Consider the following 114,911-nt stretch of genomic DNA (forward strand, 5'->3'; position numbering starts at 1 on the left):
CATACTGTTGCGCTCACTGAACTGATTAAAACTTTGTGATGTTACAAAAGAAGTGATGTTGCTATTCAATGGAAAGTTGGAAATTGAGATTTAACTGTTTTATCAATCACAATTGGCGTAAGAATCATGGATTGACCATTGTCATAAAATATTGCATTATGAGATGTGAATAGTTTTTACTTGCGGTTTCGCGTGGCTTGAGGCAGTCACAACTAGCGTGCTATTGATTAAGAAGTTGCGTTATCGTCTTTCTAATTACTTCATGATCGTAGATACGATCATACCCGGTTGTGAAGTTATTGTTATGACAAAAATTTCCTAAGGGACCAGAAAGTTCTTAAGGGCGCAAAAACAACTGTAACATCACACAAAAGAGAAATTCAATATTAAAGCTGATGCAAGAAGACGATAAAACAGTTTTCTTTTTATCAATGTAACACGCACATTGGACTGCTGATCTTGGAGTCTGTAATATTAGCAAAATGCATAATTAAAATGAAAATAATACTGAGGAGATAATAGGAATGAGCACTGCTAAATGATTCAGTATTCCCGGAACAAATATTTATTATAACTAAAACATATATCGTACCTTAAGCTTAATACTACAATGACGGTAGATTTTTATGTCCATATCATGTCCATTAAGCGCTCTTTTATATAGCCATTGTCCTCTTGAGTCGCTCGTGCTTCGTCACGGTAAGTTACAACAGTTCTTCTTCCTACACTTCACTCAAAACTTAGACAGAACACGTTTTTATTTATTTAGTAAAAATAATTAGATCAGACCGCCACAAATCTGCGTCTGTCTTACTCGAGAAAAACAGTAAAAGTCCTTTTAGCGCTCAAAGCTTCATTTGTTCTCCAGCGAACAAAATAGTGAAGGATCGCATATCCATCCGTACTTTTCTGTTTATATTGCCGCCCAAAGACGACGAATTACATTATCTAGAAAATTCCGCCGTCGCCATGCGACGCCTTATTATATATTAATCATTCTTTATAAACAAGTATTTGCCTTCTGGCTGAATTTGCTGTTTTAATTAAGCCAAAAATAGCGAATATCACAACTTGCAATTACAATTATAATTACAATGCAGTTTCTAGCGTTAAAAGGTTTCTTGTCTTTTCACATTTAACCAAATATAACATTGATGACGATAATTCATGGCAATGTTTGCCGACAAGATAAAGAATGCAACTTTTTAACACTAGATTGCGTACTCACGGCAGTTCTCCTTGGCCGTTTTTTGGTACGACTTGGAAAGAGAAAAATTAATGAATGATCGCTGATGCGTCGGTTCTCGATTGTGTTCAGGAGACGTACAGATTGATTGCGCGAAAATAGTTTCTCAAATGACCTCTTAACCCGGATTGCTTTCACGCAAGCAGATTCTTCAATGAATTTACCTTAGGGACCTATTTGAATAATAAAAAAATGCAAAACAGTGAAATTTTATAAAAAAGTTGTCAGATCGGAAACTGAACACATTAATGGTCTTCCAAATACAATCGAGACACCGCGATAAAGAGCGAACCTGTAACAAAGTTCATTTAAACAAACATTATTTGTGGTTAATTTAAAGAAAAGAATAAGCATAGATTTTCTGTACAGTGAAGCATCAATATATTCTCAAAGAACAAAGGCGTTAAACTATAAACATTAACAAATTTACAATGAATACAAAACTTACACTCTTATGTTCTTCTCATACGTGGAACAGTCCAACAATCGCTGCTTTTGCATGTGTGATATTTTGTAAAAATTAAATGTCCTCGGCCTGCGCGTAAGTATTTTTTATCGTCACAAAGTTTACAAAAGCGTTTTGTTTTTCTTGGTGATAACGTGGTTTTTTCACACTAAAATAAATATAACTTGTAGCGGTGCTACACAACAAGTCTTAACAAGTCGGCGACCAAACATCAAAGGTAATGAAGTACTTGTTAACATATCGGCGACCAGAAGTACAACTAACTATAAAGACTCTAGAATTTTCCTAACAAATGATAAATTGTTCTTTCTTCTGCTTCGCAGCTTCTTGCTATCCAGCGCTGCGGCAATGATTTTAAATATCTGCGCCCAGCGAGTCAGTGTACCTTTTAAACGCTGGCCGCGCGTCTTGGTATGGGCGCACGTTATAAACAGATTTCATTTCTTTACTCTCGCGTTGTCATGCTTAGTATCATTACAAACTACAGCTCGGTGGCTATCCTTTTCTCATATGCAAAATGTCTGAAATCCAATAATATCACAAGTTGACTGTATTACAGTTCTGTGTACCTAATTGAACAGAACCCAAGCACGAGCACTGTTCTCATTCGGGTGTCAAAAACTTGTAAGTCAATAGTATTATGGTAAATAAATAAAATTCATGATTATAGTAACAAAATATTATTCAGAACAACAATAATTTAAGCATAAGTTAACTGTATTTTTCGGACCTTATTAGACTACGAAAAGACGTACCCTTAGTTTTATTTCAACATTTTCATAACAAAATTATTTTACTTTCATTCGCCCTGTAGGGGTGAGTACATAGTTTCTGCGCGCATCCATTTTGTCCATTCTTCTCGCATTGAGACTGCGTAACAGTACACTTACTATTGGTAATGCAAAAGAAAAGGGGTGAGGGATAGCATTCTCCTTGTAGGTTATTAGCCTCGTACAAGGGTAGAAAATATATTTCGCTATTCTTGTGGTCCGAAAAATACGGTATTAAAGTGAAAAAAGAATATAGAACTTGCCAATTTTGTTTCTTTCATCTATGCTCTCTTCATCGAAATCGGGCACAAACTAAGTAATAACTTGTTGCCACGCTTTCATTCTCATGACTTTGTTACTGTAGTCACCGCTTTTCATATCCAAATAACGGGACGACTTTCCACTTGACTTATAAAATCTTCTGTGTTGTTGAACTCTGAACTCAGGGCTGCACTGTGTGGAGAACCACTGGGCTCAGCGACGGCTGCCTGCCTGTTGGCAGCCCTGCTCTGCTCTGCACTGCTGTGCTGTGCCTGTGGTCGGTGTCCCGGCGTGAACACCCCAGTACCAGGGCTGATGCGTGTCCGGCGGTGACCGCAGCCAACACACTGCACTGAGTCACATGTGACTCAGTGCAGTGTCCCGGTGTGAACGCTCCAATTCAAACGAATGTATCTCTATCAGTGTCCGTCACGTGTGTCCCAGTGTGAAACGAGCCTAAGTGATCCACGATGTAAATATTTCCGAGACCCCCTACATCACATCAGGAATGTACGAGCTCTGATTCGAGATTACTCGCAAAGTTGTGCCTTTCTGACGGATGTAGGGATTTTCGCCACGAAACACCACCACCATGCCTCAAGGCTTGCAAACGTGAACAAGTCTAAATTTGCAGTCCACATTGCAGAAGAAGATCATTAGGTCAGTAACATTGAGTGTAACATCATCATATTACGTTCGGCAGAAAGAGGGCCAATTATGAATCGGTCTGCTGATTAAGGATAACATCAGGGTCTCACCGACTTGCCTGACACTCCTTTCTGTTAGTCGTTTAGGAAAGTACTTCGAGGTGTCAGGTCAGAGGGGTTCCCTGAACACAATTTCTACACAAGGCAGCTCAATAGGCTGTGGAGTGCAGGGGTAGGCTAGCAATACAAATTACAGAGTAAAGGAAAAGAATATTAAGTCACTCAACTGATTGCTATTTGCCTGTTTAAATGTTTAACAGAAAGCCTTTTAAGAAAGCAAGACTAGAAAATGTGGCTGATGAGTTAAAATAATGTTTAAATAGGCTCTGACCGAGCACATATTTTAAAACGAAATACTTCCTTTAAGGAACCAGCGATCAAAATTAATTACACAATCCTCGACAATCATATTACATTCAAGACGTTTAAGATTAAACAGTAATATATATCAGAGAGCTGCAGTCCCAAGTTTTAAGCAGCACGTTTCAGATTCAGTGCACTGCAACAGTACAATACAAGCCCCTCAGAGGATCTCCCCACACAGGAAATTATTGCCGCAATCGACAAAATATCATTCCATGTACAGACCTAAACTAAACTAAACTAAACTAAAAGCTCTCTCAAGTTTGGTACAGTTAATTCCCTTTCAACATATACATCACAAGTCTAGCCCTAGCACCGACACCCCGCAATGTAGCACGCGAAAAACTACAGCGATGCACCCATCACGTATCCTTACAAAATCCAAGAACAGAGAGCCGGCTCCCCAATAGCGGAACATTTAACCACGTGCAGCGTGCGGGATGCTGATCTCGCCCTTAACCTCAACACCAGTTCAAATACTCGTCAGCCTACAATCTTGAACCACCATACACATTCCTTCAGTTACTGCATAGAAAGCCAATGTGATAGGCAAACGGACGAGCATATGATAGAAGCTTAAGCAATTTGCTTACTAGACAACCCTTATGAATAGTAGCCGTAATTTTTTTTAAACGTGAGCACAGCCACAATCGAAAGACAAACAACGCCAATCATAAGGACAGTAGCACATAAGCAAGTAGCAACGGTAACTTCTGCTTAGACTGGCTACAAATCTGCGCGTGATTTAACACACCAGACAACAGTCTTTACAACATAACCATCAATACAATAGCAAATTACTCACACGTGTACTCCCCCACGATTTCGATTCGCAAAGCCATAGACAAAACGTGGAGAACGTATCACTTAGACCAACATGATGGTGCTTAGTTGCACAGCAGAGAACCAGACCTAATGAAACAGCCACAGTTTTCGCCTCTAAATTGCCACAGTGCAACTGAGACTCAATCACAAACGTAATTTTACATCACCAGTACCCGTATAGCCAATACAAGCGCCTGATTTTCACCCGTTTATAACGGCAGGCAGCAACACCGTACGGAAAAGAGCGTACACACGAGCTCTTACCAATTCTCTTCTCCGTAAGCAGCCAACGGAACTCTCGGGAACCACTGGGACATCCAGTGCAAAAATCGTTACTCCTTCACACACATTACAGGACGCCCACTTCCCACCGCTTGCTTGCTACGGTGCCTTCCGTTCAGAGCCCAGTCGTATACCTCCGTGCGATAGGTCCGGTCCCACACTCGCTGCGTCAACCCGACAGCCGTCTTCCACCACGTCCCGAAGTGGCTGAGTAACTCTCAGTGCTGCCTCCCCTTAGTTTGTCTGCGAGGAGAACAAGTGGAGCACGTCACAGCGCGACGAAGCCAAGTGTTTCCCCGGCAGTGGGGGCAGCACTGACTACCTGTCTACTCAGAATGGCGTCCGTTTTTTTTGTGGTTTTAGGGCGCACAACTTCAACGGTCATTAGCGCCCAGACTACGTTAGCAATGCACCGCGAGGCACAAGTTTAAAACAGCAACTAAAAGGGAAAACACGATAAAAGACACTGACAGGCATAGGATTAAAAAAACAGCATCATCAAATGTCCTTAGAGAGGTTTGTCAAGTTGATAAAACGAACAACGCGAGCAGCTGCTCGTGGGTCATCCGCTAAAATGGCATCGAGAGTACATGGCAGGCCAAGATCAAGACGCAGTGTGTTAAAACCCGGACAGGACGTTAAAATGTGGCGGACCGTCAGCAATTGCCCACACGGGCAGAACGGCGCCGGCGCAGCCGTCAGCAGATGGCGATGGCTGAACCGGCAGTGTCCAATTCGTAACCGGGCCAAAACGACCTCCTCCCGCCGAGAAGGGCGTGAAGAGGTCGTCCGAGCCGTGGGGAGAGGTTTCGAGGCCCGAAGCTTGTTGTCTGTCAGTGGAGCCCAATCGGCATGCCACAGCGATAAAATGTGCCGACAAATGACCCTGCTACAATCAGATGAAGGCACACAACAAGAAGCTGTCCGAGGCTGGAGGACCACAGCCTTGGCCGCGGCATCTGCAGCTTTGATCCCAAGGATCCCAACACGGCCAGGAACCCACATAAAAGTAACTGGAGAACCGTCGTCCGCCAGCAGCTGAAGAGAGCGTTGGATCCGGTGCACGAAAGGGTGAACTGGATACGGATCACTGAGGCTCTGGATGGCGCTCAGGGAATCGGAGCAGATGACGTAAGCAGAATGTCGGTCGTGGCAGATTTAAAGAACAGCCTGGTAGTGGGAAAAGAGCTCAGCTGTGAAGACCGAACAATGGCCACGGAGCCGGTATTTGAAACTTTGTGCCCCGACAATAAAAGAACACCCGACCCCGTCACTGGTCTTAGAACCATCTGTATAAATGAAGGTCATATTAATCAACTTCGAACGAAGTTCGACAAAACGGGAGTGGTATACCGCTCCGGGGGTAACCTCCTTTGGGAGCGAGCTGAGGTCAAGGTGAACGCGAACCTGAACCTGAGCCTGGAGCCGAGGTGGCGTGTGGCTCTCGCCCACTCGAAAGGTTGCAGGGAGTGAAAAATTAAGGTGTTGAAGGAGGCGACGAAAGCGAACTCCAGGGGGTAGCAGGGCAGAGACGTACAACCCGTATTGACGGTCGCGAGAGTCGTCAAAAAAGGAACGATAAGACGGGTGGTCGGGCATTGACAGTAGCCGACAGGCATACCGACACAGCAGTATATCGCGCCGGTAGGTGAGTGGCAATTCACCAGCTTCAGCAGGAAGACTCTCGACGGGACTAGTATAAAATGCTCCGATCGCAAGACGTAAACCCCGATGTTGTATGGAGTTGAGGCGGCGTAAGATGGACGGCCGTGCAGAGGAGTATACGAAGCTCCCATAATCCAGCTTTGAGCGGACGATCGACCGATATAGGCGAAGTAGGATGGTTCGATCCGCTCCCCACGACGTACCCGTTCTCTAAATGTCCTCCGTGTTCTCAGTGGCACAACGGGCAGCCAAATATGACATGTGGAGACCAGCTAAATTTCCTGTCAAATGTAAGACCTAAAAATTTTGTTGTCTCCACGAATGGGAGAGCAACGGGACCGAGTCGTAAGGACGGTGGGAGAAACTCTTTGTAGCGCCAGAAGTTTATACAGACCGTCTTCTTGGCAGAAAAACGGAAGCCACTGGCGACACTCCAGGAGTAAAGACGGTCAAGAGAACGCTGAAGACAGCACTCCAGGAAACACGTACGCTGCGCGCTGCAATAGATGGTAAAATCGTCCACGAAAAGGGAGCCTGATACATCAGCTGGGAGGCAATCCATTATTGGATTGATCGCTATGGCGAAGAGAGCGACGCTCAAAACTGAGCCCTGTGGCACCCCATTCTCCTGGCGAAAGGTGTCTGACAGGACAGAACCCACACGTACCCTGAACTGTCGATCCATTAAAAAGGAACGAATAAAAAGAGGAAGGCGACCGCGAAGGCCCCATGTATGCATGGTGCGGAGAATGCCCGCCCTCCAACAGGTGTCATAAGCCTTCTCCAAATCAAAGAACACAGCCGCGGTCGGGCGCTTCCGCAAGAAGTTATTCATAATGAAGGTCGACAAGGTAACCAGATGGCCAACGGAGGGGCTGCTACGAAATCTACATTGTACATTGGTAAGTAGGCGTCGAGATACGAGCAGCCAAACCAAACGAGAGTTAACCATTCGCTCCATCACCCTACAGACACAGCTGGTAAGCGAGATGGGTCGATAACTGGAAGGCAAGTGCTTGTCCTTCCCCGGCTTAGGAATCGGTACAACAATAGACTCGCGCCAGCATGCGGGAACATGTCCCTCAATCCAGATGCGATTATAAGTACGAAGAAGGAAACCTTTACCCGCAGGAGAAAGGTTCTTCAGCATCTGAATATGAATAGAATCAGGCACTGGAGCGGAGGACCGTGACTGGGCAAGTGCATTTTCGAGTTCCCGCATGGTGAATGGGGCATTATAACTTTCACGATTCGAGGAGCGGAAGTTAGGTGGCCTAGCCTCCTCTGCCTGTTTGCGGGGGAGGAAGGCAGGGTGGTAATGAGCGGAGCTCGAAACCTCTGCGAAAAAGCGGCCGAAGGCATTGGAGACATCCTCAGGGGCCACAAGGACGTCATTCGCGACCGTCAAGCCGGAAACTGGTGAGTGGATCTTAGTACCAGATAGCCGGCGCAGGCTACCCCAGACAACAGAAGGAGTAAAACTGTTGAAGGTGCTTGTGAAAGCAGCCCAGCTGGCTTTCTTGCTTTCTTTAATAATACGATGACACTGCGCACGTAATCGTTTATAATTGATACAATTTGCCACTGTAGGGTGGCGTTTAAAGGTGCGTAAAGCACGTCGACGAGCACGTCGACGAGCACGCGAAGCGTCTCTACATGCTGCAGTCCACCAGGGGACCGGTACGCGACGTGGAGAAGAAGTAGGGTGAGGGATGGAATATTCAGCAGCAGTGAGAATGACTTCCGTGAGGTGTGCGACATGACGATCGCAGCTTGTATAGGTTTGATCCTGAAAGGTCGCCCTGGAAGAGAAGAGCCCCCAGTCTGCTTTGGAGATGGTCCAACTAGATGACCACGGAGAGGGGGTATGCTGCAGGAGATGGATAACACACGGGAAGTGGTCGCTCGAATATGTATCAGAAAGTGCATACCACTCAAACCGGCGTGCAAGTTGGGTAGTACATATAGAGGGGTCTAAATGGGAATAGGTGTGAGATGTGTCCGAAAGAAAAGTAGGGGGCGCCAGTATTGAGGCAGACAAGATTGAGCTGGTTGAAAAGGTCTGCTAACAGGGAGCCCCTCGGGCAGGATGCTGGAGAGCCCCAAAGGGGATGGTGGGCATTGAAGTCTCCAGTTAACAAAAATGGTGCAGGTAGCTGAGCAATAAGTTGCATCATGTCTGCCCTGGTAACGGCAGACGACGATGGAGTGTAATCGGTACAAATGGAAAATGTAAAAGTGGGGAGAGTAATTCGAACGGCAACTGCCTACAGGCCGGTGTGCAATGTGATGGGATCATAGTAAATATCATCCCGGACCAGCAACATAACCCCTCCATGAGCCGGAATACCTACCACAGGGGGTAGGTCAAAACGCACAGAGGTGTAGTGTGCCGAGGCAATTTCATCACATGGGCGTAGCTTCGTTTCCTGGAGGGCAACGACGAGCGGAGCAGCAACTTCAAGTCCTCTCGGTTGGAGCGAATGCTGCGAATATCCCAGTGAATAAATGCCATCGTAAGAAGAAAACTAAGATGAAAGAAGGGGTCACCTCTAAGGCCGCTGAGGGCCCGGCTTCGAGCGAGCACTGCCGCCGCTATCAGTGGGCGGACAGTCATCGTCCATTGCTTCTATAGGTTCATCGGCCATCTTGGTAAGATGGCCGGGAGGGGGAGCTTCCTCCGCCGGTGAACAGCCACATGGTCGGCTACCAGCGGAGCTGCCAGGCGAAACGGATGACGGCCTGGGGCGGCAACCGCTGGGTGGCGCAGGAGAAGAAATGCGCCGTGGCGGAGAAGGAGAACTGTGCTTCCTATGAGCCTTCTTGGAAGGTCGTTTGGTGGAAGTACTGGTAGACGGCTGGGAGTTCGAGGTACGTAGGAAGTCTGCACGGGACGGTTCCTTCTTGAAGGCCTGACTTCTGGGTCTTCGTCTTGGCAGAAGCTGATGAAGGTGCTTGTGTCTGAGGGGTGATGGGAGGAAGAGGAGACGTCGACCGTGCGATCTTAACACTGGCCGAACGGACGACCGTGGTGCTGAAGGTCAGATCGCATGTCTGGGTTGCCACCTCCCTGGTAGTCCGAGGAGAGGCGAGGACACTACTGTATTTCCCCGCTGGGAGCAGCGTGGGCTTCCTACTAGCCAATAGCTTGCGAGCAGCCGAGGTGGACACTCTCTCTTTGACCCGAATTTCCTGTATACAGCGTTCTTCCTTGTAGATGGGGAAGTCGCGGGAGGATGCTGCATGGTCACCCTGACAGTTCACACAACGACAACGAGGAGACGGAGGTGGACAGTCACCCTCATGGGCATCCCTGCCACGAGTGACACATTTAGACGCATTGGAACAAGACTGGCGAGTGTGATTAAAACAATGACACAGGTGTCGGGACATAGGGGTGAACAGAAATAACCTCGTAGCCCGTTTTGATGCGCGACGGGGACTGTATACTATCAAAGGTCAAGAAAAGTGTCCGGGTCAGTACAAGGTCATTGGTGACCTTTTTCATGACCCTATGGACAGCCGTCGCGCCCTGCTCAGGGAGAAAAGACTGAATCTCCTCGTCAGTCAATCCGTCGAGTGATCTAGTGTATACCACACCACGAGACGAATTCAAAGTGCGGTGAGCCTCCACCTGGACAGGGAACGTGTACAAGTGGCCCGAAGCAGTTTTTGTGCCTGAAAGGCGCTCTCAGTTTCTATTAACAAGGTACCATTACGCAACCTGGTACAAGACTTGACAGATCCGAGTATGGCATCTACGCCCTTCTGGATAACGAAAGGGTTGACAGAGGAAAAATCCTTTCTGTCCTCAGATCGAGAAACTGTGAGGAACGGTGGGGCAGGCAGTAGTACTTTTGTCACTGGTGGCTGGTCAAGTTTCCGTTTGTGGGCGGACGTCGAGAGAGGAGAAGAGAAATCCACTGCGGAGGAATCCCCCATGATTGCCAGCGTCTCCGATAGCTCGCTCCTTCCTTGTGGGGACCCTCTCAGAGGGCGCTCCCGCCTTAGGTGAATGTTTACACCTCAGGTCACACCTCCCGAGAAACAGACAGAGGGACCAATCGGCATGGTCAGAAGGTATCAGCTCAGGCAATCACCCCTCCCTGGGCCTGGCCTTTACCAGGGGTACGTGCGTGCCTTACTTGTCTACGCAGGGCGGGGAATTACTCGTTACCCCGTCACCGGCTACGCGTGCTAACGCGTGGGTCGGCCCTCAGGCGCGCACAGGGAGGAAGGAAGAAGAGGAAAAAGAAGAGAGAGGGAGAGAGGACAGACTGTCTCAAACACCGAGGCGGAGACCAGAGAGGGCAAGGAGAAGGAGGCAAGGAGAAGGAGGCAAGGAGAAGGAGGCAAGGAGAAGGAGGCAAGGAGAAGGAGGCAAGGAGAAGGAGGCAAGGAGAAGGAGGCAAGGAGAAGGAGGCAAGGAGAAGGAGGCAAGTGAAAAAGTAAGACAGTGAGATGGAGAAGAACAAAGAAAGGAACCAACCAAAGGAAGGAAGAAACCAGAAGAAGTGAAAAACCAAATTGTCTGCAAATATAGGTCGTGGAACCGTCCGTCTCCGGACGCAGGCGCTAACTACCCCCTTGAGGGGGAGGGACTCCTTTTAGTCGCCTCTAACGACAGGCAGGAATACCTCTGGCCTATTCTAACCCCCGGACCCGCAGGGGGGGGGGGGGGGGGATAGAGCGGCAAGTCAAATAATCTGATGGTGTCTGTACCGAAGGTCTTACAGTACGCACACCACATCCATACAATTGGCGTCGTGAATGTGTTGAATACATAAAAGCAAAATATAATTATGCAAGTATTTATGTGAAGGGACCGGTTGGTAGGACATGTTCTGAGGCATCAAGGGATCACCAATTTAGTATTGGAGGGCAGCGTGGAGGGTAAAAATCGTACAGGGAGACCAAGAGATGAATACACTAAGCAGATTCAGAAGGATGTAGGCTGCAGTAAGTACTGGGAGATGAAGCTTGCACAGGATAGAGTAGCGTGCAGAGCTGCATCAAACCAGTGTCAGGACTGAAGACAACAACAACAACAACAACAACAACAACAACAACAACAACAACAACATAATGGTAATAAAATAATTACAGTGATACTACTCAGGATTTCCTAGTTTTGTACATGCACTGAATGCCGCTTATGAAATACCGAGTAGAAGGACTGTAACAAACGTGATGTTGCCAGCAGCACATGCATCTTTTTTTGTACTTTCTCATTTGCTTCTGCAAGGCATAAAGACAATCTGTCTCATTAGAAGCTGACATCCAGAAATCTGTCAAGTCACAGCCGAGTAACTTTAACAACACTTTATAAATGAACAATTCAGATTATAGTCTGAGCTGGTATCGGCACCACTGAAATGACTGCATTCCAGCAGTACAAATTTGTACACAGCTTTAAAATTACAAATTTAATCAGTCTTGGTGACAAAATTTTAATGGTGGTCACAGCATTTTTCATATTTGGTGCATTGTCTGTTTCCAGCATTCTCAAGTGGAAACATTTTGGTTGTTATGCTCGTACTCTTAATTTAGTTGTGCAGGATGCACTTACAAATGTTCAGAAAGTCACAACAGTTGTTTTTTTTTTAAGCAGGAGCAGCAGTGCAACAGCGCGGCTCTTAACATGCCGACAGAACAGTGGCAAAGTAAACATCAAGAAATTGATCCAGGACTTGCCCACAAGGTGGAATTCAACCCTGTTATGTTGGAACGTATTGTTGAATTGTCAGAGGCAGTGAAAAATACAGTTTCCCTTAGTGACGGAAGTTCTGTGGGCCTGTTACAATCAAATGATGATTGGGAAATCTGTTCCCCACTCTGTTCGATTTTGAAACCGTTTGAGCAGGTTTCGAGGCAGCTCAGTGCAGAGGAGTACCCAACTGGCAGCTTGGTAAGTTAATAATTTACTTTATTTGGCTCATGTACGTTCAATGTCATTTTATTGTGTACTTTTCTTATGTGTTGTGTAGTTAGCATATTTGTCTAAATTTTCAGGTTATAGTCCTGACACGTGGCCTTCTGGCAGTGTGTGACGAAATAGCCGAAATGCAGTTGCATGAAGTTTCAATGAAAGATGTTGATGCACTGAAAGAGGGGCTTACAAACCGGTTTTCGAATCTTGAGCAGAGCAAATCCATTGCCCTTGCTACCCTGGTTCTGAAATGCCAGCAATTTGAAACGTGGATCCAGCAGACAACACGAAGAAACAGTTAATATTGTTTCCCAGAAACTGGAAAAATGTAGGCCAGTAGGTATTCAGCGTTCACAATCTGTTGAGCCAAATAATTTGGCAACTGAGTCCTTCTCTGTGTGGGGCATATTTGATAAGTTAGTGAAACATGCACAGCCACAGGGCACAGTACAGTCATGTGCTATTGTAGAGGTTCAAAGGTATGTTGACAGCTCAGTTATCAGTAGAAATGAAGATCCTTGGGCATATTTACTGATTTTGTTACCACCACGCCAAACCATTGCAAAAGTAGTCCAAGAGATTTAATGTTGTAGCAACTTCAGTTTTTGCGAAGACCCTCTCACAAGGCACAGGACATTTAATAAAAGACAGAAGAACCCACCTCAAGCCATCGTATACAGAAAAACTAATATTTCTGAATGCCAATGGTACCTGTGATTAGACACTGTTGCTGGTAAGTGATACATTATTAGAACGCAGAACATTGTTAAACTGCTCATAATCAGAATAGTTGTACATGAACAAGAATAATTATTATCTTCAATATGTTTCTTACATGCGTACACTCTGTTGCAGAAAATTCTGGACCTGTGTGAGGTTTGGTTGTGTTGAAAGTGCCTAGTTACCTCCATGAAAGCAAACAAGACCACGTAACTTTATGATGATTATGAAACACCAAAATGCTCACATTTTACATTTTGCTAAATTCATGTTAAGAATAATTTTGCCAGAATAAGTTATTTAGGACGTATGGGATATGACTAGGAACATGAATCGGAGCCCAAACATTTTATTTCATTCACTTTGTAACTGTGCAAAGTTAAGTGTTATAGTATATGTTGATCTGTCAAAACAATATTGAAGAATGATATCTTAGTGCAATACATTATAACAGAGCATAATCCTTACTAAAATTTACTTTTGTTGTGAGCCTTTATAGTGTAAGCCCACAGTGTATGACAAACAAGTCATTTATCTTTTGTTGCAGATACTTTTCACTTACTGCAAGTATTTCACTGTGTTTTCTTTCTCAATCTTTTGATGCTAGAGATGTAACTCACATTTATGCCAGTCTTGGAAGTGATATCAATGGTCTTTGTTATGTTAGTTTCTGTTTGTTGGATACACAGATTTAGTTTTGTTGATACATGCACAGTAATTAACAATTTAATGCTTCAGAGACCACATTTTTAACCAGAATTTCATCATCACCCACTACTACATTTAAATCTTATAGATCGTCAACTATTTGTTCATTCATTTGTCTACAGAAAGGTGACAGAGGAACAGGTCATACTGGTAGCAGTATGTCTGTGACTTGGATGGAGCACAGTTACTGATTTGATACCATTAAGGCACAAAGCTTTGTAATGATTAAAATGGTGAGTGAATGTAAGTTATTTCTGACACACAGCATTTCTTTATACTAAAACCTACTTTAAATACTGGAAGTATTATCTTGATCACCTCGACTTGGATTATCATTGACTGACTGTCCTCACTTGAAAAATAACAGGCATACTATCTAGAATATTACATGAGCTTAGGCTGAAGGAAAAAATTCTATGTATGTAATAACAGCTGATTATGTGTGATGATGTAGACATACTATAATCTGTTGTGTGATATCTTTTACATAATAAACTTTGTGAAAACATGTTGATCAAAACTGGAATGAGCAAAGAATACCAACCAAATTTAAGACCAAAAAACCAGAAAGAGCCATGACCAGCTGTGGAACCCATGCAAGTTTGGTAGTTTGAAAAATTTGTGATTATTTTCGTTTTTTGTTGTTGATTGTAGATATATGTACATGTACGTTCCTGTCTCCTGCTAAAAATGAACCATCCCAACTAGCAAATTTTGCTCTGTTATTTAGAACTTTTAATTAATGCAATTAAAAGAGCCACCTGCACTTTGAGAGGACTAAAACTGTTGAGATTTTATTACTCATCCAATAGTATGTGGGGCATGTGAAATGTTGTACAAGTATGAGCAAAACAAACGTGTACAAATGTTTCATGTAACCTGACGAGGCGAACCCAAGATTCAAGGAGGAGGGGAAGGATCCCTCAAGACTGCAACATAAAATATTTAACATGTAGCAAAACAACTGCACACAGTTTTGAGTAGCTGGTTTTCGTTCAGACTGTGGGCCAATGCCAGAACGCAAGAGAAGTTTCCAGCTCAGCAAATGCTCATTTTTATGAATTTGTCAGTAAAATATTGTAGATAAATACCAAAAGGAAAATGCTTCCCATAACACAGATCTTTTATTAAAAATGTGTCGTTATAATGCAAGTTGTAACTTTTTTAAATATTTGCAGTCTGCGTAACTTGAAACACTGAATTAAGTATGTGGAAGAAACAGCTTGTCTACATAACAATGTAACTGTATTTACACCAACATTATATGATTTAATATTTACTGGCAATGCCACATGTAAAACCATAGATAAATAAAATCTATTTGAATTTCAACAGAATACAGTAGCTTCCACCACATATTTGCACACTTATAATTTACTGAATTCAGAAGGATGTAGGCTTTAGTAGGTACTGGGAGATGAAGCAGCTTGCACAGGATAGAGTAGCATGGAGAGCTGCATCAAACCAGTCTCAGGACTGAAGACCACAACAACAATTTACTGAACAGCTTCAGGAAATGCCATCTGACTGTGACCATGAGCACATATCCCCTGCAATAGCCACTCACTGCTCACTGTACGCACTAGCATTTCCCGAGACCACTTGCTAATGCACTGCTAAGGCTCTTACAAAGCTAAAACTGAAGAATTTAATGAAGTTTGTTCCTGCAGTTGCAGGTAAGTTCACAGGGTGAGAATGTACCTTTCCAACACCCAGTATCTTTCTTTGAACCAAATTAAGAGCAAGGGCTGCAGACAAGTTTATTAGAAAGATTAAATTTGGAGATGAAGTTTAACACTTCAACTTGGGTAAAGACTCCCATTTCAATGTGAAAAATTTTAATATCTGTTTTATGCATATGTTATTCCCTAAATGTAGCTGTATTTTGAAGGAGATGGTGACAAAACCGCTGTGAATTGTTCAACTTGCTTGCTCCAATCCAGTCACTTGTTACATAGGGCCTATACATTTTAAACTTAGTTGCAATTCCTTTTCCAGTGCCTGAGACTTCATACTGGCCTCACGATCTAGATGTTCGCCCTTAAACTTTATCTCGGCAGGATTACTGAAGTATTAGTTGGTCTTTATGTTAACTACACTATATTTAAAAACAACTCCAATAACCTCACACTCAAAGTTATTAGCAACTTACTTTACGTATTAAAAAAATAAATCTGCCTGAGTGGTTTTAACACTTGTAATATGCCTCTGCTTGGGACTTTTTTTTGGTGGTTTTAGGGCGCAAAACTTCTATGGTCATTAGCGCCCAGCCCGTGACTTAGGAAACAGGAAAAAACCGAAATTTAAAACCAGCAGCAATGGGAACAAAGTCATAAAATTTGAGAAACTAAAAGCAGAAGGAATGCTTAAAAATCCACTACAGAAAGGGGTTGGTTGTCCCCAAAAAAGCTTCAAATGACGTCATTTCACTGTCACTAATAAACTGGAGAACGCGGTCGGCTGAGCGCGTGTCATCTGCTAAAATCGACGATAGATCAGGCGATAGCTGTAGACGGGAGCGTAACGGATTAAAATAGGGGCATTCAATTAAAAGGTGTCTGACCGTCCACAGCTGAGAGCAGTGGGGACAGAGTGGGGGAGGATCGCCGCTTAAAAGATGTCGATGGCTAAAAAGACAGTGCCCTATCCGGAGTCTAGCTAAAATTACCTCCTCCCGACGACGCGTTCGGGAGGAAGAGGTCCAAGCGCAAGGAAGGGCTTTCACTTCCCGCACTTTATTATGGGGAAGTGTTGACCAATGCGCATGCCATAAATGAGCAACTTGGCGACATAAACCGCTCCGTAGATCGGTGAAGGGAAGCGACTGAGTAGCTGGCCGAGGAAGAGAGACTGCAGCCTTGGCCGCTATATCGGCCGCCTCATTCCCACAGATACCAGCGTGTCCCGGCAGCCAGAGGAACGCCACCGAACCGCGCGACCACTACGGATGCAGGTTCGACTCGTGCCTCGGGCATGGATGTGTGTGATGTCTTTATGTTAGAACTAGTTAAATCTAAGTTCTAGGGGACTGATGACCTCAGAAGTTAAGTACCATAGTGCTCAGAGACCTTTGAACCATTTTTGAACTTAATGCTTTATTAAGATAGACTACCGTCGTGATGTTTCTGTAGTAAGCTGAATTTAATTTGTTTAGTAAAGTGAATATTTTATTTGCATTTTCCATTACTTTAATTTCTCTTTGACGATTACTGTTGCGTTTAGTAATCAGCAGCTGAATTTTCTTTCACGATATCTACAACAATCTGACAATGCAACAGTTGTTCACAAATTCTACGCCAGTAGAAACCTACTTCTTTTAACGATGTCATTAAACCATAAGAGTATTGTCGTCTAGAAATGAATTGCCTTGACGGTTGATCGATCAAGAGCGGGAAAGGTAATATTTTACGAATGTATGACGAGAGTGACAAGTGCTTGAGAGAGGACTTCCGTATCAATACAAGTGTCTGATAGGAAAGTAGTCTCTCGATCTCCTGGATAGTTTTGTTTCTCAAGTCAACAGAATGAGTTATCATGCAGTAGCACAGGTGATGTAGTTTTGTTGCTCGACTTTCTTACATTGCGACCAAAAGGTGTCTCAGTTGTTGACAACAAATTCCAGCTGTGTTGCGCACACCCCTTGGGGCAGAATTCGTAGTCCATAACACACTTATGGAACTATCAAATGTAAAATATTATGTTCACAATACTCTTTGCTCTAGTCTACGTCTTTTGGTGGGGCTCAGCCTTTCATTTCTTCGTAGGAAGTTAGCGATAAAGGCATCATAACGCGTCACCAGTAACAGTACTGCGTAGGAATGCTCAATGAGCGACCTGATGACGTTCAATAATAGGCACTCCGTTGATTTTTGTTGTTTCGAATTAGAGCATGCAGTACTCCTACACCAGACTTCTGGACTTTGCCTGTTGAATGCAAATGTCGCATGATGGTAAATTGGTAATCTGTCACATACATCAGTAGTCGAGACTTCCTTAATGTGGAAAATCATTCATGCCAGAACGATCTTTGGGAAAAATACGCCAGAAAAAGATATTGTTTCAACAAAGGCACTCGCTCCACGCACAGTTCACATCTTTCTAGCTGCCTCCTCTACATTCACCCCTCTGTTACACCAAAAGTAAGCATTGTAAAATTGAGTTGCAAGTGGAAAAAGGAGTAACATCTGCAACACAACGTTTAACTGTAGTTCATGATTTTCAGGTATGCAAAATCCTATGCTTAACTGCAAGATGATAACTAGAACTTCAAATTCGAAAATGACAGTTGATATATACACAGCGTGGCGCCGCGTTCACCTGGGCGGCGCCGAATTTCGGGCGGCGGGTGGCGTCTGGCCGGTGGCCGCTGCAGCGCCAGGAAACGCCCGAGCGTAAGCTGTTGTGATCGCGACGCAGCCACGAGCTGTACTGCGGAATTGTTTCTGGAATACTTGTTACTGCGGGTGGTAGAATGTTAAGCGAATTGTCTTCGATGTTCAATCACTCATAACTTTAGACCGAAATGTGATTAAAAAAAAAAATCAGTTGGACGCGAACATGCGCTAACCGTCGTGCATTGTAAACTTCAGAGTCGCAAGACCACGGGCTCACTCCAGCCGTATCGACTCGGAAGTAGACAACACTTCCTTCCAACTCTTCCCCATCTTACAGTGTTGCCAGATTGTGCAGATGGCCGGACTTGGTTGTCAGGGGCGGTCAGTTTTATTGGCCACCTTAACTGAACGACTCGGACTTAGTATCTGTGGCGGCCGGCCGGCGGTCAGTTTTTATGTCAGACTGCACATAGAACTTAATGAATCCATTTCCTAATACCAGTTGGAAGAACGCAGTAGCGCACGAATACCAGAAGACTGTATTCCGTGCAGAGCGAAGAAGACTTCGTTCAATGCTGGAAGGTTTGTGTTATCAGCAAAGATCGAGGCATCCCACTCTTATCATAGCCAGGACTCTCACGGACACTGAATAGGAACACTGTTGGCAACGAAACTGTCCTCCACAATATTTGAAACTTCCCTACACCCAGAGCAAATCCCGTGGATATGGTCACCCTCAGGCAATTTGGATTACCCTCTGTTTTTTTTTTTTTTTTTTTTGTGGTTTTAGGGCGCACAACTTCAATGGTCATTAGCGCCCTGACTACTCTAAGAATACACCGCGAGGCACAAGTTGACCACAACAACTAAAAGGGAAAACACGATAAAAGACAGACTGACAGGCATAGGATTAAAAAACAGCATCATCAAATGTCCTTAGCGAGGTGTGTCAAATTGATAAAACGAAGAACACGAGCAGCTGCTCGTGGGTCATCCGCTAAAATGGCATCGAAAGTATTTGGCAGGTTAAGATCGAGGCGCAGTGTGTTAAGATCTGGACAGGACAGTAAAATGTGTCTAACCGTCAGCAAGTGCCCACATGGGCAGAACGGCGCCGGCGCAGCCGTCAGCAGATGGCGATGGCTGAACCGGCAGTGTCCAATTCTTAACCGGGCTAAAATGACCTCCTCCCGCCGAGAAGGGCGTGAGGAGGACGTCCAAGCCACAGGAAGAGGTTTTAAGGCCCGAAGCTTGTTGTCGGTAAGTGCAGCCCAATCGGCATGCCACAGAGATAAGATGCGCCGACAAATCACCCTGCTAAAATCGGACGAAGGGACACAACAAAAAGCTGTCCGAGGCTGGAGGACCGCAGCCTTGGCCGCGGCATCTGCAGCTTCGTTCCCAGGGATACCGACATGGCCAGGAACCCACATAAAGCTAACTGGAGAACCGACGTCCACCAGCTGCTGAAGAGAGCGTTGGATCCGGTGTACGAAAGGGTGAACCGGGTACGGATCACTGAGGCTCTGGATGGCGCTCAGGGAATCTGAGCAGATGACATAAGCAGAATGTCGGTGGCGGCAGATGTAAAGAACAGCCTGGTAGAGGGCAAAGAGCTCAGCTGTGAAGACAGAACAATGGTCATGGAGCCGGTATTTGAAACTTTGTGCCTCAACAATAAAGGAACACCCGACCCCGTCATTGGTCTTAGAGCCATCTGTATAAATGAATGTCATGTCGATGAACTTTGAACGAAGTTCTAAAAAACGGGAGTGGTAGACCGAACCGGGGGTGACCTCTTTTGGGAGCGAGCTGAGGTCAAGGTGAACGCGGACCTGAGCCTGGAGCCAAGGTGGCGTGCGGCTCTCGCCCACTCGAAAGGTTGCAGGGAGTGAAAAATTAAGGTGTTGAAGGAGGCGACGAAAGCGAACTCCAGGGGGTAGCAGGGCAGAGACATACAACCCGTATTGACGGTCAAGAGAGTCGTCAAAAAAGGAACGATAAGACGGATGGTCGGGCATTGACAGTTGCCGACAGGCATACCGACAAAGCAGTATATCGCGCCGGTAGGTGAGTGGCAATTCGCCAGCGTCAGCATGAAGACTCTCTACGGGACTGGTATAAAATGCTCCGATCGCAAGTCGTAAACCCCGATGTTGTATGGAGTTGAGGCGGCGTAAGATGGATGGCCGTGCAGAGGAGTATACGAAGCTCCCATAATCCAGCTTGGAGCGGACGATCGACCGATATAGACGAAGTAGGACGGTTCGATCCGCTCCCCACGACAGACCACTGAGAACACGGAGGACATTTAAAGAACGGGTACAACGGGCGGCCAAATAGGACACATGTGGAGACCAGCTAAGTTTCCTGTCAAATGTAAGGCCTAAAAATTTTGTTGTCTCCACGATTGGGAGAGCAACGGGACCGAGTCGTAAGGACGGTGGGAGAAACTCTTTGTAGCGCCAGAAGTTAATACAGACCGTCTTCTCGGCAGAAAAACGGAAGCCATTGGCGACACTCCAGGAGTAAAGACGGTCAAGAGAACGCTGAAGACAGCGCTCCAGTACACGTGTACACTGCGCGCTGCAATAGATGGTAAAATCGTCCACGAAAAGGGAGCCTGATACATCAGCTGGGAGGCAATCCATTATTGGATTGATCGCGATGGCGAAGAGAGCGACGCTCAAGACTGAGCCCTGTGGCACCCCATTCTCCTGGCGAAAGGTGTCGGACAGGACAGAACCCACACGTACCCTGAACTGTCGATCCATTAAAAAGGAACGAATAAAAAGAGGAAGGCGACCGCGAAGGCCCCATGTATGCATGGTGCGGAGAATGCCCGCCTTCCAACAGGTGTCGTAAGCCTTCTCCAAATCAAAGAACACAGCCGCGGTCGGGCGCTTCCGCAAGAAGTTATTCATAATGAAGGTCGACAAGGTAACCAGATGGTCAACAGCAGAGCGGCGCCTACGAAATCCACATTGTACATTGGTAAGTAGGCGTCGAGACTCGAGCAGCCAAACCAATCGAGAGTTAACCATTCGCTCCATCACTTTACAGACACAGCTGGTAAGCGAGATAGGTCGATAACTGGAAAGCAAGTGCTTGTCCTTCCCCGGCTTAGGAATTGGGACAACAATAGACTCGCGCCAGCATGCGGGAACATGTCCCTCAATCCAGATGCGATTGTATGTACGAAGAAGAAAACCTTTACCCGCAGGAGAAAGGTTCTTCAGCATCTGAATATGAATAGAATCTGGCCCTGGAGCAGAGGACCGTGATCGGCCAAGTGCGTTTTCGAGTTCCCGCATGGTGAATGGGGCATTATAACTTTCACAATTCGAGGAGCGGAAGTTAGGTGGCCTAGCCTCCTCTGCCTGTTTGCGGGGGAGGAAGGCAGGGTGGTAATGAGCGGAGCTCGAAACCTCTGCGAAAAAGCGGCCGAAGGCATTGGAGACAGCCTCAGGGGCTACAAGGACGTCATTCGCGACCTTCAAGCCAGAAACTGGTGAGTGGACCTTAGTGCCGGATAGCCGGCGCAGGCTACCCCAGACAACAGAAGGAGTAAAACTGTTGAAGGTGCTTGTGAAAGCAGCCCAGCTGGCTTTCTTGCTTTCTTTGATAATACGACGACACTGAGCACGTAATCGTTTATAATTGATACAATTCGCCACTGTAGGGTGGCGTTTAAATGTGCGTAAAGCACGTCGACGAGCACGTAAAGCGTCTCTACATGCCGCGGTCCACCAGGGGACCGGTACGCGACGTGGAGAAGAAGGAGGGTGAGGGATGGAATATTCAGCAGCAGCGAGAATGACTTCCGTGAGGTGTGCGACCTGACGATCGCAACTTGTAAAGGTTTGATCCTGAAAGGTCGCCCTGGAAGAAAAGAGCTCCCAGTCTGCCTTGGAGATGGTCCAATTAGAGAAGCACGGAGAGGGGGTATGCTGCAGGAGATGGATAACACACGGGAAGTGGTCGCTCGAATATGTATCAGAAAGTGCATACCACTCAAACCGGCGTGCAAGTTGGGGAGTACATATAGAGAGGTCTAAATGGGAATAGGTGTGAGATGTGTCCGAAAGAAAGGTTGGGGCGCCAGTATTGAGGCAGACAAGATCGAGCTGGTTGAAAAGGTCTGCTAACAAGGAGCCCCTCGGGCAGGATGATGGAGAGCCCCAAAGGGGATGGTGGGCATTGAAGTCTCCAGTTAACAAAAGTGGTGTAGGTAGCTGAGCAATAAGTTGCATCACATCTGCCCTGGTAACGGCAGATGACGATGGAGTGTAAACGGTACAAAAGGAAAACGTAAAAGTGGGGAGAGTAATGCGGATGGCAACTGCCTGCAGGCCGGTGTGCAACGTGATGGGATCGTAGTAAATATCATCCCGGACCAGCAACATAACCCCTCCATGAGCTGGGATACCTACCACAGGGGGTAGGTCAAAACGCACAGAGGTGTAGTGTGCCAAGGCAATTTGATCGCATGGGCGTAGCTTCGTTTCCTGGAGGGCTACGACGAGCGGACGGTGCAAGCGGAGCAGCAACTTCAAGTCCTCTCGGTTGGAGCGAATGCTGCGAATATTCCAGTGAATAAGTGCCATCATAAGAAAAGGAAGATGAGAGAAGTGGTCACCTCGAAGGCCGCTTAGGGCCTGGCTTCGAGCGAGCACTGCCGCCGCTATCAGTAGGCGGACAGTCATCGTCCATGTGGTCTATAGGGTCATCGGCCATCTCGGGAGGATGGCCGGGAGGGGGAGCTTCCTCCGCCAGTGAACGGCCAGATGTACGGCTACCAGCGGTGCGGCCAGGCGAAACAGATGACGGCCTGGGGCGGCAACCGCTGGGTGGCGCAGGAGAAGGAATGCGCCGTGGCGGGGAAGGAGAACTGTGCTTCCTATGCGCCTTTTTGGAAGGACGTGTAGTGGAAGTACCGGTCGAAGGCTGGGAGGTCGAGGTACGGAGGAAGTCTGCACGGGATGGTTCCTTCTTGAAGGCCCGTGCATCTGACTTCGATGTCTTCGTCTTAGCAGAAGCTGAGGAAGGTGCTCGTGTCTGTGGGGTGATGGGAGGAAGAGGAGACGTCGACCGCGCGATCTTAGCACTGGCCGAACGGACGACCGTGGTGCTGAAGGTCAGATCGCATGTCTGGGTTGCTACCTCCCGGGTAGTCCGAGGAGAGGCGAGGACAGTACTGTATTTCCCCGCTGGGAGCAGCGTGGGCTTCCTACTAGCCAATAGCTTGCGAGCAGCCGAGGTGGACACTTTCTCTTTGACCCGAATTTCTTGGATACAGCGTTCTTCCTTATAGACAGGACAGTCGCGGGAGGATGCGGCATGGTCACCCTGACAGTTCACACAACGAGGAGACGGAGGTGGACAGTCACCCTCATGGGCATCCCTGCCACAAGTGACACATTTAGCTGCATTGGAACAAGACTGTCTAGTGTGATTGAAACGCTGACACTGGTAACAGCGCGTAGGTGTCGGGACATAGGGGCGAACAGAAATAACCTCGTATCCCGCCTTAATGCGCGATGGCAGCTTAACACTATCGAAGGTCAAGAAAATTGTCCGGGTCGGTACAAGGTCATTGTTGACCTTTTTCATGACCCTATGGACAGCCGTCACGCCCTGCTCAGCGAGGAATGATTGAAGCTCCTCATCAGTCAATCCGTCGAGGGAGCTAGTATACACTACACCACGAGACGAGTTCAAAGTTCGGTGGGCCTCCACCCGGACAGGGAACGTGTACAGGAGGGTGGCCCGAAGCAGTTTTTGTGCCTGAAAGGCACTCTCAGTTTCTAGTAATAAGGTGCCGTTTCGCAACCTGGTACAAGATTTGACAGATCCGGCTATGGCATCTACGCCCTTCTGAATAACGAAAGGGTTGACAGAGGAAAAATCCTTTCCGTCCTCAGATCGAGAAACTACGAGAAACTGTGGGGCAGGCGGTAGTACTTTTGTCACTGTTGGCTGGTCACGTTTCCGTTTTTGAGTCGAAGTCGAAAGAGATGGAGTAGAATCCATTGCGGAGGAATCCCCCATGATTGCCAGCGTCTCCGATGGCGCGCTCCTTCCTTGTGGGGACCCTCTCAGAGGGCACTCCCGCCTTAGGTGAATGTTTACACCTCAGGTCACACCTCCCGAGAAACAGACGGAGGGACCAATCGGCATGGTCAGAAGGTATCAGCTCAGGCAATCACCCCTCCCCGGGCCTGGCCTTTACCAGGGGGTACGCGCGTGCCTTACATGTCTACCCAGGGCGGGGAATTACGCGTTACCCCGTCACCGGCTACGCGTGCGAACGCGTGGGTCGGCCTTCAGGCACGCACAGGGAGGAAGGAAGAAGAGGAAAAAGAAGAGAGAGAGGGAGAAAGAGGACAGACTGTCTCAAACGCCGAGGCGGAGACCAGAGAAGGCAAGGAGAAGAAGGTAATGAGAAGGCAAGGAGAAGAAGGCAAGGAGAAGGCAAGGGAAAAAAGGCAATGAGAGGGCAAGGAGAAAAAGGCAATGAGAAGGCAAGGAGAAAAAGGCAATGAGAAGGCAAGGAGAAAAAGGCAATGAGAAGGCAAGGAGAAAAGGCAATGAGAAGGCAAGGAGAAAAGGCAATGAGAAGGCAAGGAGAAAAAGGCAATGAGAAGGCAAGGAGAAAAAGGCAATGAGAAGGCAAGGAGAAAAAGGCAATGAGAAGGCAAGGAGAAAAAGGCAATGAGAAGGCAAGGAGAAAAAGGCAATGAGAAGGCAAGGAGAAGTCAAGGGAATGAGTAAGGAAGACAGTGAGGTCGAGAAGAGCAAGGAAGGGAACCAACAAAAGGAAGGAAGAAACGAGAAGTGAAAAACCAAAAAGACCACGATTATAGGTCGTGGAACCGTCCGTCTCCGGACGCAGGCGCTAACAACCCCCGTGAGGGGGATGGACTCCTTTTAGTCGCCTCTTACGACAGGCAGGAATACCGCGGGCCTATTCTAATCCCCGGACCCGCAGGGGGGGGATTACCCTCTGTTGTGGCTTACCAACAGAAGTACAAGGATAGCGTACCAATAGGGACAAGAAAGGAGGATTGTTATTTCTGTTTTTGGCGCCCTTCATGCCTCCATTTATTGCACCATTACACACACACATCATGATATATGAGACATAATTGCCATATTGAAATTGTTATGACAATATGTATCACAAAGGGCACACACAATGGAGTTTAAGAAATTACAATGGCACATCAACTCCGCTATGACAAACGGTGTGCACAATGAAGGCCGCATAATGCTACCAATCTAAGAAATTAATATACTAGCATAAAATTAACTAAAAAGCCTAGAAGGAAATGCTTATGAGAAGAACACAATGGGGCCGCAAGGGAGGAGGCAACACAATACTTAACTCAGGTGCACCAAAACAAACAACGGACACCAGGCCGCGCCAGCAACGCACACGTAAGGCACGCAACTACTCTCTCCGGTGCGGTTCCGCGTGTTCCACCCAAGTAACAGCTACCTGAAACATTTTAATACTTTGAACACTACACCAGTGACCGGCAAATTAAAAAAACACAATAACATGACAAAAATACAGTAATTTAAGAAAATCACATATGACAACGAGCTTAAGGTCTTTCGGTAATTAACAGACTACGAAACAGGTAAAGGGGAATGTGCTACTATTAAATCTTCCGTAATTACACTACTAAATTTGTCAGTACCCAAGTTGCAATTAACGCAACAAGAATTAAATCATTTAAGTGATAATGGTACTTTAAAATAATAATAAAATCATTGCATGATACAGAGGACCTAGAATGGCCCGATCAGTGCTCCCCAGTGAAGCAGTTCACACAAACGGTGCTCCGCGGCTCCGAGCGCGCAACCCCTTACAGAATGCAACACAACCACAGCGACCCGGAGTACTACCAGAACCACCAGGCAGTCAACCAAAATCGTACTAAGCCAAAACAAGGACAGACTTTTAAAATAACGAGACCTAGCCCGGGCCGGACAACAGACCAAATGCCGGGAAATCCATAAGAAACCTCAGCCAACTTAATACCAAAAGAACAATTTATGAACAATATGCAAAACACGAGACCTCTCAGTCCAAAGGCTTCCCTTTAGTCGCGAAGGTGGCTCCGACCCGCCTGCTGAGGTGCCAAGCGTCGTACGGAGTGGCGAAACGAGCTTAACCTTCCTTAACGGAAAGCGGAAGCACCGCAAGACAAAATAAACCCCAATGTAACTGAGCAAGGCAAACTAAGGAGTGCCACTTTAAGAGTATGCATTTGAAGATCAAACATTAAGCACCCAGACTAACGTGCCACTGAACGACGCACTTCCATCACCGGCGTCTCGTAGAGTACGGAGAGCAGCGTAGCCCATCGATATACATCCGTGGGACGGTCAACGAGGATAGCAATCCCAGCGACGGAGAGAGAGGAGGACGAAATGACATCCCGCCGCACATAGAAGGTATTTCAAACTCAGGCTCGACAAAGTACAACAGGCGAGATTTTGCTCCCCTTGCGAATCAAGTTAAACGGCTCACCACGCTGATGTCCACACTGTTAACCGCAAAATCACGGTCCGGCCTTCCCACTCTGCGTCCAGACGCAAACAACCCCAGCCGAGCCGAACTGTCTCCACGCCAAGGCAGCCACGTCTTCCCTCCTCACACGCCTCCAGCTAAGATCCGACCACAAAACACACCCAAGGGGATGTGTCCAGAAACGGATAGAGCTATATATATATGGGATATCACCCTCAACAGCATCGGAACAGGCCGAGGAAGATGTGGTGAGTGTCTGCTCAAGTGGGGCAAATCTGTGACTGGTGCGGAAACACAGACAGGCATATGTGGCACCTGTTGATACGACGTGTGCAAGTATCAGCGTCCCTTCGAAACACAACAGTTACCAAATACACTCTGGAGAGATGACGTAGATGGCAATACATATACGAAGGTTACAAAACTACTACACATCTACACACTTAAGTGCCTGGCAGAGGGGTCATCGAACCACCTCCACAATAATTCGTGTTTTCCGTGCTCTGTTCGAGATTGCAGTAGTAAAGAACACCTATATCTTGCCGTGCGAGCTCTGATTTCCCTTATTTCATTCTAACGACCTTTTTCTCCCAATGCTGACGTAGTGGCTGCGAGATTAGAGGCGCCATGACACGAATCGCGTGGCCCTTTCCGCCGGAGGTTCGAGTGTTTATTGTCCATACTGATCCGAGCACGGGGTTCACAACCCGAACCACACGCCACTGTTAAGCACTAATGAAGGACTGGGTCCCTTACTTCGACTGCACGTAATTCATTAAGGTCAATCCAACACATTTATGTCAAACAACATAAATGAAGTTACATCTGAATCTGTGTTTTTTTAATCTCTGATATCAATTTCAATATCAGCTGACTTAGTGCGTGAAGCGCGAGTTAAGCCAGTAACCAGATAAACTAAACAATTCTCCATAATTCAAAAGAAACAGAGAAACAAAATGAATCAATACACCCCACTGACAAATATCCAAAAAAACCTTACAATACTACTAAAAAGAATATACACTGAAGTGGGGAGCAGTCTTCACCTGACAGAACACTTCAAAATGAGTTCAATAACAGATGCGTGCCCCAGAAAACAGCGAGACATTAAATGAACTTCATTTCATGAATAACAAATACTCATTGCAGTTCAAACAGGAGTGGCGTAACGTTAGTGTCCCAAAGAAACAGGTGCTAATTCTGAAAGAACATATAAAAAAGAAATTGTTTAAATTACAGCATTAAGGAATTCCAAAAGATGTCCAATCGAACACACCCCCCTTTCCAGTTGAGCTACAAATCTTTCCCCTTTCTAGGCTGAGCCAGAAACACAGAATGCCACAGAAATCTTACAGGACACCCGGAAGCAGTAACAGACAAGGGGGTCGGCACCCACAAGTAACACAGGCTAAGAGTCAGGCCGGGAGCACATCCTACGAGTACTTGTCCACACTACGCTCACCACAAACTGCAGACATTCCGGCCGAACATCCGCTCGCGGTGGCTGCCAGAAGGAAGAAGCAACCTACCTTACGCCCGAGCCACTACTCCGCCAGTCTCACCAGCCGCCCCAAACCGACTGCCTCTCGCCGACTGCCTCTCGCCGTCCCGCGCGCCCCAGCCGAAAAACCAAAGATACTCATGCCCGGGGACGCGCCAAAGATAAGCCGATCGCTGATCGACCAGCCATCAGGCTCACGTACACAAAATTACGCTAAGTAGTGTGTAAGACTAGCGACCCATGACCTCAGCAGTTTGTGTGTGAATTCCTAAGGGACGACATTGATCAATATAGGGATGTTCAAGAGTCAACACAACATCCCAGTGGAACTCTAAATTTGGTTACAATCAGCAGTCATCTGAAATTGACCCTTTAACACATTTTCAGAGTATTATCCAACTCGTTCTCCCCCAGACATTCGCCTTACTGGTGTGACACTTCCTATTACAACAGATAAAAGTATTTGTGCATTATGTGTTTGTATCATGACTCATCCAATTTCACTGACATCCCTCAGTTATGAAATTATACGATGCACTCTGCCATAGGTCTTGAGCTGGACAGACTACATCATTGTATGCATACTCTATGCTAGGCAACCAACGATTAAAACTCCCTACGTGTGCACTGTGTACTCATTGACGATTTAAAGCAACACCTTTGTTGGCACATGGCCGCTAAACCTAACGAGAACTAGATGAAGATGAAATGCTTGTGTGAAAAACCAGCGTACTGTGAGTCGCCTATTGGCTTGAGGGAGATACGCACTGAATTTGTTGCATGTCAAAAAGCTTTATTTGGTAAATACTGTACACGTAATTAGAAGAACGGAATCCTTTTGCTTATTCAGGGGGAGGGATATCACATACACGACATTCAGTGAAAGCGGTAGCACCGTCTTCATATTTGACGATGTTACCGTGGAAAACAAAGACCAGATTCGAAAATATTTCTGTTTCGGTCGTCATATGGGTGCTGATTTATTTTCTCTAAGTCATATCCCTAAAAAGCTGTTTAGTGATTCTGGAATAACACAAACCTCATTATAGCCTTCAAATAAGACAACTTCAATTTAAAACACATTTACCTAGCACATGTCGGAACGAACGTGTCGTTCAATGACTTTGTAAAGATATGCTCAGATTACTGGAACCATTTACAGTATGGGTGTCTCACTGATAAAACAAGAAAACCTGAGTGACAGTAGAACAGGTGAAACTTTCAAGAGAACAGGGAATCAGCGATCATAAATCGGTTACTGCATCGATGATTTCAGCCGTAAATAGAAATATTAAGAAAGGTAGGAAGATTTTTCCGTTTAGCAAAAGTGACAAAAAGCAGATTTCAGAGTACGTGATGTCTCAACACAAAAGTTTTGTCTCAAGTACAGATAGTGTTGAGGATCTGTGGACAAAGTTCAAAACCATCGTACAATATGCATTAGATGAGTATGTGCCAAGCAAGATCGTAATAGATGGAAAAGAGCCACCGTGGTACAATAACCGAGTTAGGAAACTGGAACTTCACACCAAACATAAACATAGCCAAAGCCTTGCAGACAAACGAAAATTACGCGAAACGAAATTTAGTGTGAGCGGGGCTATGCGAGAGGCGTTCAATGAATTCGAAAGTTCTATGTGCTGACTTGGCAGAAAATCCTAAGAAATTTTGGTCTTTTATCAAAGCGGTAGGTGGATCAAAACAAAATGTCCAGACACCGTGACCAAAATGCTACTGAATCAGAGGATGACAGATTAAATGTCTTTTTCCAAAGCTGTTTCACAGAGGAAGATTGCACTGTAGTTCCTTCTCTAGATTGTCGCACAGATGACAAAATGGTAGATATCGAAATACACGACAGAGGGATAGAGAAACAATTAAACTCGCTCAAAAGAGGAAAGGCCGCTGGACCTGATGGGATACCAGTTCGATTTTACACAGAGTACGCGGAGCAACTTGACCCCCTTCTTGCAGCGGTGTACCGTGGGTCTCTAGAAGAGCGTAGCGTTCCAGAGGATTGGAAAAGGGCATAGGTCATCCCCGTTTTCAAGAAGGGACGTCGAACAGATGTGCAGAACTATAGACCTATATCTCTAACGTCGATCTGTTGTAGAATTTTGGAACACGTATTATGTTCGAGTATAATGACTTTTCTGGAGATTAGAAATCTACTCTGTAGGAATCAGCATGGGTTTCGAAAAAGACGATCGTGTGAAACCCAGCTCGCACTATTCGTCCACGAGACTCAGAGGGCCATAGACACGGGTTCACAGGTAGATGCCGTTTTTCTTGACTTCCGCAAGGTGTTCGATAGTTCCCCACAGTCGTTTAATGAACAAAATAAGAGCGTAGCCAATAGTGTGATTGGAGTGAAGAGTTCCTAGACAACAGAACGCAGCATGTCATTCTTACTTCGGAAGATTTCTCTCAATTGAGAGTGATTTCAGGTGTGCCGCAGGGGAGTGTCGTAGGACCGTTGCTATTCACAATATACATAAATGACGTTGTGGATAACATCGGAAGTTCACTGAGGCTTTTGCGGATGATACTGTAATATATCTAGAGGCTGTAACAATGGAAAATTGTACTGAAATGCAGGAGGATCTGCAGCGAATTGACGCACGGTGCAGGGAATGGCAATTGAATCTCAATGTAAACAAGTGTAATGTGCTGCAAATAGATAGAAAGATAGATCCCTTATCATTTAGCTACGAAATAGCAGACCAGCAACTGGAAGCAGTTAATTCCATAAATTATCTGGGCGTAGGCATTAGGAGTGCTTTAAAATGCAATGACCATATAAAATTAATCGATGGTAAAGACGAAAACAAAGGAAGTGGGTTACAGTACACTTGTTCGCCCTCTACTTGAATACTGTTCAGCAGTGTGGGATCCGTACCAGATAGGGTTGACAGAGGGGGGGGGGGGGGGGGGGGGGAGAGAGAGAGAGAGAGAGAGAGAGAGAGAGAGAGAGAGAGAGAGAGAGAGAGAGAGAGAGAGAGAGAGAGAGAGAGAGCAGCGCACATTGTTACAGGATCATTTGGTAATCGCGAAAGTGTTACGGAGATGATGGATAAACTCCAGTGGAAGACTCTGCAGGAGAGACGCTCAGTTGCTTGGTATGGGCTTCTGTTGACTCTTCGGTGAAGGTATGTTCTCGAAACTTTAAGCAGTATATTGCTCCCCCCTACGTAGGTCTCGTGAAGAGACCGTGGGGATAAAATCCAGGGATTAGAGCCCACACAGAGGCATACCGACAATCTTTCCTTCCACGAACAATACGAGACTGGAATAGAAGGGATGACCGATAGAGGTACTCAAGGTACCCTCCCCCACACACCGTCAGGTGGCTTGCAGAGTATGGATGTAGGTAACCGTTGCCCGACTCCAGATGTCCAGGGCGACTTGCCTCCCCACGTATGCCAGGGAATAGATGCATCAGCAGAGTGATCCCTGTGTGGTCAGCAGACCACAACTAAGAGGGTACTTGTGGCCCCACCACAACGGACTGGCTACCTTGCTCGATATCAGGTGCAACCAAGCAAACAGGTCGATTATCATCAGAATAGAAAGTCATACCGCACAGGTGATGGAAATGTACACACCCAGGAGGGTGACTGCAAAACAGTTGGAGAACGAGCAGAAGTGCAGATCCACATTGACGAAGGACATGATTAGTCTCAGTGCATGATGGACACAATGCACCTTGAAAGGTCCCCTTCCCCAGTTGGCTCGCTCTTCGGGAAAATGTTGAAAAAAAGAGACCGTCACAGAGACCGTCACAGAGACCGTCACAGAGACCGTCACAGAGACCGTCACAGAGACCGTCACAGAGACCGTCACAGAGACCGTCACAGAGACCGTCACAGAGACCGTCACAGAGACCGTCACAGAGACCGTCACAGAGACCGTCACAGAGACCGTCACAGAGACCGTCACAGAGACCGTCACAGAGACCGTCACAGAGACCGTCACAGAGACCGTCACAGAGACCGTCACAGAGACCGTCACAGAGACCGTCACAGAGACCGTCACAGAGACCGTCACAGAGACCGTCACAGAGACCGTCACAGAGACCGTCACAGAGACCGTCACAGAGACCGTCACAGAGACCGTCACAGAGACCGTCACAGAGACCGTCACAGAGACCGTCACAGAGACCGTCACAGAGACCAAATCGGGTGAGGCTCCTTTCAGTCGCATCTTAAGACAGGCAGGTATAGCTCAGGCCTATTTTAATCCCTGGACCCACAGGGGGTGCAGTCCATGTTAAACGGCAAGGGGTAGCCATGTGCCAGGATGGAGGAAGGCTGTGGGTATTCCCAGTGTGACAGTCACCAAGAACTGCAGGGACACACCAAGTACTTTGTCACTGTAAGCTCTGTGTCTGGCTCTTGCACTGGGGTACGAGAAAGTTTCTTATCTATTTAAGTGGACTCTGTGACTTTATTCTTATAGTGAAAGGGGCCACATTATTACACTAAGTAATGAAATGTGTTTAAATCGACTCTATTTCTGAAATCGCAATACACTTCTAACATTCTCTAAATTCTGTAAACAACTTTCTTAATACAATTGTTTAAACAATGCCGGCCGGGGTGGCCGAGCGGTTCTAGGCGCTACAGTCTGGAGCCGCGTGACCGCTACGGTCGCAGGTTCGAATCCTGCGTCGGGCATGGATGTGTGTGATGTCCTTAGGTTAGTTAGGTTTAAGTAGTTCTAAGGTCTAGGGGACTGATGACCACAGATGTTAAGTCCCATAGTGCTCAGAGCCATTTGAACTATTTTTTGTTTAAACAATGTGTGATATACGCTATATTAGCCTACCATTGTGAGAGACTCCCACTCCATCAGCTCGACAGACTGAGCGAATTTCGCACCAATTTCAAAATGCGGGAAGGCAGGGGTTGGATGAGGTCGTGGTGGTGTGAACTAGGTTAGTTCGTCTCTGGATCTCAACGTGAGCACGCGAAATCCGATATTTCCACCAATAAATTTGAATTTTCCGCAGTTTTCACGGTTGGGGGACGGTTGGAGTTAAATCTATTGAGCTAACGCTGTTAACCTATTTTCCCACCATGACGTCGGTGTCACATTGCCACATCTATGGCCTCCATCTTGAATAAATTTGGCAACAACGCAGAAAGGGTGAAGCTGGCATCACAATGTCTGCCATGTTGTCAATTTATTATAAACTTTGTTTCGTTTTTTCGAAAAATGACTTTGTGAAACAAGAATAATTGTTTTTAAAAGTAATCAAATAGGGTTTTGTATTATTTATAGTATCCATTAATCTCACCAGTAATCTAATTATGAATAGTAGTTTCTCTGCTTTTGTATCCAGAATACCTTGGAAGAATACTCAAATGAAAACTCGGGATATATCGGAACTTGGTGGCAGATAAACCTGTGCAAGTACCCTAGTCTGTCACTAAGCCATATGTCCACAACATCCCTTTTTTTGGGAGTTGCGATGTAACAAAATAAAAATGATGTTATTCAATGCAAAAGTTGGAATTTGTGATTGATGAAACAGTAAGCGAAATCTCAATGGTCAATCTATGATTCTTATGACAATTGGCGTAAGATATTGGATTATGAAATTTGAATAGTCTTTACTTGGAGTTTCGCGTGGCTTGAAGCACTCACAGCTAGCGTGCTGTTGATTAGCAAATTGCATTATCGTCTTTTTAATTACTTCATGATCGTAGACACGATCATACCCGGTCGTGAAGTTATTGCTATGACAAAAAGAATTTCCTAAGGGACCAGAAAGTTCTTGAGGGCGCAAAAACAACTAACATGACAAAAAAGGGAAATTCAATATTAAAGCTGATGCAAGAAGACGATAAAACAGTTTTTTTTTTCAATCTAACACGCACGTTGGACTGCTGATCTTGGTGTCTGTAATCTTAGTATTATTTTCATTTTAATTATGCGTTTTGCTGAGGAGATAATAGGAATAAGCACTGCTAACTGATGCAATATTTCCAGAACATTTATTATAACTAAAACGTATCTTACCTTGTATTTTGACATGAAACTGTACTACAATGACGGTAGATTTTTATGTCCATTGAGCGCTCTTTTATGTAGCCATTGTCCTCTTGAGTCACCCGTGAGTCGTCACGATAAGTTTTAACAGTTATTTTTACACTTCACTCAGACGGAACACGTTTTTATACATTTAGTAAAAAATTAGATCAGACCGCCATAAATCTGCGTCCGTCTTACGTAAGAGAAACAGTACAAGTGTTTAGCGCTCAAAGCTTCATTTGTTCCCCAGCCAACAAGGTGCTAATGAGGAATGAGAGACATAGCGTGATGAAATAGGTTTAATAATGAATAAAAAAAATAAGAGTGCGGGTTGGCCACAATAATGCGTTCACTACGCTATTTGTAGTAGCTAAGATAGAAACAAAGCCCATGCCTACTACAGTAGTACAAGTTTATATGGCAACTAGATCTCCAGATGAAGAAATTGATTAAATGTATGACGAGATAAAAGAAATTATTAAATTTTCGTCTCTTTTCACTACCTGAATAGTCATGGGTGACGAATTCGTCAGTAGGAAAAGGAAGAGAAGGAAACGTAGTAGGTGAATATGGATTGGCGGAAAGAAATGAAAGAGGAAGCCATCTGGTACAATTTTGCACAGAGCATAACTTAATCATAGCTAACACTTGGTTCAGGAATCATAAAAGAAGGTTGTATACATGGAAGAATCCTGGAGATACTAAAAGGTATCAGATTATATAATGGTAAGACAGATTTAGGAACCAGGTTTTAAATCGTAAGACATTTCCAGGGGCAGATGTGAATTCTGACCACAATTTATTGGTTATGAACTGCAGATTGAAACTGAAGAAACTGCAAAAAGGCGGGAATTTAAGGAGATGGGACCTGGATAAACTGAAAGAACCAGAGGTTGTACAGAGTTTCAGGGAAAGCATAAGGGAACAATTGACAGGAATTGGGGAAAGAAATACAGTAGGAGAAGAATGGGTAGCTCTGAGGGATGAAGTAGTGAAGGCAGCAGACGATCAAGTAGGTAAAAAGGCGAGGGCTAATGGAAATCCTCGGGTAACAGAAATATTGAATTTAATTGATGAAAGAAAATATAAAAATGCAGTAAATGAAGCAGGCAAAAAGGAATACAAACGTCTCAAAAATGACATCGACAGGAAGTGCAAAATGGCTAAGCAGGGATGGCTAGAGGACAAATGTAAGGATGTAGAGGCTTGTCTCACTAAGGGTAAGAGATACTGCCTACAGGAAAATTAAAGAGATCTTTGGAGAGAAGAGAATCACTTGTATGAAATATCAAGAGCTCAGATGGCAACCCAGTTCTAAGTAAAGAAGGGAAGGCAGAAAGGTGGAAGGAGTATATAGAGGGTTTATACAAGGGCGATGTACTTGATGACAGTATTATGGAAATGGAAGAGGATTTAGAAGAAGATGAAATGGGAGATATGATACTGCATGAAGAGTTTGACAGAGCACTGAAAGACCTGAGTCGAAACAAGGCCCCGGGAGTAGACAACATTCCATTAGAACTACTGATGGTAGTTTTGTCATGACTGGCTCTTCCAAGGCCATCTGGTGAGCAAAATGTACGAGACAGGCGAAATACCCACAGACTTCATGAAGAATATAATAATTCCAATCCCAATAGAAGCAGGTATTGACAGATGTGAAAATTACAGAACTATCAGTTTAGTAAGTCACAGCTGCAAAATACTAACGCGAATTCTTTACAGACGAATGGAAAAACTGGTAGAAGCGGACATCGGGGAAGATCAGTTTGGATTCCGTAGAAATGTTGGAACACGTGAGGCAATACTAACTTTACGACTTATCTCAGAAGAAAGATTAAGTCTACAAATGCTAGAAACGTAGGTCTGCCTTTTCTTAGAGTCTTCCAGTTAACTTTGGCGAAAGCTTTCTCTCTTTCAAATTCTGAAGGTGGCAGGGGTAAAATACAGGGAGCGAAAGGCTATTTACAATTTGTACAGAAACCAGATGGCAGTTTTAAGAGTCGAGGGCCATGAAAGGGAATCAGTGGTTGGGAAAGGAGTGAGACAGGGTTGTAGCCTCTCCCCGATGTTATTCAATCTGTATATTGAGCAAGCAGTAAAGGAAACAAAAGAAAAATTCGGAGTAGGTATTAAAATTCATGGAGAATAAATAAAAACCTCGAGGTTCGCCGATGACATTGTAATTCTGTCAGAGACAGCAAAGGACTTGGAAGAGCAGTTGAACGGAATGGATAGTGTCTTGAAAGGAGGGTATTAGATGATCAACAAAAGCAAAACGAGGATAATGGAATGTAGTCGAATTAAGTTGGGTGATGCTGAGGGACTTAGATTAGGAAATGAGACACTTAAAGTAGTAAAGCAGTTTTGCTATTTAGGGAGCAAAATAACTGATGATGGTCGCAGTAGAGAGGATAGAGAATGTAAACTGGCAACGGCAAGGAAAGCGTTTCTGAAGCAGAGAAATTTGTTAACATCGAGTGTAGATTTAAGTGTCAGGAAGTCTTTTCTGAAAGTATTTGTATGGAGTGTAGCCATGTATGGAAGTGAAACACGGACGATAACCAGTTTGGACAAGAAGAGAATAGAAGCTTTCGTAATGTGGTGCTACAGAAGAATGCTGAAGATAAGGTGGGTAGATCACGTAACTAATGAGGTATTGAATAGGATTGGGGAGAAGAGAAGTTTGTGGCGCAACTTGACTAGAAGAAGGGATCAGTTGGTAGGACATGTTTTGAGGCATCTAGGGATCACAAATTTAGCATTGGAGGGCAGCGTGGAGGGTAAAAATCGTAGAGGGAGACCAAGAGATGAATACACCAAGCAGATTCAGAAGGATGTAGGCTGCATTAGGTACTGGGAGATGAAGCTTGCACAGGATAGAGTAGCATGGAGAGCTGCATCAAACCAGTCTCAGGACTGAAGACAGCAACAGCATGATGAGCTATGTTTATGCAACCTGTCCATAACAAACATTACCAAAGCTATCCCAGTGAAATGAGGGTTATTTCATTTATGCGAAAAATAGACACATGTTACCCCTTTTTTTTATACAGAGAACGATTGCAGAGTACATGAAGCGAAGAGGGAGACCTATTCTTATCCAGTCTGCCCTGAAATATAAAAATTTTGGCAAGCACCAACGAAAAGCACCAACGAAAAGCACCAACGAAAAGCACCAACGAAAAGCACCAACGAAAAGCACCAACGAAAAGCACCAACGAAAAGCACCAACGAAAAGCACCAACGAAAAGCACCAACGAAAAGCACCAACGAAAAGCACCAACGAAAAGCACCAACGAAAAGCACCAACGAAAAGCACCAACGAAAAGCACCAACGAAAAGCACCAACGAAAAGCACCAACGAAAAGCACCAACGAAAAGCACCAACGAAAAGCACCAACGAAAAGCACCAACGAAAAGCACCAACGAAAAGCACCAACGAAAAGCACCAACGAAAAGCACCAACGAAAAGCACCAACGAAAAGCACCAACGAAAAGCACCAACGAAAAGCACCAACGAAAAGCACCAACGAAAAGCACCAACGAAAAGCACCAACGAAAAGCACCAACGAAAAGCACCAACGAAAAGCACCAACGAAAAGCACCAACGAAAAGCACCAACGAAAAGCACCAACGAAAAGCACCAACGAAAAGCACCAACGAAAAGCACCAACGAAAAGCACCAACGAAAAGCACCAACGAAAAGCACCAACGAAAAGCACCAACGAAAAGCACCAACGAAAAGCACCAACGAAAAGCACCAACGAAAAGCACCAACGAAAAGCACCAACGAAAAGCACCAACGAAAAGCACCAACGAAAAGCACCAACGAAAAGCACCAACGAAAAGCACCAACGAAAAGCACCAACGAAAAGCACCAACGAAAAGCACCAACGAAAAGCACCAACGAAAAGCACCAACGAAAAGCACCAACGAAAAGCACCAACGAAAAGCACCAACGAAAAGCACCAACGAAAAGCACCAACGAAAAGCACCAACGAAAAGCACCAACGAAAAGCACCAACGAAAAGCACCAACGAAAAGCACCAACGAAAAGCACCAACGAAAAGCACCAACGAAAAGCACCAACGAAAAGCACCAACGAAAAGCACCAACGAAAAGCACCAACGAAAAGCACCAACGAAAAGCACCAACGAAAAGCACCAACGAAAAGCACCAACGAAAAGCACCAACGAAAAGCACCAACGAAAAGCACCAACGAAAAGCACCAACGAAAAGCACCAACGAAAAGCACCAACGAAAAGCACCAACGAAAAGCACCAACGAAAAGCACCAACGAAAAGCACCAACGAAAAGCACCAACGAAAAGCACCAACGAAAAGCACCAACGAAAAGCACCAACGAAAAGCACCAACGAAAAGCACCAACGAAAAGCACCAACGAAAAGCACCAACGAAAAGCACCAACGAAAAGCACCAACGAAAAGCACCAACGAAAAGCACCAACGAAAAGCACCAACGAAAAGCACCAACGAAAAGCACCAACGAAAAGCACCAACGAAAAGCACCAACGAAAAGCACCAACGAAAAGCACCAACGAAAAGCACCAACGAAAAGCACCAACGAAAAGCACCAACGAAAAGCACCAACGAAAAGCACCAACGAAAAGCACCAACGAAAAGCACCAACGAAAAGCACCAACGAAAAGCACCAACGAAAAGCACCAACGAAAAGCACCAACGAAAAGCACCAACGAAAAGCACCAACGAAAAGCACCAACGAAAAGCACCAACGAAAAGCACCAACGAAAAGCACCAACGAAAAGCACCAACGAAAAGCACCAACGAAAAGCACCAACGAAAAGCACCAACGAAAAGCACCAACGAAAAGCACCAACGAAAAGCACCAACGAAAAGCACCAACGAAAAGCACCAACGAAAAGCACCAACGAAAAGCACCAACGAAAAGCACCAACGAAAAGCACCAACGAAAAGCACCAACGAAAAGCACCAACGAAAAGCACCAACGAAAAGCACCAACGAAAAGCACCAACGAAAAGCACCAACGAAAAGCACCAACGAAAAGCACCAACGAAAAGCACCAACGAAAAGCACCAACGAAAAGCACCAACGAAAAGCACCAACGAAAAGCACCAACGAAAAGCACCAACGAAAAGCACCAACGAAAAGCACCAACGAAAAGCACCAACGAAAAGCACCAACGAAAAGCACCAACGAAAAGCACCAACGAAAAGCACCAACGAAAAGCACCAACGAAAAGCACCAACGAAAAGCACCAACGAAAAGCACCAACGAAAAGCACCAACGAAAAGCACCAACGAAAAGCACCAACGAAAAGCACCAACGAAAAGCACCAACGAAAAGCACCAACGAAAAGCACCAACGAAAAGCACCAACGAAAAGCACCAACGAAAAGCACCAACGAAAAGCACCAACGAAAAGCACCAACGAAAAGCACCAACGAAAAGCACCAACGAAAAGCACCAACGAAAAGCACCAACGAAAAGCACCAACGAAAAGCACCAACGAAAAGCACCAACGAAAAGCACCAACGAAAAGCACCAACGAAAAGCACCAACGAAAAGCACCAACGAAAAGCACCAACGAAAAGCACCAACGAAAAGCACCAACGAAAAGCACCAACGAAAAGCACCAACGAAAAGCACCAACGAAAAGCACCAACGAAAAGCACCAACGAAAAGCACCAACGAAAAGCACCAACGAAAAGCACCAACGAAAAGCACCAACGAAAAGCACCAACGAAAAGCACCAACGAAAAGCACCAACGAAAAGCACCAACGAAAAGCACCAACGAAAAGCACCAACGAAAAGCACCAACGAAAAGCACCAACGAAAAGCACCAACGAAAAGCACCAACGAAAAGCACCAACGAAAAGCACCAACGAAAAGCACCAACGAAAAGCACCAACGAAAAGCACCAACGAAAAGCACCAACGAAAAGCACCAACGAAAAGCACCAACGAAAAGCACCAACGAAAAGCACCAACGAAAAGCACCAACGAAAAGCACCAACGAAAAGCACCAACGAAAAGCACCAACGAAAAGCACCAACGAAAAGCACCAACGAAAAGCACCAACGAAAAGCACCAACGAAAAGCACCAACGAAAAGCACCAACGAAAAGCACCAACGAAAAGCACCAACGAAAAGCACCAACGAAAAGCACCAACGAAAAGCACCAACGAAAAGCACCAACGAAAAGCACCAACGAAAAGCACCAACGAAAAGCACCAACGAAAAGCACCAACGAAAAGCACCAACGAAAAGCACCAACGAAAAGCACCAACGAAAAGCACCAACGAAAAGCACCAACGAAAAGCACCAACGAAAAGCACCAACGAAAAGCACCAACGAAAAGCACCAACGAAAAGCACCAACGAAAAGCACCAACGAAAAGCACCAACGAAAAGCACCAACGAAAAGCACCAACGAAAAGCACCAACGAAAAGCACCAACGAAAAGCACCAACGAAAAGCACCAACGAAAAGCACCAACGAAAAGCACCAACGAAAAGCACCAACGAAAAGCACCAACGAAAAGCACCAACGAAAAGCACCAACGAAAAGCACCAACGAAAAGCACCAACGAAAAGCACCAACGAAAAGCACCAACGAAAAGCACCAACGAAAAGCACCAACGAAAAGCACCAACGAAAAGCACCAACGAAAAGCACCAACGAAAAGCACCAACGAAAAGCACCAACGAAAAGCACCAACGAAAAGCACCAACGAAAAGCACCAACGAAAAGCACCAACGAAAAGCACCAACGAAAAGCACCAACGAAAAGCACCAACGAAAAGCACCAACGAAAAGCACCAACGAAAAGCACCAACGAAAAGCACCAACGAAAAGCACCAACGAAAAGCACCAACGAAAAGCACCAACGAAAAGCACCAACGAAAAGCACCAACGAAAAGCACCAACGAAAAGCACCAACGAAAAGCACCAACGAAAAGCACCAACGAAAAGCACCAACGAAAAGCACCAACGAAAAGCACCAACGAAAAGATTCAGCATTACCTGCGTACTCGTTAAGTAGTAGGATATGCTACGTGGTAGCAGAAAATGATCTTCACGCGGTAAACAATGAATGCAACGAGTGCTGCGAAATCTGTAGTTTTCCTAATGAGGAGAAAGTTTGAAAGAATATGTATCTTTATTTTTAGGTTCACTAGTGAAAGTAGAGTCAATTCATAAAGCAGTTGAGTCCCATAAGATTTCACACACATTTTTGCACACTACTGCTAAGGTCATCAGTCCCTAAGCCTACACACTACCTAACCTAAATTATCCTAAGGACGAACACACACACCCATGCCCGAGGGAGGACTCTACTGCAGTTATGGACTGTGCGGCTGGTCCCGGCGGAGGTTAAAGCAGTTCACTGGACTTGACCAAAGGAGTGACCATTAATTGTAAATATTAGCTCGTAAGTGATCAACTATTTACAAAAGAATACAAGTCTTTCTGCAGGAAACCTGCAAATTTGACTGTTTTGTAAATGAACGCTATCAACGAAGGAACTGAGCACGAATGCTGTGTGAAGATGCACACTAAAGTGCGACGTGCATTATAAGAATATCACTAATACACACTGAACAGTTAGTGTTATACTGCACGTGTAAAAACACGTCAAGGCTACGACAATAGGTGCAACGCAAAGCTCAGTGTTTTTCTAAATGCAGCGACAGCTAAAAACATTCGTCGTCACTTCCCTGTCAAGTGCCTCCCGTGAGGCTCACAGGTAAGTATGGAGGCAGCTCCAGGGGCCGGCTCCTCCGTTGGAAAACGCGTGCGAGGCGTGTGTACCGGTGCACTCGCGTGATACGAAGTTCACAAGGGAAAAAAAAGAAAAAAAAAAAAGAAACCGAGCGAGGTGGCGCAGTGGTTAGACACTGGACTCTCATTCGGGAGGACGACGGTTCAATCCCGCGTCCGGCCATCCCGATTTAGGTTTTCCGTGATTTCCCTAAATCGCTCTGGGCAAATGCCGAGATGGTTCCCTTCAAAGGGCACGGCCGACTTCCTTCCCCGTCCTTCCCTAATCCGATGAGACCGATGAGACCGATGAGACCGATGACCTCGCTGTCTGGTCTCCTTTCCCAAACAAACCAACCAACCGGAAAAAAAGGGGGCAATGTATGACCGGCAGCTCTGTTACAGGCTGAGCGCGGACGGATACTGAGTACTGGAGCTCACGCAACACTGTGCAGCCGCTGTGAGTGGCTGACGCGTGGGTGACGAAACAGTCCTAACTTTAAACTGCTAACCGCCATGACTTCCATCGTACATACTGGAGGAAAGACATTTGCACACTTGTGTGACTACATTTTCATACGTAAATTAAGCAAATTTCTTGAGTTGAAGTTAAGATGAGTGAGAAATAGATTGTCAGATTACTCAGACCTTAAATCCATTAATACCGGCACTCGTGAACACTGCTAAAATTAATTATAATCCTGTCTCTCGATGGACAAAGAAAATGGAGTTGTCTTCCATAGTGCACATTCAGACAAGTCCTGATCCTTAATGTATCCAATAGGTTGTAAGTTATACTAATAATTTCCCACTTCTGTTTCAATTGTAAATAAAAACCCGGGAAGGCACTTTAATCCCTGGCACCACAGTGGAAAGGACGATGTGCTGCTTGATGAACGCCGCAGACAGCTAACACAGAAAGTGAAAGCATCACGAAGTGTAGTGGTACGTTATTAAACTGTAATTGAACCACAATGAGTCAGAGGCTCTAACATTGTTTATTTTAACTTAACTGAAGCGGACACTCACTGTACTCATGTATTAGTTGTCAGAACTCATACTCAAGAGAATGTAAATTCTATCCCCCGAAGTGAGAAATGAACGTTCTCTTATTGTTATAAGCAAATATGTACCAAACTTAATAGCAAGATTCACATTTATGTGCATAGTTAAGAAATGAAGTAACTGATGAACAAAGAGTGAAAAACTTTATTTTGAAAAATGATATCACATATATGTTTATGTAATTTCAATTTATGTACTTCGTACGCCAGTAACATTGTGTCATGTCATGATCCTCATACCAAAAATCGCGAATAGCTCGAGTTAATCCTTCGACATTCCCTCTCTCCTCATGGAAGGCGGTGTGATCGCTATTTTTGACTTCATTAATACAACAAATAGATAACACTTTCAGCCAGAAGGCAGATACTTGTTTATAAAAAATGATTAATGTATAGTAAGATGTCGCATAACGACGGTGGAATATCGTAAATAATGGTATTCGTTGTCTTTGGGCGGCAATATAAACAGAATACGGATCGATATGCGATCCTTCACTATTTTTGAAATGGGTCTTCGCGGTTTGTTAATACCACCCAAGGGTGAATGACGGAAGGTGTGGACCAAAGGGATTTGAGGCATTTCATTCACTGTTTCCTTTTAAAAGTATTATCAATGTTATTAATAAAGGAGTGTTGTAAAAAAAATAGCTACAGGCCTTGTAAATCGCCTAACTGCATAAGTGAACTAAAAATAATCGTTAATATGTTTATTGTGTTCCTAAACTTCAACTCACAAATAGTATTCAGTTATTTACTAATTAATTAAATGTCTGTTCAAAGCAATTTCCCCACATAATCAACAAAACTTGAAACCAGAACTCAGTACAGTTCCTTGCTATTAAATGTCTGCGTAAGTTAATGGCCATACATAGTAACGTCTGAACAACAATTCAATTGTCCCTAAAAAAAACAACCATCTATGCATTTCTTTCCCATAATTCTGTAAACATGTTTATACACCTATAGCAAATGGCAATTACGGAAGCGTCCGATCCCGCCCATCTGCTTTGATCCATGACGTCACAAATATGGTGGAAACGACCATAAACCACGATTCCAATATGGCGCATATAAAGTCGTTACGTACACATTATGAGGACGAAAATACATCGAAAAACAAACACACACACTTTCCACAAAGCGCCTAATGACACTAACGGGACAAGCGCGGGAAATGGGGTGTTTTTGGGTGGGGGCAAACTAAATATAAAATTTAGACATCCACCCCCATACAAAACCATACAAAACCACACAAAACCACACAAAACGACGAAAAAAGCGACATCACAAAACTCTCCAAATACCACTAAACACAATATTATCCGGAATCGGACACTTCCCTTGACCTATATGGGATCAGGAGCTGCTGTTGAGCTATAAATTACGATCAAACACTTCCCTTGGCCTATATAGCTCAAAAACATCTCCCGATACCAATACCAACATACACAGCCACACTTTGGGATCGAACACTTCCCTTGACCTGCGCACTGTTTGTTAATTTTATCCGTCATATCCATTCCTGAACAAACAACAACCGATTAATTTTACTAAAATTACCACACGATGTACAGCGAACACTAAATTAACCTTCACACAAAATCGTTAAAACTCACTGAAGCGAATTCCACTACAAACACGGCCGACACTAACAATTCTGGATAACGAGCAAAAGCAAACTGAGCCCATTACACCACACAAATGAAGACCCTGAACATGCCACCAGAGAGCACAACAAGCCACAACACGACGACATCTACAAACACGCCACACTCGCATACCAAACTCCGCGCCGTCATGACGCCACACGACAACACCCTTACGTCACGGATCAAAGTCGACGCCTGGGATCGGACGCTTCTGTCGACCCAGCAAATGAACCACTTTCGGCCTGAGCCACCAACAACATAAGTCGTTCTCATTACCCACAGAGCCACTCCGAGGTACTGGAAGGAAAACGTAAGCCTTCCACGTGTAAACCAAAGGCACGGTTTCCCAGACTGCAAGCCGTAAGAAACCAGTCAACACGCTCCCGCCTCCAAACACAGGAAGGCGTCGGGCTAGTAAACAACGCCCGCTACGGTGGGCAAGCGCGACTACGTAACTGCTTGCCACAGTGGGTCGGTTCCTCCCGCAGCCTCTGCCAAGACCGGTGGCGAAATTAATGAAATTAGCACCACCTGTGGCACAAAGGGCAAGCAACGCAACAACGTAATAAGGACATAAATTATCTGCATATACAACGTGTCCAAAACAGCTGTCTACCCACTACTTTCAGCACCTCAGAGGACACCACTTAACATACTGCGCGGTATGTTTAGATGACTGAATTCAATCTGCGCAAAACCACAAACTTCCTGTGCATGAGCACACTACGCTTAAACTAAAGAGTATTAACTTAATACAACGTACAACTTGTAAATCTCCTGGTGACCGGCCTGGACTCGTGAAATGGATCTACCAACACATCACGGCCAATAAACCACCTCCGCTCTCCACTTGCGAGGCACAAATAGGATATGTCATGCAACACACTTATTAAAATATCTAAAACAGTGTTCGTTACAAGATTAACACTTAATGTCACAGGGAAAGAATCAGGAACATATCGGTTCGTTACAATAAACGCACAAATTACGTGGCTGAAAAGCACAACCAAGTCAGTGGCACACAAGAAGGGTAGTAATAGTTAGGCCCTTTATCATTTTCCCATTCAGAGGGGCGTAAAACAATAACACTGAATTGCTCAAATGCATTCATACTTCTCTGCTTAAGTGACTGACAACTACTAAGTTTTTAAATGCAGAACAAGTCCTCACAGGATAAACGCGGCCTTACGCAATGGACTCCTAATAGCAATGTCAAGCGTCCAAAGCACATTGCTCAATAAATACACCACAACGGCAAACACACTCAGTAATCGCCAGAATGATGGACACTAATGTGATGCCATTGCGAGCACAGTTGGTTTGGATATAAGCAGCATTTTGTTCTGTCACAGAACCATAGAGACGAGAATGTAGTCACAAGAAGCAAACGGTAAATCGATCATAAACAAGGAAGCAGCATGCTCCAGACAGCATCGGCGCCTCTACCCATCTAGTCCGCCGCAAGCGCCCAAACACAATCAGGTAGCGTGGCGAACTCTGCCCTCGCCACCACCCACGGCTTCACGCTCCGCGCACTAACGCCCATCCCACTGCTTCTGCTCGCCCTCCAAAACCCAACTACTCGACTCTCCCAGGTGCCTCGCCGACTTCCCCCGCGAGGGGGCGCCACTTCTCCCTTTCCTCCGCGATACGGCGATAATATTACACGCGGTACGTTCGATAGATCAAACCCGAGCCGTCACGGCTCAATTTGTTCGCTGGAGAAGAAAAACAGTACAAGTGTTTAGCGCTCAGGGCTTCATTTGTTAACTAACACCAGATTTATGGCGGTCTGATCTAATTCTTTACTAAAAAATAAAAACGTGTTATGTCTAAGTTTGAGTGAAGTGTAAAAAGAAGAAGAACTGTTATAACTTATCGTGACGAGTCACGGGTGACTCGAGAGGACAATGGCTATCTATATAAAAGAGCGCTCAATGGACATGAAACGGACATAAAAATCTACCGTCATTGTAGTACTAAGCATAAGGTACGATATATGTTTTAGTTATAATAAATGTTCTGGAAATATTGAATCAGTTAGCAGTGCTCATTCCTATATCTCCTCAGGAAAAAGCATAAGTAAAGTGAAAATAATATTAAGATAACAGACTCCATGATCAGCAGTCCAATGTGCGTGTTACATTGACGATAAAACAGTTTTTTTTTTTTTGTCTTCTTGCATCAGCTTTAACATCACACAAAAGGGAAATTCAATATTACAGTTGCTTTTGCGCCCTTAAAACAATTTCCTAAGGGACCAGAAAGTTCTTGTCATAACAAGAACTTCAAGATCGTACATACGATCACACCCGGTCGTGAAGTAATTAGCTAGCGTGCTATTTATTAACACATTGCATTATCGTCTTTCTGTGACTACTTGCAGTTTCGCGTGGCTTGAAGTAAAGACTATTCACATTTCGTAATGCAATATTTTAGGATAATGGTCAACCCATGATTCTTACGCCAATTGTGACTGATGTTCAATGGCAAAGTTGTAACAAAATAAGAGTGATGGAATTTGATAAAACATTAAGTGAAATCTCAGAGTGCTGCTTTCGCAAGGTGTGATGGACATAATGGAAGTTGGGAGATGAAGTACTGGCGGACGTAAACCTCTGAAGGTGGCCCGTGAGTCGTGATGGGATGGCTCAATGGCTGGAGCATTTGCCCACGTAGGGCAAAAGTCCCAGTCTGGCATACAGTGCGCCAATTTAAAACTTGCTGTCAGATTAGAACACTTTGCTACAGAGCGAAAATGCATTCTGGAAACTTAACGAATAGTTTATGGGTGCAATTTCATTTTTGTTTTATTATACATTAGTGGTAGTTGTTGTGGTCTTGAGTCCTGAGACTGGTTTGATGCAGCTCTCCATGCTACTCTATCCTGTGCAAGCTTATTCATCTCCCAGTACCTACTGCGGCCTACATCCTTCTGAATCTGCTCAGTGTATTCATCTATTGGTCTCCCTCTACAATTTTTACCCTCCACGGTGCCCTCCAGTACTAAATTTGTGATCCCTTGATGCCTCAGAACATGTCCTACCAACCGATCCCTTCTTCTAGCCAAGTTGTGCCACAAACTCCTCTTCTCCCCAATTCTATTCAGTACCTCCTCATTAGTTATGTTACCTACCCTGATATAAATAAAGACATTTGAATATTGTCAATGCAGCTAACACCTGATCGGTGGAAATTTCAGCATAGTTTGGAAATCTAATGATCCCAAAAATTTGCACACTCTTAGCAGCGTATTTTCTCGTGTTCTGCAGTAGGAAGTCCTACAATGAGTGAAGCTGAGTTAGTGAAGAGCTCAAACTAACTGACATGAAGTGTTCTGGCACCTGCTTTCAAATTTACAAAGGGTGTAGTAACAATGCTAAACAATCGGTCTGTGGAAAACGTTGTCGTTCTGACGTCAGAGTATATACAGAGCAGACTGCTATGACCTAGGCCTTCTTCCAATCTATAAAAAGGGTAGAAAAATCGGACACACATAATTACCAGCATATTTCACTGACATCGATTGGCTGTAGAATCATGGAACATATTTTGGGTTCAGACATTGTGACCTTTCTAGACTCTGCTGTTTCCTGAAACAAACCATGCTGATTTCTGTAGATGAGCTTCTCAGTCATGCGAGACACAGCTGGCCCTGTTTGTGCATGATATACAACAGGCTCTAGATATTAGTTCCCAGGTTGGTGGCATATTCCTCCACTTTTTGGAGCAAGCGACAGTGCGGAATTGAGTCAAACGCCTTTCAAAAGTGCGCGCTTACAGTGTATCCGATGATATACGTTGTTGGATAGAAAGTTTTTTAACAGACAGAGAGCAGTATGTCGTTCTGAATGGGGTGACTCAAAACAAGCAATCAGGTGAGCCCCAGGGCAGCGTAATAGTTCCGGTGCTTGTTACGATTTACATAAACAATCTGGTTGGTGGTATTGACAGCGGCGTTAGACTGTTTGCCGTTGATGTTTTAGTCTACAGGAAAGTAGTATCACACGAAAGTTGTGAACAAATCAATGAGGATTTGCAGAAAATAAATGTGTGGTGTAATCACTGGCAGTTGTCTCTCGATAAGCGTAACCTACTGCGTATAACAAGGCGAAAACCCACATTGATGTAAGAGTACAAAATAAATGCCCAGTCTTAGGAAGCGGTAACATCTGTCAAGTACCTGGCTGTGACTGTTCGAAATGATCTCAAATGGAATGATCAGATTACACAGGTAATGGGCACAAAGCAGCGCGGAGCAGACGGCACACCACAAGAGAAGCGGTACTTATAAAATTGTCTTAAGAGAATTGTACCTTTATAGTGTAAAGTGTTGACATAGTTAAGATGCCCCAAACTAATGAAGTTGCGTCATCCTCCGCTAATGGTAAGACGTCAGTGAAGGAAGCCTTACGTATTGTTTCAAAAGTGTTCGAAGGGAATAAAAAGGATTTAAGGGAATCTACTAGTTCGAATGCCGCATGTACATTTTCGATAAAGCCAGAGGAACACGAAACGTTACTGAAGTTCGTTAAAGCAAAGATAACCGGTGAGGCCAAGTCGAGACTGCAAGTGCACGAGCGCACCGGGACGTGGCAAGAGGTGAAACGCGTTCTAGGAGAAAACTATGCGAGTAAGCGTACCATAGACTACTTCGCATGTAAGATTTTCCAAGCAAGACAGGGACAGGGGGAACCAATTGCATTTCGTCTATTCGGCTTGTCCAGATTCCAGAGAGATTTTCGAGAAGCAGTAAACAGAGTTACGGCTAGAGAAAACTTGAAGGGTGCGATAGAACTGGTTGATTCCTTAGGAAGAGCCTGCTTTATACAGGGATTAAGCAATGATAGAATACAGACAATAGTGAGAAGCAGAGGCGACGAAATTACGTTGGCAGCAGCAGTGGAGGTGGCACTGCAGGAAGAGAGTGCGATATTGTCCGTGAAAGAGCTGGGACTAGCCCCGAGGGTAACGAACACTCGAAATGAGGAAGCGGTAAAAAACGATAACGGAACAAGTATTACAATTAGCGGCAGTGTTTGGCCAAATCGAAGAGGAATACGAGCAGATGATAAACGTCATTGTAAATGCTCAAACGGGAATACTGCAGCCTCACATAATTAATCCAGTCCAGATTGTGAAATATCTAAGTTTAATACGAGACGAACTAAAAGACGTGAAGTTTCCTGTTCCTCTCGCCGAGTCGCCTCTTGTTAAGAATAATTGATTTAGATGTTTTCATTTCCGGTAGCATACTAGGGTACCTAATTAAAATTATTATTATCTATTAAAGGAATGTTAATCTCCCATTACCAAAAGAGATCCCAGATTTGAAAGGAAGGTACGTATACATACAGCCAGAGAAAGAATTTCTACTGATAGTACGCGAAACTTTCTACGGATGACCTAAAATGTAACGAACTGCCTTTTGGATTCATCTAAGAATAGGCGACTGTGCAGACAGTCATTCGCATTGCTATCGACATTCGACCATGAGGAATGCGAAGCCAAATTGTTACAACCGGTAAGAGAAATTCCAGAAGATTGATTCAGTGCGACTATTTTTCGCACACAGAGCCTTTGGATCCATCTAAACAGTAACGAATGGCTATATGTAGCTCCGAAGGGAGAAGGACTAACACAAACAGTATTATGTGGAAAGGAACCCCCAAAGGACTTATTAATGAAAGGGGTAGGAAAAATAAGTTTTTATAGTAAATGTAAAGGGCATGGAACGAGAGTGTTCATACAAACAGATAAAGAAATTCATAGCAACGTAACAAAGAAAGATATAATACCTCAAATTAATTTAGAATTTGACTGTTGTGTTGTAAACGAAGAAAATTCTAATGTTAGCATTGAGACATTTTTCTTAGCATTGGATCAGGTAGTAACACAATTAGACGATTCGAAAATCGCTGGGAAAAGACTGGATGATGTCCAGCGAATGGCAGAAAGGCAGGAGGAAGAACTAAAATATTCCAGATATTTTACACATTACTCAATAACTACATATGTTATTATAATAAAAATGACTATCGCTTAGCTACATGTTTCTGTAAAAACTGTAGATGCTGTAAAGAATGCTTGAAAAGCTTATGGAAGTACTTTGACGATAGTAACTGTTGTGGTAAAGTATGTATAAGAAACACCATAGTAAATCAGTACCCAGAGAATAGCTAATAAAGAAACTGAAGGTGCAGTAATATATGAAAGATGTGCGAAAAACCAAGAAGAGTCAGTTCTGTTCAGAAACAGGCGTTAAGTAAAATCAAAAGATAAAATATATTAAAAGTGTCTTATGGAAAAAACACTAAAATTGATTTCACCTTTTTATGTGTTATGAAACTGTACCTACTATGTAACTGTAATGACCAACGTTGAATGAAAATTGTATTTTGTATCAATGCTTTAACAATGTACGTTGATAAACGTATGTTTGTTAATTGTAATCGTATCAATGATTTGTAAAAAAATGTACCTTGATAAATGTATGTATAAAATAATTGTGTCTAACAAAGAACTTAATGGAATTAAGTGTACCGAATGTGTATGAAAGAAAAAAAAACATGTGGAGTGTTGATGTAAGCAAATAACCCAAATAAAATGAGAGAATCACAATTGACGCTACTCTGAGGAGTAACGCCAATTTCCCTGGCGGGGGAGGTGTTGTAATTAGACTTGGCTTGTTCCTGCGGTTACAATCGTTTCAGGCAGTACGCTGAGAATAGTACGTAGGAAGGAGTTAAAATTGTAGCGCTGGACGCCTGGCGTGGCCGCAGGGTCGGCCGAGGCGGAAGTCAAACTGTTTGTTGGGCAGCGGCGCTTCATAAGTCAGCAAACAGCCAGCAGATACAAACGAAGGTCTGTGCTTATCACGAGTCCCTACAATCAGTTAAGGAGTATAAACAGAAAGCATTTCTGGCTAGAGAGAGGTCTGGGAGTGGAGAGAGGAAGAAAAAGAGGGCCCTTGGTGGCGACGGCGCTACGTCGTGAGGAGCCAATGAAGGGCTCAGGACGCAGTGCGTGACGTGACCATATAGGGAGAGGCGCCTCTATCCCTCCACCCAGCCTCTGAAGAACAATAGCAACAACAATACTTCAACGATACCAAATACGGACAAGTTGCCTTCGACGCCTCGTCATGCGAAGCGCAGGCGGGGTCGAAGGGGGAACGCTAACAAAACTCGAGAGCAAGCAGCTCTGCGGCCGTCTTGTCGGGAGATTGTCGAGTAGTTAGAGAGTGATAGCAGCAGCCGACTTGGGCTGGGGAACGGGCTGTAGGCAGGCAGCCGGAGATAGTCGCTGGAGCGCGTCAGGGCGTAGCCGCGGGACTCTAACGTAGGGCGCTGGGAAATATTGCTGAGCTTCTAGTGGGCAGTCGGAACGGTGGAGTCAGTCACCGTCTCTGTGTTAGACTTGGCCTTCCTGTGAATACAGCTCACCCTGACTGCAGTTTATTCTGAATGATTGCAACCACGACGCAATGTATTAAAGTTAGCAAGACTTTAATTCTACCCGCTTCCTGTCTCCCTCTCACTAAGGTCAACCGGCTAAATCCCTTTCACGAACCGTGCCGCTCAATCCCTCGCAATACCCACGCTTGGGAAGCGACAGTGGGCTCATGAACTAACAGCTCGAAATAATTTTCAGAGAATGCGTTTAGCACAATTTTGGAAGATATTTTATGCGTACCTCCGGAATTGAACATTAATTTACCCTCGATATGTTGGCGAAAATACGTCACCAACTATTATTGTACGTGTTTGAAATTAAAGATTTCTTTGAACCTTTCAGCAACTGTATCATTTGAACTGGGAGGTCGGTAAAAGGATCCAATTATTAATTTATTCCGGTTGCCAACAATGGCCCATACTAACTCACAGGAAGTATCTAACTTGACGCTAAATTGAAGTAAACTACTTCTGACAGGCTAAACATGGTTGGCGGTGACGTGTTTGTTGCTATCTTTTCGGAACACCTTTAGGTTCTTCGCAAAAATTTCGGCTGGGCTTATATCCGGCTTTAGCCAGCTTAGAAAGCACTGATGCTCAAAACGTTATATTAGCGCTTGGAGCTCTGGTACTTTCCCAACACAGCTACGACAATTTACGACTGTTATACCGATGGTTCCTGTATCTACGTTCTTCCTGTGTTCAGCCTGCACTCCTTGTGACTGAAGCACTTCTTGTGTTTTCCCTAGTTCTCTAACCTAAACAACCGCCCAGTCCATGCCACACAGACTCTGCTACCCGTGTAACTGCCTCCTGCGTATAGTGGACACCTGACATATTCAGCAGAACCCGAAACCCAACCACCCTTTGGCACAAGTCGGGGAATCTGCAGCCTACACGGTCGCAGAACCGTCTGAGCCTACGATTCAGACCCTCCACTTGGCTCTGTACCAGAGGTCCGCAATCGGTCCTGTCGACTATGCTGCAAATGGTCAGCTCTTCTTTCATCTTACAAGCGAGACAGGCAGCCTTTACCACTTCTGTTAGGATCAGAAGACATTCTCTCTGGTTTCGTGCGGCTAAGTGACAGATTAGAGATTAGATTAGATTAGATTAATACTAGTTCGATGGATCATGAATACGATATTTCGTAATGATGTGGAACGAGTCAAATTTTCCAATACATGTCATAATTAAGTTATATTAACTTAATTATGTTGTTAAATTAACAACTTTTTTGTTTTTTTTTAATTTTTTTATAATTTTTTGTTTTTTCTTTTTTTCTTAATTTATATCTAAAAATTCCTCTATGGAGTAAAAGGAGTTGTCATTCAGAAATTCTTTTAATTTCTTCTTAAATACTTGCTGGTTATCTGTCAGACTTTTGATACTATTTGGTAAGTGACCAAAGGCTTTAGTGGCAGTATAATTCACCCCTTTCTGTGCCAAAGTTAGATTTAATCTTGAATAGTGAGGATCATCCTTTCTCCTAGTATTGTAGTTATGCACACTGCTATTACTTTTGAATTGGGTTTGGTTGTTAATAACAAATTTCATAAGAGAGTATATATACTGAGAAGCTACTGTGAATATCACTAGATCATTAAATAAATGTCTGCAGGATGATGTTGGCTGGACAACTATTATTCTGATTACACGCTTTTGTGCAATAAATACTTTATTCCTCAGTGATGAATTGCTTGCATATGGCATCATATTTTGGGGTAATGAGAGTAAATTAGCTTACTACGCCTATTTTCAAACATGCAATAGGGTCATTGCAAATTTTGGTGATAAACATAAGTAGCTGAACTCAAATGTTTCAGCAGATCATCAATGTGTTTCTTCCAATTTAGTCACTCATCAATGGACACACCTAAAAATTGTGAATATTCTACCTTAGCTATATGCTTCTGATTGAGGTCTATATCTATGAATGGTTTTGTGGCGACGTCATTTATCCACTGCGCCAAAAACAGCAGGTGAAAGCTGCAGTTGATAGATATTTATCTTTGCCGTAGTCAGCTTGGTTACGAGTTGTTTATTCTTGTTAGTTTTTGATCTGTGCTTGGAAAATAAAATGTTTTCTCATATTATGAAAAAAGCTGTTACTTCATAAAATATAAAGGCTCCCAAAGTTTCACTGAATTTTGATAAGTCACAGTACATACAGTTCTGTACAGTAAATGGTATGAGAGTCCGTTTACAAGGAACCACTTTGTCAATAATGTCTTTCAGAAAATTACTATTTCATCAGTTAATTCTTGTTTGTCAGGTGTGATTACTATACTTGTATCATCAGCAAAGAGAACTAACTTTGTTGTTGTTAATATATATTAATGACTTGCCGTTCTATATTCATGAAGAGGCAAAGGACCCAAGACCAACCCTTGTGGAACCCCATTCCTGATAGTTCCCCAGTTTGAGGAATGTGCTGATCTTTGGATATTATGAGAACTGCTCATTTCAACTTTTTGCACTCTTCCAGTTTGCGACAGTGCACAAATGGTTTAATTCATACCTCTCATGCCACAATACTCGAGCTTGTCTAGCAGAATTTCATGATTTACACAATCAAAAGCCTTTGGGATTTTTTGTGATCTCTCAATGGGTGGTGTTCGGTTATTCAGATCATTCAAAATTTGATTGGTGAAAGCATATATGGCATTTTCTGATGAAAAACCTCTCTGGAAACCAAACTGTAAAAATGAAGTACTAACAAAATGTCAGGTATGTGAAGCTACTCTTGAATACATTACTTTCTCAAAAATTTTGGATAAAGCTGTTAGAAGGGAGATTGGACGGTAATTGTTTGCATAAAAAATGGGATAGATCTGATGCCAAGATATAACAATAGCATATTTCAGTCTATCAGGGAAAATGCCCTGTTCCAGAGAGCTATTACACATCATTAGTACCGACGTGACCAACCACCTGCAGTTGGCTGCACCCTGTGCTCTTCATGGCATCTGGGAGGACCCTTTCCACATCTGGAATGACTCCAGTGCTAGCAGTAACTGGGTTTGCCACCGGTGAGGAATGATTGGAGGACTCTGACATGCTGAACTTGCGTCGGATCCCCACGGCTGGCCCACAACAGTGGCGCCAATCCACTGCAGCCTCAAGCTGTGAAACCGAAGCCATCACAACCTGAAGCTGAGAGCGAAGTGTCACCAACTCGCCTCGCATCAGCACACAACACTCGCAGTCCCTGACCGTGGAAAACTAAACTATTCAGATAAACGGACTATCGGTACGTCCTGCGCAACTCTACTGTAGACCCTGACTAAAACGCACGAACTGTGTCTAGTAATAGGCAGATATTCAAAAACCTAATTACCGAAGCACTCAAGTGAAACTAATAGATATAAAATTTACACGCAGAAACTCATGAAACAAAACTAATACCCACAGTTCTCGCGTCTTCGTTTGCGTCAGAAAGTAACATGATAATGTGACATATTACCAGTTCCTTATCAGGGGCAAATTATTTAAAGCACACAGATGGTACAATAAAATTCGCTCCTGGTTAGGAACTCTTAAATGACACAAAAGTGGTTTACTTACCTTTTGCTGCGTCTGTCTCGATCAGCTACCGCTGCCTGACACACTGGTTGTAGCGTTAACTCCGAAGAATGGTATGATGTATCATGCAGTGTAACTTGCTGTGACAGTGCGAGAGAGAGAGAGAGAGAGAGAAAGAGAGAGAGAGAGAGAGAGAGAGAGACAAAGCTTTGTTTATTACTCTGTGGCGGTCAGTGCTCACATAATTATTCTTAGGAGATAGAACTTTTGTTCTTCTTAAGAGTAAAAATTTTAGGAGAGGAGAGCCATTCTTGTGATGTAAAAATCGACACCATTGCGAGTTTTTTATTCACATTGTAAAATATACGTGTATATGGAAGGAAATCAGCTAATAGAACAAATAAAATATTGTTCATTTCAAGAAGGTACGTGTTATTATACACCCAGCGATATACTGCTATTGTGATTTACTAATAAACACCAGCTTGAGAACAGTTCCGACGGGAGCGTTCAGTTCTAGTGAAATAGTTCGATGTTTTCTTCGGAAAAGAAGTCACTTCATGGATCATTCAAATCCACAATAGATTGTTACATAGCAATCAGTACCTGGACATTTCTCAGAACTGAAAGCAGAGCCCCGAAGAATATTTCTCCGTACTTTGGTTACCACTTTCAGCTCGACACGGTATCTACAGCATCTGGAGCAGATTTCTACAACAGCGGAAGCGTGTAATCGCTATCAGTTTCACACACCGCCCTGTATGTATTTACCCACAACAGTGAACATACAGTTACTCACACACATAGAAAGACAATACAAGGTGGTGTGGGGAAACATTTCAGTATAAAGGTCCTGTAGAGCTAAACAGTAGTTAGCCTAGTAGTAGTAGTGGTAAACAAAAAAATTTTTCTTTTTTTCAGAGGCGTCTTTATAATGGCTAGTAGAGAGAAGCATTCCGTATGATCTCACGAATGTGTTAGATGATGTTCCTGGCAACCCCTACTCATGTCACTAGCTGCTTAACACAAACTAACAAGTGTTGCAATTAGACGAGAAGCTTTTTATAGCTTATTTCGTAATTATTTTACTTACTCAGAAGAGTTGTGTAAGATGAGTAACAACTGGCTGTAACCTTAACTGTTAGGATTAGGACTTGAAATTTCGTCAACGACACGTGTTTAACGAACAACTTTGTTCTCTGTCTGTGTGTGTTCCTTGTTCAGTGTGCGGTCCTTTTATGAATAAACACTGGTAGGACAACTGTGTACATAACATCATCTGTGGACACCAACGATATTATTTGGTGGTAAAATGTGAGTCTCAACACGCCCCCTCAATTTATACGCACTGGTATAAATCGATGAACTCGAGTCCTTAAGTTTGTGGTTCTAGGTTCGCAGTCAGGGTCCAACAACACACATCTCATGCTTCGGCGCAGGAAGGGCCTTCGTCAGCACGTCTGCTACCACGTTTTCTGTTGACCGATATTCCAGTTTCAGTGGATAATCTTGCAGGGCCTGGCGAATGAAGTCGTACTTTATGTGAATGTGTTTCGTCTTTGAGTGGAAAACTGTACTGTTCAATGACAACCAGTCAGCTGGAAAATTGGCAAATAATCCAATGCGTGGCAGCTCCGCTAAAGCCAACTCCTTCACGAAGGTTGATAGGTGAACTGCCTCCTTTGCTGCTTTGGAGATACTCATATGCTCAGCCTCACTTGATGAGAGAGCGACTATCCTCTGCTTGTGCGAACACCATGAGATTGCTGACTTGCTGACAGGAAGTCGTATACTGGTTACAACTTCATCTTGTGCATCAGAATTTCCCCAGTCAGCATCTGCAAAACCGAATATTCCCTCTTTATCCTTGATGTAGGTTAGATACCTCAAGGGAACAATTGGCAAGAAACTAAGGATTCGTTTTGCTGCCTGCCAGTGAACAAGATTATGGCTGTTGTTGTATTGGCTTAGCTTGTTGACCGCATGGCATATATCAGGGCGAGTGCCAACGGCGATGTACATGAGTATCCGTTCAGGGAACTGCTCGGAGCGTTGAGTCCTATCTGATGTACTTGCAGCTGCAACATCCAGTTTGATCCTGGTCGCCAACGGGGTTCTTACGGGCTTGCAGTCATCCATTCGGAATCGGTGTAAAACTTCTCTGATGTAGCCACTTTGATACAGCGTGAGTTTGTCAACAGACTGATTTACGTCAATGCCCAGGTAGCATTTCACAGGACCAAGATCCTTGACGTCAAATCTGGCAGATAACTTGTCCTGGCTCTGCCTTGTCCTTTCCGGGTCTGATGACGAAATTATGATGTGTATATGTGGACAGTGTGGGAAATTCTCAAGTCTTCCTGCTCACTTATATTGACGACAAAGATCTGCACTACTGCAATCCGATTGACATCAATGTGGCGTTTAATTTGGCATGACACTGTCTGCCAGCTTGGCACAACCTGTAGATGGTTTTTGTAAGCTTGCACACTTTGTCACCAGATTATAACTTCTGGAGCATATCATGTCCCTTTTTGGCTATGTGATGGTCCTCCTCTACATCTCTCATCTTCTGTAAGAACTTGGCTAATGAGTCCGGCTGTTCCATGAAGATTTCAGTATCAATTTCACCGTTGGGGAATGCAGTGGTGATATCCAGCTGTGAGACATGCAAGTTAAACCTCACTGCCAGAGCCATGAGGAGTCTGTGGAAACATTCTCTCCAGTTGCAAGAATCGAATCATTCAAAGTCAACTCCAGGTCTATGGTTAAATCCTCGTGCAACTATTCTGGCCTTTCATCGTAGCAAGGATCCATCACTGCCGTATTTGTTTCTTAAGACAGAAAAATAATTGACTGCAGAACTGTTTGCTGGTCTGTCCACGATGTCCCAGGTTTCATTCTTGACTAGCGACTTGACTTCATCGTATATAGCGCAAAACCATTCTTGACTATCTGTACCGTTCAATGCATCCTCAACATTGCTGCTAATGCAACAGAAATCAGTGTTGATGTCATGACTTGAAACATCTGGTGCAAGCTGTGGAGCAGATCTGACACTTGAGGAATTGCTGTCCTCGTCACATGATAAGTTATCATCTGAAATGATATCGTGTGGTAGCGAGGTGACTTCTTCTTCAAAACCGTAAAGTGGCTCTTCATCAGAGAATGATTCTGACTCGCAGCTTCTGTTGTCACTCAGGTCTCCTGGTGAAAACTCCGTGCAGATGCTTCTTCTTTGGCAATGATGTTGTTCATCTACGGAGAGGTCTACATAGGTTTGCTTGGGTTCAAAACTGTTATGATCAAGGAACCTGACATCTTGTGATGTGTGTATCTTGTGGTCTTTTGGCACCCACACAAGATAGGTACTTGAACAATCTGGTCCGAGAGGCAAGCAAGGAATCTTCGTAGGCTACTCAAACTTCCCCTTGTTTGGCGATTTGTCCAGGATGACGACACTTTCACCGAATATACGAATGTGTGACAGGTCTGGTTTCTTCTTCATCCACTTTTCATATGGACTTCCCCCTGAAAGTCCTTTGGTTAGCCAGCGACTTCGGATGTGGGCCGAAGCTACTAACACAGCCAACCAAAGTGATGTTGGCTGTCCAGACTCCAGCATCATGCAGAGAGCCACTTCAACCACGGATCGGTTCCTTCGTTCAGCAACACCATTCTGTTGTCGTGTATAAGGAACTGTTCGACGTCGCTGTATTCCTGCCGCTCGGAAGATGGAGTCCATTATTCCTTGCCGTTACCTGCCTGCTGAAAATCAGACTGGAATTCAAAAACTTTGGATGTAGAATCAAATCTTTCAACAAATCTGTCCATAACTTCCCCCTTGCGTCGAAGAAAGTTGACGTGACACCATCTGCTGTGCTGATATATGAAGGTTACAAAATATCTTGAACCACCTAGAGATTTTTCTCTCATTGGCCCACAGACATCTGAATGTACAAACTACAGAAGGTCACTTTTTTCATCCCGCCTGGTGAAGGGGGTGGATGCGATCTTTCCTTCAAGACATATGGTGCACTTGGTGAAGTCTGAATTTTAAGCGTGTCACATACTCAGCCTTGAGCATTCTAATCATATCTCCAGTGATGCAGAGTTCAGGTGTCCTAATCGAGCATGCCAGATTTGCGTGTCACTTTTCGTAATTTTTGTCTCGCCAACTGTACAGGCCTTTGGGCTGTTTTCATGCAAGTGAAACAGGTTACCAACTCTGAGAAAAATCGTGCAGTTATAAGGGACATTAACCTTTGTTTGCAACCACCTTAACTTTATCGTTACAGTGTATGCTGTCCACAACCTTTGTGATTGCGACTGAGATTAGACTGGTTCCGAGTTTTGTCACAAAGTGTTTTTCAGCGTAATGAAGTTGGTATCACTGGCTGAGGTTTTGATGCGTACGTCACCTTCAGTTGTCACTTGCGTAGCACTGTTGTCTGCAAGCGTTAAACTTTCTTGTGCTTTGGTTACGCTTGTGAACCCTTCAGGGTCGTTACACATGCGTGATGTGCAACCACTGTCTATACACGACAAAACGTTTGGTTCACGAGACTTCGGAGTACGTTCGTTAATGGAAAAACAGCAATGAGCTTCATCAACTTTGTTTCTTCAAAAGGAAGCTAATTTCGCAAGCTGCAAATACTCTTCTGCTTTGTGGCCTTTCTTGTTGCGAAAACTGCACCTCAATGATGATTTTCCCGCCCTTGTTCCAAATCGGAACAAAAATCAAAACAAAAGCAGTCACTTAATGCACCTTTTGATTTGTTTACGAAATGTTTAGGCCTGACCGGTTTGACAAACGTCGCAGCACTCGCATTTTCACTATCTTTCTGAACTCTCGCGTTGTTTTCTTCCAAGATTTTCACTTTTAGTGTCTCGACATCGGGTAGGTTATCACGAGATTCGACTGCACACCTAAAATTACCGTAACTGTCTGGCAAACTTTAGAGCAACATTATCGACAATAAATCACCGTTTATATCGACGTCCATTGCTTGTAATTTGTCCGCTGCATCGAAGAATTGATTAAGATGCCGTGTTACATCGTCACTAGGCTGCGCCCTGTGGAGAGTAAGACGTTAGGGTAGCGCTGCTGTGCGAGCACGTCCTTTGGATGCGGAAAGTGAATCAAGTTTGAGCCCTGCCTGGCGCGTCGTGCTGCAGTTCTTCACTCGCTTCAGTTCCGTGGCGCTGATGGACACAGTGAGGACTGCCTTCGCCCTCCTGTCTGCAGCGCCTTCACCAGTCACTGCAGGTTGCGGCATGTCTCCAGATACATTTATTTATTTTGTTTATTTATTTATTTATTTCGTGTTCCATAGATCCATATGGGAACATATCCCTGAATATAGAACGAGTCAAGGTTTTTACAGATTATTGTTTTGTGCACAGATACATTGATCTTATCATTAGATTAAAGAAAGTGTGAAGTTTAGCATATACCCTTACATATTAGTTAAGAACAATACCCAAATTTATATATGACTGTATATTCTGTCAGATGTCCTGTATCTTAAGTTATACAGGTGTCATATACAGACATACATTAATTTGGGTATTGTATTAAGTTACACTGTACTTACTGTGTGACCTCTACAATTGATTAATCATACTCTGTAAGGTTTAAGCACACACAAGAGATTCTATGCATTTTTGGTTAGAAATTCATCAATACTGTAAAGAAAATCTGAAGCAGTTTCTTTCAGATGAATCATGTTAAAGAACTGGTTGGAAACATGCCAAAGTTTAATGTGCAATGGGAGGGCATTAACACTCTTGGTGCCACTGTACAAAACCCCCTTCTGGACCATGCTTCTCGCTTTTAGCTCATAATGGATATCCAGTTTCCTTTGGGTGGTATAACTGTAGTATGAGCTATTGATTTTGAATAAGTTGCTATTTTTTGAAACAAAGCACATCAGAGAAAAAATACATTGGGCAGGTGTTGTAAGGATTTGTAGAGCTCTAAACAGATCCCTGCACAAGTGCCTAGGATGTACTCCACACATAATTCTTATTGCTCACTTCTGTGCATGGTACACATTTTTTTTTGCTATTGGTTGATTTCCCCAAAATATTATACCATAGGCCATAAGTTGGTGAAAATAGCCAACATATGCAGTTTTTACTGTCCTCATTTCCCTAGTGTCAGCAATGTTTGCTTAAAAATAATTTCAGAGCTTTGCCTCTCTTGAATATGGTGGTGTCACTTCACGAAATTTTGAAGGTTGAGTCCTCCATTTTGCTATATATATGCAGACCCAAGTATTTGCTCACCCATTTTTAGGTTCATTTCATTAGTAACATTTGTGTTAGGTTGACTGTAAGGCCAATTACATTCATTTCTCTTCTAAGAAAGACAATTCGTTTCAAACCAGTTTGTCAAGTCTGCAAAAGCTTTATTTGCAACCTCATTTGACACATTCCCTGAGAGATTATTAACTGATAACATGGTGTCGTCAGCAAACATGAGTATTTTCCCATATTCTGTACATAGTGCTAAGTTATTTATAAATATTAGAAAGAGCAGTGGGCCAAATACTGAGCCTTGAGGTACTCCTGCAGTAACGGAGCCCCATTCTGAAGATATCTGGCCACCATGCAGTCCTTCCACGATTACTTTCTGCTTTCTACCACACAGATAGGATTCAAGCCTCGTGCCTAAAGTTCCACCCATTCCTAGGGTGAATATGGTGACTTACACTGTCAAAAGCTTTTGACAGGTCACAAAATATTCCAACCGTCATCATATTATTATTTATGGCTTCCAAACATTGTCAACAAAGGCATGTATTGCATCCACGGTTGATACCCCTTTCCGAAAGTAAATATAACATCCTCAGCGGTAGCCAGTTTGGCTAAGATGCTCAACCATTCTGCTATGCATCAATTTCTCTATTACCTTGGAGAAAACGGAGAGTAATGAAATTGGTCGATAGTCTGTAGCCTCAGTCTTCTCTCCCTTTTTATAAATTGGTCGTACAAGCCCATATTTTAGCCTATCGGGAAAAACACCTTCTTCCAATGATGTAAAGAAATAAGTACAGTCCTCTGCCATATTAGTAATACAATAGTATTTCAGTAACTTACTGGAAATGTTGTCAACTCCAGCAGAATTTTTACATTTTAAAGACATAATTATTTTTTTCTAGTTCTATCACTGTAGTTTTTCGAAGATGCATCTCATCTATTTTGTTAGTGAAGGTGTTATGCAAGTATTCTGTAGCTTTCTTTACAGAACCCTGGCATCCCATTTGGTTGGTGACTTTTAGGAAATGATTGTTAAAGATATTAGCCACCATTTCGGGAGCATCCACCGAAAGGCTCCCAGTTCTTAAGCTAATCACTTATTTGGCAGACAGGCTTTTCCCTGTCTCGCTTTTAACATATTTCCATATGGTTTTCATTTTGTCATTTGATTTGTCAATTTCCTTTTTTAGATACATGCTTTAGATTTCTGGACCACCTTCCTTAATATCTTAAGATTACACTTTATATTGCCCCATCACTGCAGTATTGTTAGACTGTCCGGCTGAGGCATACAACTCTCTTTTTGTTTTACATGAAATTTTGATGTCCTGGGTAATCCATGGCTTAAATGCAGAGATACATTGATTTTCTCTGACTCTTTTATTTGGAAACACCTCCTCAAAAAGATTTGATGTTAAATTAATAAATACATTACATTTTGTGTTGACATCTACTGAGCTGAATACTTTAGAACAGTCAACTAACTGTAGCTTCTGCCCGTATGTCGCCATTGTTTCTTTATTTATTGGTCTCACATTTTTCCAGGTAGCCTTTGGTTTTCTGTTAAGAATTAAATGGGGGATTGTCAGAAGTATGACAGTCAGTCAAGTCCTAAATGGGCTGTCAGACCATGATGCTAACCTACTGTGCCTAGACTTATCAACAAACACATTATCAATTAGAGTACTGCAGTGGTCAGTTACCCTAGTGGGAAATTCAACTACTTGCATTAGAATGGAGCTGGAGCAACTAATAAGCTCTTACAATCTGTCATAACTTTCATCCAGGAAATTTACATTAAAGTCGCCTAGTATTATGACTGAAGCAATGTTATATTATCAATTTATAGAGCACCTGCAGGGAATCTTGGAATCTTTCTCAAACAGATTGAAATGTTTTTTCTGTACAATTTTGATAACTACTGATACACTATTTGTTGCCAGTTGTATATCACACACTTCAAAGTGCTGCTCAACGCAAAATTTGCTTACAGCAAGAGTACTAAATACTACACTATTTCTAACACAAATCAATGTTCCGCCCTTCTCCATGTTGGATCTGCAATATTGAGATGCTAAACTGAATCTGTCTAAGCACATCTGATTACCACAAGTGACATGATGCTTGGTGAAGCATAGTATATCTGGTTGCTTTACTAATAAACATAAAAAATTCACCAGACCAGATTCTCTTTCAATATCATTTAAGTTCTCTTAGAAAATTGTGAGTGGTATAGTCTATCAGAACATTGGCCTTTCTCAAATCTGCACCATTTTTACGATTAGGCTTACTTGGTATCAGTGTATTTTCACTGTGGACATGTAGGCCTACTGTTGGTTTTTGGTAGCCTTAAATGCAGAGGAAGAGGATATAGCAGTAGTTCCGATGCTCAAACCAAGTACCCCCACGTGTCGGTCTTGATGAGTACTGCCTCGACTTGAATTCTCCATGTGTCGCAGTTATCGCGTGATAAAGTTTCCACTCCAACTGCGTGTGCAGCAGCCACGTGCTCTATATTGGTCGCGTTAACAGACTCCGTTTATACAAAAACGGAAATTCGTAAGCTGAAGTGCGGGAATAAACTAAGAGTATCGCTTTTACCGATCGCGTGATCTGGGCCCATAACCTGTTAGGATTAGGACTTGAAATTACGGCAATGACACGTGTTTAACGAAGAACTTTATTCATAAAAGGGTAATTTCCAAGAATGATTGCCTATCGAAGTCGCTGTGTCCAAACGGTACATACCGAACGTGCGCTCGGAAATCGATCATGCGACTCCGGTGGCGAGCGCTATGAGTATGTTTATGTTAGTCACTACAGCAACGTCATGTACCGTTTGAACCGAGCGACTTCGGTAGGCATTCATTCTTGGAAATTACCCAAAAAAGGACCGCACACTATCTGTGTGCGTTCCTTGTTCAGAGAACACACACTGCTAGGACAACTATGTACATAACATTTGTGGACACCAACGATATTATGTGGCGGTAAAATTTGAATCTCAACATTAACTACGCAGAGTGAGTGGTAGACAGAAGCATTCTTTATGCTCTCACATAAATTTGTCAATTAGTGTTAAGATGCTTTTGTTGATGTTCATCTTATAGCCTCCTTTCAAGACACTGTCCATTTCGTTCAGCTGCTCTTCCAGGTCCTTTGCTGGTGTGTGTATGGTGCCATTGCACATTGGCAGCTATATTGGAACATCAAGCCTCACAGAGAAAAATAATTATTTGAATATTATATTTATCTTTCTTTACTGTTACGCGATAAGCAAATTAATTTTTTTTACCCATCGTGAGTGAGACTGACATCTTCATGTTCGAATACGTATGATGTGTTTGGCAATAGCGCCCTGAGAAATGAAATTTAGCCATGGCTCTTAATGAACGTAAAAAAGATTTTCTTTAACCAAGCACTCTTTTTGAAAGAGAGAAAAAATGTTCCATTTATTTGAAATGAAAGTAAGTTATGCGATAATATATGTGAGGGAAACAATTTGTGTAATGGTCTAAAAGCCCTGTTGCCATAGTTAATAAATATTCAAAAGTAAAGGTCACAGTCCAACCAATTTTAGAGTATCGTGCAAAAATCTAAATTTGTCAAGAATTTTTCAATATTTTTGCAAAATATTCGTCCCTATTACATGTTATGTGTATATTATATTCTGTACAGTTTTAATATATATTATGTGTCTTTTAGTTCCAATTTTTACATGATACTCAACGATTCAAGAGCTTTTTGAGACACTGGCTAAAAATATTTTCTCTGTATATAATTCTATATATGTACTTATACAGGGTGTTACAAAAAGGTACGCCCAAACTTTCAGGAAACATTCCTCACACACAAAGAAAGAAAAGATGTTATGTGGACATGTGTCTGGAAACGCTTACTTTCCATGTTAGAGCTCATTTTATTACTTCTCTCCAAATCACATTAATCGTGGAATGGAAACACACACCAACAGAACGTACCAGCGTGACTGCAACCACTTTGCTACAGGAAATGTTCAAAATGTTCTCTGTTAGCGAGGATACATGCATCCACCCTCCGTCGCATGGAATCGCTGATGCGCTGATGAAGCCCTGGAGAATGGCGTATTGTATCACATCCGTCCACAATACGAGCACGAAGAGTCTCTACATTTGGCACCGGGGTTGCGTAGACAAGAGCTTTCATTTATGGGGGCATTTAAAAGTCAAGAGGGTTGAGGTCAGGAGAGCGTGAAGGCCACGGAATTCGTACGCTTCTCAACAACAGATTCGGTGACCGACGGATTGGTAGAGGCGGACCAACACTTCGACTGAAATGTTGTGCCTTTACAAGTACGACACATGTTCTAGCAGCACAGGTGGAGTATCCCGTATGAAATCATGATAACGTGCTCCATTGAGCGTAGGTGGAAGAACATGGGGCCCAATCGAGAAATCAGCAACAATGCCTGCCAAAAGGTTCACAGAAAATCTGTGTTGATGACGTGATTGCACAATTGCGTGCGGATTCTCGTCAGCCCACAAATGTCGATTGTGAAAATTTGCAATTTGATCACGTTGGAATGAAGCCTCATCCGTAAAGAGAACATTTGCACTGAAATGAGGACTGACACATTGTTAGATGAACCATTCGCACAAGTGTACCCGTGGAGGCCAATCAGCTGCTGATAGTGCCTGCACACGCTGTACATGGTACGGAAACAACTGGTTCTCCCGTAGCACTCTCCATACAGTGACGTGGTCAACGTTGCCTTGTACAGCAGCAACTTCTCTGACGCTGACATTAGGGTTATCGTCAACTGCACGAAGAATTGCCTCGTCCACTGCAGGTGTTCTCGTCGTTCTAGGTCTTCCCCAGTCGCAAGTCATAGGCTGGAATGTTCCGTGCTCCCTAAGACGCCGATCAATAGATTTTCAGAACGAAGGTGTCCCGACAGGAAGACGTTCGAAGCAGTCTCGATACAAACGTACCGCGCCACGGCTATTGCCCCGTGATAATCCATAAATCAAAGGGGCATCTGCCAACTCCGCGTTTGTAAACATTGCACTGACTGCAAAACCACGTTCGTGATGAACACTAACCTGTTCATGCTACGTACTGATTGCTCTACAGTACTAGCATCAAGCACATGAGTCGCATGTCAACACAAGCACCGAAGTCAACATTACCTTCCCTCAATTGGGCCAACTGGCGGTGAATCGAGGAAGTACAGTACATACTGACGAAACTAAAATGAGCTCTAACATGGAAATTAAGCGTTTTCGGACACGTGTCCACATAACATCTTTTCTTTATTTGTGTGTGAGGAAGGTTTCCTGAAAGTTGGTCGTACCTTTTTGTAACACCCTGTATACCATATATATTAAAAAATTGCCTATGTTCGTCTAGAAAGTTTCAAAATTTTTGCTGACAGATTCACTTCAAATTTGTAAATGATAGTTTAATAAATGTTCAGACAATGTTTCCCTTTTGTGTACGATCCATAGCTGACATTCATCTGCATGTTTATTAGAGTATCGTGTACGAATTTGAAGTAAATCTTTCAAGTACATTTGCAGATTTTTGCTAACAACATTTTGCGATTATGTAGTATATGTGTATTTACACTGAAGTACGAAAGAAACTGGTACGGGCATGCGTATTCAAATACAGAGATATGTAAACAGGCAGAATACGGTGCTGCGGTTGGCAATGTCTATATAAGACAACAAGTGTCTGTGTCAGTTGTTAGATCGGTTACTGCTGCTACAATGGCAGGTTATCAAGATTTTAGTGAGTTTGAACGTGGTGCTATAGACGGCGCACGAGCGATGGGACACAGCATCTACAAGACAGCAATGAAGTGAGGATTTTCCTGTACAACCATTTCACATATGTACTGTGAATAGCAGGAATCTGGTGAAACATCAAATCTCTGACATCGCTGCGGCCGGAAAAAGATCCTGCTAGAAAGGCACCAACGATGACTGAAGAGAATCTTTCAACGTGACAGAAGCGCAAACCTGAATTGATGCAGATTTCAATGCTGGGTCATCGACAGGTGTCAGCTTGTGAACCATTCAATGGGACATCATCAATAAGAGCTTTCAGAGCCAAAGGCCCACTGGTGTACCCACGATGACTGCACAACAAAAAGCTTTATGCCTCACCTGGACCCATCAACACCGACGCTGACTGTTGGTGAGTGAAAAAATGTTGCCTGGTTGGACGAGTCTTGTTTCAGATTGTATCAAGTGGATTGACGTGTGCAGGTATGGAGACAACCTCATGAATCCATGGACCCTGTATGTCAGCAGGGGACTGACAAACTGGTGGAGGCTCAGTAATGGTGTGGGGCAGGTGCAGATGGAGTGATATGGGACCCCTGAGATGTCTAGCTACGGCTCTGACAGGAGGCACATAAATAAGCATCCTGTCTGATTATATGCATCCATTAGCGTCCGGTGTGCATTCTGATGGACTTGGGCAATTCCAGCAGGACATTGCGAGCCCCCCTCCTCCCACCCCCCGACCCCACCATGTCCATAATTGCTACAGAGTGGATCCAGGAACACTCTTCTGAGTTTAAACACTTCTGCTGGCTATCAAACTCCCTGAACATGTGCTGTTCAGAAGAGATCTCCATGTCCTCACACTCTTACAGATTTGTGGACAGCCCTGCAGGATTGATGGTCTCAGTCCCCTCCAGCACTACTTCAGACATTAGTCGACTCCATGCCACGTCGTATTGGAGCACTTCTGCAGGAGCCCTACACAATATTAGGTAGTGGTAACAGTTTCTTTGGCTCTTCATTGTATATAGCATGTATATTTTAAGAAATTATGTAGTGTATGGCCATGGAAACATTTATTAGAGTATCATGTAAGTATCTGAAGTACATTTGTCAATAACTTCGCAACTTTCACTATATAGTGGTATAGATTTGACATTCCACACATAATTAGAAGTTGTAAATCACGAAAATCTATAACATCACACTTGAAGAGTTCATCACATAAATAACTCTTGCCTTTTTCCTTTGTTTTTGTGATTTCAGCACACTTTGGTAGCCATCTCTAGAGTCAATATTTGCATTAATGAAATATGCCAGAAACAGCCCTAGTCCTGAGTTATTGTAGCGCAAGGATACAGTACTTCGATGAAAACAATCTGCCAGTAAGATTCAAGTGACAAATGGAGCTTTTGCCAGAAAATTTCTCACAAAGATTAACACTGTGTTCCAGACCAGGTCTCAAACCTAGGCCTTTTGACTTCTACAGGCAAGGACTATCTAAGTCCGAGTCATTAGCTGCACTTACAGCCTTACTTCTGCAAGTAGCTCTTCTGAAACTTACTGGAAGATTAAAACAGCATGTCAAAGGTAGAAGATCAGCAAGAAACCCCACTGCAGAGTGTAAATTCATTCTGGAAAACTCCTTTGTCAGTTCACAAGGGCAATTTTCAGAAAAGCTGGTGAAGCGTTAATATGAATGTTTATTACACACTAAAATGTAACTGTCATGGACAGCTTAATATACTGATGAAAAAAATAGGTTTATTGGGCTCTTCATTAACCAGTTAGATTGATGTTGTAACTTGTCATTTTGAGGTTTTGGCCAAAATACAGGGTGTTTGGACTTTCCCATTATAAGTCATAGAAGTTTGTAGAGGGGAGTCAGTACATAATATTTTGAATAGGAAGCTTTTTCTGGAAACGTACCATTTCTGTTCTGCAACAACTTCAGATATTTAACTCATCCACGTCTCCTTGAGGAACTGAATTAGACATGCTGCAGAACAATTATTAGGGCAATCCAAAGGAAACATAAGTGATAAGTGAATATTTGTTAACCACTGTAATGGCGACTTCCGCCACCAAATGCACCAGGGTGACCAAATGTAGCAGAAACACGCTAAATGTAGTGGATGGGTGCCAGGAGGTGCCGTATTAAAACTCGGCGAGAACTTTCCAAATGATGTATTGTTTCGAACTACGGTGTCCTCGTTCACCTCGGTCTGCGTCACAGGGCCCCGCAATGCTGAGGAAGCACCCCAGCGGCCTGTGCAACACAACGCTGTGTCGTGCCGGCCTCGGTTGCCCCGCTGAGTCCCGACGATGTCAGGATGGCTGCCCCAGCAGCCCACTCAGCGGCCACCGTCCTCGATATCTCCACGCTGCTCCACCGGGAGCCGTAGGCCGGCCCCGCAATGCTTCTTCCTCGCTGGCATAGCTCAGATCGCAGTGGCAACGAGCGCCCACTATCTGGCATCCAAATGTGCGGCCCTCGCCTCGGGAAGTCTCTGGGGTGTGTCGGATTCCTAGACGACAGCCCGCGATAGTGAGCGGAAGAGTGGCCTGCTGCTGGCTGGCTGTTGATCGGCCTCAGAGGGTCGAACCGATGACCCGCCGTGGACTGGGACGCTGGCGTCCCATCTGTTGCTGTGTGTAGCCTGATGGTGTGACACGCCCTGCTGTCCAGGAGAGCTGCCACATTTGAATGACTCTCGTTAGAAAATGGCACCTATTTATACTTGGCTGTGTGCCTCTCTTTTGCCAAGTGCGCCACTTCGCGCCACGTATTCGAAACTCGCCCCATTCTGCCTGTGACATGAGCCGTGCAAACTGCTGGGTGTGCCTTCTCCGGTAGTTCTATGCCCCTGCGGCCTGTATTTGCTTTTGCAACTGCTGGTATGTGTAACCCACTGCAATCTGGCCTGCACCTGGCTGTAACGTGTGCTCAGAATATCACACAAAACTAACTTCCCCTATCCTAAACGGTGGTGCCACTATGAGCACATTTGTTTTTAATAACACTCAGACATTACATGTTTACTTTACTCCAAAACAAAAGTGAACCCAGTACACTGTACATACAGAATGTAATGTTTAAGTGTTAATACAGACAAATGCGCTTAAGTGATAAATGGATTATGTTTACTTTCGAACTGTTATCTAATAATTGTACTGCATGACGCTTGATTCAGTTCCTCATGCAAAAGTGGATGAGTTAAACATCTGAACTGAAACTGTCATGTCCAGAAATGTACTGTTTCTGTTCTATATGTTCCTATTCAAAACATTATGTACTCACTGTCCTCTACAAATATCGCAGTTTGCAATAGGAATTTCCAAACGCCCTGTATCTAATTCTGAGTAGAAAGTTGACATTTCTGATAATAATGAATAACAAAATGAAATAAAATTCTCAAACTATCATAAATACTGAAACAAAGTCTTTTAAAAATACAGATGGTAGGGGCAGTCCTCTGTTTGCATCATGTACACTTTTAATTCACCATAAATTGTAACACAAAATAATACACATGGCAAAAATGAATTTTCTATTCCAGTTGATATTAAGTAATTGAAAACATTTGGATGGTTAACATTTAACAAATTTCAAGAAAAGTCAGATATTTTATATGTACATCATACGAAAAGATTATATTCTTTTACAAATATGCAATGTCATAAAATTTTGGACTAAGATTTTAAATAATTTGTCGCAAGAAGTTTGTTATGAAATTTTGTTGGAAACTGTGACTACATATTAAACAAAGAAGAAATGTGATCAAATTTCTAATCTTTCAACAATCAACAGAGCTGTGATTGCACGTCTCAGTACTGGCTTGGCATCTCTCAGTCTATGGATTTTGGTTACATAGTCATTGCTATTACAGCTGCTGTGAATCATTTGACAAATCATAATAAAATTGTGAATTGGTCTGAAGCAGAATTATGTTTACATCTTTAGTCAGGCATGAGGATCCAACTCATCTCCCAGCCTGAGTTAAGCTAATTAACTTATTTTCAGAGTGGCACATTTACGAAAGCAAAAGCTAGAGCTCTACTTTAGTACTTCCATTAACATAGCTAGAAAGTGCCCAGCTTTGAAATTGGCACCCCACACTTTGGATCACACCACAGCCCTAAACACTTGTTTTAGAATGCTAAAGTCAGGTTGGCACCTCACAACGAAACCACACAAAGTACAGTCACTGCATGCCACACCGATGAATAAGCAGTGCTGGTGTAGCCTGTGTATTAAAATTTGTCTATATCAAGTGATATTGAATCTTCTGAGTACTTACAACTGTCTCTGAATAGTACTGTGCAAATGGATTGCACCAAGTTTATTACCATATAGATATGAAGATTTACTTAAGTGAACCAAGCTCCACTCGATCTGCTCCTGGAGAAAACCAAGGATCCACCATTGCACCAGTGGATGTATTTCCATCTGGCACAACACAAGGCGATGACGATGCCGGTCATAAACTAAACTAGACTCGCCTCACGCCTGCACGGTTACTGCCTGCGCGTGTGTACACACTTTCACCACCTGTTGTTGCCAGCTGCTGTTCTTGAAATTTGTGTAACATATCCAGTGTTCCACCATAGCTGATGAACCACAGGGAACGTCTCTCACCATAATTGTTCAGTTTCGACCACAAGAGACCGAACACCTGCTGCACAACATTCGGCAACTGATGTCGCTAATCTCTCGCCGGTCAGCACTGCCGCAAATTGCTGTGCCTGAATTGCACCCAGAACGTAGTGAGCAAGGGAATGGTCAGAATATCGGGCACAATCTGCAGAAGTGAAGGATTTGCAGCAGTGTAGAAATCTTCCGTGGCAATACGCAGGCAGATGAACAAACTATTCGTTTAGTTATGAGTGGAACAACACACAATTAGACTAAAACTGGATACTGGTGCTTCCATTTCCCTAATTAAAGACACATGTGGCAGCATTTGTAGCCCACTGCACAACAGCCCACTTCTATTACGTCTGCCTATAATGGACAAGCAATTCCAGTCCTCGGCATCTGCAGTTTGCGAGCAGTTTTCGGTGGAGTTGAGGCGTAGCGCCGTATACCGATCCTGCCTTGGAGGCGGTTAAGTGGGAGATGTGCCTCAGAGCTGGATAGTGACAGATGGTGACGCGAGACTGGACGCGCACGTAGTTCATGTATCAGCCGATAGAGGGCAATATTGGATAGGGGACTGATTTAGTTTCGATTGTACCCACTAGAGTGCACTAAAGTAATAGAATGTTTTTCATAAACTGTTCTGGTATTTTCATAAAGTGTTATAATGTCTTTTTGTGTATGTAAAATGTTATAAATGTGTTTTAGCAGTATGAATGATGCGTGAATGTGGTTTAAGGTTAATATGAAGATAATTGTTTAACGAGTTACGTAGTAGGATTTAGTGTGGGAACATTTCGAAGAAGTATGGATATGGACAAAGGGGTTTTTTGTAGAATAGATTTGTAAAGTAAGTTTATGGTAAAGGGAAAGTCTAGTGACATGTCCATAAAATTTTAATCTTCGCCTTCTTATGTCTGCTGCCAGGATTGATATAGTTTCTGTGGTTCTTCTTGATTGTATCCGGTATCCTTCTTCTGTTAATTTTGGACCTAAAATCTTTCTCATAATTTTGCGTTCTTCTTTTAGTATTTTTTCTAAATCACATTTTGTGTGGAGTGTGAGCGTTTCACTAGCATATATAGTCTGTCGGTAAACTGAAGAGCGAGCGAGCGAGTCCCCACTCTGCCAACCCTGGTACGTCACAGGGCGCTTCTACAGGCTGTTCCACAACGTAGTACCGGCCCTGCCGCGGCGCGCGCTTTAAATCTGTGACGACGCCCTGTACAGATACGTCCCGGCTGCGTTTGTTTTTAGACATTTGCGTTAAGAGTATAAGGAAAACAAAAGACGATAGCTTCTTCGAAACAAAGCATTATAGAGTAAATAATATTAACGGAAGTCAGGATTCTACTACAAACATAGAACCGAATCCCTATTCATATGAATGTATGTTCCTCTATTCGTAAGACGAACCAGATATAGTGCAATCAGTGTGTAGAATTTAAGGCTTGTTCTTACTTTGTGTTTCTACTAAAAGGTAGAAGTTTTCTTTGAAGGGCTGCATTAAAACTTAACAATTCTTGCAACATGAAGAGTGTTTAAAAAGTAACCAGAAATTTATAATTACGTGTGTTGTATTAGTTCGATTCGCACTGTTTTTTTTTTTTGTCACTGTCTTCGTAAAAATGTCTGAAAAGCATTACCAGGTAAATCCCATTTCACGCAATATCTTGTGTAAAACATCTTTCTGCAACGAAAATGTATTTTTTGTTTCACGCCAGTGAGTAATTTCCGTAATGTGGGCATTATATTTTGGTTTATGTAAAATTCCTCCATCGTTTGTCGAATGACCGATTTTGTGAAACTGTCTATAACGATGAGTTTCCTCCCTAAATTATTAGTAAATAATGCGCCATGCGCCTTGTTTTCGCGTTCCTTCCTTATGCGTCCTATTTTGGCGAGCCTGACTTTTGCATATACTGCTGCCCTTTGATTGGGACTGGCAATATTAGCCAACAGTTCTTTCTGTGTCGCCTCCTTAACACAAGCTGTAATAACGTTAGAGACGATCGAACGCTCGTTCTGCGCAAATATCTCCTTCGTATTCTGCACATTTTCTTGCAATGCAGGGCGATTATCCATCACTTCCGGATACTGAACTTTATCCGTGAGTACACAAAGTCAACTGACTGAGACTGGCAACTAAGATCCCACGAACAGAAACGACGTATATCACTGCACGCCGAACTACACCACTAGACAGGTAACGGGCAACTGATTTTGGGTTGCCCTGTAGGCCAGTGGCAGGGATCTTCCGGAAAAGGCCACTTCCCCCACCAAAAGCGCTGCTCGCTCTTCAGTTTACAGACAGACTATAGTGCTGCTGGCTTAATTACTGCGCAGTAGTGTCTGATTTTTGTGTTCGAGGAGATGCATTTTTTATTGTATATTTCATGTGTCATACCATATGCTCTCTTCATTTTCTGTTGTCTGATCTTCTGTGCAACTTTCTCTCCTCCGGTTGGCTCCAAAATTTCACCTAGGTATTTAAAATGTTTTACTCTATTTATTTTTCCATATTTTGTGTTCAAACTGTGTATATGGAATTTCGTACAGAAAAATTCTGTCTTTTGAAACGAAATTTGTAAACCTACTTTATCCGCGCATTCCTTAAGGATCTCTATTTGTTTGGTGGCGATTTCTTCATCATCTGCAAGTATGGCCAAGTCGTCCGCAAATGCTAAACAAGATATCTCCACGTTGTCTTTGGTTCTACCAAGATGGATTGGTTTCCAGTAGGATTGATTTTTTAATTCTTTTTCTCATTCCTTAATGACTTTATCCAGGACTATATTAAACAGAAGTGGAGATAGCCCGTCACCTTGACGTACTCCAGTTTTTATGAGAAAAGGTTCAGAGATTTCTCCCCTGAATTTAACTTTAGATACAGTGTCTGTCAGTGATTCTTTGATAAGCCTTAGTGTTTTGGAGTCAAGTCCAAGTTCCTCTAAAATGTTAAACAAAGATTTCCGGTCAATTGAGTCATAGGCTTTCTTAAAATCTACAAATGTACAAATTATGGGGGCATTTCTAATTGCTTTGTGTTTTAATATTGTCTTTAAATTAAATATTTGTCTATGCATGAGCGACCGGGGCGGAAGCCTGCTTGATAATCACCAATTTGGCGTTCCAGCTGCTCTTGTGTTCTTTTCAGCAGGCATGTTGAGAGAATTTTGTAGGTGACTTGTAAAAGTGAGATTCCCCTGTAGTTATTGACATTTGTTCTGTCTCCTTTTTTACGTAACGGGTGAATAAGGGCACATTTCCAATCCTCTGGTAATTTTTCTGTTTCCCATATTTTTGTTATTATTTTTGTGAGCTCTTGCAACGTCTTTGGTCCTAGGTTTTTTAATAGCTCTGCAACAATGCCATCTTCGCCAGATGTTCTATTATTTTTTAAGTTTTTAATGTGACATTTGATTTCTTCCTGTGTTGGTGGTAATGAATCCGGTTGAGCGTTGGCACTGATTTCTTTGGGAAACCTTAAACTAGGTTCTGGGCAATTTAGTAGGTTAGAAAAATATTGAGCCAATACTTGACAGTTTTCCTGGTTTGTTAGGGCTAATTTACCATCTGGTTTTCTGAAACATAAATTTTGAGGGATATATCCTCGTATTTTATCTGCGAAAGTTCTATAGAAGTCTCTTGTATTATAGTTTTGGAAATTTTCTTCTATGGCATCCAGTTGTGCCTTTGTGTACTTCCTTTTTGCTTGCCTAATAGATTTTGAAACCTGTTTTCTAACCTCGTTAAATAAATGTAGACTTTCTCGTGATTTTTTTACTGTTATATTCTTGAAATGCCTTTTTTCTCCTTTCCAATGCATTTTCACAGTCTGAATCCCACCAAGGGTGTTTGAATATCTTTTTCAAGGGAATAGTTTCCTTAACTATTCGCGTGATTTTAGAATGAAATTCTTCCCATGTGTTTGCCTTTTCCTTCTCCCATTCTTCTTTTACTTTAGATTCTTTAATCTTCTTGGTGTCATATTTCTGTATTTCTGTTTTCTTCTGATGACTTCTTCGTGCTGTAAACTTGATTTTAATTCTAGTTAGGTAATGGTCTGAATCAATGTTAGCTCCTCTGCATACTTGGACGTCGTAAATTTCTTTTTGTACTGGGTATGAAATCGCCACATGATCTATTTGAAACTCGCCAATTTGTTGTATAGGAGATCTCCATGTCTTTTGTTCTCTTGGACATTTTCTTAGAGATGTTGACATTATCTTCAGGTTATTCTGCTTACATAGTTCGACGAGCCTTGTACCATTTTTATTGGTAAATTTATGTGCAGGATATTTGCCTACGGTTTTTTGGTGGATTTTCTCTCTACCAATTTGGGCATTAAAATCGCCGAGTAGAACTTTTGTATCATCTTTTGGAATCTTGGCCATTATATTCTCCAAATTTTCCCAGAACTTTTCTGTTTCTATGGGGTTTTTCTTGTTGTATCCGTTTGTGGGGGCATGAACATTAACCATTGTGTATGTTTTGTTGGCACATTGTAAGCGCATCGTCATTATCCTATTATTTACGGGAGTAACTTCCTTGATGGAGCTGAGCACGCTCTTGTGTATGATAAACGCCATCCCGAGATGGGGGGCTCCTCTTCCGATTCGTTTATCCGTCTTGCTCTTAAAGATGCGATAGTTGCCATAATCTGATGTTTCTTCATCTGTAAAACGTGTCTCCTGTAAATCTAGTATTACTATCTTTTGCTTTTCAAGTTCTGTTGTAAGGTTTAGAAGTTTCCCTGGTTGGAAAATGTATTTATGTTAAAGGTTCCAATGTATGTAGGTGTTTTAAGTGGAAGTTTGCCAGAGAGCTCCGACTTTCTCTGATGTAATCGTGTAAGTCCAGGTTCCCCAGAATCCCAATTCCTGGGTGCCATCTGTTGATGGGTGGATTGGTTACCACCTGGGGTAATGTTGTTGTTACTTGCACGAGTCATACTTGCTTGTAATCAAGTTGGTCAAGTGTTTCCACTGGGTGTTTAGAACCAGGGATTGTTAGTTCCTGGCGCATTATGACCAGCCGCACATTGTGTGAACAGACGCTGACCAGGATGCCGATGGTTGGGTGTTGACAGTGCTTATTGTAATGGCGGCACTTACTCGCCATGACACAGCAACGTCTTCGGGTTCTGTGGTTTTTGAATGAGTGTGACCCTTGCCAAAAGTCACCCTCCCACACCCTCGTGATGCTGCCGCCTCGGTCCGGGACTGCTTATTTGGGTTTCCCCTTATTCGCAGCTGTCCACCATATCTGATGGATCGTTCGCTATCCGCCACCTGCGACCCGCCCTGTACCTGAGGCTCGGCTAGGGATTCATATATATATATATATATATAAACAAAGATGCTGTAACTTACCAAACGAGGAAGTGCTGGTATGTTGAATAAAATGTTCTCGGGTTTCCAACCGCGTCAATTGGTTAAAACTACCCGAGCTTTTGGCCAAGCACTCCTTGGCCATCGTCAAGTGTTATGACTGCCAGTGGGCTGTTGGTGCGCCCTTATATACGCTAGCTGCCGGCTATGACGTCACTGGTGCCCGTGACATTGCCATATATGGGCATGTTTTGAGTCAGCGTTCGATGTGCCCTCTTCAACCGCGCGATCGCTGGATCAGTGCTGAGATGCAAGTCACCGTCTCTATGCAGGGTGTTTGTGGTAATTTTTATTTCAACAGCCTCCTGTATTAAACTGTCCCAGAAGCCGTTAGTGCGAGCCACGACAGAGGTATCGTCAAATTTTATGTGGTGACCGTTTTCTAACGCATGCTCAGCTAACGCAGATTCCTCTGGATAGCGTAGGCGATAATACCTCTCATGTTCTTTCCTGCGTTGTTCCACAGTGCGCACTGTTTGTCCGATGTACTTCTGGCCACACTCACAAGGTATTTCGTAAACTCCAGGTGTTCTGAGACCTACAGCGTCTTTAACTGGTCTCAGTAATTGACGGATTTTCGTTGGAGGCCTGAAGATCGATTTGATCTTGTGTCTTTTCAACAAGCGGCTTATCTTGCCCGACACAGAGCCACAGAATGGCAGCAAAGCAAGTTTCTTTTCCTGCTCTTCGTCGCTGGTCTTATTCTGATATTTCCCAGAAATCACTTCTTTGACTTGACGGGCGCTGTAGCCGTTATTCCTGAAAACCTTGTGTAGGTGGCTCAGTTCGTGGGGCAGGTTGTCGTCGTCTGATATTACTCTTGCACGGTGCACCAATGTTTGCAATACTGTGCGCTTCTGTGCTGGATGATGATGGCTGGTGGCGTGCAGGTAAAGGTCTGTGTGGGTGGGTTTTCTGTAGACGCTGTGGCCAAGGCACCCATTTCGTTTACGGTGGACAAGGACGTCGAGGAAGTTCAATGCATTATCTTTTTCCACCTCCATGGTGAACTGGATATTACTGTTGATGCCATTGAGGTGTTCCAAAAACTCGTCTAATTTCTCGCGTCCGTGTAGCCAAATGACGAACGTGTCGTCAACGTATCGAAAGAAACACTTAGGCATCAATGGCGCAGTATCTATGGCAATATCCTCAAAATTCTCCATGAAGAGGTTTGCAACAGCTGCAGCCAACGGGCTGCCCATTGCTACGCCGTCTGTCTGATCGTAGTACAGGCCGTTGTATGGCCAAAGAGTGCTTGGCCGAAAGCTGGTATAGTTTTAACCAATTGATGCGGTTGGAAACCCGAGAACATTTTATTCAATGTTATCGCCGCGAGACTCTGCTGGTATGTTGATAGACAAAATAAAACATACAATGTATGAATGCACACACACACACACACACGCACACACACACACACACACACACACACACACACACAAATATTCAAGCTTCCGCAACCCAAGGTTGCTTCATCAGGAAAGAGGGAAGGAGAGGGAAAGAGGAAAGGATGTGGGTTTTATGGGAGAGGCAGGCAGACATATGTAAATGCATATGTTCCCCTTAAGGTAAGTCTTTCTGCGCCCGGGATTGGAATGACTCCTTACGCTCTCCCTTAAAACGCACATCCTTTCGTCTTTCCCTCTCCTTCCCTCTTTCCTGATGAAGCAACCTTGGGTTGCGAAAGCTTGAATATTTGTGTGTGTTTGTGTGTTTTTTATTGTGTCTATCAACATACCAGCACTTTCTCATTTGGAAAGTTACAGCATCTTTGTTTTGTATAAATATTTTTCCCACGTTGAATGTTTCCCTCTATTATTTATACATATTGTTACTGCTAACATTGTCCGTGGCTCGTGGTCTTGCAGTAGCATTCTCGCTTCCCATGCACGGGGTCCCGGGTCCGATTCCCGGGCGGGTCAGGGGTTTTCTCTGCCTCGGGATGACTGAGGATGAAATGATGATGAGAGACACAACACCCATTCACTCGCAAGTCGCCGTAATGGCGTTAAAGAATTTGTGCAGCGGCGGCCGAACCACCCCGTGAGGGGTCTTTCAGCCACCAATGCCATACGCTCATTATTACACTCCTGGAAATGGAAAAAAGAACACATTGACACCGGTGTGTCAGACCCACCATACTTGCTCCGGACACTGCGAGAGGGCTGTACAAGCAATGATCACACGCACGGCACAGCGGACACAGCAGGAACCGCGGTGTTGGCCGTCGAATGGCGCTAGCTGCGCAGCATTTGTGCACCGCCGCCGTCAGTGTCAGCCAGTTTGCCGTGGCATACGGAGCTCCATCGCAGTCTTTAACACTGGTAGCATGCCGCGACAGCGTGGACGTGAACCGTATGTGCAGTTGACGGACTTTGAGCGAGGGCGTATAGTGGGCATGCGGGAGGCCGGGTGGACGTACCGCCGAATTGCTCAACACGTGGGGCGTGAGGTCTCCACAGTACATCGATGTTGTCGCCAGTGGTCGGCGGAAGGTGCACGTGCCAGTCGACCTGGGACCGGACCGCAGTGACGCACGGATGCACGCCAAGACCGTAGGATCCTACGCAGTGCCGTAGGGGACCGCACCGCCACTTCCCAGCAAATTAGGGACACTGTTGCTCCTGGGGTATCGGCGAGGACCATTCGCAACCGTCTCCATGAAGCTGGGCTACGGTCCCGCACACCGTTAGGCCGTCTTCCGCTCACGCCCCAACATCGTGCAGCCCGCCTCCAGTGGTGTCGTGACAGGCGTGAATGGAGGGACGAATGGAGACGTGTCGTGTTCAGCGATGAGAGTCGCTTCTGCCTTGGTGCCAATGATGGTCGTATGCGTGTTTGGCGCCGTGCAGGTGAGCGCCACAATCAGGACTGCATACGACCGAGGCACACAGGGCCAACACCCGGCATCATGGTGTGGGGAGCGATCTCCTACACTGGCCGTACACCACTGGTGATCGTCGAGGGGACACTGAATAGTGCACGGTACATCCAAACCGTCATCGAACCCATCGTTCTACCATTCCTAGACCGGCAAGGGAACTTGCTGTTCCAACAGGACGATGCACGTCCGCATGTATCCCGTGCCACCCAACGTGCTCTAGATGGTGTAAGTCAACTACCCTGGCCAGCAAGATCTCCGGATCTGTCCCCCATTGAGCATGTTTGGGACTGGATGAAGCGTCGTCTCACGCGGTCTGCACGTCCAGCACGAACGCTGGTCCAACTGAGGCGCCAGGTGGAAATGGCATGGCAAGCCGTTCCACAGGACTACATCCAGCATCTCTACGATCGTCTCCATGGGAGAATAGCAGCCTGCATTGCTGCGAAAGGTGGATATACACTGTACTAGTGCCGACATTGTGCATGCTCTGTTGCCTGTGTCTATGTGCCTGTGGTTCTGTCAGTGTGATCATGTGATGTATCTGACCCCAGGAATGTGTCAATAAAGTTTCCCCTTCCTGGGACAATGAATTCACGGTGTTCTTATTTCAATTTCCAGGAGTGTATTATTGCTAACACTGAAAATTGCTGCACCACACAATGGTAGGCTGGAAAAATGTTCTTCTGTGTGCTGCAAAGAATGCCAGATGGATTTTCAGCAATTAAAGGATGCATCGTTAAGTTGTCAATGTTTGATTCATTTTGATCCAGCAAAGTCCATTGTGTTAGCTGTTGATGCATCTTCTTACGGACTGGAGTTCTGCTCTCCCGTAAAATTGGTTCTTCTGGTAGACCTATTGATTTTGCCTCGAAAACTGTTAACAGAGTGCAGTGTAACTACAGTCGGCTAGCAAAAGAGGCACTTGCCATTATCTACGGTGTTATAAAATACCACCGATATTTGTACAATCAGAAGTTCTATTTGCTGACAGATCGTCATTGTTCGATGGCCTCGTTCGACAATGCCACGCTCTTCCCACCCCGGACAGCGCAAAAACTGCTGAGTTGGGCTCTAAGATTGTGTAATTATCAGTATGAGTTGTTGTACAGGCCAACTGTTCGATAAATGAGACAAGAAGTCAGCATTTGAGTGTCGGTCAGCTCTTCAGGTTGTTTCGCAATATGTGCACCATTTGTGGTCATGTAGCTTGAAAGAAATTCCCCACCCAGTGGCGTATCCTACTTTTCAAGTCGTCACATAGTATCCGTGCTACTGGATGTTCTGCTGTCACCTACAGAGAATGACAAAGTGTGTGTGACGATTCCTCACTCCCTTCGGCAGGAAATTTTGTCTGTATAGCATCGAGGTCATTGGGGTGTAGTTCACAGAAAGAAACTATCCAGACTTCATTGTACTCAGCAGAGAACAGGTGAAAAGGTTGCGCAAATGACAGCTCGTTGCGAGTCTTATGCAGAGCATCAGTCAGCTCCACCACGACACCTTTCAGGCAGTGCATTTGTATTGATCTCGTGGGCCTGTTCTGGAGCAAGCACTGGTTATTAGTGGTAGATACTTAGAATAAGTTTCCTTTTGTTATCATAGTACATCCACCACTACTGAAAGCATTGTATCGGTTTTGTCTTCCAGTTTTTGTCTTAAAGGTCTTCCAGAGGTCATTACCTCGGAAAAGGACCACAATTCACATCAGCTGATTTCTGAAAATTTTGTGCTGCCAATACGACTACTACTACTACTACTACGTGATCAGGCCCAGTGGACCACATGCATCTACAAATTTCCTCCTCCACTGTATTCTGTCCATTGCTGCTATTCGCAATCCGTTCACATCTATTGACACTTGGTTTAAATCTTCATGGAGGCCATCCCTCCAGCGCTTCTCGGGTCTCCCTGGCGGTGTCTTTCCTGTAGGTGTGAAATCCAGGAGCTTCCGAGGCCATCTGTGATCCTCCATCTGGGACACATGGCCGGCCCACTGCATTCGTTTGGCTTTGACAGTTCCTGCTATGTTGGGCTGCCGGTATAGTTCCTCGAGCTCTCGGTTGCATGTGATCCTCCATTCCACTGTATCTGCATCCAGAACCGGACCGAAGATCTTCCGAAGCACTTTTCTCTCAAAAACGAGGAGCTTATGGAAGTCCTGTTTTCGGATAGTCCATATCTCACAGCCATATAGAACAACAGGCTGGATCAGGATTTTGTACAGTCGAATCTTGAACTATCTGGAGAGATATTTGGACCGAAGCAGTTGTGCTAGGCTGTGGTACGATCGGTTTCCTGCTTGTATTCTGGCATTGATCTCTGCTTCCCATGACGAGTTCTCAGTGAAAAGTGCGACTAGGTATTTGAATTCTTGCACTCTCTTGTAGGAGTGGTCCCCAACCTGCAGTGATTGTAGATGATGAGCAGTCTGACAATGACCACGCGTCATAACGAGGTACTCTGTCTTGGCTTCCTTTATGTTTAGCCCAAATTTGCTGGCAGCCTCCTTTAGTGCTTTGGCCATTTGCTCCAATTCCTCTTCCGACCTAGAGAGTAAACAGATGTCATCTGCAGAGGCTAAGTATGCCAGTCTCTTTCCTTCGATTTCAATCCCTTCGTTCTCTCGGAAAGTCCTGCGTACAATCTCCTCGAGGGCAAAGTTGAACAGGATAGGTGACATATGCTATGTGACAACTGCACCTTTTAACCCTCAGTCTAACAGTGAGCAGAGCGGTTTGTTTAAACATTTAAAAGCTACACAAAGAAGCTGCATTTCTCTCGCACATGGGAGCAAGCTTCACGGGTTTTTTTGTCTTTCTAGCATTCCTTGCCACAAGATGGGACTTCACTGACAGAATTGTTATACGGTCATAGACCACTATTGCATCTAGCGTGGCGAATTTGTTTCACCAACAACAACAATGTCTTGCTTGGTGGAAGAAAAAGTTTCAGCCACAAGATGAACTCTTCTACAGAGTTTCTGTAAGGAAACAGCTCCGGGAGCATGGAGCCATTACAAAAGCTGTCAACATTTTTCTTAAATCGTCCGAGGTTCTGACGGCCTGTAGCAGCAAAGCCAACAAAATAAGCTGTGTTGTGCATACGAGTGAGTCAGTGATTCTGCTGCAGAATGCTTGAAGGTCTCTCAGGCATGCAGCCGGGTTGACTGGTCGTTGTAGAACGAATTTTCGACGGCGTAACGTGCCATCATCATCAGGTTACTCCTGTTGACAAACGTCCTAGGCCGGTGGGTGGTGTGGTATACAGGGTGTTACAAAAAGGTACATGGAAAGTAAGCGTTTCCGGACACATGTCCACATAACATATTTTTTTTCTTTGTGTGTGAGGAATGTTTCCTGAAAGTTTGGCCGTACCCTTTTGTAACACCCTGTATATACCTGTCGTCTCTCCCCTCCACTGACTCCTCGTACGGACCGAGTGATGTGCAGGCCGTGGTGGTGGGGGTAGCTCGCATTGACGAGATGACTGATGGGCGCCAGTACGCATGCCGCCTTCGGCGGGTGTGGTGCCCCGTTTCCGCTGCTCCTGCAGAACTTTTATTGCTGGATTCCACGCTTGGCTGAGTTGAAACCTGTTGTCCTTGTTAATAAGGTTCTCGTGCAGCCGGATTTCAATTGCTTTCTTCTATACACAGTCCCAAAAGCGGGATGTGTTGTACTTTTGTGTTCTCGTATTTCGTACAATGATTTGTCTCGGCGCAATGTTCTGCGATTCCAGATTTTGTAGGCTGTCGGAGATCGGTGTGCCGTTTGTGTTCAGTACACCTTTCCTCGATGGTTTGCTCCACATATGCTTTCCCACACTCGCATGGTATGAAGTAAACTCCAGATTTCTGTAGTCCTAAATCGTCCTTCACTGTCCCTACAAGGGACTCGATCTTTGGCGGTGGGCGGTAGACGCTTTTGATGTTATGACTTCCTACAATCCTGCCTATTTTTCCAGATACGTTGCCGCGTACACTATGTAGGCTGTCGCTTTCAGTGGATCATCATCAGGTGTCGGCTGTGGTGTGGTCTTCTGCTTGAAGGCGCGTCGAATTTGGCAGTCACTGTAGCCGTTCTTGTGGAACACATCCTCGAGGTGGTCTAGTTCCGGTTTTAAGCTTTCTTCGTCGGAGATCACGCGAGCTCTGTGAATCAATGTGTTTAGTACTCCTTCCCTTTGTGACGGGTGATGACAGGTGGAGGTGTAAAGGTACAGATCCGTTTGGGTTGTCTTCCGGTAGATGCTGTATCCCAGTGGTCCATCGGGCTTTTTCAGTATCAGAACATCTGAGAACGGTAGCTGCCCATTTTTCTCCACCTCCGCGGTGTACTGAATTTGGGGGTGGATAGAGTACAGATGTTGTAAGAACAGCTGGAGCTTCTCTTCCCCGTGAGGCCAAATGACGAATGCTCAACCCATTCCCAAGTGACGGGAGAGAGCAGGGGCGCCAATCCTAGATGTAGGGCAAAAAATTGCGCCCTATGGAGTCGAGCTGGCGGCGTGTGTGTCTGATACGTTCACGCATTAGGGCCAGGCTAGCTCTTCTGGTAATTCGGTTCGCCGCAGGTGTTTGGATATGACGTACGAATGTTCATTCACTGACGCAGCGTACTGCTTCAGTTCACACAGCTGTCTCTCTCTCTGCCCATTGCAGCCAACGCCACACACTGTGGTACAGACGGAGGTCGACGCCCCACCACTGCCGCCATCACCACCTCCGATGTCATCTCTGTCGGCGCCTTTCCGGTATCCCGAACCGATGTCCGTAGATGTCCTGCACCCAGAAGGTCGTCACACCACTCCAGAAGATCACTTTGCCGCTCAACTGACCACAGTGTTTTCAGCTCCGGACGCAGTTGTGCACGGTGTGACTGTGGGTGACTGCGAACACTGGCCGAAAAACCAAAGTGGATACGGGGGTGCAGGCAGGGATCTGTCATCCGCCGCCGTTCCACTCCCCGTCTCCACATTCGGTCCTCGCGAGCCCTCACCTGCCCCCCAGTTGTCACGTCCCACCGCCCTACATGGCGACGGTGTGGATGTTTGGGGGGGAAGGAATGTGATCTCACCTGAAGCACGGGGTGTCGGAACGCGTTTGGCAGCTCACTACGAAACCACAGAAAACGACAGCCACTGCGTGCCAGACTAACGAACAGGACGCGCCGGTGCAGCCACGTGTTGCACAGCTCCGCTACGCCACTGCGTTCACTGGTCTACTCCTGTCCGAGCAGAGAAACACTCGGCTGTGTCCGCAGTCACCACTCAGAGGGACAGCATTATCTGAGTTAGGATGCCAGTGTATGAAATGTCTTACAAGGGGAGGCCACGACGTTTGACACGCGGATTTACCGCAAACTTCCTACACTCGTAGGACAACAAAATGTGTAAGCAGTAGCGCGTACTTCTCAAGCGTTACTCAGAAAATCGCAACATAATTTCGGTCGTCGAATAATATATTATATCTGTGCGTGGCCATTTTATCCATGAAGAGGCTGCAGCCAAGTGGTGGCGGCACGGTAGCTCAGCGTGTTCGGCCACAGCGTGAGCTCCCTCTGTAATAAAAAAACTCAGTTAATCGATCAACGACCAACTTAAACGGATGTCTTACGACGTCCGCCCCGAGCGGATGCAACGAACCAAATCGAACAAAATGAGTACGAAAAAAAAGAAAAAAAATTGTGTTCGGTCAGAGCGTTAGCTACCCTTTATAATAATAATAAAAAAAAAACTGAGCGAACGGATCATCGAGAAACTGAATAGGTGACATCGGACGTCCGCCCTGAACAAATTCAACGAACAAATTGTAAAAAAAAGAAAGTGTTTGGCTTTCAAGCCTCTGGATCGAGTTCCGTTCGTCAGTTTTTTTTTATTTTTAACACAGTCATTTTCTTCATTATTTATATTACAATTGATATAATGGGGAAAATACGTGTAATCGGATGAACTTTTATTAAATTTACAATGTTATTTGGCAGTCTACTAATTTTTATTATCACAAATAATGTAATATTCATGACTATCGACTAGTAGACGACCAAACGCATAAAGTGATACTAACAATGTACGCTTGTCCGTGATTTGAGAAATCCCTTATACCTAGAAGGAGCCGGAAACGACTTTGTTACCTCTGAGTTTTGACCGGCACAGACGGCTTTCGAAAGATGTACAGCTAATCGTCGCTTTCGACATTACGAGCACAAGTTGCAGGATGGTATTTTTCGTAAAAACATGGAAAACATAAAGTTAAACTGCACCAGCTCCATTGAATAAATGCTGTGTTTCCGCATACGCAAGGTCTTTTAACGTTTTCCGTGGAAAAACAAACCTCGTCAGCATTTTCAAAAACCTCTCTTTCAGACGATAGTTTGGAAGTAAACCACGCATAACGCAGTATTTCCTTAAAAATCGGCGCTGATAATCGGTTATGCAGTATCGAGTGTATTTTAATAGCGTCTTCCGAGAAGCAATTTCTCGCTCTCTTTCGATTAAATACGAACAGTTTTGAAGACACGGACAAGCATACATTTTCAGTATCACTTTATGCGTTTGGTCGTTTACTAGTCGATAGCTATGAATATTATATTATTTGTGACAATAAAAATTAGTAGACTGCCAAATAACATTGTAAATTTAATAAAACTTCATCCGATTACACGTATTTTTCCGATGAACGGAACTCGATCCAGCGGCTTGAACGCCAACCACTCTTTTTTTTTTTTTTTTTTTTTTTAAAAAAAAAAACAATTTGTTCTATATTGTTCGCTGAATTAGTTCAGGGTGGACGTCCGATGATACCCGTTCAGTTTGTTCATTCGCCCGTTCGCTCTGTTTTTTTTTTTTTTTTTTTTTTTTTTTTTTATATATATATATAAAGGGAAGCTCAGGCTCTGACCGAACACGCTGAGCTACCGTGCCGTCACCACTCGGCTGGAGCCTCTTCATGGATAAAATGGCCACGCACAGATATAATATATTATTCGACGACCGAAATTATGTTGCGATTTTCTGAGTAACGCTTGAGAAGTACGCGCTACTGCTTACACATGTTGTTGTCCTCATGGAGTACTAGGAGTGTACGAAGTCTACAGTAGATCCACGTTCCAAAGGTCGCGGCCTCCCCTTGTTAGTTCGAGTGAAGTCTCGTTACATTGAATATTTAAGTATCACTCGATACAGGCAGAGACAGTTGTAAATACTCACAACATTCCTCTCCAAATGGACTGTACACAGCTAAGTAAATCTTCATATCCGTATTGTAATACAGTGAACTAATGTTTTACGTGTTATAGCGTCACTCGATATCCTTCCGGAGAAAACCACAGAACCGACCGTTGCACGTGCATTTTCACCAAGCACACGCAACAGCAACTCTGATATTTAATTACACACTGATTCTACAGTTGTGTTATGGTCACAAAGAATACTGTAATCTAGTTTGTAATTACGTTTCATAGTATCTGTTTTAGTATCATAGTTAAATATTAATAGTGTATTCATTTTATTGTGGCAATATTATTATAATCTTGACACCGACTGCGTCTGGCTAGGGAATGACATAAAACTGGTAATAAATGAATTGGTAATAATAAATGGAAAGTTTCCGAGCATGCTCTAAATTCTGCAGCATGGCAAGAGGGACACGAGTGCCTGCTACCTTTACACCTACAGGCTGCTTCAGTTCTCCCACCCAATACCGATTTCTGCGCCCTCCAGAGATGAGAACTTGTCCTACACTTCCTCACAGCCTGATCCGCTCTGGGATGTGTCTCCAGTAACACATCTCCAACGTATCTTCCCCTCTCTTTTTTCAACAAAGTTTTTATTTGGCAGAGCGCTTATTAATGTTCCACCGCTAATGGTTCTGATCCTTTCCTCCTTCACCTCTGTCTCCCCTCACAGTCACTACGGATAGGTCTCTCTCGTCTCAGGGGTCGGGGTAACCTACCCTTCCCTTTGGACCTACCCCCTAACTATTCCTCTTCCCTCCCAGACGAAGGACCTGAAAGCTACGTGATGTGTCCCATTTAGTTCGATAACTGTCTATTGGCAGAACCACACATTCGGCCTCCTGAAGTTAAGCACTGCCCAGCAATGGTGTGTCTGCTATTTTCTGCTTGCTCGTGTCCACAGTCTTGCAATATTTTATGAAGGACCACAATTTCTGCTAAGATGTTCTTAAATTTTATTCACCACAATCACAATTTCATCTTACTGTACCACCTCAAATGGACAGCTCACTATAAAACGCTTGATAGCATTGCTCCTTTTAAGAGAATACTGTCCTTGGGTCAAATATGGTTACATGTACTGCCTGTACAGTAAGACCAGAATTTTTATAATTTATGTGGAAGAATTTAGCTGCCAAGTGTCACATCTCAAGGATGTAGGGTAATATGTTACCCCAGCCAAAATGCAACCCCACTGTGAATGCTATTCTTGGACATGCGACAAGTCAGTTGGCATTAGTAAGGAGTTGGAAATACCACTCACTACTGTCAAATGATTGGCAGCTGCAGCAAGTTGGTGTGCCGGGAGACCTCCCGAGAGTCGTGTACCTGTGACACCGGTACCAGAGGTACATCTAGTACCATTCTGTCTCTCCTGCACAAAGTACAGGATCTGCCAGTACTCGTCCACTTGTGAGTGGTGTGTCAGTGGTAGATCTCGGTGCCACGCACGGAGTGGACGCGAGGCGTCGTACAGATCCCCCTGACTGACGAGTTCGAGGTGTTGCCTTTAACTGAAACTGAGCCAGTGGGAGTCACTAGATTTGTCGTGGGGAAACATCATTTGTCCAGTGTCAGGAGTTTAATGTACGGCGGGTGGTGGTACCCCTTACGGAAATGGCAGCAAGGGACAGGACGGGACACCAGGTGCTCTCAGTGTGAATGACTGGGGACCTCATTCGGCACATCGAAGAGGCTGTTCTGGCAGGGCAGCCACTGAGGGAACACGGTGCAATCAACTGCAGAGGGGTGTGGCACACATTGGAACAAATGACGCCAGACGTCTCAGCTCCGAGGCCATACTTGTGTCACTCCAGCAACTGGCAGAGTAGGTTGAGAAGACTAGCCTTGCGCATGGAGTTTCAGTGAAACCCAGAATTAGCAGCATTGGTTCAGTCCTTCCACTTGAATTCTGGGGACAGAGACTTGTGAAAGTTCTGTGATAAGCTAGGCTGTAACTTCCTGGACTTGTGTAATAGGAATGAGAACTGTAGGATTCCACTAAATTGGTCATGTGTGCACTACACAACAGAGACTGCTACTCAGGTAGCTGACTGTGTGTGGGATGCACACAAGGTTTTTTTTTTTTTTTTTTTTTTTTTTTTTTTTTTTTTTTTTTTTTTTTTTAGTTTAGGTGACTCTTCATCCAGTCCAGATAACTATAGCTGCAGGAAACCCAGAAGTATCAGTGCAAGATCGAAACAAATTCCTCCCACACGCAAGGGTATTAAAATCCTAATGGTAAAATTTCATAGCATTCGCAGCCGATTCCCAGTTTCCCAACTGCAAGTGCTCGTGAAAAGCAGCGAAGCTCACACAATATTAGATACATAAAGCTGGTTGAAACCTGAAATCTATAGCAGTGAGATTTTTGAGATAAAATTTAGTGTACCGGGTGATCAAAAAGTCAATATAAATTTGAAAACTTAATAAACCACGGAATAATGTAGATAGAGAGTTAAAAATTGAAACACATGCTTGCAATGACATGGGGTTTTATTAGAACCAAAAAAATACAAAAGTTGAAAAAATGTCCGACAGATGGCGCTGGATAGCAAAACGTCAGTGACTCCGCATGACAATCGTGCATAAAAGGAGCTGTAATGAGAGAGAGAATCAGATGCGCCAGCAGTCGCAGCATGTTGACGTTACCTGAAAAGGCGCTTTTAGTGAAGCTGTATTATCAGAATGGGGAATGTGCCAGTTCAGCGTTACGATCTTATCGCCATAGGAAGGGGATTCGAACGGGTAAAGGTCCGTTGACAAATGCAGCTGTGGCGAGAATGATTTCGAAGTTCGAAGCCACGGATTGTTTAGACGATAGACCCCGTATTGGCCGACCGAGCACAAGGCGTAATGCTGCTGAGACAGTTCAGTCTATGCACGGGGAAGTCAGCGCTCGTGCAGTCGCACGTCGCACCGGCATTCCATACATTACTGTTTGGTTGGCACTTAGGCGTACCCTCCGATGCTATCCGTACAAAATCCATCGGCATTATGAACTATTATCTGGCGATTTAGTGAAACGGAGGGCATTTGCGGTGTGGGCGTTTCAAAAGATGGGGGAAGATGACGATTGGTTGAGTAACGTGTTGTGGACCGACGAAGCTCATTGCACGCTCCGAGGGTCTGTCAACGCCCACAACTGCAGAATTTGGGCTACCGAAAATTCTAGAACTGTCGTGGAAACGCCATTGCACGACGAGAAAGTCACGGTATGGGTTGGATTTACCACATCTGCCGTTATCGGGCCGTTTTTCTTCGAGGAAATGCGTGACTCTGGTTTTGTAACTGCTACCGTGACGGGTGGGAGGTACGCCTATATGTTACAGAATCGCATCATCCCCAGCCCGGCTGATAAACACCTGCTGGAACGTACGATGTTTATGCAGGATGACGCTCAACCCCATATTGCTAGACGCATGAAAGATCTCTTGCGCGCGTCGTTTTGTGGTGATCGTGTGCTCAGCCGCCACTTTCGTCATACTTGGCCTCCGAGGTCCCCAAACCTCAGTCCGTGCGATTATTTGCTTTGGGGTTACCTGAAGTCGCAAGTGTATCGTGATCGACCGACATCTCTAGGGATGCTGAAAGACAACATCCAATGCCAAAGCCTCACCATAACTCCGGACATGCTTTACAGTGCTGTTCACAACATCATTCCTCAACAATAACTGTAGTCGAGGAATAATGGTGGACATATTAAGCATTTCCTATAAAGATCATCTTTGCTTTGTCTTACTGTGTTATGCTAATTATTGCTATTCTGATCAGATGAAGCGCCATATGTCGGGCATTTTTCGAACTTTTGTATTTTTTTGGTTCTAATAAAACCTCATGTCATTCCAAGCATGTGTGTCAATTTGTACCTCTCTATCTAAATTTGAAACTGAATAAATCACGGAATAATGTATACCGAGTTTTTCATCAGCCAGTATATCGAAAGGATAGGCAAATAGCAAATGGAGGTGGTGTATTTGTTGCAGTAGACAAGAAACTCAAATCCACCAAGACAGAAGTCGAAGCTGCATGTGAGACTATTCTGGCGAGACTCGGTATCAGGGGTGGGCGTAAAAAGATAACTGTATCCTTCTGTCGGCCACCACACTCATCTCTTGACGTAACCAAAAATTTTAGAGAAAACCTCAGTTCACTTGTATGTAAGCTCCCAAATCTTACTAAAATCGTCAGCGGAGACTTTAATTGTCTGACAGATAATTGGAAAAATTACAGTTTTCTTAGTGGTGGGCATGATAACACATCCTCTGAAACATTACTACATGCTTTCTCTGAATATGGCCTAGAACAGATATTTAGGAACGCCATTGATTATGGAAATATATTTGATCTAATGGCAACAAATAGACCTGACCACTTTGAGGATGTCCACATTGAAACTGGTAACCAGTGACTATGACATGCCTGTGGCAACAATGATTACCAAAGTACAACTACAACTACAGCCTCAGTGAGGAACTTGAAACTTTCAGCACAGGTCACGAGCGTGTAGAGGAACTATGGCTCAATTTAAAAGAATAATTGACCATGCACTGGATAGATATGTTCCCAGTAGAACAGTTCATAATGGGAGGAAACTTCAATGGTATACAGTCATTGTGAAGGAAATGGAGATCACTGCACTACAGGTGTAAAACAAATTATAGGGCTACAGATAAAGAGATTCTGAATGAAAAGCATTTGGCTGCCGAGAGAGCAATGACTACCGCAGCAGAATACAGTCAAGCGATCTTTCACAGAATCCAAAGAAATTCTGGTCATATGTAAAGACTGGACACTAACTTTGGTGCCAATAACAGTCACTAGCGAAGGAGACAGGACCTGAAATCGAGGGTAGCAATGCAAAAGTTGAAAAGCTTAACTCCATTTTCAAATGTTCCTTTACAAAGGAAAACTTGAGAGCATTGCCCCAGTATAATCCTTGTACCACTGGAAATTCAGCATTAGTGTCAGTAGGGTTGACCAACAGCTGAAGTCATTAAAACTGAACAAAGCTGCGGGGCCCAATAGTGTCTCCGTCAGATTCTATATTGAATTTGAGGCTAAGTCAGTCCCTCTTCTAACTATAATCTATCGTAGATCCCTCAAACACAAAACTGTGTGCAGTTCTTGGGAAAAAGCACAGGTTACACCCGTGTACCAAAAGGGTAATCCAATAGCCTCGAAAACGGTTTGTTGTAGAATTGTAGAACATATTCTGATCTCGAACATAATGAGGTATCTCGAATAGAATGACCACCACAATACCAACAGGCACAATTCCAGAAACATTGATCACGTGAAACCCAACTCGTACTTTTCTCTTGTGACATACTGAAAGCTTTGGATCAAGGCAAGCAGCTAGATGCAGTATGTCTTGATTTCTGAAAAAACATTTAACTCACTACCAATCTTGCACTTATTCACAAAAGTATGATCATATGGTGTATCAAGTGAAATTTTTGACTGGATTGAAGACATTTTGGTAGGGAAGACACAGCATCTTATCGTGGTGGAGAACCGTCAACTGATGTAGAAGTAACTTCCAGTGTACCGCAGGGACGTATGTTGGAACCTGTGCTGTTTGTGTTGTATATTAATAGCCTTGCAGATAATATTAATAGTGAAATCAGGCTTCTTGTATATGATGCAGTTGTCTATACCATCTGAGAGAAGCTGCATAAATATTCAATCACATCTTGAAAAGATTTTAAAGTGGTGTAAATATTGGTAACTTGCTTTAAATGTTCAGAAATGTAAAACTGTACATTCAAAAAACAAAAACATGTATCCTATGACTATAATATCAATGAGTCATTGTTGGAATCCGCCAACTCTTACAAATACCTGGGTGTAACGCTTTTTAGGGATATGAAATGGAATGATCATACGGGTTCAGTCTTGGGTAAAGCAGGTGGTAGCTTTTGGTTTATTGGTAGAACACTGGAGAAATGCAATCTATCTACAAAGGGGATCGCTTACAAATCACTCGTGTGACTGGTTCTAGAATATTTCACAAGTGTGTGGGAACTGAACCAAATAGGACTAATAGGGTATGTGAAGGTATACAGAGAAGGGCAGCACAAATGGTTAGAGCTTTGTTTGGTCGATGGGAGAGTGTCACAGAGATACTGAAGAAACTGAACTGGCTCTTGAAGACAGTAGTAAACAATCCTGTGGAAGTCTGCTGACACAGTTTCAAGAACCAGATTCAGATTGTGATTCTAGGAACATAATGAGACACCCTACGTATCATTCACATGGAGATCAGGAGTCTAAGATAGAATAGTTACTGCACACACAAAGGCATTCAAGCAGTCATTCTTCCTGTGCTCCAGACATGAACAGAATGGGAAGAAACCACAGTAACTGGTACAGTGGGACATACCCTCTGTCACGCACCTGACGGTGGTTTGCCGAGTACACGTGTAGATGTAGAATTAAGATAACAAATCCACTACAATTATGGACAATCTGTAGTAGTCGGCGGTTCTGCTTCTATAACAAAACCTTTTTTACAAACGACAGGAAATTATCTATGAGCATTGTGGTTTGCCAATGACAGCCAACTCACGATTTGTCGTATTCATTTCCCATCGTTCAACGTGTGAGTTGTTACTGATATCGACATGTAACACAACAGTCACTGACATCATACGTGTACTTTTTCCAAGTGTCACATTACGGACTCATTACTGTCAATATGCAAATGGTCGACGTACGCCTAATGTTGTTTGTCACAAATAAACTCGTGACTACAAGTTGTAAATAGTTAGGTAATTTGTTTGATAATGGAGTTACAATTTCTGTCATTAAAAAGAGTGCACTACTTTTGGGACACCCTATATAAACACGGTTTACACGAGGACAATATCCTCTCAAAAGAAACAATGCAGTTACTCAGGGTGGGGTGTTACCACATACAGCAGCAGTACAGGTCTGACAATGGCGGGGCACGTTGTGAATGATGTCACGAATCTCTTGCTGAGGGAATAACTGCCATTTTTCCCATGCTTCCTGCAGAGCTGCTAGCATGTCTTCGAGAGTGGTTGGTGGATGCTGACTCGATGCGAGTCGCCTTTCTAGTGCAGCCCAGACATGCTCTATGGGATTCAAATTAGAAGAGTGTGCAGGCCACACCATCTGTGCAGTATCTCCTGTCCCAAGAAAACTTCAAGCACCTGTACTCTATGAGATTGAGCATTATCATCCGTCAGCACAAAGTCTTGCCCCGCAATACCTAGCAGCAACTGCACGTGAAGTCCCGAGATCTTGTCACAATAACTGACAGCTGTTAAACCTTGCCAATTCACCAGTACAATTTCAAGAAGAAATGTTTGAGTGGTCAACATAATGCCTGCCAAAACAATTAGGAATCCTCTTCAACACTGATTTCTTTCCACAATGTTTGGATCCCGCTATCGTGTTCCACGTTCCCTCCAGATGATAATCTGTCGAAAGTAACTCTCCAGACGAAATCGGGTCTTGTCTGCGAAAATAACATTGGACCACTGTTCCACCATCCGAGTGGCACATTAAGGACTCCACTCTAACGCGTCTTCACGGAAAGAGACATTTAGAGTTACACATACAGTAGGTCTTCGACAATAAAGGCCCTTCTGCCGAAGCCTTCTGTACACCATTTGCCACAATACCACACGTCCAGTGAATGTTACGAGGTCAGATGCCAGTAGTCGTGCAGTACTAAGGGGGTACTGTCATGTCCTTACAGCCAAATAACGGAACCGTCTTTCTGACGTCACATGTGGTTGGCCCTGCACTGCTCTTTGGGATACAGTTTTGGTCTCTCTGAACTGTTGCCACACCTGAGAAACAACAGAATGATTCACATAAGCCAGCAAGCCACATTAGTTTGTGAATGTCCCGCTTTCATTCTTCCTAGGTCCTCGTCGAATGCGGAGAGTCGTGTGGGCGTCTTCTCCGTGCCACGCTGCACCATCTGTGGCTGTGTATACAGCGACTGTGGATTTGGGACTACCCGGTGAATGCTACTCCATTTGATAGGTCCTCTAATGTCATCACTGGAATGGTTGTCCATTCCCCCATAATGCCATGTTCCATGCAGAACATGATTGTACAGATGTCTTTGACAGTTTGTATGAGTCTATCACGAATGAGGACAGGGAAATAAAATCTTGTTGCTTTAATTTTGGATACCAGTGTATTAATGTATACATGTATCCTCCTCTGTTTTTCTTCTTACTTACATTTGATAATAGTAATAACTAAAGACTTCACCTAAATTTAAAGAAAAGAATTTTACGCCACTCGTAAGGTGATGTGAAATAAACTATTTACCTTGTACTCCAATTAAAGTAAGAGGGAGCACTTGAAAGAACATTAGGCAGGTGGACGACTGAACATTATGTACAGAAGGTAGCGAGTTGCATAGAGCAGGAAAACAGAAACTTTCTCGATTATTCTAGAAGGACATACAAGTAGGTAGACATTTCTGCCAGCTTAAAAATGCACAGAACAGCTCTGCCAGAGGGGAATCCCTGTACTGCTCTGCTATGCGACAGATCGAGATATCGCACAAAGACATAAAATAGTCCCAGGAGCTATTAACCCTCGAGGTTAAGAACTATTTATTTTAACTGTTATCAGAAGAAGGTAATTTGGGAGATACGTAATGGACGACAATCCTCTCTTTCAGTTCAAATGTTTTCACTCGTTTTTAAAAGTGAATACATCTACTGTGTGTGGTATCGATAGCTACGATGTCGTGGTGTAGGTTGGCACTACGACACCAACACCGACGACAGCGCCCTCTAGCAGGTGCTGTGCAGATCTACGAGTTCCGCTCCAGATTCTCCCCATTTGATCAGGAGCAGACGGCTGGGACACTTCGCACTTCATTGCAAAGTTATGTATTCTTCTTGCTAGAGTAAAGGTGCTTTAACTGTATTTGCAGTACCGACGTGTTTACCTTTTCCTGCTCCTACTCACTTCCTACATTTGGCCAACCTTTCAGTTTCCAGGAGCAGACCCATGCGCCGTCTTCCAGGCAGGATACAAAACTGTGATTGACGAGTGCGTTCAGTGGAGCAGGGCACCAGCTAATCCACTGGCACAATCAGGAGATGAAGTCACTAGTGGGCTGCCAGAGAGGCATGTCACACAGATGAATGGTCGGGAAAAATTTTCATTTTATGATGTAATATGTTACTTTTTGGTACTATTGCTTTTTGGAGACTGCTCCGAGTGTCTGAAACGGCATCTGAATAGTAACAGATTATTCTGCAAAAAGTATATGCAGTAATATGCAGGAGAAGGAAGTAGCTTTGAATGTGTCTACAAGTATCATTTCCAACTATGATGATTATTACAACAATGGTAGGATCACACTCTCAAGTCATTGTCCTGTTTCAACATTACAAGTAAAAGATTTTAGCGCACGGTTCAGTGTTTGCGAGATTTCTGATGGTCGTGAATTTAACCACACGTATGGCCAGTTGGTTGTGTAATGGAAGTATTAAACAATCACTCTTTTATTCTCTTTATTATGTGCAAATGTGCAAGAATATAGTTTAGAATCATTATTGAAAGGTCTGCATGACCGTGTAAAGCTGATTAATGCAAATGAAAGTTCCTTTACATATTATTTTTCCATGTTGTAACTGTGTAAGTACAGAGAGTGTGACATAAATTTATGAGGTCCTAGAAATGACTAATGTGAGATAAATTCTCTCTGTAGCGAGTTCTCGCCGACCACTGTGGCTGAGTGGTTCTAGGCGCATCAGTCCAGAACTGCGATGCTGCTACGGTCGCAGGTTCGAATCCTGCCTCGGGCACGGATGTGTGTGATGTCCTTAGGTTAGTTAGGTTTACGTAGTTATGTAGTTCTAAGTCTAGGGGACTGATGACCTCAGATGTTAAGTCCCATAGTGCTTAGAGCCATTTAAATCATTTTGTAGCTCAAAAATGGCTCTGAGCACTATGGGACACAACATCTTAGATCATAAGTCCCCTAGAACTTAGAACTACTTAAACCTAACTAACCTAAGGACATCACACACACCCATGCCCGAGGCAGGATTTGAACCTGCGACTGTAGCAGTCCCGCGGTTCCGGACTGCAGCGCCAGAACCGCACGGCCACCGCGGTCAGCCCATTTTGTAGCGAGTTCTCAATTAGCAAGAAGAATCGTGTTCAACACTACTGATGGAAGTATCGTATAAGGCACGTAAAGGAAGACGTTTGCCCGATACTGCTGTCTCTCGTGTGCTCTCGTCTTGAACGACAGTTACAATAGTGAGGGATCGATAATTACAGTCGAGTTTGGCGACTGTCGTTTACTAGAGGACAAAGTGCTTCTCAATTACATTTGAATGTTATTGCAGTTCTGTTACTTTTATTTGTGGCTAACCAACCTTACTTCCCAGGCTACCTCACATAAGTACAATTTGGGTAATGACAGTGCGTATCTACGAGAGTCGGATTAGCACGGATCTCTTACTGGTGAGACGGTGAAATATCGGGGTTCGTGGCGCTCGCACCATTTCAGAAAAAGTGAGATGGCTCTCGTCATGCTGCCCACCATGGTAAATGAAGTGGATGACATGTGTGCACTCGACTAAGTTTTGACTGACATCCAACCGATATGTTTATGTTCTACCAGTTACCGAGATAGGAGGCACAATGGAGGATTATAAAATATATTATTCATTCCCCCCTGACTAAGTTCCAACTGGGATGAGAAATATCCCTTCCCCCATCTGGGACTGAACCCAGGACTTTCAGGGCTGGAGCCATGTGCTCTGCCAGCCAGATCAGCATGGCAACTAGACTGTGACGTATCTCAGTAAATGATGCAACAGTGTACAGGTGAGGGAGAAGTGGTGTGTCTGCTGCCACTGAAGCAGAGAGAATTACACTGAAGAGGTCATGCGTGCTAATGTCAAAACAAATTACGGTTTAATTACAAAGATCTCAGTGCTAGAAATCAATCCCTTTCAGAGATGAAAGGGAAAGCTGGAAAGCTGAAGGCACTGTCATCTAACTTCAGGTGTGTCTCACGGAAGGGTGATATTCATGTTGAATATTCAGTGGTTTGGCCGACAGCATTCATAGTAACCTCAGACCTTTTGCAGATGACGCATTTATCTATTATGAAGCACTGCCTCAACAAAGCTGCACAGAGTCACATATTTGTACAATTTTGATTTCTAAGTGGCACAGAGACTGGCAACTTGCTTTAAATGTACAGAAATGTGAAATACTGCACTTCACAAAACAAAATAAAGTACTAGTCCTATGACCACAATACCAATAACTCACAATTAGAATCAAATCACTTCGCACAGATACCTGGGTGTAACAATATGCAGGGTCATAAAATAGAATGATCACAAAGGCTCGGTCATCTAAAGTGGCTGGCAGGCTTTGGTTCGTCGGAAGAATGGTATGGAAATGTAATCTCATACCAAATAGGACTAACAGGGGATACTGAATGTATGCAAAGAAAAAAAAAAGAGTACAATGAAAAGTCACAAGTTTGTTTGACCCACAGGATAGCATCACAGAAATACTAAAAAGACAGAAGTGGCAGACACCTGTAGATAACGGAAGCTATCCTGAGAGAGCCTACTAGCATTAAGTGAGGGGAGTAGAAATACACTACAAACCTCCTATACATCATTCTTATAGGAATTTGCACAAGATTAAACTTATTAAACTGTGTACAGGAACCGTACTTTCTGCACTCCACATTTGAATGGAATAGGAAAAGTGGTACAGTGGGTCTGTGGTAAGTACCCTGTGTCATGCAGTTCATTGTGGTTTGTGGAGTAAGGATGTAAGTGTAGGCTCATTGTTTTGGATAGTTAGACAGACGATAAAATGCTGAAGTACAAAATATATGATTGCCTGGACAAACACAATGTCCTCAACTCTTTAACTACAAAAATTTAGATGCTCTATGATACTTGTGTGTTGAGATTACAAAAGAAAAATGGAAATTAAAGTCGTTTAGAATAAAGAAAGGTGCACAACAGGCAAGTTCCCTTTCCCACTTACTCTTCACCACAGTCAGGTTCTGTACTGAAGGAAGAAATCTAAATGCTTTCATATTTGCAGGTGTGTCGCCATTTGGGGTTAAGCCAACACAGAGGTACAAGGAAACTGAATGTGTCAAATACTAAATTCGAGAAGTTGGGCTAACTGGTAAATGGAAACAGAAACGAGACAGTGGCAATTCAGTAGTCTGCCGTGACAAGAGTGCCATTTCCATGTTCTGAACAGGCTACGCAAGGACTCCAATCCTTCAGTAATGTAAAAAGACTTACTTCCTCTAAGATCTAAACCTACTGTGTTCACGACTTTCCTTCTGCCCTTCGTATCCTACAGTTTTGAGAGCTGTGTCCTAATCGAAAGCTATAAAAATTAATCACAAGTTTATTGAATGAAATACCATAGGCCTGCTCCACAAAAGGCAAGGACACAGATCAGCAATGGGTGCAATATGCAGGACCTGCAGGTCAGAGCACCCACAGAAGATAGGCCGAGTGCAGCGAGACCGAAATGTCGGTGTTGTGTGAATGGGATGCGGGCTAACCCGACTGTCAGTTATTACACAGAAAGGGATGTGCCAGGATGAAGAGTACGAACTGTATTTGTTTAATCACAACTGCTGTGAAAGATTGTGCCTAGTGCTTCAAAAACATAAATGCCTGACTTCAATTACGAATCTTCCTGGCTTTGTGTGCTAGACTGGGACTCAAACCTGGAGCGAGTGCCTTTCACTGGCAAGTTCTCTACTGACTGAGCAATAGAATGACAAGATATGCAGAACAACTACTGTGAAGTTCGGGAGGTAGTGGCAGAAGTAAAGCTACAAGGGAAGGTCACGAGTTGTGTTCAGACAACTCAGTTAGCAGAGCACTGCTGTGAAAGGCAAGGTGTATGTGCTGGTCAGGCACACAGAGTTTTAGTCTGCCAGAAACTTTCAAACTAGCACACACACTGCTTCTGATTGATCCGTGTGCAAACACAGAATGAACTTTCAAATAGTTTGAGACACAGAGAGGGAGGGAGGGACTGGGGGAAAGAGGGAGGGAGGGAGGGAGGGAGAGAGAGAGAGAGAGAGAGAGAGAGAGAGAGTGGGGTGGGTGGGGGAGGGTGGGAGGAGACAGGAATAATAACTAACCAACAAGCTCACAGTGAGCTTCAGTAACATTTCACCTTAGTGTGCCCTGACATAACATTACAAAAGGGTCACCACGTGGGTGTCAACTAGGTACTGCAGGACAACAGTGGCTAATATAATAATTTTACATGGCTCAACAGTTTGGTGCAACTCTTTCAATTGGATACCACTTTAGCGGCATGCGAGTCCCTAATCTTCTCCAGTTGTCCAATCGGGGAAAGGGAACCTACAATTTAACGTGGAATCTGAACCGTGTCTCACGCCTTCCCGTCAGGGTGAGGTTAGGGCTGGGGTAAAGGCAGACTGAAATACCTCTGTGTTTCAACCAGGATTTGATACCGAGAGCTCTCAGTTTCTGAGCACGTGCTTTAGCATTATACGAGGACTATTCAAAATGTATCCAATCTTATTTTTTATGTTGACACCAATAGTGGCTTTGGGACACACATCCCCTCTATGTTGGTAAGCGTACATAGTGCAAACGTGTGATTTTTTTTCACAATAGCAGAAACAACCAGTCACTGCCTAGTTGTTGCCAGGTGAACACTTATAAGAGATAGTTATCGGATTTGGTCGTGAGGACAAAATGACAGAAAAAGTGGGACAACATTATTGCATCAAATTTGTTTTATGCTAGGCAATTCTCAGGTCGATAGAATCGACAAGATTTGAGAAGTGTTTGGGGACGAAGTGATGCGTACCACATATATAAAGGAGTGGCACGACCACTTCAAAGATGGCCATGCATCAGTGAAGAGTGAAGCACATTCAGGTAGGTCTTCACCATCCAGAGAGCTGATAACTTAAGGACACTGTGATGCAGGGTAGATTAAACATGAGCAGAGAACTTGCACACAAGGTTAAAATTAGTGTTGAACCCATTCATGCCATCTCAGGAGAATTTATGCCAAAGTTTCTAACAACTGAGCATAAGCAACTTCACTTGGAGATCAGACAGGACGTGCTGGATACTGTCCGTAGTAATCTGAACTTTTGTAACGCAGTAATCACTGGTGATGAGTCCTGAGTTTACATGTACAACGGAGAAACAAAGTTCCTCTCATTGCAATGGAAGTATCTGTCATCCCTGAGACCCAAAAGAGTGAGGCAGGTCCGCATCAATGTGTAAGTCATGCTGACCATCTTTCGTGACTCCAATGGTGCTGTCTGTCACGAGTACGCCCCAGAAGGTCCTAATGTCAACGAGGAGTACGACCGAAAGGTTACCTGCGTGAATCGGTGAGATACAAACAGCTGGACTCGCAGGCAGTGGGCACCCTTCACCGTGACAATATGCGTCCTCTCATCGTTCCCCATTAATTCGGAGTTTTTTTTGGAAAACAAAAAAAGACTGTGGTTTGTCAGCTTCCTGTTCCCCTGACCTAGCACTGAGTGACTTCTGGCTTTTCCATACACAGGAAAAGGCTCTGAAAGGGATCAGATTTCAGAACAGAGAAGACAACGTGCAGAATTCGACGGAGCAGTTGAACGCCCTACCGAAAGAGGCTTTCTGGTGATGCTTCCAGCAGTGGCAGCAGTGTTGGGAGAGGTGTGTAGAAGCTGATGGGCACTGCTTTGAAGCTGAAACTATTGTATCTGAATAAAGATTGATTTTGTAGCTAAAAGTCAGATACTTCTTGAATGGACCAAGCCTGAAAATGAGGACTACACATTTTAGAATATCTGTATAGTAGATATCTGTATAGTAGACAAAACACTAGGCTTGTTCCAAGTGTGCCAGGTGTTTACTTTGGAAGATAAAAGTACTAGATTAGTTACATCAGGAGTTATACCAAAAATGGAGCCTTTTGTGATTTGATTAATTACTGCAACTGTGAAATGCACAGTTAAATATGACTATTGAAAGACATTCTTTGTTTATTTACATGGTACTTGTATAATGTATGTAACCTTGATGAAAAATTATTTATAAGACACTGTATACAATTACTGTATGCACTTGATAAATATTTGTCCTCCTTTGGTACAGATGGTCTGAGCACCACCAGAGTGTGACCAAAGAGGGTGCACGATGACCACCCCTGCCCCCTCCACTCCCCTATGATGGATTAACTACGAGGGCAGTTCAATAAGTAATGCAACACATTTTTTTTCTCGGCCAATTTTGGTTGAAAAAACCGGAAATTTCTTGTGGAATATTTTCAAACATTCCCGCTTCGTCTCGTACAGTTTCATTGACTTCCAACAGGTGGCAGCGCTGTACGGAGCTGTTAAAATGGCGTCTGTAACGGACGTGCGTTGCAAACAACGGGCAGTGATCGAGTTTCTTTTGGCGGAAAACCAGGGCATCTCAGATATTCATAGGCGCCTGCAGAATGTCTACGGTGATCTGGCAGTGGACAAAAGCACGGTGAGTCATTGGGCAAAGCATGTGTCATCATCGCCGCAAGGTCAAGCGAGACTGCCTGATCTCCTGCGTGCGGGCCGGCCGTGCACAGCTGTGACTCCTGCAATGGCAGAGCGTGCGAACACACTCGTTCGAGATGATCGACGGATCACTATCGAACAACTCAGTGCTCAACTTGACATCTCTGTTGGTAGTGCTGTCACAATTGTTCACCAGTTGGGATATTCAAAGGTTTGTTCCCGCTGGGTCCCTCGTTGTCTAACCGAACACCATAAAGAGCAAAGGAGAACCATCTGTGCGGAATTGCTTGCTTGTCATGTGGCTGAGGGTGACAACCTCTTGGCAAAGATTGTTACAGGCGATGAAACATGGGTTCATCACTTCGAACCTGAAACAAAACGGCAATCGATGGAGTGGCGCCACACCCACTCCCCTACCGAGAAAAAGTTTAAAGCCACACCCTCAGCCGGTAAAGTCATGCTTACAGTCTTCTGGGACGCTGAAGAGGTTATTCTGTTCGATGTCCTTCCCCGTGGTCAAACGATCAACTCTGAAGTGTATTGTGCTACTCTTCAGAAATTGAAGAAACGACTTCAGTGTGTTCGTAGGCACAAAAATCTGAACGAACTTCTCCTTCTTCGTGACAACGCAAGACCTCACACAAGTCTTCGCACCCGAGAGGAGCTCACAAAACTTCAGTGGACTGTTCTTCCTCATGCACCCTACAGCCCCGATCTCGCACCGTCGGATTTCCATATGTTTGGCCCAATGAAGGACGCAATCCGTGGGAGGCACTATGCGGATGATGAAGAAGTTATTGATGCAGTACGACGTTGGCTCCGACATCGACCAGTGGAATGGTACCGTGCAGGCATACAGGCCCTCATTTCAAGGTGGCGTAAGGCCGTAGCATTGAATGGAGATTACGTTGAAAAATAGTGTTGTGTAGCTAAAAGATTGGGGAATAACCTGGTGTATTTCAATGCTGAATAAAACAACCCCTGTTTCAGAAAAAAAATGTGTTGCATTACTTATTGAACTGCCCTCGTACTGTGCTGGATCTCAGGTGCAGACGTAAATCCACTCTAATAGTAGGTGCAGGAGATCATAGCACATGGTGGATAGATTACACAACATGTAAGGTGTCCTTACCCAGAAAACCCATACTTCTTTGAAATTTAGAAAAGTGTACAACAAACCCTAAGAAGATCCATGTATAATTAAGCAAAAAGGTTGATGGAAAGGTCGTCTCAATAACAGTTGATTCACCAATGTAAAACCTTCGCTAGGTATAAGACACCTTTTATTTGCCTTTTACAACAGAAAATGAGTTACTGCAGATTTATTCTAGCCCCCAACATCATAGGCATTCTGGCAGATAACTAAGTTAAATTTCAAAATAACTGAAAAAGTTATTTCTAGCCAGCTCTGAACCCAATGTGTATTGCTCCTAGGACTTGCCTGTGTCATGGGCATATTCCGTAAGATACACTACAAGCTTACAACAACATTTCGTTGCCAATAACCTTCAATTATTACTAGTCACAAGTTTACACAGTCATTTTACATTCTTATTTAAAGATTTCTTATACAATTGGTTAAATATACATATAATGCATAATATAAACAAACACAGGCACAAAAGTTTTATAACTGAGTAAGTCTCTTAACCAGTTCATAGGTCTTGATATTACCAAATACAGTTCACTGAGATCACCAGGAAAGTTCATAATAAATGTTCTTCGATCATATGTTGACAAGTCACTTTCACACAGTACGTGGACTACACCACAGGATTAACAAATTAGAATAATAATTCTAAAGTTTGTACTGCTCAAAATGGAGATACCTTTAAATTTTCATATCTTCACGGCTGCTGATATGCCGGACACTTCCATTTTATGTAACTCACATTTTATTAGTGCTAAATGCCTAGCTGCAGTAAATGACAGTTCTGGGGTCAGATGAGGAACTCGAGTAACCAATGAAGTGGTCCACACTCCCGAGAATGGCATGTACTGTTCATAGAACTGTTCCTCTAATGATGGAAGTCTGCAGGCACCTACAGCGTACAGTCAGCCTCTACATTAACAAATCCCCACGACACTTGCCTGAGTAAGCACACACCGTGAGGGGCCTGCGATCGCAGTGCCGCCGACAGTGGCTCGTCGGACAAGTCGGTCAGACTCGGACTGTAGAGCTGAGAGCTTTCTCGTGTAGCATCTGAAAATAAAAACATTTAGTTTAGAGAGTGTACAGTGCCTTCAAACATGCAATTTGGTATAGTAGGAAAGGGAAGAGAAGGAAAAATAGTAGAAAAACATGGACAGGGAAAGGTATGAAAAAGAAATGTGCCTGATAAACCAGATGTTAGCAGTGATTTTATGTCCTGTGCAAAATTTTAAGATTTACTAAGAGGGTATCAGTTCTTTCGGACATGTCCGAAAGAACAGATACCATCGGTGACCGTGCAGCTCATTAGAATGAAATTACAATGAAATGAACACCCTTAGCTGCTTACAGGCATTGACATACATCAACGGGAACAGATGAAAATGTGTGCCCCGACGAATGTAGTGCGGGACAATACGTTGAGAATGTGGGTTTCGCGGGAGGCGTGCCAGAGATAAATCCCTGCAGTCGCGCTATCCTCTATGTCCTCGGTGACTCAGATGGATAGAGCGTCTGCCATGTAAGCAGGAGATCCCGGGTTCAGGTCCCGGTCGGGGCACACATTTTCATCTGTCCCCGTTGACGTATGTCAATGCCTGTAAGCAGCTAAGGGTGTTCATTTCATTGTAATCTGGTTTAAGAATCGTCTAAGAAGGTTGTATATGTGCAAGAGACCTGGAGACAATGACAAGTTTCAGATTGATTGTACAGGGTGATCCGTCTAAGACGTCATAAGAGTATTGCATTATATTTATTAAGTTAGTGAATAAATCTCCAAGCGATTTTCTTCAATGTACATGAAAATGGGGCGAGTTAACAATGAATGACCATGCTTTGTGAGGCAAGCTGTCAGCACCTAGTTCACAGTGCAAACAGCAGATGTCAGAAGCACATTGTACAACCTACAGAGGTGACAACAGTCAACACACGCTGAGTGTGCTACCTTGTAAGTGAAAATGGTTGTTACACAGCAACAACGTAGTCAATGTGGCATGTGGCCTAAAAAATTTTCTAGTGTTGTAGAGACCCAGGGAGTTTTCAGGTGTCGGTGCAGTGTTATCAGCCCATTCTTTCTTGTGGAGGAGACTGTTTGTGCTCTCAATTACCTGGAAATAATTGACCAGTATGTCATTTATCAATTACAGAAAGATGGGATACTGGACATCGATGTCTATCAACAGGATGGTGCTCCAGTACACTTGGATGTCATTGTGTGAGGACAATTAAACCAGATATTCAGATATTCAACGATCGCCAGTGTGGGTTTGGTAGACCCCTCCCACAGCCTTTAATATTCCGGCCTAACATCAACATTATTTCCATAAAAACCGCAGAATCTGACTGACCTACAGAGTCATGTTACAGTAGCCTTTTATCAAATCACTCCAGGAATGCTGCACACCCCCGAGGCACAATATGTGCCCCATTTGCAGTGACCGACATGTTGAGAGCTAATGTGCTGTGTGACAAATTTCAGACACAGAGTCCAGCCTCCCCTCCACATGTATGTGCTGCTAATAAGCAACAAGTTTGCACACTTTCTTGTATATAGTGCTTTACTTTTCCAACATCTCAAATGTGTCACCTAACATAATGGTAAGACACGAGATTTTGGAACCACATTTATACTGTAAGACATTTCCAGGGACAGATGTGGGCTCTGACCACAATTTATTTTTTATGAACTGTAGATTAAAACTCAATAAATCACAAAATGATAGGAAATTATGGAGATGGAACCTGGATAAGTTGAAAGAACCAAAGATTACTGAGAGTTTCAAAGGGAGAATTAGGCAACCTTTGACTGAAACAGCAGAAAATGAATGGGTAGCTTTGACAGATGAAATAGTCAAGGCAGCAGGGGATCAAATAGGCAAATAACGAAGGGCTAATAGGATCCTTGGATAACACAGCAGACACTGAATTTAAATGATGAAAGGAGAAAACATAAAATGCAGCAAATGAACTGGGTGCAATGGAATACAGATGTCTAAAGAATGAGATTGACAGAAAGTGCTAAATGACTAAGCAGGAATGGCTAGAGGACAATGCAAGCCGTTATAAGCCTGCATAACTGAGGGAAAGATAGATGCCACCTACAGGAAAATTAAAGAGACCTTTGGCAAAAAGAGAAGCAGCTCTCTGAATATCGAGAGCTCAGAAGGAAAAGCAGTACTAAACAAAGAAAGGAAAGCTGAAAGGTGGAGCCAATACATAGATGAGTTCTACAAAGGAAATGAACTTGAATACAGTATTGTAGAAAGGGAAGGGGATGCTGATGAAGATGGGGTGGGAGACATTATACTGCGGGAAGACTGACAGAGCACTGAAAGAACTAAGGCGAAACAAGGCCCCTGGAGTAGACAACATTCTGTCAGAACCGCTGATAGCTTTGGGAGACCCAGCCACAACAAAACTATTCTATCTGGCATGCATGATGTGTGAGACAGTCGAAATACCCTCAGACTTCATGAAGAATGTAATAATTCCAATTGCGAATAAAGCAGGTGCTGACAGGTGTGGATGTTACCAAACTATCAGGCTACTAAGTCATAGTTGCAAAATACTAACAAAAATTATTTACAGAAGAATGGAAAACTGGTAGATGCCTACCTTGAGGAAAATCAATTTGATTTCCAGAAAAATGTAGGGACAGGCAAGGCAATACTGACCCTGTGACTTATCTTAAAAGACTGCATAAGGAAAGGCAAACTTACACTTATATGATTTGTAAACCTACAGAAAGTTTTTGACATTGCTGACTGGAATACACTCTTTTAAATTCTGAAAGAAGCAAGGGTAAAATACAGGAAGTGAAATGCTATTCAGAATTTCTACAGGAACCAAATGGCAGTTATAAGAGTCATGGAGCACAAAAGGGAACCACTGGTTGGGAAGGGAGTGAGACAGGGTTGTGGCCTATACCCTATCATTTGGACTGTATGATGAACATGCAGTACAGGAAACCAAAGAAAAATTTTCTGAACAAATTAAAGTTTCGGGAAAAGAAATAAAAATTTTGAGGTTTGGTGATAAGAACTTAAAAAATAAAAATAAAATGAGGTGATTTACTGTTTAATTGTGTTCTACAAAAAACTGTAAGGATCTGAAATTCGGAGCTAAACAAATCACAAAATTGAACCAATGAATCTGGGAAGGAAAACAAATGGAATTAAGGTAAACTGCTTGGCTTTTGTGGATGATTTTGCAATACTTTCAGAAAACCTGACAAAAGCTGTTCTTCAGATAAACCTTCTGGAATAAATAGCAAACAGAACTGGTTTCAAAATTTCAGCTGGAAAAAAACAAAATTCATGACAAGTATAAAAAATGTGCCAAAATTCACAGCAAAACAAATAGGTAAAATAGAGCGAGTAAATAAACATACATATCTTGGGAGACTATTCAACAGAATGGACTACAAAAATCTGCAATAGATGTAAGGATTAACAAAATGGAAAGAGCATAGGGTTTGACCAAAAATATTTACAACAAGAAATGTATATCTAGAAAAACAAAACTAAAACCCCACACCACACTGGTTCGACCAGAATGTTTATATGGATCTTAATGCCTAAAAATGAACTATAAGATGGACAGATTAGAGGTTCTCAAAAGAAGGATTATTAGAAAAATAACAACTGCAATAAAAACTGCAGATGGTTGGAATATAAGAAGTAATGAGGAGATCTACAAAAATATAAAGAAAATATATGAAGTAATGGCCACACAAAGATTAACCTTTTTTGGACCCTCTACCGAATGGATGGAAATAAACTAACAAAGCAAATACTGCTATATTTCTGAAAGAAGAAATCGACAATAGCATGGATTACAGTAGTAAGGAAAGATCTAGAAAGAAACAACATTAAAGAACCAGAAATAGCAGAAAGAAACTGTTTTAAAAATAAAATACTAAATTTGGGAGGCATTCAAAGCAGAAGAAATAAAATATGGGGAACAACATGGACAGAAGAAATGAAGAGACTTTATGGAGAGAAAATGAGGGAATACTGGAAAAATAGAAAATAACAAAGGAAGATGAGGAACTGAAGTTGTTAACATGATCCTAGTTGGTCAATACGATTAAAAAAAGTTTCAGTGCACAAAATAGCTATGGTCATAAGCGCCCATTTGTGACTTAGTGAAGGATAAAACAGGAATTGAAATCAGCATCAATGGGAGCGAAACTTAATGAGGAGGAAAACTAAAAAAACAGAAGGAAATCTTAGAAAAGTGCTATTGAAGAGGTGGTTGTTTTCCCCAAAAAGAGTTTCAAATGACCAATGTCATCTCACTCACACTTATAAACTCAAGGACACGATCAGCTGAGCACGAGTCATCTGCTAAAATGGAAGATATATCGGGAAACAGCTGTAAACGGGCACAAAGCGGTTTAAAATAGGGGCACTGAAGTAACAGGTGTCTCACCATCCACGACTGAGAGCAGTGGGGACAAAGCAGAGGAGGAGCGCCACTTAAAAGATCTCAATGGCTAAAAAGACAATGCCCAATGCAGAGTCAAGTTAAAGTTACCTCCTCCCAACAACAGGGCCAGACGGAAGAGGTCAAAGCACAGGGAAGAGGTTTTATGACCCACAATTTATTATCCTGAAGTGCAGACCAATGAGTGTGCCATAAAAGAGTAACACAACAACATAAAATGCTCTGTAGACCAGCAAACAGAACCGTGCAAACGGCGGGCTGAGGAATACAGAAAGCAACCTTCGCCACTATATGGGCTGCCTCTTTCCACATATACCAACATGCCCTGGGATCCAGAGGAATGCCACAGAGATTCCCCCCAAGTGGAGCATATGGAGGCAGGCCTGAATCTGGTGGACCAGAGGGTGGACAGGATAAAGAGCTTGGAGATTGAGAAGAGAGCTCAGCGAATACTAGCATATAATATACTGTATCCGCTGACGGCAACAGATGTATTGGACAGCACGGAGAACAGCAGTAAAAACTGAACACTGGTCAGGAAACTGAAATTTAATAGGGGTGTCATCAATAATATAGGCTTTCCTGACACCAAAGGTGGTCTTGGAGCCGTCAGTGTAAATAAATGTGGCATCCTCCATTTGTGTGCATAGAGCAGCTAATGCCCAACGATAAACTAGGGGAGGGGTACTATCCTTGGGAAGCTGACAAAGGTCACAGAGAAGGAATGTCCAGGTGTGGGGCCAAGGTGGCAGCGTACTCCTATTTGTCAGGAAGGTTTTAGGAAATTGGAAGGAAAGTGAATGTAGCAGTTGACGGAAGTGGACTCCTGGTGGCAGCAGAGAGGAAGGGTTGCCTGCATACCCTAAATTCAAGGAGGCGTCGGGGTGGGGGGGGGGGGGGGGGAACACGGGTCAGATTAGCAGGCATGGAAGACAGATGACTATCAAAATGACTCAGACAGCTCATTGATCGGACAGCGGAGGTTCAGCAGTTTCAGCGTAAAGGCTCTCCATGGGGCTGGTGTAAAAAGCCCCAGATGCTAAATGCAATCCACGGTGGTGGACAGAGTCGAGACACTGAAGAATAGACGGCTGTGCAGAGGAGTAAACTATGCTTCCATGGACCAATTTTGAGCACAGTAAGGCGCAGCATAGGCGGAGGAGGATCACTCTGTCCGTTGCCCAGGAGCAGAGCACAGAGGGTGTTGAGGGATTGCAGACAGCGAGCCGAAAGATATGAAATGTGGGAAGACCAGCACAGTTTTCTGTCAAACATAAGTCCCAAAAAATTGGCGACATCTGTGAATGGAAGGTCAACAGGGCCTAGATGTAAAGATGGCAGATAAAACTCCATACCACGCCAAACATTTACACAGACAGTCTTACTGGGAGAAAATTGGAAACTGGTTTTGATGCTCCACGAATGGAGGCAATCGAGGCATCCTTGATGACGTCATTCGAGAAGGCTGGTCTGTTGAGAGGTGTAGTAGACTGCAAACTCATCGAGAAAGAGGAAGCCCGAGACATCGGAAAGTAGACAATCCATAATTGGTTTGTGGTGATGGCAAACAGTACAACGCTTAGCACGGAGCCCTGGGGCACCCCTTTTTCTTGAGAGAAAGTATGGGATAGAGTAGTGTTCACCTGCACCTCAAATGTGTGCTCTGTCATAAATTCACGGATGAAACGGAGTAGCCAACCTTCAAAGCCCCAAGAGAACAGCGTGCAGAGGATGCCTGTCCTCCAACAGGTGTCGTATGCCCTCTCCGTATCAAAAAATATAGCTATCGTTTGGTGTTTGCTGAGAAAATTGTTCATGATATAAGTGGACAGAGCAACAAGATGGTCAACTGTCGAACGATGCTTTCAGAAACCGCATCGGGCTGTTGTTAAAAGGTTTTGGGATCACAGCCACCAGCCTAAATGGCTATTTACCATATGCTCCAAAACCTTACAAACACTACTCGTGAAAGAGATTGGGCAATAGTTGGAGGGGAGATGTTTGTCCTTTCCAGGTTTCAGAACAGGTATGACAATAGCTTCCCGCTATTTTCTGGGAAAGGTACTGTCAACACAAAAGTTGATTATGAAGGTGAAGGAGGTTGCACAGACAAGGGTATGATAGATGCAGCAACATGTGGACGTGGATACCATCTGCTCCCAGAGCAGAAGAGCGAGAGGAGGAGAATGCATGTCTGAGTTCCCGCATAGAAAGAACGGCATTATACCTTTCACGATATTGAGAGGAAAAAGCAAGAGGTCGCTGGTCGCTCTTCCGCAACCCATTTCTTCAGGAGAAAGACTGGTGGGTAATTCAAAGAGCTCAAAATTTCAGCAAAGTGTTGACCCAATGACTTAGAGATTGCGACTGGGTACACTAAGGTATCCTGCATGACAGTTAGCCCAGAGGTTGGGGGAAAACTGGAAGTGACGGATATCTGTCGGATTGACTCCAAACAATTGATGAGGGAGTGAAGGTATTAAATGAGCTGCTAAAGAAATTCCAGCTTGCCTTCTTGCAGTTGTATATGATGTGAAGGCATCGCGCACGTAACTGCTTATAGCAGATACAGTTGGCCAACGTAGGATGATGGCGGCAAACACGAAGAGCACGTCTCCACTCGCGTATCGCGTCATGGCACACCTCGTTCCACCGAGGAACTGGGGGGCACTGGGGCAAAGGGGAACTACGAGGTATCGAACATTCTGTGGCTGTAAGAAAAACTTCTGTAACACGAGTGACCTGATAATCGATGCTAGGAAATTGACGGTCATCAAATGTTGCTAGATAGGAGAAAAGCATCCAATCGGCTTAAGAAAACTTCCAGTGTCTTGGGCGCATAGATGGCAATTGTGGTTGTAATCAAAGGACACATGGAAAATGGTCACTCGAGTATTTATTGGCAAGAGGGAACCATTCAAAGTGCCAAGCTAGCTGAATAGTACTGACCGAAAGGTCCAAATGAGTAGGTTGACATGGAGGCACACAAAAATGTAGGTTCCCCAGCGTTGAGGCAAACAACATCCACTTGGTGGAAGAGGTCAATCAACAGGGAGACTCTCGGACAAGGACGCAGAGGTCCACAAAGTAGGTGGTGGGGATTGAAGTCCCCAACCAGCAAATAGGGGAGCGGAAGCTGACGAAGAAGATGAGGGAGATCAGCTCTTGCCATTGGTGTGGACGATGGAATGTATACAGCACAAAGAGAGAAGGTGTATCCAGAAAGGGAAAGATGGACAGCAACAGTTTGGAAGGAACACGGAGAAGAGTCACGAGTCCTCCATATGCTGGAGTGCCATCAACAGAGGGGAGATCAAATCAGATTCACTTAAAATGAGGAAAAACAATGTGATCGCGGGGACGCAGCTTTGTTTCCTGATGACAGAAGATGACCGGCGAGTAGGATCGTAAGAGGATCGACAATTCATCCCAACTGGCTCGAATGCCACGGATATTCCAATGGATAATGGACATCGGGTGGACAGAAAAGGGAAGAATGTGACCAAGGTTGCCGTCAACTCAACGACTGCTCAGAGCCAGTGACCGACAGCGTGGAACAGCATTCAGCCGAAGGCAGAAGATCCCGATCCATAGGTTGTTCGGCAGCAGCTGCTGGTGGCAGCAATCGGCCGGTTGATCGGCCGCCAGCAGTGCGCCTGGGCCACACAGAAGACGGCCAATGGCGGTGGCCGCCAGGTGGTGCTGTAGATGAGACCCGCCGTGGCGGAGAAGGAGAGGAACTGGGTTTCTAATTAGCCTTCTTGGAAACAGGACGTTGAGATGAGGGAGGGATCGACGGTTGTGAAGTCGGGATACGTAAAAAATCTTCACGAGTAGGCTCTTTTTTGGAAGTCTGGGTGTCTGATTTTGGGGCTCGTGATTTAGCAGAGCCCGATGAAGGGTGAGCCATAGAGTGGGGAGGTTGAAGGGGTGATCTTTGCACTGGCCGATCTGACGACCGTGGCACTAAAGGTGAGATCACAAGTCTGCGTGGCCGCCTCCTTTGTTGGCCGAGGAGAGGCAAGGACAGTGCTGTATTTACCTGCGTGAGGCACAGTGGGCTTTCGACTGGCGAATAACTTTCGAGCAGCAAAGATCGACACCTTTTCCTTCACTCTGATTTCCTGAAATAACCGTTTGTCTTTGAAAATGGGGCAATCTATAGAGGAAGCACCATGGTCGCCCATACAGTTGATGCAACAAGGGGATGGAGGTGGACAAGCACCCTCATGGGCATCCCTGCCACAGGTTACACGTTTGGCCATATTGGAACATGACTGGCTGGTGTGATTAAACCTCTGACACCGATAGCAATGCATAGGGTCGGGGATGGTAAACATGAACTGAAAATATCCTGCTTTAATGTTCAATGAAAGTTGAACTCTGTCAAACAACAAAAAGAGAGTGCGGATCGGCACCAATTCCTTCTCAACCCTTTTCGTGACTCACTGTACGGCCATTACTCCCTGATCAGACAGGTAATTTTTAATGTTCTCATTTGATAATCCGTTGTGTGACCTTGTATAAACCTCACCACGTGATGAGCTTAAAGTACGGTGCGCTCCCGCCTGGATAGGGGAGGTGTGTAGCAGCGTAGTTTGAAGCAATTTATGTGCCTGGAGGGCACTATCTGCTTCTAGCAACAAAGTGCCATTTCGTATCCAGGAACATGACTTTACAGGACCTGCAATTCCATTGACACCTTTCTGAATAATGAAAGGGTCGACTGTCGAGAAGTCTCGACCTTCGTCAGACTGAGAAATGAC

At 43.9% G+C, this 114,911-nt stretch overlaps 1 protein-coding gene across 1 annotated transcript; it reads left to right on the forward strand.

Annotated features, from left to right (window-relative positions):
* Positions 1–12,226: 12,226 nt before the first annotated feature.
* Positions 12,227–56,750, forward strand: LOC126442630 (mucin-5AC-like). The gene is made up of 4 exons (XM_050090717.1): positions 12,227–12,314; positions 32,093–32,500; positions 37,493–41,382; positions 56,730–56,750. Exons 1-4 carry the CDS (start codon positions 12,227–12,229, stop codon positions 56,748–56,750), a joined length of 4,407 nt encoding a protein of 1,468 aa, XP_049946674.1.
* Positions 56,751–114,911: the final 58,161 nt, after the last annotated feature.

The sequence above is a fragment of the Schistocerca serialis genome, unplaced genomic scaffold (genome assembly GCF_023864345.2).
Source record: "Schistocerca serialis cubense isolate TAMUIC-IGC-003099 unplaced genomic scaffold, iqSchSeri2.2 HiC_scaffold_1393, whole genome shotgun sequence".
Classification (NCBI taxonomy): Eukaryota; Metazoa; Arthropoda; class Insecta; order Orthoptera; family Acrididae; genus Schistocerca; species Schistocerca serialis.

Excerpts from the sequence above, each read along its gene's own strand:
- LOC126442630 (XM_050090717.1), top strand. The coding sequence starts at position 12,227 with ATGCCGACAGAACAGTGGCAAAGTAAACATCAAGAAATTGATCCAGGA. Across the intron at positions 32,501-37,492 it reads CGTCACAGAGACCAAATCGG|CACCAACGAAAAGCACCAAC; the intron begins GTGAGGCTCCTT and ends AATTTTGGCAAG. Across the intron at positions 41,383-56,729 it reads AAAGATTCAGCATTACCTGC|AGGCGTCTTTATAATGGCTA; the intron begins GTACTCGTTAAG and ends TCTTTTTTTCAG.